Source organism: Podarcis bocagei, assembly GCF_964188305.1.
Source record: "Podarcis bocagei genome assembly, chromosome: 15".
Classification (NCBI taxonomy): domain Eukaryota; kingdom Metazoa; phylum Chordata; class Lepidosauria; order Squamata; family Lacertidae; genus Podarcis; species Podarcis bocagei.
Genome location: NC_138141.1, coordinates 30,219,226 through 30,360,522, shown reverse-complemented (window position 1 = coordinate 30,360,522; position 141,297 = coordinate 30,219,226). Strand labels below are relative to the sequence as shown.

Genomic DNA, 141,297 nt, shown 5'->3' with positions numbered 1-141,297 from the left:
AGCATGAAGGCAAGAACTTCATCCTCTCCTTCATCTGTTAACTTTACTGGAGAAGCGGGGGGGGGGGGGGGGAGGCGGCTCGTGAGGTCCCACACCGTGGGGAGGTAGTCGTTTGGATTAAAACTGCAAGCCTGAAAAACTATGAAATGGTGTTCTGAGTTGGCTTTTTGTGGCTCTAAAAAGTGTTATTGGCTGCTGGATCAGGTGAAAAGTGAGCCCTCTAAGTCCAATATAGCCATTTCCGACTTCAGAGGAGAGGGGGTTGCGGGCAGAAATCCTCCCACATCCTCACGTGGGGGCTAGCCTTTGCCCCCGCGAGAGTAGGGAATCCCCGGGCATGTCGGCGACCCGGCCCGCCAATCAGCGGGCCGGGGAGGCATGGACTAGCCTATTTAAGGCTAGGCACGCCCGGGGACCGCCCTCTTTGCCCCTTCCAACCGAGCAGTTTTTTTCCCATCCCACCCACCCTTTAGGTTTAGGTTGCTTTGACCTTGCTATGGACTTCGGTTGGTCGCCGCAAGGGGCCTGGTAGGAATTTTTCCAAGTTGGCACTCTTCGAGCCTTTTGGTTTTTTCGCCTACCTCGTAGCAAACGTCACAACTTTTGGTGTTGGCGGTTAGGCATTGGCAGGGGTCAATTGTTATGCAAATGAAGGGGGGAAGGAAAAGCCATCACCTTCCCCAAGGCTAAGGGTAGTCTGGTAGAGGACTCCGGGGGGCGTTGCCTTGTCCGAAACCTTGGGAGGTAAGGGCCTCCGGCACGCCCCAGAGCGGTGACACCCGCTGGGATCCTAGTTGGCGTACTTCAACAGGACTCCCACGGCTTGTGGACAACCCTTCCCGGTCCCCATGCCGGGTAGTCGATAGGAGCCAATGCCTAAGGCCAATACCTTTCAATTCTGTAATCAATAAAGTTGTGGCCTTTTCATGCCCATTAACCTTAAATACCGTGTCTAGTGTCTTTATTTCACATGGGGGAGGGGACTTGCCACGCAACCTCCTTTCCTCACAGTGGCTGATCTTCTTCTGCAAGAAAAGAGATTCTGACTAAGCATTTGGAATAACTTTCTGATGGTAAGAGAAGTTTGACAGTGCAACAGACTCCCTGGGAAAGTGGTGGACTCCCCTTCATTGGAGAGTGTTGAGCAGAGGCTGGGGGGGGGGGGCTTTGCTGTGATTCCTGCATTGTAGGAGTGTGGCCCTTGGGGTCCCTTCCAGCTCAACAATTCTCTGATTCATCTGGGAAGCTCATAAGCAGGACCTGAGTACAGTTGCCTGATCTGAATCAGTCTCTGGTTGCCACATCTAGGTCCATCAGCCCCATATACCTGGTTTTTCTAGAACTTTCCTGCTATTTCCGAACTTCTGAGGTGTCCATTTATGCAGAAATGTGAGTAGATGTTTAGGAGTCAGAGCTGCATCAGAAAAGGGGATCTTTAATCCTCTTTTGGGGAAAGCCCAGCAGAGGGGACCCTGGCAGGTGCCTTGTGATGTCCCCACATCCTGGCTCCAGGCCTTTTAGGGCAGCGTTGCTCCCCTCACCTACTGAGTGCGTGCAGTAACGATTTATCACCTTCTTCTGCTTCCTCTTGCGTCCAATGATTTCCTCAACCCTTCTCACGTAACTTCCTTTTCTGCTAGCGGCAGAATCAGTTGCCCCATGACCAACTCTGGAGGATGAAACTCTGGTGTTTCCACCTCCACGGACGACACGGACACTCACTCTTTCCACTGCGACAGTGTCCAGAACCCTATATAAAGAGAGACTTGGAGGAGAGGAAGGTAGAGAGCACCAAAGCAGCACAGAGAGACTTTGAGAGAAGATCCTCAGCTCCACTCAGCATCTCCAGAAGACATGAAGGTCTCCACAGCTGGCCTCACCTTCCTCCTCCTCCTCCTTGTCTCCTTGTCTCTGACCGTAGCTGCCCAACGTGAGTCAAACCTCTTCTGCTTGTATATCTCGAACTCAGAACTTTAAAATGAGGGACAGAAACCCTTTTAAAAATAGGGGGAGAATCATGGGTGATAAGCTTTGAAATGAGGGATATCATTTGGCAGGGGGTTGTTGTCATTGTTATTACTTAATTAAACTTATTAGTCCCTTTAATTTTTACAAAAGGAACTCAAAGTGACTTACAACAAGGCATACACAGCGCATCCATTCAAACCAGCATAAAACAAAATGGCGAGGGGCACATAAAAAAACAACCTAAAACTAACTTACAGCAATGAATAAATAAAACATGCATTAAAACCAGCATGAAACAAACAAACAAAAATAATCTAAAATACATTCAGATTTTTAAAAGGCAGGTTTTAAACATCATACCCACACAAAAAAGTCATAGATAGCTAAAAACTAAAAGCCTGATCAAATAGGAATGTGTTTGCCTGGTGGCTATGTAACTATATTGGCAGGCAAGCCTTCCCAGGAAGAGCACCCCACAAATGGGGAGCTGCCACAGAAAAGGCCCTGTTCTCCTGTTTTGCCACCTTCTGGATCTCCTGCGGAGTGGCCAATGCAATTTGGTGCAAGATGGCAATCATCTGTAGAAGAATTATGAACCTTTGAGAGTTCATAAAGCTATTCTGGGACTTTGATCTGCCCAGAATCCACAGACAAGGAGTGTTGTAAATCACAGGCAGCAAAGACAATGTCTTCCAGATATTGTTGGACTACAAGCCCCATCATCCCTCACAGCACCAACCCCCCTGGCTTCAACTGGTGGGAACTATAACCCAGCAAGAACTGAATAGCAAGGGGCTGGACTAGATGACCCTTTGGGTCCCTCCCAACCCTACGATTCTATGGGTGGCACAATGTTGGACACTCCTGTGTTCCAAAAAGAAGTCAGATTCCATCTGAGAGTGGCATGATGGATAGGAATGGGAACTGGCTCAGTTGGTGAAATTCACTTCTTCAACAGCCTCCAGGATGAAAAAGGCCAGCCATACTTATTTATTTATTGCATTTATATCCCATCCTCTTTCTCCAAAGAGCTTGAGGTGGCTTGCATTGGACCTGGGCTCCCAGGTCCTACTCCCAACAACAACAACCCTGTAAGGTAGGTTAGATGGAGAGGCAGTAAACTGGCCCTCAATGTCACCCATTGACATACATGGCTGAGTGGGGATTTCAACCCTGGTCTCTCCAGGTTCTACTCTGACACTCCAACCGCTACACTGCAGCTTATGATCATATGGTTTAAACTGACACCTGCCTTTTGCAACTTCCAGGTGGTATGGACGCGTCTCCCTGCTGCCCCAGATACAACCACAAACCGTTCCCAAGGAGCATCGTGAAGAGCTTTTTCCGCACCAGTTCGCACTGCAACCGTCCTGCCGTAGTGTAAGTTTCAGAAAGGGCAGATGCCAAGCGATCCAATGCCCAAGAGGGCATTTCTGTGCGGTCCACTTTTGAACCCAGGAGGCTGCCTTACACCAAGTCAGACCATTGGCTCATCTAGCTCAGTATTGCCTACACTGACTGGCAGCAGCTGCCCAAGTTTTCAGTCAGAGAGCCTCCCCCTCTCAGCCCTGCCCCTGGGACCTGAACTTAGGACCTTCTGCATGCAAGGCAAATGGTCTACCTCTGAGCTAGGGCCCTTAATTTGCTGCATTTTTATATTGCACTAAAATGTATGCTTTAGGTGAACAGACAAAGCTATCTTTAGTCTTTTGGGGGCTCCTGTACCTTTAGTTAAAAGGGTCCTGTTTGCACTCCCTACTCCTTTGTCTTGTTGATGGTGGCTTGGAGACTGAGTAGCCTCTCTGAATTGCTCCAATGTCCATTTTGTCTGGCCTTAATTACTGATTTTGTCACCCCCTTCATTTCAATAGTGGCCATTAGCTGTAAAAAAATTGAAATGCAAAAGAAAAGAAAGAAATGCCATGAAATTAGTCATTAAAGCCCCTCAACCAACAGTGGGGCAATTCAGGAGCAATTCATCACTAATCCCACATCCGGAATTAATAAAAAGCAAGAAATGGGTGGAGCGTGTGAACAGGAAACTTTTAATTTACACTACAGGATGGGAGCAAACCAGAGAAGTCTCACCTGTGACAGGTGTGGCTGGTTGTGGTTCTGCCTCCCTGCCAATCAAGGGCACGATCCATGGCAAACATAATCCTGCGGTCACCTCCTAAAGTGTGAGGCAAGCTCCCATCTCTCTAAATGGCCACCAACTTGGATGGCTCTTTGAAAGGCACAAATTCATGGCTAACAATGGCTCCTAGCCACAATGGCTATGCTCTCCCTCTCCAGTCAGAGGCAGCAGTGCTTCTGAACCCCAGGAGGGGGAAAGGCTTTTGTGCCCGGACCCTGCTTGTGGGTTTCCCATTGGGGGCATCTGCTTGACCACTGTGAGAACAGGATGCCAGACTAGATTGGCCTATTTGGGCAAGACCCTGCAGGTTCTTCTGATGTTGTTATAAAACGCAGGAGCATCTCACAATGGAGAGAGCCAAGTGCAATAGAGAGGGACTCTGTAAACACCTGCTTCTTTCCTTGACAGGTTTGTATTCAGGAATGGTAAATCGGGCTGTGCTGACCCCAAGGCCGAGTGGGTGAAAAAACTTATGGCATCCCTTACACCAGAGTGAGAACAACCCACCTATCTGTCAACCATCTGCATCCCTGCCTCTATCCTTCTGGTGCCAGCTGCAGATCTCCTTCTAAGAAGAGCTATCTTTGAGCCACAGCCTCATTCCACCTGTGCTCCTGCTGTTTCTCTGATTCCCACCCACCCAAGGGACCCACCATCGCCACCCAGGTTGAGGTCCCTCAGGGCCACCGCTCTCATCAAGCCATCCATTTCCGGAGAAGGGCTTTCTCAGCGAGAAGTGGTCAGAGGATGAGAAGATGCCCTTTCTTGACTAAATCACAGAATCGCAGGATGGTAGGCTTGGAAGGGACTCCATGGGTTATCTGGTCCGACCCCTGCAATGCAGGAATCACAGCAGAGGAATCCTCTTCCTTGATACAAGTCTCCGTCTTTTGAAGAGCCTTTGGAAATAACTCTGTGGCTTTCTGGTATGGCTGAAAGTCAGCTTCATTGCTAGGCCACAATATTTGCAGCCATGAGGAAATCTACACATACACACAGAGAGAGGGGGTGGTGGTGGTTCTGAATGTTCAAATTCAGTCTTGGTGGTCAGCCTTGCACATTTGCTGATCAATTTCAAAAAACTGGTCTTTGGGCGCAAAGTTTGATTCTGAAAGATGGTGAAGGAAAACAAACACTATCTCTCCCCCTGCCACCCCAAAACATATTTTAGGACCAAACTCATGATATAGATAGATAGATAGATGATAGATAGATGATAGATAGATTTGGGAACGTATATTATGTGGCTGATAGAATGCAGGGTATGATCTAGAGCTCCAAAATATCCAAAGTGCTTTCAGGATCACTGTCCTTCCTGGAGAGATGCAGATTGGTCCATAGACTTCTCAGCAAAGCACAAAACTCCCATTCCCAGAATTCCTTGGGGGAAGCCACAGCAGTAAAAGTGGTATAAGCTTAACTAAAATGAAATTTGGAGCAGGTTTTTGCTTTGGGGGGGGGGGGTTGTGTTGCAAACTAGAGTCTTGCAAACTAGAGGTCTCTCATGTTCATGCTCCCACTTTTGTGAATCCATTTCCATACCTGTTTGTATGTGTTTATTTATATATTTAAGTACTCCTCAAGCTCTTTGTGAGATTTATGTATAGTGTGTTTCCTATGTATACTGTGGTTTTTAAAAATATATATATATAATATTTCATTGTTTTATGAACCGCTTTGAGGTTTGTTTTAAAAAACCAATCAATCAGTATATTAATTTCATGAAAAAGTATTTATACTTTGTTAATATAAGCTATCCTCACTATTTATTAATGCATGTCTGCAAGTCAGGAATTCCTCAGCTCTCCTGCTGCCTTCCAAAAATAAAGATGCAATTTGGTTTTATCTCTGTCTCTTGCTGAGATTGTCTCTTCTCTGGGAATCTCAACATGGAGTGGGCTGGAGGGTCCAAAAGGGGTGGCAGGGGGAGGGTTCCTGGAAAAAGTCTCCCTCAACCTGTTGGTGTCATTCAGATCTTTTGGACTCCAACTCCCATCAGCCGCAGCAGGCATGTTGATGGAAGTAGCAATCCTGCAATCACCAGGCTGGGGAGAGGTTCATAGGTGGCTTGCAATCTCAGGTCCAAATCCAAGGTGTGTTGCTACTAGAAAAGCCTTCAGGGCTATCTGACTGATGGACATGAAAGCCAATTCTTGGGCAGGCAGCAAATGTCACTCACACCCAGGTCCGCCCCATAGGAGGAGCCCGGCAGCCTGTTCTCCCAGCAGCCAATCAGATGCCCCAGATACCACAAAGGGGAGCCCACAAGCAGGCTGTGAAGGTCAAAACCTTCTCCCAACCTTGTTCTCCGCCATTCTAAGCTAGACTGACTCTGTCCATGGAGACTGCATTTAGGAAACATAGCAACTTTAAGAGAGCCCTGCGGCAGCTAGACCAGGCCAAAGAGGGCCCATCTAGTCCTCCTAAAGTCTGACCAAATCCCCAAAGGGAAGCTCACAAGCAGAACCTGGGTGCAATAGCACTTGCCTAATTCTGTTCCCCAGCACCTGGTCTTAAGAGGTATACTATTGGTAGCCATTGGTAGCTCTTCTCGTCTAATCCTCTTTGAAAGCCACCCTAGTTGGTATGGGCTCAGGACCATCATCTAAATCAGTGGCTCCCATGTTTTTTGGGGGCCACTGCCCCCTTGGTTCCATAAGCTCCTCCCCCCATAAAAAGCTCAGAATAGTGATTTGAATGGCCCACACAGGCAGATAATAGCACAATGAAATTCATAACTGCAATGAAAATTCAAAACAGTAATAACTAAGTAGCTGTTATCTCAGCATATTATGAAAGGATAGTTTGTAATGGGTATGCATTTTTGTGTATCTTTGAATAAGTATCAATAAATAAAATTTTAAAAAACATGGACCTGTGGCTAGAAAGTGTGGGGCAAAACATGTGTGGATAGGCTCCCCATATGTACATGGGGAGACCTTATTTACTAGGCTAAATGTAATTTATCAATTGCTCCTCTCTCTCTCTCTCTCTCTCTCTCTCTCTCTCTCTCTCGCTCGCTTTGGTTTCCCCCCTGCTCTTCTTTTTTATTGTAGCACATTGTTTTCTACGTTTTAAAAACAGTAATAATGGTTTTTTTAGCCATCCCAACTGGCGGTCATCACTTTCTCAACCTTAGATGTTCTTGAACTACAACTCCCATCATCCCTGACCACAGGCCATGCTAGCTAGGAATGAAGGGAGTTGTAGTTCAACGACATCTGGGGAATCCAAGGTTAAGAAAGGTTGCTTCATCAGGTGCAGAGTACCTGAGGCTGGTCACATTCTTTTGGCACCTGAGGCAGAGCACCCCCCCTCCACTTGTCACCCCAGACACAAATGCCTCCCCTGGAAGCAAACAGAAAGCCATGAAGGAAATAACCAAGGATATGCTGCCTCCTTGTGACTGCATGAAGTGGCTGCCTCACAGATTTATAGAATTGTAGAATTGGAAGGGACAGCCCAAGGCAGGAATTGCAACGAAAGAATCCCTGAGAGATGATGACCCATCCTCCATTTAAAAACCTCCAAAGAAGGAGAGACTACCAGCTTCCGAGGGAGTCCGTTCCACAATTATTCTCAGAAAGTTCTTCCTAATGCTTAGTTGGAATCTCCTTTCTTGCATTGGTTCAGGTCCTCCCCTCCAGAGCAGCAGAAAACGAGCTTGCTCCATCACTCAGGTGACAGCCCTTCAGATATGTGAAGAAGGCTCTTGTGCACCTCCCAACCTCCTCTTCTATAGGCTAAACATCCCCAGCTCTCCCAGCCATGCTTGGTTTCCAGGCATCATCTTGGTTGCCGTCCTCTGCACACCTTGCAGCTTGTCAATATCCTTATTGAACTGTGGTACCCAGAACTGGGGTGCGGGTGGCGCTGTGGGTTAAACCACAGAGCCTAGGACTTGCCGATCAGAAGGTTGGTGGTTTGAATCCCCGCCACGGGGTGAGCTCCTGTTGCTCGGTCCCTGCTACTGCCAACCTAGCAGTTCCAAAGCACGTCAAAGTGCAAGTAGATAAATAGGTACCGCTCTGGCGGGAAGGTAAACAGTGTTTCCGTGCACTGCTCTGGTTCGCCAGAAGCGGCTTCGTCATGCTGGCCACATGACCCGGAAGCTGTACGCCGGCTCCCTCGGCCAGTAAAGCGAGATGAGCGCCGCCACCCCAGAGTCGGCCATGACTGGACCTAATGGTCAGGGGTCCCTTTATCTTTACCTTTACCCAGAACTGGACATAGCACTCCAGGTGACCTCACTTGGCCTCAGGACCGGCCCACCCGTAACCCAAGATGAGCACACCACTCAACAGTCCTGATTTAAGCAGGACGCCACAGAATTACAGAAGCCAATTCTGGCTTCTGATTGGAACCTGGAATGTCCTGCTTTTTGTCCCGGCACTCTGGCATGCGTCAGTTGGCTCACACCAGAGCGCCAGACTGGAAGACTCTTGTTTTCTGATCTCACACTTTTGTTTTTAATGTTTGAAGTTTTATTCTGTTTTTAGTGTACTGTTGGGAGCCACTCTTATTATTATCTAAAAGCCTTAATTACCTTTTGAAATTTTAAAATGGTTGTTTTAAACTGATAATTCCTTTTTGTAAATCAAAATACACATCAACACTATACATGTCTGGGTAGGCTTGCCTAAAGAAAAGATGTTTTTAGCAGGTGCTGAAAAGAGTAGAGCGAAGGCGCCTGCTTGATCTCAAGAGGCAGGGAGTTCCAAAGTGTTACTGCTGCCATGCCCAAAGATCAATTTCTGACAAAAGCGAAATGGGTATTATGCGACACCTTCCACAGATTGAAGCGGTCGAGTGGGCATGTATGAGGCAAGGTGATTTCGTAACTATTAGCAAACATTAACCAAAGACAAATTCTAATAACAGGAAAGTCTTTCAGGCAAGCCTGAGTCACCTGGGCAGACATTTCTGTGATGCACAGATTCATCAGACAGAAGAATGTTTGTGTGTTTCTTTAGAAAAAAACCCAAGGCAGGGAGCCATGAATGTGAGGCTGTCTGAAAGGGCCAGCTCAGAGGAACTGGAATAGGGAGATTCAAGGAAACTGTGCTGTGGAATAGGGAGATTCAAGGAAACTGTGCTGAGAGGTCCCTGCCAAGACATTGTTGAACTATGGCTCTCATCATCCCTGCTGGCTGGGGAACAATGGGGGTTAGTTAGTTATTTAGCACATTTGAGCTCTTCAAGCAAAAAGTCTCCCAGAGTGGCTTGCCTCCCATTGATTAAAGCAAGCTGTGACCTGCAAGAGGAAAGGGATGGGTAGGGTAGAGGGGGCAAGGGATCCGATTCAGTATCTCCAGGATTATCACTTTTAACCTTTCCATTTTATAATGACTTTCTAAATCCAGCATCTAAGGTAGTTAAAGATTCCAAGCCATGGCAAAATACTGGCTTAGAAAGCCTAGAGGAGGTTCAAATGCCTTGGAAGGAAGAAGAGCTCCACTCTTCCAATATTTTAAAACTAGAAGGTGCGTCCTCCTCCTTCATACAAAAATATGAGGAAATCAGGAAAGAGAATAGATGGGAAATTCTTTCATTTGGATAAAGGCATAATCACAAAATTCTATGAGCTTTGGTTAAACTTGGATCAGAACCAGGATACGTATATGAGAAAATGGGTGCGGGATTTGGATCATAGTCAGGAAACTGGATTTGGGCTGACTTCCATTCTAATACAATTTCAGCAGGTTTAAAGGAGAAGTATTTAAAATCCTCTGTCAATGGTATTTAACACCTTATAAACTGAATTCAATAAACAAATTAGGGTCAGATAAACATTGGAGATGTGGGTTAAACAAACAAAATCTCATACATATTTTCTGGAAATGTTCTCTGGAAATCTGTTCAGGCTAATATTTCTGATATGGTAGTACACCGTATACCCTTGGAACCTAAAATATTTTTGCTTGGTTAAAGATGTTCTTCCAGAAAATGTTCAGTCTTATTTATCTGCCTCATGAGACCAGGGCCCTGCAGGATCTGATTTCTTTCCGCAGGGCCTGTAAGACAGAGTTGTTCCGCCTGGCCTTTGGCTTGGAGCCAATTTGATTCCCTCCCTCCCTCTCTTTCTTTTTTCTTTTCCTTCTTCGCCTGCGAGGAGGCTACATTTTAATATTTTAACGTTTCAATATTTTAATGTTGTATTTTAATTTTGTTTTTAAGTTGTAATCATTCAACTTGTTTTTACTATTGCTTGTAAGCCGCTCTGAGCCCGGCCTTGGCTGGGGAGGGCGAGGTATAAATAAAAATTATTATTATTATTATTATTATTATTATTATTATTATTATTATTATTATAACTGCTGCTAAGATTATAATAGCTAAAATAGGGGGGAAGCATATCTCTTACGATATCCAAATGGATTGAGAAAATGTGGCCTATAGTAAGTATGATTAAGCAAACTTATTATAAAAGAATATACCGTATTTTTCTGTCTATAAGACGCCCCCATGTATAAGATGCCCCCTATTTTGGGGGACTCAGATTTAAGAAAATGGGGGGAGATGGCCCAGAGTATAAGATGCCCCCTAATTTTTACATTATTTTTAAGGGAAAAAACCTAGTCTTATACACGGAAAAATACAGTATATTGCTATGAGTTGGAGTGGGGCAGGCTCCTCTAATCCCTGGATCCAGCAAGTGTTAAAATCTAATCAAGCCAAGCTAGCTTTCTGTTGAGGTGATGGGGATTAAGGGGCTCAATGCGAGATGGCCCCTCCCTTAACTCGCAGATCTAAGTCTACTGACTGCTGTTTTGCTCCCAATTGCTTGGCTGGAATTTTCTTCTTTTATAGACCGCATGGACCCACGGGGGACTTGGACCCCGATGAGCTGGGCTGTTGAGTAGTCTCTCAGCCCAGAATTTTCCTTATCAGTGCCAATTCTTAAACCATTGCTCTTATGATGACCAAGATCCTGAGAAACCCTTTGTGGTTGAATCAAGCCTCCCATTCTTTGGAAGCAGCTGGCCAGAGACCCGTCACATGCATATCCCCAAATAAGACACTGGGAAATTTCTCACTGCAATGTGGGAAATTCCAGCCAGACTGTCAAAAGCACACCCACTGCCTCCTCCGCTGTCCTTTTTGGCTGGGCCACAAGAGGGTTCAGCTGCTGTTCAGGGTCGGGGGGCATTCACCTCTCCTTCAGGCGTAGTTTCTTGTGTTCCCGTAAAGGAGGTGTTGATCCTGAGAGCTGATGCAACAGGAGGCTTTTTTTGGATTGAGTCAGCCAGCTTTCCCTGGATTCCAGCCCTGTGAACTGGTCCATGATTAAATGCCAGAGGCATGAAAATAGTGGAAGCACAAATCATGTCCTGGGTCAAGAGTCCTCTTGGAGCCTGACACTGATGTCCAACCTCTCCTTGGACTGAGGGAGCAAGGTCCTCTATTATGACTTAAACTTGGTTCTCCCCCCCCTTTTTTTTTGCAAATATACCTTGTAGCAATAAAGAAATAAAACATGCATTCGCACCAGCATGAAACGAAACACAGGGAATCTAAAACACCTTCACTTTCTTAAAAGGCAGGAGAGATCTGAATGGAGCCAATATTTCTCTTTGTTATTCCAATGTTTGAGAACTTGCTTTATCAGAAAAGTTGACCAATGATCTATGTGTTTCCAGGGGACAATGTAAAAAGGATAGATTTGCAGAGGTTTGGTTTTATTACACATGTAAATAAGGGGGAAATGTGGCGTTCTTCTTTAAGGAAGAGGAATGCTTCTCAATGGATTTGGTTGATTCAATAAAATATGAGAGTATATTATTGAATTCATCCCAGCCATTCCAATGAGGTTTTTATTATTTCATTCTGTGTTTAAATGTATACACAGTCTTCTGTTTTTATTGTACCAGCTTGATGTGTACTTTTGTTGCAGTTGTTGTTAGCCCAATGATATCTATAAAAATAAATTTTAAATTAAATAAATATGAAGCAGGATTAAAACACCCTACCCACTGAAGGAGGCTGAAATATACTCAGAGTCGCAAAGTGATTTCATGCTCTTTATTCAGCTCATAGTGGTGAGGAGGAGTGAATGAAAGTCCCCTCACAGTATCAGCTTTATATACATTATTTACACAATGGGCTGCACATGATTGGCTAATTCCGGAATTCTACTGTAAGCCAATCAGGTTGTGGATTCACTTCTATCTGGAGCAGGATTGGGTGGTTCCTGCCAACCAATCATACTGCTGCATTGTTCTAGGACCAATCAGACTGCTGCATTCTGAATCCTATTGTTCTAGGACCAATCAGACTGCTGCATTTTGGATCCTATTGTTCTAGGACTAATCAGACTGCTGCAGTTTGGATCCTATTCAACTCAGTACATAACAGAGGCCACTTAAGAAAATAAGAAAAGCCTGCTGGACTAGGAAAGCCAAGGAACCGCAATACGTCATAAGCAACACACACACACACACACACACACACAGAGAGAGAGAGAGAGAGAGAAACCAACACCCTCTCTGTCCTCCAGGCAGTCAAGAGGCACCTTCAGAGTTCAAGGATGGATCATAGCCAGGTCAAAACACGTCAAGGAAGGGTGCGAAAGAAGGGTGGTGAGGGGTTAGAGGCTGAGAAGTGGGTATGGCCTGGGGGGGGTGTCCCTGAGGGTTGTGGACCTGCTGCTGGTTCCCAAAACAGCCTTTGAATCAGTGTTTGTGTGAGGGTAACCTCCTCCGGGACGCGAGCAGGGACCGAGCAATGGGAGCTCACCCCATCACGGGGATTCGAACCGCCGACCTTCTGATCAGCAAGTCCTAGGCTCTGTGGTTTAACCCGCAGTGCCACCCGCGTCCCCACTTTCTCCATACTACACATCATTTTATAAACTTCTATCTTTTCACCTTTCTTACCACTTTCTCTAAAACAGGGGTCAGCAAACTTTTTCAGCAGGGGGCTGGTCCACTGTCCCTCAGACCTTGTGGGGGCTGGACTATTTTGGAAAAGAAAATATGAACGAATTCCTATGCTGCACAAATAACCCAGAGATGCATTTATTTTTTTTTAAAGGAAACATTCTACTCATGTAAAAACACGCTGATTCCCCTACCGTCTGGGGGCCAGATTTAGAAGGCGACTGGGCCGGATCTGGCCCCTGGGCTTAGTTTGCCCACCATGCTCTAAAAAGTCCTGAACACAACAACATTTGCTCTATTCTCTTGATCATTTCCGTTGCCCTTTGCTGAACCTCAGACATTAACATGGACTGCTCTGCCAACTTTCTCATTGTCCCCAGTACATTGAAACTGACATGTTAGCTGCTATCAAGAGAACAGTCACCATTTCCCCATTAACATTCTCAGCACGGCCTTCCGGGTAATTCAAAAATGCATTTATTTGATTCCTCAGAATTTCATACCCCTGTGATCTGTTTAAGATCATCTAAGGCTGTAGAAAGATGAACATACACACTGCCTTCTGTGGCTTTCCACTGATGGCATTTAAACATTAGCCACAATTCATAGCTATCTTTTAATTTCTAGAGAAATTCTGCTATTCGATGAGAGCCGGCCAACCCATGGGGCAGGATGAGGCAACTGCCTCAGGTGGCAGAAGCCCAAAAGGTGGCCCCCTCGTGGACCTGCTCTGCTGCCTCTTCCACTGGCAGAGAAGTGGTGCTGGCAGCAGCAGCAGCAGTTTTGGGTGAGATCTTGTGAGGTCTACCGAGATCTCACCCTGGAGTCATGGCCACAGCAGGAACCAAAGGGTTAAAGCCCCCTCCTCTCATCTCCTGGATCCAGATCAAGACCACTGCTGTGTGGACTTCCTGTTTCCGGTGGTGGAAAATGGCGGATCCCACACGATCGTACCTCAGCCGTTCCGATAATTCAGGGCTGATATGGGGGTAATTAACCCTGGCAGCCTCCCCAGGGCAGGGTAGGACTGTCTCGAAGACCCGCGGTCTGCCCCAGATTGCCAATGTGGCAGACGGCAGGGGCCCTGGGTCACGGAGCAAGGGACGGCTGACACTCCTGCGATGCCACCCCATAGCCGGACGCATCTGTTTGGGAAAATATAAAGATCTGGAAAACAAACAGACACGCTCTGAATTGACGAAGCTGGGGAAAAACCTGCAGTATGTACAGTCTCTGGTGCAAAAGATTGAACTTCAAAGAATCATAGAATCATAGAGTTGGAAGAGACCACAAGGGCCATCGAGTCCAACCCCCTGCCAAGCAGGAAACACCATCAGAGCACTCCTGACATATGGTTGTCAAGCCTCTGCTTAAAGACCTCCAAAAAAGGAGACTCCACCACACTCCTTGGCAGCAAATTCCACTGTCGAACAGCTCTTACTGTCAGGAAGTTCTTCCTAATGTTTAGGTGGAATCTTCTTTCTTGTAGTTTGGATCCATTGCTCCGTGTCCGCTTCTCTGGAGCAGCAGAAAACAACCTTTCTCCCTCCTCTATGTGACATACTTTTATATATTTGAACATGGCTATCATATCACCCCTTAACCTCCTCTTCTCCAGGCTAAACATGCCCAGCTCCCTTAGCCGTTCCTCATAAGGCATCGTTTCCAGGCCTTTGACCATTTTGGTTGCCCTCCTCTGGACACGTTCCAGTTTGTCAGTGTCCTTCTTGAACTGTGGTGCCCAGAACTGGACACAGTACTCCAGGTGAGGTCTGACCAGAGCAGAATACAGTGATCCTCATCATGACGTTTGGAATGTGGAGGGGCTTGGTATGTAAAAAACATCCTTATCTCCCTAACATCAACAATCTGTAATGCATGCCAAGCCTCATTAAGAACTTAAATTGCTCTTCAAAAAGTGAGTTCAGATGGACTTTCATATATAATTGGGATCTGTTCACAGCCGCTTTTCTTCTAAGACCGGAAATGTTTGTTAAAGACGAAAACAAAGAACAAAGGACAAAATGGCTTCTACCTGCCATGTATTTATGGAATATCTGAAACACTTCCCTGACTAAGAGAAACAGGAGCTAATTGATGGTTGGTTATAAAGACTGGAAACAATATTACATATACAACTGTTTGCAAAAAGATGTTTTTTTGATTACAAGCGAGAGAGGGGGCTAAATGGATGTCTGGCAGTCCCCTCTAGGGCCCAGAGGGGGGACTGGGAGGATTCCAAAGGCCAATTGTTAACTGTCTGATATATGGTTACATTGCAAACAGTCTGTTCAAGAATAAATCAACAAGGAGGTTACAGAAGGAAATTTCTCTCTGTTTCTTTGATAACACCTGAACGGGAAAGATTAACGATCTGGGAGCTGCCAAAATAACAACTCTCAAAGAGCTGGACAGAACTTTGAAATTGGATGCAATTAAATGAAGCGGTGCAATGAAAAAACAGCTGAAGGAGTACAATATACGGACAAATCTGCACTCCATAGGGGAAAAAGGTATCTGTTTTCTGACATGAATGAGGATCGTAGAACCAGAGTCAAAATGTGGAGGGGAAAAATCAGACATGGAATTATGAATAACATCGAGGATGATGAGAGTCAGGACTATGATGTTGAATGCGCTTCGAAATTCAGACCGTGGGAAGTCAAAACAAAATTATTATAATTTGGAAGACAATTGGACCTTTTTATTTTAGTTTTTTATTTTTATTGGATTTGATATGTTAATTGGGTGTTTTTATTGGAAAACCAATAAACACTTTTTAAAAAAACCAAAAAAGACCACTGCTGTGTGTGTGTGTGTGTGTGTTTTATAAAGGGCAAGCTAGGAAGGAAATGTCATATGCAGTTTGGACCACATTCACAGAATCATGGAGTTGTAGAGCTGGAAGGGACATCCCTGTGGGAATCGCAGCTAAAGAATCCCTGACATTCTCCTTGCTATACTTGACAATAACATGTGTGAAAGTTACCTCTGTTTATTTCCCCCCAACAGGTTGAAGGGGCATATTGTAAGGAGGTGCTTGGAACCCCCCAGGTTTCTGTGGGTTTAAACAGAGGTGACTCTGTTTAATTTGTGTCTCTTGAAGCAATTTTCAAACTGAAATGCAGAACCATCCTTCAATATTCTTCTGAATTTTGCAGTGCCCTTCGGCAGCCAAGGAATGTGGCCAAAAATCCACACGCTTGTGTAAAGTGTGCATAAAAATGCATGGATTGGTTAAAAAACACCCATAAAATGTGTGTAAGTTACCTCTGTTTGTCCACCCCCCCCCAGCAGGTTGAAGGTTTCACTTTGAAACTCCCAGAGTGTTGCTGGAGTCAACCCAACTGACTTCCGGAAGCAGGAGTCTCATGCCTGCCTGATCCTCATTATAAGCGATAACCAAAACCATCCTCTTTGGCTTGTTGGTTTTCCTCTCTTGGGGATCATCTGGACATTTCATGAGAAAACAGTATGTTTTTGCTTATTCGAACACTGGGCATGGTGCATTCCCGACAAAGTTCAGAGAGGCCAATGTTAAATGAGTTGATTTTGCAAACTCATCTGTTGCATCGCGGCCACTGACTGGCAGGAGCCGGGTGAAAAATTAACATCATCATTATCACCAGTCCCAAAGTAAAGTCACCTCCAAGCCACCTGTTTGCTAAGCCTTCGAGCCTGATTTGTTTGCAGAGAGAATAGACAAAGCTGCCTACTTCATGAGCGTTCGGTCCGATTTTGTTTGTGGGGAGGCTAGATGGCATGACAAGTGTTCTCCTGAGCTAGGGAGTGAGAAGAAATTTGGCCCAGTTCATTCTTAAAGGTGACTCTATTTAATTTGTGTCTCTCAAAGCAATTTGCAAACTGAAACACAAAACCATCCTTCAATCTACTTCTGAATTTTGCAGTGCACTTCCGCAGCCAAGGTATGTGGCCAAAAATCCACACGCTTGTGTAAAATGTGCATAAAAATGCATGGGTTGGTTAAAAAACAACAACAGCATCAGGCTGCATTTTTGGGGGGGGGGGTTGCTTTGCAAAAAATGTGTATAGGTTGCAAAATTGCATACATGAATGAGAAGTTTGCACTAAAATCCTGATGAATTTTTGGGAGGGATTTTTCTTAAAATGTGGAGAATTGGGAGGGGGATAGAGCCCCTTTGATGCTTCCTCTGTGCAAGGATGCTTAGGCCAGCAGGTGCTCAGCGAAGAAGGAAACTTGTGAGAGAGCGAGTCTTACATCCTTCCTCTTCAGATTGTGGCAAAACTTCCTCTTCTCGCTTATCCGGTTCTAAAGAGTACCAAGAAATCCCCCTTTGGTTTCCTTTGCAGAGCCAAGATTTGTCCAGTCAGCACAGGAGGAGCAATGGCAGTCTTGGTCTAGCCACCACTGAGCCCTGTGGAGGCCTCCTTGCCTCAGCCACCACCAGGTAGCCCAGGAGAGGAAACACACCTGAACATGGCCATGATTACTGAGCTGTGGCTCCTGCATTGCAGGGGCTTGGACTACATTACCTGTGTGGATAACCTTTCCAGTGCTACAATTCTACGATTCTATGGTGGAGCAGTTCCCAGGAAGAACCAATCCTGTCCTGTTCCAGGACCAGGTTTGGCACTGCTGGGTGGCTCAGGCATGATGCCCCAAGTGCCCTCCACCCCCGCTCTTTGAGTGAGTCCATATTCACTTGGGCATCTGCCCTTGGGCCCAGTTCTTTTGGGAATTATAGAGCCAGAACTACCTAAAGAGTATAGAAATTTATTTATGTATGCGACTACAGCAGCAAGAATGCTCCTCGCCCTAAAATGGAAAGGAGCAGAAAAGCAAAGGAAGAATGGATACAAAAACTTATGGAACATGCAGAAATGGTGAAACTTACTGGAAGATTAAGAAAAAAGAGTGGAAATGGTTTATTGAATATTTACAGATAAATTGCAAACAGATAAAAACATTGGCAGGATTATTGTAATAACCTGCAGTTTCATAAGAGTATATATTTAAAGTAGATAATTAAATGAGCAAATTAAATGAATTTGGATATGCAGAATATATTTAAAAAATATATTTAAGGAACCGCAGAAAGAGGGGGGAAGGAAGTCAAACCTTGAAATGTTAAAATGATTGTAAAATTAGTGAAATGCATAAATTTGAAAAGTATAAATAAAGAAAAAAGAAGGCTGTGTCTAAGGCAGACAAGCAGAACCAAGGCTCAACAAAGACCAGAGATCATCTGGTCAAGGAAATAATGGGAGAGGAAGCTATTGATGGCTACCATCCATGATGGCTGTGCCCTGCCTTCAGAGTCAGGGGCAGCAATGCTTCTGAATGCCTGTTGCTGGAAACCACAGGAGGGGAGAGGGCTTTGTGCTTGTATCCTGCTTGCCAGTTTCCCATTGGCGCATGTGGTTGGTGAGGACAGAATGCTGGATGAGATGGGCTTGACCCTGCAGGCTCTTCATATCGTCTTATGTTTTTAATGTCTGTGTAAACTTTGTGCCAGCAAATCAGGATGAACTCTCACCTTCCTGTCATGGCCTGACTCACATTTTCCATGTGCAAAAGCTGGTTTGCCCAGAGGATCAAACTCCTTAGTCTGAAGGCCATTTGCCAGAAAGGGCACGTCAAAGCTGGAGTTTTTTTGTCACCGAATGGTTGGTAGGATGACTCGACGAAAGCTTTCATCACAGATTTGGATTTGCAACTCTCCTCCTGACCCCACCCTCCCCAAAACAGAGCACTGGTCAGACATGAGTAAAAGTTCTAGGGTTGCTTCTAAAATGGGTGAAACAAATCTACTTCATGAACATTTGATTCAACTGAATGTTGGGGGATTCAGAAAAGATGAAAGAAAGTCCTTCTTCATGCAGCGCATAGTTAAACTACCAAGTCAATTTCTCCAGGAGTACAAGATCCCAAATCTATCTTTGCCTGTCTTTCAGTGCATGAAAAAGAGAAGGAAATAATGATATCTGGATTGAAGATAATATTTCTATATAGAATGTAGCTTTGCTGGGTGTTATATTGGATTGGACAAAGTGGATACAGTATTGTTTTTATATAGCAGCCAGATGAAGAATCGGTAGTTCTTTACTTTCTGAATCTTATTTTTCTATCTTCCGCTTTTAACCTCTTTTCTATTCTTTTTTAATTTCTTTTTTCCCTCTTCTCTACCCCCCCCCCCCGATAAAAAATATTGGTTTGGTTAAGGAAAGTGAAAATATATTAAGCTTTGTAATTTTCTCTATAAACCGTAATAACATTTATTTTTTAAAAAATGCATGTCCAAAGATGCAACCACAATTTTACAAGAGAGAGAGAGAGAGAGAGAGAGAGAGAGAGAGAGAGAGAGAGAGAGAGAGGAAAAAACCCAAATTCTTATGCAATAGATTGGTTTGGGTAATCAAAAATTGAAAGCAAGAGCTAAGGAAGACTTTCTGTTTTGTTATTTGCTCAGTTACTCTGAATGCTATTATCCAAAATGAGCTTTCTCTAGGGGGGAAACCATCATACATGGTGGACATGTGAACCCAACAAACTCCAATTTCTCTAGAAAATGGGATCAGCCAATTTATTGATTTCATCCAACAGGCATGGGGGGGGGGTTGCTTTCAAAACTCTTTTCACTTTGGCGGAAGTGGTTTCAAAAGCCACAGAGCTCTAAATCTTGCCCCACTCAGTGGCAGAAGTTTCATCTCTAACATCATGTTCCCAGAAATGCCTCAAGCCCTTATCGGAGCTAGGCATAAGCATCACAAGAATGTGGTCAATTTTTGATATTGTGCCTTTTTTCTGTGTCCCTGGGCTGAACCATCAGCTCTTCAGAGGGAGACAGAGGCCCCACGGCCTGGTCTTTGACCAGAAGTAAAGCTCCAAACTGGGATCTTTGACATGGCTGAATCCATTTATATGGAACGTCTCCAAGGGGTTCTTGAAACTGAGCCTGTGACACAGGTTTGCCATCTCTGTAAAAGTTCCAGATATAGCATATCAGGAGACTTGCTCCCAAGAGAGTATTAAAAACCATTAACCATTAAAAACCATCTGATTATGCCTATCTCTGCCACCATTTTGAGACTGGTGGGCCTCTGTGTTTTTTAGCCTTCTCAGGTGGGCCAAAGGAGTGGAAAATTGACACGGAGTGTGTCACTTCCACTCAGTTCAGTGCTACAAACTCCTGCCTGTGATTTCTACTACACCAGATTTACGCCGCTCCAACCCCAACTTGGCTCGCAACTGGGTGATCATGAAATTCCTTGTTTGTTTATGGTTTCTCCCGGGATCAAGCTTAAAAACTGCAATGACACTTGTGGGAAAATAATTAAGCACAACACCCTGCTGAATCCATTTCAAATTCTTGCTGTTTGCCAAAGTCCAATGAAACAGGCAGTCAGCTGGATTCAGTGTCTACTGAATAACTTTTTGGCTCGACCTATTTGGACTCATACCAAATCACAAACGTTTCCAATGTAATGCCTTTTGTAAAAGGCGAAAGATTTATACGATCTGAAGAGAAACCGGAGTGCATTGGTTTATTTTTGCACATAAGTAATAGGCAAAGAGCATAAGAACTTAGTAAACTGTTTTAGTACAGAGACAGAAGAAGATCTTTGGTTCATCTAGCTCAGTAATGTCTGCATGGACTGGCAGCAACTATCCTGGGTTCCAGGTGGGAACATTCCCAGCCATGCCTGTAGATGTTGCTGGAGTTTAGTCTTGGGATCTTGCGCATACAAGGCAGATCTTCTACCCCTGAGCTCTCACTCTTTCCCAAAGTAAGATTCTAATTCCTATGGTTCTGAATTAAGGCCTGGGCTAAACAGGAATATCAGAAGCTGCCTTACAGAGGGTTAGACTGCCAACCGTTACGGAAATTACCGGGGGTGGGGGCACATCTTTAAAGTTAAATATTACAAATATTATGCCTGAATGTATCCTTTCAACTTGACAGCTCAGGGAAGTTACCTAGCTTAAAAAATAATATAAAATCATCTCCTTTCCCAGTTTCCTCCATTCCAAAGCTATTTTCCCCTTGAAAAAGGACTCCAGGAAGTTCCCAGAGGTGACAATTGCTGGGCTCATTGTTAGCCAAAGGAAGCCAAATCTCATCACCTGACTCGCCTCAGGCTCCAGACATGCAAAGGAACTTCTATTGTACTTTTTTGGGTGGTGGGTACTTAAGACATATTTGCCAATGCTAATCTTATACCTGAGTCTTGCCCTGCCATGTCTGCTTATGCTAATCTTGCACCAAGGACTTGTCTGGACATGTTTGCCAAGGTTAACCCCTCCCCTTTTGTGACATGTCAGTGATGTAGCAATGATGTAGCAATGATGCTGTACAAACTGTATCCTGGGATAAGGTGGGAAAGTTTTAAAAGTCTTTGTCACCCCATCCTCGGGGTTCAAATTTGCTCTTTGAACCTATTGCGCAATAAACTTTGGTCTACAGCTGTTTGCTCCGGTTGGTGGCTGGAATCCTTCCTTTATTCCGCAGGTACCCGCGGGCTCTGCCCGACGAGCTGGGTGACTGAGCAGCCTCGCACCTAGATTTTTTCCTTAACACCCCCAAGTGGTTTGGTTTTTTTTGTTTATGTGATAAAGAAAGTGCCGGGAAAAGATGCTGCAGTAAGTGGGATAACATCTGCTTGATGCAACACCATCTAACCACCCTGCAACTTATCTAGAAGAGACCCAGAGCTTCATCTATTTATACAGCTGTGGTTTATGTCTCCCTCTCACCCCCCCCCAGCTGCAATCTGGTGCTGTTTAGATATTGTGGCTTGCAACTTCCACCAGCATCAGCAACATTATTTTATGTGCAGGGTTTGGGGAGCTGCTTTGTTACAGATCTGAATTTGATGACTGAGCTAAAATGCCATAGTTGAGGGGTAGTGGTTAATGTTCCGGGCTATTTGCTGGGAGAGAACAGGGTTCAAATCCTCCCTCAGCCATGAAACTCTCACTCAGGGTGACCTTGGGGGCCAGTCACCGGCTCTCAGCCTAACCTACCTCTCAGGGTTGTTGTGGGGATTGAATGAACATTGGGGAGAACCATGAATGCCACATTGAGATCCTTGGAGAGAGAAGGGTGAGATATAAATGCAAAAATAAAATAATGAGTAAACAATAGTCCCACATGTCTGTAAAGGGAGACAGCAGATAACCTGAAGAGAGTGAGGAAGCCCCCAGTTCCCATAATCTATTTCTTGATTGAAGAAAGAGGAATAAGTGGGGAACATACAGTGGCACCTCGGGTTACATACGCTTCAGGTTACATACGCTTCAGGTTACATACGCTTCAGGTTACAGACTCTGCTAACCCAGAAATAGTGCTTCAGGTTAAGAACTTTGCTTCTGGATGAGAACAGAAATCGTGCTCCGGTGGCGCGGCGGCAGCAGGAGGCCCCATAAGCTAAAGTGGTGCTTCAGGTTAATAACAGCTTCAGGTTAAAAACGGACCTCCGGAACGAATTAAGTACTTAACCCAAGGTACCACTGTACATCCTCTGCTGAGCACCCAGGAACAACCACAACATGGACTGGAACACACCCCACCCTGGTGTCTGCACCTCTCTCACTCCAAAATCAGGACGTGTTAAGACAGGCTGATGGACAGTAGAGTCAAAGCTTTTCCTCTTTTAAGGAAAAGGGAGGAAAACATTTCTTCCTTCTGGAATGAACCATAGAACATGAGAACATAGGATGAGTCCTGCCAGATCAGGCCAATGAATGGCCCATCTAGTCCAGCACCAAAAGAAGAGCTGGGCTGGATCAGACCAATGGCCCTTCTAGTCTAGCATCCTCTTCTCACAGTGGCCAATCAAGATCATTCATTCATTCATTCATTCATTCATTCATTCATTCATTGAATTTGTTCATCAATTTATCTTCTTCCCCATGGCAACCCAAAGTCACCTACAACCAACCAAACAGACCAAAAGTCCAACATGTTGGTGTTTAGTCATTTAGTTGTGTCCGAATCTTCGTGGCCCCATGGACCAGAGCACGCCAGGTACTCCAGTCTTCCACTGCCTCCCGCAGTTTGGTCAAACTCATGCTGGTAGCTTTGAGGACACTATCCAACCATCTTGTCCTCTGTCGTCCTTTTCTCCTTGTGCCCTCCATCTTTCCCAATATCAGGGTCTTTTCCAGGGAGTCTTCTCTTCTCATGAGGTGGCCATGGAAGCTTCAGGATATGTCCTTCCAGTGAGCACTCAGGGCTGATTTCCTTAAGAATGGATAGGTTTGATCTTCTAGCAGTCCATGGGACTCTCAAGAGTCTCCTCCAGCACCATAATTCAAAAGCATCAATTCTTCGGCGATCAGCCTTCTTGATGGTCCAGCTCTCACTTCCATACATCACTACTGGGAAAACCATAGCTTTAACTATATGGACCTTTGTTGGCAAGGTGATGTCTCTGCTGACAAAGACAACAGGCATATAAAAGTCCTACATAGATACATTAAAACTAAGAGGAGAAAGAAAGACATTCAAGACGTCCTGCCCACTTCTAGAAGGCCACTGATAGTTAAAGGCCAAAGGCCTGCTGGTTACTGAGGAAATGTTTTGCCTGGTACCCCAACAGGAAACCCTCAAACAGGAGCTGAGCCCAAGAATACTCTCCCTTCCTCTGGTTTCCATAAGGACATAAGGAGAGCTTCCTGGATTGGGCCATTTGCCCACCTAGTCCAGCATCCTGTCCTCACAGTGGGAGGAGGCCTATTGTGGGAAAGACATTAGGATTTGGGACTTTTTAGTTGAGAGAAAAGGTGGTAAGAGGAGACATGATGGAAATTTATGAAATGATACATGGCATGGGGAAAGTGAAAAGAGGGAAGTGGACACCCGAGTTGAATGTTGGAAGATTCAGGACAGATAAAAGAAAGTTCTTATTCACAAAGTGGGGACGCGGGTGGCACTGTGGGTTAAACCACAGAGCCTAAGGCTTGCTGATCAGAATGTTGGCGATTCGAATCCCCGCGACAGGGTGAGCTCCTGTTGCTCGGTCCCTGCTCCTGCCAATCTAGCAGTTCGAAAGCACATCAAAGTGCAAGTAGATAAATAGGTACCGCTACGGCGGGAAGGTAAACAGCGTTTCCATACGCTGCTCTGGTTCGCCAGAAGCGGCTTAGTCATGCTGGCAACATGACCCGGAAGCTGTACGCCGGCTCCCTCGGCCAATAAAGCGAGATGAGCACCGCAACCCCAGAGTCGGCCATGACTGGACCTAATGGTCAGCAGTCCCTTTACCCTTTACCTATTCACAGAGTGCATAGTTAAATGGTGGAACCCCCTCCACACATAGGTGGCAGTGATGGCCACCAACTTGAATGGACAAATTTATGGGAGAGGAGAGGACTATTGATGGCTACCAGCCATAATGGCTCTGCTCTACCTCCACAGTTGGAGACAGCAATGCTTCTGAATACCAGTTGCTGGAAACCACAGGACAGGGGAATGTTCTTGTGATAATGTCAGCCCAGGACATTTTGGCACCTGAGGTGGACCCCAAAATAGTGGCCCCCTCCCCACCAGGAAAGCATCAGGAAAAAGAAGGGGAGAAAGACTGACATCAGGATCTGCTGACCCAGGGGATTCTGCCACCTGAGACCAGTCACCTCTCCTTGCCTCTGGCCCTGTCTTGTGCCTTCTTTACATATATTTAGGTGCCTTCGTTACATATCATTAGGTGCCAGGCAAAAACGTTCCTTTTCAGCCAGGCCTTTGACCGATTAAAAGAATCTATGACCTTCAGAATGTGTTGAGGGTATTTGCTGCTGTGTTGTGTCTTGTTTTTATTTTGTATTTTTATGTTGCAAAGTGCCCTGTGAACTTCAGATGGAGATTGGCATATCAATTTAATAAATAATAATAATCTTAATCATTTGGATTGCTGGCATTCCAGGGTTCAGTAGATTGTTCTTCTTGAAATGATGTCTCATGAACTAAAAGTATCTATGAGGCAGAGCTTGAATGTCATTCATATATATATATATGATGGCATATATATATATATGATGGCATATATATATATATATATGGATGGCATGCTTTTGTTTCTTATAGAAGCACAGTCCCATCAGTATATGTCTGTCTTATCTAGGACTGTCCCTGGAAAACAGGGACACTTGGAGGGTCTGGAATCCTTTTATAAATCTTTATTATGTATATAGGGGATCTTCACATGAGTTAATACTTTACTATCCCTTTGGAGCTGTACTGGATCTTTGTCTTTTTGTCCTTCCAGGCTGAGACGCTTTTATAGTTTACACTTTTGGATCTTCATTTTGTTATGCTTGTATTTTTGCTGTTGTAGTACACACACACACACACACCGCCCATAGCTGAGAGTGCTGAGAATTATTTCCCTCTCCAAAACAGGCATGAAATGTAAATGTGTGTTTTTGCAAGGACATCTGGCTCAGGGCTGATTCCCCCAACCCCTTGTTCCAACTCTGCTCTTAAATTTCTCTGCGTCCTTGGCTGGGTTCATACATGGCTTCTCTGGAAGACCCTCAGAATGAGTTGCAGATGGTCTCCAGGAACAGTGCCGGCGGGTGTGTGTTTGTGTGTGTGTGTCTGTGTGTGTAAGATGGTCTAGGATTCCACTGACAGGCAATTTGCTGCTTTCCCAGGTCAAGATTTATGATGCATCCTCCCTTGTCCTGCTGCCTCTGCAGGGTTGTGTGTTTACACTGTGAGGGTTGTGTGCTTGTGCAGAGGGCAGCATCAGCGCCTTGTGTGTCACTGTGCACAGCTTGGCTGCAGGCCCGAGACATCTGTGGAACTCAATCAAGTTCCCCAGAAAACTGATTGAGACAAAATCTGCTAAGATTAGCAAAGCTTCTACTTTCAATACTGTCAGAGGACCCTGCAAGCGCAGTCCTGGCACCAGCAGGGTGACTCAGCTCGTGCAGTTCAGAAGAAACCTTTGAGTGGCCTTCCTGTTAACTCGTGTGGGTGCTGTGCAAAGGGACCCTGCTGAGCCCAAGACAAAGAGGCTCTAGAAGTCCCCACAGTGACAAGAAACCTTGGGGTGGGGGAGAGATTTGATGCATTTTGCATTTAAAGGTGAACCTACCATATTTTTCGCCCCATAAGACGCACTTTTTCCCCTCCAAAAATGAAGGGGAAATCGGGGTGTGTCTTATGGGGCGAATGCCTGCAAGCCTCGCGCGCCCGGCAGGAGGTCCCACCGGGTGCGCGAGGCTTGGGGCGGCAGCCTGTCGCCCGAAGCATGGGGAACCCTCGGGAGGGCTCCCCCTGCTTCGGGCGAGTGTCTGCAAGCCTCGCGCACCCGGCAGGAGGTCCCACCGGGTGCGCGAGGCTTGGGGCGGCAGCCTGTCGCCCAAAGCACGGGGAGCCCTCGGGAGGGTTCCCCCTGCTTCGGGCGAGTGTCTGCAAGCCTCGCGCACCCGGCAGGAGGTCCCACCGGGTGTGCGAGGCTTGGGGCGGCAGCCTGTCGCCCGAAGCACCGGGAGCCCTCGGGAGGGCTCCCCCTGCTTCGGGCGAGTGTCTGCAAGCCTCGCGCACCCGGCAGGAGGTCCCACCGGGTGCGCGAGGCTTGGTGCGGCAGCGGACTGCTTGCGCGCACCTAGAAGCTTGGGGCGCGCTGAGCTCAGCACGCCCCAAGCTCCTGGTGTAGCGCAGCGATCCGCTAGCCCTGGGAGAGCCCCGCGGCTCTCCCAAGGTTAGCAGACTGCTTGCGCGCACCTAGAAGCTTGGGGCGCACTGAGCTCAGCACGCCCCAAGCTTCTAGGTGCACGCAAGCAGTCCGCTGCCGCCCCAAGCCTCGCGCACCCGGTGGGACCTACTGCCGGGTGCGCGAGGCTTGGGGCGGCAGCGGACTGCTTGCGCGCACGCAGAAGCTTCGGGCGCGCTGAGCTCAGCACGCCCCAAGCTCCTGGTGTAGCGCAGCGCACCTGGGGGGGAAATAATTTCCCCCCCCTTTATTTCCCCCCCAAAAATCTAGGTGCGTCTTATGGGCCGGTGCGTCTTATGGGGCGAAAAATACAGTACCTCCTGTGCAAAACAATTTGCCAACTGTCATTTGAAAGTTGCACTTCTCTGAATTTCGCAATGCAGTTCACCAGCCAATCATGTGCCCAAAAATGTGTATATTAAGGATATGTTTACATTAAAAATGCATTGAATTATTGAAAACAGCATGCAAAAATGCATTATATTGTGGGAAATTGCTTTGCAGAAACAGTATATTAGGCCAAATGAAGCAGACGTAAAGGTGTGTATATGGGGAGAAATTTGTACCCAACATGCAGCTTCATAGGATGTCCACGAGTTCTAGTGTTATGGGAAAGGTAATACAGTAACACTTTTCTCTATCCACTTTTTCATGCCAGGCAAAACAATTTAAGCTTAAGCCATGTCGCCTCTTGCTTGCCTTTTCTCTAAATTAAAGGTAAAGGTAAAGGGACCCCTGACCATTAGGTCCAGTCGTGACCGACTCTGGGGTTGCGGTGCTCATCTCGCTTTATTGGCCGAGGGAGCTGGTGTACAGCTTCTGGGTCATGTAGCCAGCATGACTAAGCTGCTTCTGGCGAACCAGAGCAGCACACGGAAACGCCATTTACCTTCCCGCCGGAGAGGTACTTCTTTATCTACTTCACTTTGACGTGCTTTCGAACTGCTAGGTTGGCAGGAGCAGGGACCGAGCAATGGGAGCTCACCCCGTCGTGGGAATTCGAACCGCTGACCTTCTGATCGGCAAGTCCTAGGCTCTGTGGTTTAACCCACAGTGACACCCGCGTCCCTTTCTCTAAATTAAAGAGTCCCAAATCCTGCAATTTTCCTCATAGGGAAGCTGCTCCATCCCTTTGATAATTTTGGTGACACTTTTCTGAACCTTTTTTCCAACTCTATAATACAGTGGTACCTCAAGTTACATACACTTCAGGTTACAGACTCCGCTAACCCAGAAATAGTACCTCGCGTTAAGAACTTTGCTTCAGGATGAGAACAGAAATTGTGTGGTGGCGGTGCGGTGGCAGCAGGAGGCCCCATTAGCTAAAGTGGTGCTTCAGGTTAAGAACAGTTTCAGATTAAGAACGGACCTCCGGAACGAATTAAGTTCTTAACCTGAGGTACCACTGTATGCTTTTTGAGGTAAGGCAATCAGAACTATACACAGTAGAGTGCTCCAAATGCAGTTGCACCATAGATTTGTAGCCAAATGAAAACCAATAATAAAATCAGCTAAATGTGTTAAAAAACCAGTGTGAATGATATCATATGGGTAACCCCTAATTTTTACCCTGCAAAATAAAAATGCCTTTGGTAGCCTTGATTCCCGAAAGATGGGGTGGGTGGGTGTACACACACCCACACACACACCCACACAGCGCATTTGCAAGACCTCTAAAATAGTGGACCAGATTTAATCCATCTCAAAGCATTGTTTATTTTAAGACTTTGCAGTGTATTTTGGTTTTGTTTCTTTTTTAACATGCTCCGTAATTTATTACATATTATTTGTAGTTCAATTAGTTTGTTATGTTATTTTATGATTTTTGCATTGTTGTGACTTTGGTGGGGGCTTAGGCTGTATGCCAAGACCCTTCTAATCCCTGGATCCATCAAGGCTTCTAGTTCTTGGAATTCTAGTTCTTGGCCCTCTAGTAGCCTGGCTGATGGGTCAATATAGAGAACAAGGAAAGGGAATCTGTGCAAGATGGCAAATGAGTGGGGCCCCTCCCTCAACCCGCAAATAGTTAGAAAGGCAAAGCCAGAGCAGAGAGTTTTTGCATGGATGTGAGCAAAACAACAAGCAGCAAGCTGGAGAGAGAGTCGGGGCAATGATTGCTTTCTGTTTGAAGAGGGTTGCCATGTTTCAAAAAGTGAAAATCCGAACAGAAAAGTTGTTTGAGCTTTTCTGGGGGGGGGAGGGGCAAAGTTGTCAAGCTTTTCTTAGTTTAGCAACATCCCAAAGAATCATAGAATCATAGAATCATAGAGTTGGAATAGACCACAAGGGCCATCGAGTCCAACCCCCTGCCAAGCAGGAAACACCATCAGAGCACTCCTGACATATGGTTGTCAAGCCTCTGCTTAAAGACCTCCAAAGAAGGAGACTCCACCACACTCCTTGGCAGCAAATTCCACTGTTTGAGGAAAAGGAAGAGCTACTGTACTACAAGGGGGGGGCTGTACGTACCGGGGGAGACCTTGAGGGGAAGGGTACTCAAACAACTCCACGACAGCCCAACAGCGGGGCACTTTGGTCAACACAAAACCATGTTGCTTGTCACCCGGCAGTTCTGGTGGCCAAGGGTAAGGGAAGATGTACGGGAGTATGTACGGGGGTGCGACTGCTGCCAGAGGGCAAAGGGGGAGAGGGCTGCCCCTGCAGGGTTACTAGAACCCTTACCCACGCCGTGAAGACCCTGGGAGGTGGTATCCATCGATTTTATGACAGATTTGCCCAAGTCAAGGGGGAAGACAGCAGTCATGGTAGTGGTCGATCTACTGACAAAAATGTGCCATTTTATAGCTTGCTCACATGTGGTCACGGCAGAGGAAACAGCCAGGTTGTTTGTGGATCACATCTTCAGGCTGCATGGGGCTCCCTTGAGGGTTATCTCCGACCGCGGGAAACAATTTACTTCCCGGTTCTGGAGGAAGCTCATGAGCTTGCTGCAGGTCGAAGTGGGCTTCTCGACGGCGAGACACCCGGAAACCAACGGGCAAGCAGAAAGAGCGAACAGTATACTCCAGCAATACCTACGCTGCTACGTCAGCAAGAGGCAGAACGATTGGGTAGAGAAACTAGCGCTGGCTGAATTTGCATACAATAACGCTGAACATGTGTCCACGGGAATGAGCCCGTTCATGGCCAATTATGGGTGTCACCCTAGGGCCTTCCCGGGGAGTGGGGAGGAAGGGTGTAGCGTACCTGCGGCAGAGCAGTTTGTGGAAGAAATGGAGGCCCTGCACCAGCAACTTAAGATGAACTTGGAACGGGCCAAGGAAATTTACAAGAGGCAGGCAGACAAGCACCGTAGGGAAGGGGAGACCATACGGGTGGGAGACCGGGTGTGGTTGTCAACCCAAGGGTTACCCTTTAAGGGGGTGGTGCAAGAAGTTGCAGCCAAGGCGGCTGGGACCGTTTGAGGTAACACAGCAGGTGAACCCCGTGGCATTCAAGCTCAAGTTGCCTGACAGCATGAAGATACACCTGGTGTTCCATAGGTCCCTACTCTCACCGTACAGGGAGGGGCGGGAATTCCCGGGGTGAGAGGGAGAAGTCACCACACACCCGCAGATAGAAGAGAGGGAACACCACAACCTGGCCATGGAAATACTCGATTCAAGGTGGCAAGGACGCCAGGTGGAGTACTTGGTAGCTTGGGAGGGAGAACCCGGGTCGAAAAACACGTGGGTTCCCGCGGAGGCAATCAATGATGGGTATCTTGTGGAGGAATTCCACAGCCTGTTCCCGGACAAACCTAAACCACTAGCGAGATTCTGGGAGGAGCAATTTGGAACCACAGACGATGAAGAGGATTTTGTGGGTTTTTCTGCCTCCGAAGAGGAGGGAGGAGAGGCTTCAGAGGAAGAAGAATCAGACTGGGAGGCCCACCCCGCGGGAAGGGATCGGAGTGGGTGGGAAGCGGGTTTTGAATCCTCAGAGGATGGCAACAGCTCCTTCCGGGGGTTCCCCACATCGTCGGCCGAGGAAAGGGACGAAGTTGGATCAAAAGGTCGGGCCGGGGTGGAGGGGGTCCGGGGGGGGGAGGTGGATGTCAGGGAACTGACATCGGAGCCAGAGGTGGAGGCAAGGCTTCCAAGTGATGCTGGAGAAGGGCCCAGCAGGGAGAGAGGCAGCTCATCAGCTGGGGAAGGAAATCAGCGTAACACCAGGGATAAAGGGGGGCAGATGGGGGAATCGGCGAGAGGGCTCCAGGACTCCTCGCCGGAGACCAGCGGGGAGAGCACGGGTCCTCCGCTACCCACACCCTCCCTGCGCAGAAGACTTCCGCGTAGGGAGAGTAGGAGGAGACTTGGCGTCAAACAGCTTTTATGCTGGAAAAGGTTTAAGAAACGCCCACTGACGGATTCTGCTAGCGACTGAAACAGCCACGAAGTGAAGGGCTTGTCCAGACAGAAAAGGTTTAACTAGGCAACCTAGCCAGGAGTGGCGGCAACTTACGCACGAGCAACCCCTATTATTATTACAATTGTTATCCTCCATATTTAAATTCAATAAAGTGGTGAAGGTTTATTCAAATCCTGCCAATGAGTCCATTTCTTTTTGTTGTTTCTGCAGATAGATTGTAAAAGGTTCCTATTCATTTTTAAAGTCACTGCTGTCTTTTTCATGTAGTTTGTTAACTTTGCTAACTCTGCATAATCCATCAGTTTTTCTTGTCATTGTTCTTTGGTTGGCATTTCTCCAGACTTCCAATTTTGAGCTATTAAAATTCTTGACACGGTTGTCGCATACATAAATAATTTACATTTCCCTTTCACTAATTCTTGACCTATCGTTCAAGGTTACATTAGGTTAGGTTAGGACGATACAATAATTTCTAATTCTTTCTGTTGCTTATAGTTCAAATCCTGCTCATGGGTTTCTGATACTATAACATTTATTTAAATAATCCGAAAAAGGCTTCCATTCTTCAATGAAACAAGCATCATTAAGTTCTCTTATTTTAGCTAGTAACTTTGCTGATTCAGTCCATCACTTTCTTTATTCATTCTTCTTTAGTGGAAACCTCTTCATCCTTCAGTTTCGGGGTGGGGGGAATCCTTGCTGCTGAAGTTATATACATAAATAACTTAACTATCTTCTTTGGAATTTCTGTCCCTATAACCCCTGGCAGAAAATCTTCTCAGTGTGCTGTTATTTCTTGTGCATCTGCAAGGACAAAAAAAAGCCCCTACTGCTGCCTCCCTCTTGGAAATGTTACACAGATTGCTGTGCTCGTTCTCATCCCTCTGAGATCTGGTGCTGAAAACGTTCCTGTTGGGACCGAAACAGCAAACACTTCCTTGCCTTCTCTTCCTGACCAGATCCACCCACCTGCAGGACCAGCAGGGGATTGCAGAATCTCTTTTTCACTTCCTCTTCCCTCCCCCGCTAGCTAATTTGGACGCTTCTCCAGAGTAAGCAAAATTGGGGCTGGAATTTCGTCACTCCTGAGTGATTCGGCTTCCAAGGAACCCTCATCTGACTGTATAAAGAGGAGAAGGGGAAACTCATGGAGCTCATTCTGGAGCAACCGAGAGCTTGGACCTTGACTGCTTCTGCACCCTCGGCTTTGAGCAACAAGCCTCCTCTTCCATTCCACGAGCAAAAATGAAGAGCTTCATTGCTGCCTTTGCTTTCCTGCTGACCATCACTGCCCTCCTCTTCTCCCAGGCTCAGTCTCATATAGGTAAGTCCCCCTTTCCTTCTTCACAGCATCACTGCCAAAGGCATCTCAAGCCTTGGGGACCACAGTCCGCACCACCAACTTATTCCAAGGCCGTCCTGCACTCCTGGCTGCTCCTGCTGCCGCAGAAACTGGACCAAGCAGGAGAGGGCTATTGGTGGCCCCCAGCCATGGTGGCTACGCTCTGCCTCTGTGGCTGGAGACAGCAACACTTCTGGAGACAAGTTGATGGAACCCATGGGAAGGGAGTGTGCTCAGGTCCTGTTTGTGGGCTTCCCATTGGGAGCATCTGCTTGGGCATTGTGAGAAGAGGATGCTGGACTAGATGGGCGACTAGCCTGAAGCAGCAAGGCACTTCTGATGTTCTTATGGAACTCCTTCCCACTGGAGGCAATGATGGCCACCAAAACGGAGGACTTTAGAAGAGCATTAGTTCAATTCATGGAGGATAGCATGGCTCCTCTTATATTCTTTAGGGGGAGCACAGTGAAGGAGGGATGGTCCCCTCCTAAAGGGTTTGCTTGGGAGGAGAGCAGGGCCCCACTGCAACCTTCCCCAAGGCACCTCTGTTGGCCAGAGAGAGAGTCCCAGGTTCACTCCCCAGCATTTCCAGGTAGGGCTGGGAATGCCCCACATCTGACACCACACTGAGCCACTGCCAGTCATAGCAGACCATGGTGAGCTAGATGGGTTGACTTGCTGTGCCTATTAAATTAGCCCTCTAAGATTTCAGCACTCATGACTATGGATAGTTTTAGGGAAAGAACAGTAACTCAGTGCCAGAGCATCTGCTTTGAATGCAGGTCTCGTGTTCAATCCCAGCCACATCTCTAGGTTAGGCTGGGTTAGGCGTGAAATCCCGAACAGCTGCTGCTGCCAGTCTGTGTAGACAATATTGGCTTAGATGGACCAATGGTCAGACTTGGTATAAAGTAGCTTCCTATATTTAATAACAGTCCTTGATTCAGAATCCTTGGGACTAGAATCTTACTTTGGGGGAAGAAGCTCAGTGACAGAGTGTAGAAGATCTCAGGTCCAATCCCCTGTGGAGTTAAATCAAGACTGCAGGAAGCAGAAGTCATTTGTTCACTCCCTTCCACTCTTCTCTCCCACAGACTCAGGCTACTGCTGTAAGAAATACGTTATGAAACCCATACCACTCAGACTCTTGGTGTCCTATGACTATGCAAGCAGCAAGTGCTCCCTGCCAGCTGTTGTGTAAGTATGAAAAACTCTGAAAACAATTCGTGTGTGATCAGGCAAGCTACAAACTATTAGCAATAGCTGCAGAGGCCAAAGCCCCTTTGCAATTCCATACCAGATCAGGGGGCTTCAGGGAATCGCCTCTCCGTCCTGGAAGTGACCTGGTGGCCTTAGGGAAGCCTCAGCCCCTGACCCCAACTCTGAGGAGGTGCAGGTGGGAGAGCGAGTCAACAGCTTCCCAGGGGAGGGAGAGGCTCTGGAGAGTGAATGCCAGGGGTGCCCTCCTCTTCCCCACCCCCAGGCCAAAGCCAGGATGCCTTTCTCCATGTAGCTCTGAGACAGAGCACCTGTTTGCCTATAGATGGTCCCAGGTACAGTCCCAGGTGGGGCTGGGATATAAAGGTAAAGGGACCCCTGACCATTAGGTCTAGTTGTGACCGACTCTGGGGTTGCGGCACTCATCTCGCTTTATTTGCTGAGGGAGCTGGCGTACAGCTTCCGGGTCATGCGGCCAGCATGACTAAGCCGCTTCTGGCGAACCAGAGCAGCGCACGGAAACGCCGTTTACCTTTCCGCCGGAGTGGTACCTATTTATCTACTTGCACTTTGACGTGGTTTCGAACTGTTGGGTCGGCAGGAGCAGGGACCTGTTCAATGGGAGCTCACCCCGTCACAGGGATTCGAACCGCCGACCTTCTGATCAGCAAGTTCTAGGCTCTGTGGTTTGACCCACAGCACCACCCGCGCCAGTCCTTCCCAAAACTTCACAGAGCCACTGCTGCCAGTCAGTGTAGACAGTGCAGAGCTTCTGACACTCTGGCTGGCTGGGCACTAAACAGGCATTTCTCTCTTTGCAGATTTACCACGAAAGCGAATAGGCGGCAGTGTGCAGACCCCAGTGCCGCATGGACCCAGGAACGTATCCAAAGTCTCTCCCAGACATTGACAACACCCAGCAAGGAATGAGAAAACCAAGTGTGCGAAAGCCTTGCCATGTGCAGAACATGCACAGCCACTCACACCCACCAATGTGACAGTTGCACTTTATTATAATGTATTTTAATTTATTTATTTCAGCATATTTTAAGCAGTTGTGTGTTTTTGTATTATTGTTTTCCACAAGGGAAGTGAGATAGCCCAGAGGTTCTTTCTGTAAAGCATCGTCACAAAGACCTTTCATGTGAATAAATATCAGGGCAAAAATGGAATCCTTCTGGGCCTCAGACTGGTTCATTCTGCTTCGTCCCTCCCTCCCCCATCCCGCTCTCAAGGGTTCAGCTTCGTTCTGTAGCTTAATTGGGGAGAGGGGAGGAGGCAAGAAAAAGCGGCTCATTGGGTTTCTCTGAGTTTCTCATTCTTTCCAACTTGGAAGTTCCATTTTCTATATTTCTGCATCAATTTTTCTTTTAAAAGCCTGTGCAAAAACCCACATGAATTTCCACATATATTTCCCCTGGTGTATCCACATTTATACACAATTTTGCCAAATATATACATTTTGGGCAAGGAATTTTCCCCAATATAATTTTATGTTGTGACATGCACCCCAATTTCTGAGCAGTGAGAGACTCCAGGGTTCCCTGCACTTTCCTGGGGTTCAGCACTTCGCCTGCTGAAAACAACGCCATCATTAAGAAGCAGAGGTTCTCCTGTTAATTAGAGCTTAATTGGAGTAAAGTACAGGTGTGTGCTAGTAGAGATGAGATCACAAACTGCGGAGCAAACCAACTGCAAGGACTTTAAGATTTGTACTTGAGATAAGACTTCATTCAGATGACTGGCAGAATCCGAGACCAGGGAGAAGAGCAAGTGGAAGAAGATTGGGGGAAATTTAAGACTTATTTGCAGAAATACTGTAAAATTTCTGAATGTTGATGGCATTGAAATGAATTGTGGAGGCTCTAGTAACAAGATAAAAACTTAGGATCAAACCAATAACTAGATAAATGAAGGGCTATGAATTTGCTGAACCAACTCTTAAAAGGGATACAAGAATGGGAGATGTGAGGAAGTCAGGAAAATATGTGAATTCTAGATATAAAATAAGAAAGAGGGAATTTTTGTGTTTTTTGTATATGTGTTTTTTCTTTTTAGCTATTTTTGTATTTTTGTATTTTAGTGCTTAATGTTTGTATTGTTGTATTTTGTAGTATGTATTGTGTGTTTCTATATCTTTTTTCTGTACTTTTTCTTCTATTGTTAAAACCCAATAAAAAACTTTATAAAAAAAAGACTTCATTGAGTGCAAAAGACAGGGGAGGGGAGCCTACGGTTTCTTTATTTAAAGTTTTCTTCTCTACATTTATGATTCGGCAACCCTCCTCTGAATGTTAGTTGAGATTATATTTGTACAAGCGGAGATGGAAGAAATTGGATTATAAATATGGAATATGACATCAAATGGAACCATGTGTGTAAAAAAAAGGGGAAAGGGAGGGAAGCTCTATTTTGCAAAAGGTTTATGATGGAAACTTAGAGCTGATTCTTCCCCATCTTCTATTATTTATGAAGTGAACTGAATAACGCTAAGAGGGCTTGGATTTTAATTTAATTGGAAGTATAATTGCTCATATATCTTTAGTTGGAAGGAAGGATGAAAGGAGTCTGTGAACTGCCAAGGAACTGATAAGGTTCTTTACTGAGTCATCTGCAGTTCAACAGACCACTCTCTTTCCAGGCTGAGGAAAAATGGTGACAACAGGTAATATTTACTGGGATAGAGTGACTTTTGCAGTTGTTGTTAAAGTTGCAGATGGAGCGATGGAGAAATTTCTGGAACAGCAATGGGATATCAGTTTCGCCCAAGGCATGAGGGATAACAGCAACAACCAGGGGGAAAGAAAGACATAATATCTTACAAGGACAGGAAAAAACAACATGGACAGAATAATTGCCACACACAGGAAAAATAAGGATATACTGTAGTTTGAGCTCCTCACTTATAGTTTTATAAATCATTTAATGTGTCAACACGAATAGAAGTTATTAATATTGCAGTTGTATGAGGGATTATTATTATGACTGGAATGTAATTGAAATCAATAAGATTTTGGAATGCAGAAATAAAGAAAACCATCAAATCTTGCAAGTGTGGGAGCCACTTTAACTAAATTTTATAATTCGGTATTTGAATGATTGGTATTAATACTTATATTATAAATTGGTATTGTTATAATGAGGCTATTATTGGACTGTAATTGAAAACTAATAAAAATAATCGCAAAATCTTGGGAGGGGGGTGGGAATCCTTGTTCAAATAGGTTTGACAACAAGAAGGAAATACCGTATTTTTCCGTGTATAAAACTAGGTTTTTTAACAAAAAAAATAGGTTTAAAATTGGGGCTCATCTTATACACGGGAAGTGCGAAGGGGTGTTTTCTTAATTTGGACTCCCCAAAAATAGGGGGCATCTTATACATGGGGGCATCTTATACATGGAAGAATATGGTAACTTTGGGAGGAAACTAGAACTGTCTGGGACTGAATAACTTCAAAAAAGGCTAATGTGAATCTAAGCTGCATCAACAGAAGTATAATTTCCTATCGCTCTATTCTGCCTTGGTCAGACCACACCTGATCCTCACCTGTGTCGAGTTCTGAGCACCACAGTTTAAGAAGAATATTGACAAGGTGGGAGGTATGTAGAGAAGGGTGACCAAGATGACTAAGGGCATGGAAACCAAGCATTATGGGGGATGGTTGGGAAAGCTGGGGATGTTCAGCCTGTAGAAGAAGGTTGAGAGGTGACATGAGAGTCTTCTTCAAATATCTGAAGGGCTGTCACCTGAGCAATGGAGCAAGCTTGCTTTCTACTTCCCTGGAGGATACAACTTAAATCAATGGATTCCAATTCAGTTGCTACCCACCCATAACCCTAAAATGGCCTGAACTTTCTCTGGACCTTCTTCCAGTTCTCCTATGTTTGCCCTCACAGGTCCTCAGTCCTTCTCTGATGCTTTGGAAGCATCTGAGCTCTTTACCCAGAAATGGGCCTGGCCCAAGAAAACACCCTTGTCAGTCAAAATATGCCATGAATGATGGGCCTCAAGATACGTCCACATCCTATCTTGGGCGTCAACCCCTCACTATCTCCCTTGCTTTTGGGTAGAGTGGAAACTGTTTTGAAATTATCCTTGACAATTTTCCTATAAAAGGAGACCAGGGGGGACCTCAAGGTATTGAGAGTCAAAGTGTCCCTGAGTCCTCTCTCCACCTCCGCCTGCCATGAAGTTCTCTGCAACTGCCCTCACCTTCCTCCTACTTGTCATTGCCTTTGCCCTGGCCACTGCTAGCCAATGTGAGTCTACCCTTCTCTTCTCTTACATGTTTGTGATTCAGTAGATTTATACCCACTTTTGATTGATTTCAAGACAGCAATGTAATAACAATATAATTACTTGTTTCATACCCTACATGGAGAAACTTTCAGTCATTTGCCCATCTGATGGAGGGAGCCAGAGGGGCCTTCCCCCCAGCTCTGTAGCCCCAGAGCAAGTGGTCCTCAGGACTGAAGTGGTGCAGGAACCATACCAGACTGAGTCTCTCCACTCAGACAGGCCTTGCGTCTCCTCAGTAGGAGGGAATAGCAGGCAAAATCAAGGGCATTTCCAAATGTAGAGCTGAAATGCTGGCTCCCCAAAAGGAGCCAATCTCACCTATGAGAAGGTGCCACAATGAGACCTCGTGTGACAACTCCTTTGTGTTGCTCAGCCAAAAAGTCACTCCTAATAAATTCTCACTCAATTCTCAAGGCTAGCAATGAAAAGTTTCACAGGGCAGTTTCCCATATCCTTGGCAATGGGGTGATGAACAGTTAAAAGGGAGATTAACCTATATTGAGCCGCCATTCAGTTCTCTCTGTCAGGGGAAGACACCAAGGAGGTCCAAGATGAAAATATTATAAGTTGTTTGAATGTTAAGATTGTGCACGATTAAGAAACGTTATGCTTCTGCAATTTATTTAAGTAAATGATAAAGTAAGTATTGATGGAAAAAAACGAGACAAATTAGAAACAAAATATTATGTTTATTAAGAGTGTTAAAACTAAATTACAAATTTTCGAAATTGGTAACATAATAAATTTAAAGGTATAATAAGATGGGAAACAAGATAACAAATTGCTGAACTGGCTAGAATAATGAATGCAATGCTGAGAGGATGTGAGGAGGTCCAAAAGCGAACTGTCGAAGGACGTTATGAAAGTTTCTTAACTTTTTCTTCTTTTTTTTATTTCTCTTCATATATAAAAAATGTTTCTTGCATGTTGCTATGTAAACAAATCTGTTAACCTATGGAAAGAAACGCAATAAAAAATTTTATATAAAAAAAAAAGGAGGTCCAAGATGAGGCTCGTGATGGTAGTCTTCCTTGTCCTCCCTCCTCAACCACACTTAAAGAGGAAGCAGGTGACAAACTTGCATGGACCGTTCCTTCCCTACTCACTATATTGGGGGTGCTACTTTCACAACAGTTTCAACCAAAGGTGGCCACAATTCTCTCTAAATGAATCTGTAAGGGGCATCAGGAAAGGGGCAAAGAGCAAGCGAGAAAACAAACCCCCTTGTTTTGTGCCACATATCTCTATGGGATCAAATTTCAACACTTTAGCATTGTAATAGATTTTTTTTGGGGGGGGAGGCTAAACCCTGGAAATTAATAAATAGTAGGATTTTGATTATTTTGAGCACTGAAGGGAAGATTGGAGGCCAGAGGAAAAGTACAGGCTAAGCTTTCTTTCCAAGCCAGGGCCTTGCATGGAATAGAAGCATTAACATGACAAAAGGGGTTGATGACCCATCTAAGAGGAATCTTGGGCCTGGGCAGGCAGAGGTTGCCATGCTGATGGGGTGTGTGTTTGAGGTGTCAGGAAAAGAGAGTATTTAGAGCAAGGTGTGCTGGAAGGAAGAAGGGGAGGAAAAAGACTGGGATCCATGTTGGGCAGGCTGGCTGAAGGCTGGTTGGGAGAGATATCTTTGACTCCAGGGCTACACTGCTGTGGGGGACAAGCAGTGGTCTTGAAAGGACCATGCTGTAAGATATGGACTCCCTCCATGCAGACTGAAGGTGCAAATAGGTGAATAAACCATATTTCTTAAAGCTACGGCAGTCTCTGCCGTGTCTCAATTCTTCAAAGGAATGCAAACCCTGTGTGAATGCCTGGAACCCCCTGGAATCTTGCTACCACTTGGTGGAGAGTGTGTGGGGGGGTGACACCTGACTTTTTTTAACAGTATGAATAGTTGCTGCATTTTTGGCATATGATTGTGATATGGCTGTTACAAAAAGAGACCCCAAATCAAATTTAAGTAATAGCTGAGACAAATATTTCTTCTTTTTTTAAAAGATATTTATTAGAAGTTTAGGAATTACAAAAAAAGAAAAAGAGAGAAAACAACAAAAAATGTAACAAGACAAACATTATATTACATTACATAAAAAGAATAACATAAAAAACAATACAACAATACAGTGAAAAAGAACAATAACATTATAAAAAAACATACATCCAGTATTCCATATCTTTACCTTTCATTTACTTGTTTCATCGACCTCCTCACACCTCCCTTTTTGTATTCTAATTCAATTAATTGTTTCCGCAAATTCTTTCCATCTTTTTCAATTTTTGTTCTATAATTTATCTTAACGGTCTAACCTTACATTTTTCTACTGAGACAAATATTTCCATTATAGGCAATGTTTTATATCCATCCAATGAAATATTTGCAAAGGAAGATCTCAATTTATTAGCAGTATGAATCATATTTAGGAGGCTTACATAAATTGAAGTAGTATTCGGCAAAGAGATTGTTGATGGTTCTTGGGTCGTATGCCAATTGACCACTTGCATCTAAGAGAATTGATACAAAAGCAGGTTCTTTGTTTTACTTAGAGCATTAGCTAGTTATTTTGGATTTCTGTTCCTGAATTCATAAAACCTTTGTTTAAGAAATATCATGGACTTGTCAACAGTGTGATTGCAAAGCGTCCAACTCTCTTGGTGGAGAAGAGTTCAGCATATATCTACTTAGATCCTGTCTTCCTGTGCTCCTTCTCTAAGGTCTCAATGTCCAAGTATAGTTGTTGTATCTGGAGGGCAACTTTTCTATTACGTTTCGCTTGTTCTGTGATTCACACGCCACAAACTGTGGCTTTCACAGCATTCCACAGAATCTCATGGGAAACATGGAAACCAAACCTTATGAGGAATGGTTCAGGGAAGTGGGTATGTTTAGCTTGGAAAAGAGGAGACTGAGAGGAGATACGGTAGCCATCTTCCAGTATCTCAAGGGCTGTTACATGGAAGAGGGAACAAGCTTGTTTTCTCCTGCTCTGGAGGGTAGGACTTCAAGTTACAAGAAAGGACATTCCAACTAAGCATCAGGAAGAACTTTCTGACATTAAGAGCTGTTCAACAGAGGAAAAGACTCCCTCGGGAGGTTGTGGACTCTCCTTTGTTGGTTTTTAAGCAGAAGTTGGATGGCCATCTGTCATGGATGTTTTAGCAGAGATTCCTGCACTATGGGGGGGAGTTGACTAGATGACCCTTGGGGTTCCTTCCAAGTCTCCAATTCTATGATTCTATCTGGAGAGTTGCTCTCATTGAAATAATTTAGGATAGCCTGTTGGATTGCTTCCTCAGAGGGGGAAAGTGGCCACAGTTTTCAATGCTGCCTCAGCTGTCCCTCTGAAGGAGGAAATGTTCATTGAAGGGGGATTTGGGCTTCTTTCTCTAAAGCATCAATTCAAGAGGATGGGAAGGGAAGACGGCTCATTCTAGTCCTCCCTGGAAGCAATCCAACAGGCTATCCTAAATTATTTCAATGAGAGCAACTCTCCAGATAGAATCATAGAATTGGAGACCTGGGATCAGCACAGAACCTCTAGTTCTTCTTTGTGATGAATCTGCAAGAGGAAAAACATCTGCTTTGGGGCAAATTCATAAGAAGCCTGATAAAAGGCAGCTCTCCAGTTGCTTCAAATATTTAATGGGGGGACCAAAGGGATCTCAGCCCCTAGGCGTTGGCTCCTATGCACTCCAGGAACAAAAGGGGAACACTGCCCCCATAATGCTGCATCATACAGGACAGCACCGCAGACGTTCTATTTTTGAGCAAGAGAAAGAGTGTGTGCTTGTGCCTAGGAAGGAAGTAGCATCTCTTTCAAGAGACATAAACCACTCCTTCCTTATCCAAATGATTCATGGTGCCCTGACCCCTTGCCTAGCTGAGGTGGCTCTGGGGGTAACCGGGGGACAGTTGAGGCCAGCACTGAGTGAGACTGAGTCAGGAGGTGTTGTGGCAACCCAGAGGTGGATGCAAGGAACAAGGGGTGGTCCAGCAGATGACACAAACCAGCTGCTTCCATAGGAACATAACAGAAGGACGTGAAAAGAGTATGCAGTGCAACCGTCTCGTTTTAAGCGGGATGTCCCAGATTGACAGAAGCTGCCCTGGCTTCTGATCCCCATCTTGGGTGTCCCATTTTGGCTCTTGTGCTGTGGAGCAGAAGGTGGCTGTTTCTTTGTCCCACACTGTGGCCCAAGTCAGTTGACTCACACCAGCGGATGGGGCCAAAAAAAAATGGAAGCAAAACCTACCTTGCCCCCACGCGTCACCACTCTTCCTCCTCCTTCCATCGCAGAACTTGTGGAAGCCAGCTCCTGTAAGTACAGCTCCAGCACCCGCAGAGGAGGAGGAGGTGGAAGTCATGGAGGGGACAGAGGAGGTGGCGGCAGACAATGGCACAAGGGGGGGGGGCAGCAGCTGGCAAGCGAAAGAGGAGGCAGGGAGGAGGTGAGTGCGCAGGCAGTGGGGCAGCAGGTTGATGTGTGGAGGTGCCCCAATTTGCCCTCCCAAAATGTTGGAGGGTATAAAAGCCCCTGCTGCATGAGGCCAACAGCCCAGCTAGTCCTGCAGCATGTCCTTACAGTGGCCAACCAGAGGCCTGTGGGAACTTGCCAGCAGGAATCAAGGGGGAAAGCCCTCTCCTCCGTAGCTGTCAACTTTCCCCTTTTCTTGCAAGGAATCCTGTTCGGAATAAGGGAATTTCCCTTAAAAAAAGGGGAAACGTTGACAGCCATGCTCTCTTCCAATGTGGTTTCCAGCAACTAGATACATCTCAGTTTAGGTTTAGGCCTGGTTTTGGCACAGAAACTGCTTGGGTCACCCTAAATGATGACCTGTGCCATTACAGCGGTACCTCGGGTTACAGACGCTTCGGGTTACAGACGTTTCAGGTTACAAACGCAGCTAACCCAGAAATAGTACCTCTGGTTAAGAACTTTGCTTCAAGATGAGAACAAAAATCGTGCTCCGGCGGCACGGTGGCAGCAGGAGGCCCCATTAGCTAAAGTGGTGCTTCAGGTTAAGGACAGTTTCAGGTTACGAACAGACCTCCGGAATGAATTAAGTACTTAACCCGAGGTACCACTGTAATTCTCTTTTACCTCTCAGTGACCTGGAGCAGCTGTCCAAGTTAAGAGTGGGTGGCACCCTCACTTAGTTGTAGTTCTTGTATCCTAGCTCATCCTGATGAGGACCCTGAAATGGCCAGCTAAGGTCACTGTCTCACAAAGAAACCTGTCTGACTTGTTCAGCAACTTCCTCTGTTAATCTCCAATGCACTGTGAGTGCCAGACCCCAAGAATTGGAAGTGACTTGGAGCATCATCCAGGTTGACCCCTAAAACCTACAATGTTACTATTATTACTAATATCATTATCAACCCACACTTAACCATAAGGTTAAGGGCATGCTACATCATTAAGGGCAGGTTACATCATTAAAAGGGACGCGGGTGGCACTGTGGGTTAAACCACAGGTCCTAGGACTTGCTGATCAGAAGGTCGGTGGTTTGAATCCCCACAATGGGGTGGGCTCCCATTGCTCGGTCCCTGCTCCTGCCAACCTAGCAGTTCGAAAGCACCTCAAAGTGCAAGTAGATAAATAGGTACCACTCTAGCGGGAAGGTAAAAGGCATTTCCGTGCGCTGCTCTGGTTCGTCAGAAGCGGCTTAGTCATGCTGGCAACATGACCCAGAAGCTGTATGCCGGCTCCATCGCCCAATAAAGCGAGATGAGCGCCGCAACTAATGGTCAGAGGTCCCTTTACCTTTATATCATTACAACACAACCTTAATTTTTTTTTTTAAAGCAACTTACAACTATAAAAATAAGATGGGTCCTAAAACTATGCATTAAAACTATGGGTCCTAAAACTATGCAGTGTTAATGGCAAGGGTAAAGAAGTGGGTCTTCAACATCCTCTGAAAGCTGTACAATGAAGATGCCAGATGCACCTCTGTGGGGAGGGAGTTCCACAACTTAGGGGCTGTCGTAGTGAAGGGCCTGCCACCACTCCAAACCTCTGAGAGTGGAGGAACTACCCCTTTGCCAATTGCAGCACTCAAGTCAGTCTGTAGGGAAGGAGGCAGCTTTCCAAATATTTGAGGACTAAGCCCTTTAGGGCTTTGAACACTAGCATGAGCCCCTTGAATTGGACCCAGAAACTGGCACCAGTGAAGCTATTTTAGAGCAGGGCTTTGTATGAGATCGAAATAGAACCCCAGCCAGTAAACTGGCTGCTGCACATAGAGCGCATCACAAAAACCCAGCCTGAAAGTTATCAGAGCATGGTCAAGTCATCTCTCTCCAAAACGGTCCTTAGCTGGTGGATGCATTCTACATCTGCTGATGGGACACGTAAACCCGCTATCTACTTCTGAAGCATCTGAACTGTTTACACAGAAATTGGCAAGTTTGGTCAGAAAGTGGATCTGCTGCAGCAGCAGGTTTGGTCCACAAAACGGCTCTTATGGGCCTCCTTATCAACAAAAGGATGCCACAGATGATAAACTCCTGCCTCTCAATCTTGGGTATCAATCCCTCGCTATCTCCTTCGGCATCAGCTGGGGAGGAAGCTGCAATGCTTCTGACAAAGCCCTTGTCTCATGAGATCAGCTCTGCATTCTAGATTTTGGGTAGCCAGAATCCTCTATAAAAAGAAATCTGGGGGAGCCTCAGGTACCCAGGACTGAATAAACGAAGAAGAGGTCTGGGAAGTGTCTTTCCATCTTCACCTGCCATGAAACCCTCTTTGGCTGCTCTCGTCTTCCTCCTCCTTGTGGCCACCTTTGCCCTGGCTGATGCCTCTTCAGGTGAGTCAAGGGTGTCTATCCATCCTCCTTTCCTCTCCTCTCCTGGGGCACAGGCTGTAGGTCAGCGGAAGAGCACCTGCTTTGCTTACCATAGGTTTCAGGTGTGACAACAGCATTTCCAGGTAAGGCTGGTAAAGGACTCACTACCTGAAGCCCTGGGGAGCAAAAGCTCTCCAGCGAATGGTGCTAGTAAGAGAGATGGACCAGGGCTCTGACTCAGGATAGGGCAGCATCCTGTGTGCCTGAGATTTAGACCCTCTTTTACAGCTGAAAGATGGGCAGGATGGCTTTCGTCATTAGGCTGTAATAATTATAGAGAGGGGCTGGTGGGGAGGGGAAGGAGAAAGCTGCTGGAAACCACAGGAGGGGAGAGTGCTCTTTTGCTGAAATCCTGCTTGCTGGTTTACCATAGGAACTGTTCCTTCACTGTGCGACCAGGATGCTGGACTAGGTGAACAATTGGCCTGATCCTGCAGGCTACTTTTATTAGAGGGAGACAGACAGACAGACAGACAGACAGACAGACAGACAGAGAGATTTGTACAATACATAGAGAGTTAAAAAATATTTAAGTGCTTTATAACGGCTTTTAAATAAATTTAACTAGGATAGGGCCTAGCAATGGGTGATGATTCCGTCACATTCCCTCTTTCTTTGTTCCCTATTTTTCCAATTGTCGGGTCTGTTTTCTGCATTTCTACATAGTTTGCCCATTCCCTTATTTAAAAGCTCTCGTGAAAATTCACCAGCTTTTTAGAGAAAGCTCCAAATATACACATTTTTGCAAAGTGTGTGCTCCCTAATGGAGCCAGAGGGGGCTTCTCTTTGGCTCTGTGGTGCCAGGGTGACGGGTTCTCAGAGCTGAAGTGGCACAGGCCCCAGAGTGAGTCTGCCCACTCAGACTGGTCTCTGGATCTCCTCACAAGGAGATGCGCAAGGTGTACTGTGGTGCTTCGGGTTACATACACTTCAGGTTACATACGCTTCAGGTTACACACTCCGCTAACCCAGAAATAGTGCTTCAGGTTAAGAATTTTGCTTCAGGATAAAAACAGAAATCGGGCTCCAGTGGCGTGGCGGCAGCGGGAGGCCCCATTAGCTAAAGTGGTGCTTCAGGTTTAAGAACAGTTTCAGGTTAAGAATGGACCTCTGGAACGAATTAAGTACTTAACCTGAGGTACCACTGTATTGAATTTGCAACCTTCTGAAAATAAAAAATTAAAATTAAAAAAGGAAAAAAGAAATGTCTCACCCAAGTCACAGGCTAGCAATGAAAGTTTCACAGGGCAAAGAATCCCGTATCCTTGGCAATGGGATGGTGGACGGTTGAAAGGGAGAGCAACTTATATTGAGCCGCCATTCATTTCTCTCCATCAGGGGAAGAGACCAAGGAGACCCAGGATGAGGCTCGTGATGGTAAGTCTTCCTTGTCCTCCCTCCCCAACTATACTCAAAGAGGAAGCTGGTGCCAGATTCACATGGGCAGTTCCTTCTCTACTCTGTCCTAAGGATGCTGTTCAGACAGCCGTTTCATAGAATCATAAAACTGTAAAGTTGGAATGCATCCAAAGGTCCTCTAGGCCATCCAACGTCTGCTTAGAAAGCTCAATTGAAGGGGATTCCACCACTTCCAAGGGAACCTGTTCCACTGTTGAATGACTCCTACCCTCAGAAAGTTCTTCTTAACATTGAGTAGGAATCTCCTTTCTTGTTTTTTGAATTCATTGGTTTGGGTCCTCCACTCTGGCACAGCAGGAGTAGAAAGCTTGCTCCATCTTCCATGTGACAGTCCTATCACCACATTTCAGGCCACAGTTTTTAAGGCTGCCCCTGCTGCCCCAGCCTGAGCCTGTTGTGTGGGAGGCATCATCCATTGCAGGGAGATTCAGGCTCCTTTCCATGAAGCATCAGTTCAGGTGGATGGGGAGTGAAGGAGGTCTATTCCAGCCCTCCCCAGTGAACCTCCCTTGATCGGAAGGAGAATGAACCCTTCCCCTCTCAAGGAGAGGCCGGGGCCTCCCAGAGCCTCTGTGAAAACTATCCCCCTTTCACGTTCCATGGTACAGAAGCCACTAAACTGTTCCAATCCTCACCTCTCCTTCACAGGCTCAAGTCACTGCTGCGTGAAATATAACAGGAAACCCATTCCACTCAAGCTCTTGGTTAGCTATGAGTATGCAGGCAGTACCTGCCCCCTGCCGGCTATCATGTAAGTAGCAACAAGTTTATTTATTTTTTTAAAAAAAACAACCAGAAACCTCTGCACGTTCTGCATGTTCCAAAGTAACAAAGGGTTTTCTTTGTTTTCAATTGTTTGGCTCGTCACTGAGTTGCAGCCAACTTCATGTACTTGGCCAATGATCTGTACAAATCCAGCCCACCAGCAATTCTCTTGAGTTAAGGTGCACCCGGGTCACATTGAAAAGACATTGGTGCCACTTAAAGAAAGACTCTTGAGAAGATTAGTTTACCCCTTGCAGAACTACAGTTCCCAGGACACTTAAAAAATCACAGCTCCCGGGATTCCTTGGGGCAGAGCCAAAACTGTGAAAGTGGTATTAAGAGTGCTTTAAGCGTATGATGTGTGTGAGAGCAGAGTCATTCCTAAGTCTTCTAGTTGTCAGAAGGTCCCTGGATGGAATCTCTTCTCTGCCCTAGGTTGGACAAGTTGCCTTAAGCCCCTCAACTCTGATTGGATTATGTTAACCATATTTATATTATAACTCTCTATGGAGCTCAAGGTGGTGTATATGTGGCTCTCCTGTCCCCATATCATCTTCACAACAATCCTGTGGGGTAGGCTAGGCTGAGAGACTACACTGGGCCCAAGATAACTCATAGAGCTTCATGTTATGCGGGTATTTGAACCCTTGACCCCGGGTCCTAGAGGGTGAATGTCGGGACCAGACCTCAGCACCACCCCAGTCAATCCCAAGTCAGAGAACAATCTTTTGCCTTGACCAACTTGGAACTAAACAGACATTTCACCTTTTACAGATTCATCACAAAGGGGAATAAAAGGATCTGCACTAACCCCGATGATCAGTGGGTCAAGGATCTCATTCGCAAACTCCCCCCACCATAGAGACAACGTCCCTCCCCTTCCTTCTCCACAGGAAGAAAAGAGAGTCCAGGGCTGAAGCTGCTTTGAATGCTGGAAAGAAACAGCCGTGCAAAAAGTGAAGCAATATGATTAAAGCGAGTGATGCAGATCATGTGCTGAGTGCCTCTCATTTATAGCCTCGCAACTGAAAATGTACATTCCCAACCCTTTCATCCTGGCCAAAGGCTGAAGTGGAGGGCTGGGCTGGGCTGGGCTGAGGGTGGCTCTCAACATTTCACCTCATATCTCATATTGAACAGGGGCAGCCAACATGGTATCCTACAGAAGTCATTGGACTACAACTCCCATCATCCACCTTGACCATTGACCATGATGGCTAGAAGTTGATGGGAGTTGTAGTCCGACAACAGCTGCCTTTCCTCTCCAAGGAAAGCTGGGAATCTGGCCAGGGAATGGTGGAACCGGGCACAGGAGGCAGGGCTAGGACCTAGGTAAAATCCAGCTGCCAAGGCAACATAACAACCCAAACCTGGAATGGTATTCCCTCCTTCATGGGCCCAGGACTGCAGACCCCTCCTCAAATCTGGCCATGGGTGGGAGGGGAAGCTCACTTTTTCACCCAGGTGCTCCCAGTCTATACATATTAGGATGTTTCTAGTCATCAGCAAAATTCCAGCCAGTCCTGACTGGGCAGGGCAGAGGAGGCGTTCAGTCCTCCATCTCTCAAAGCTCGGGGGGAGGGGGGTCTGATAGCAGACAAGTCTCCCATCCCGGAGAAGGAGCCTTCAAATGATTTATACCTTCTGATGCTGAGCAGAGTAACAAAAGTTTGTGGCACGTGTGTGTGTGTGTGTGTGTGTGTGTGTGTGTGTGTAAACTTCTGTTTTATTTTGGTGTTTAGGATATGTGTTTCTGTGTAGTGCACCCCTCCCACTCCTCTCCCAGCTCTCAGAGCTGGTTCCAACTATTTGAATCACTCCCCCTGCCCCTGAATAGCCAGAAACAGGGGAGGCAACAGCAGAGGAGGGGGTTATTGCTGCCATAGCCTGCTCACAGGCTTTCCATAAGCCCCCGGTTGAGACATGTGCTCTGGTCTAAGTGAGACCCCCTATGGCCTGATCCAGCAGCCAGGTTCTTCTTACATTCACACTGTAAAACAGGAGTTGGATATTCTCAAGGAGGAGCCCCTGCCCTAACCCTTCCTACTGCATCCTGGACCAGCCAAAGTTTCTGGACACCCTTCAGAAGGCAGCCCCATGTGGGCCATATTGCAGGAATGCAAATGTGGGCTTTGTCGGGACCAGTTCTGGCTTTCCCAGGAACACGAGCTGAGCAGAGCCCCTCAACCCAGCAGACCTGCTGGATCCTGAGCTGTAAACTAGTTTCAGCAAGAAAATCCTGTCTATCCCTTAAGCTACATGTTGGCATCCATCTGCCTTGGGAGACAATGGAGAAGTGAGCCTTTTCGGGGTGAGGTCAAGCTGTTGGAAGGTTGCAACACCTGCTGTGGCTGTAGAGACCGATGCAGGAGAGACATGTTTTGTTGCAGCTGGGGCAGATGTAAAGTTAAAGTTACTCTTTTGCTACAGGAGCATGGAAGGTGATCAGAACCACAGAGCCAGTTGACAGCTGGGTGCTACTCAAGCAGAGAAGCAGACACTCCAAATGAGGGGTGGGGTGGGGAGGTCCAAGGGGTCCCTACAGCTTTGGCAGGGAGAATGCAAATCCAGGCCTGATAAACAATATAGTCAAAAAGGAGGTCTAGGTGGGCTTTTGGTGGAGCTAGCAGACAGGAACTGGCCTCTGCCAGCACCAGGCAGTGATGGAAGAAGGTCTCCACTTTGGACAATGTAGCCTTTTTATTTTAAAGGAGTCCTTAAGGTCATGGCTCCACTACACCCACAGCCTGGTTGCTGCCCATCCATAACCCTAAAATGGGTTGTTTTTCTCAGGAGCTTGTTCCGGCTGCCCTTTGCTTGCTTATTGCCCTGATGGTCTCCAACCCCCCCCCCCCCTGATGTTTTTGAAGCATCTAAGTTCTTTGTGGGTTTTCTCAGAAAGTGGATCTGCTGCTGCAGCAAAGTTGGTGCACGATAAGGCTCTTATCAACCCTTTTCTCAATCAAAAGGAGCCGCAGATTATGGGCCTCATGATCGGCCCATACACTGCCTCTCTATCTTGGACATCAGCCCCTCGGTATCTTCATCGCTATCAGAGGGAGCGGAAACTTCGCTGCTTCATACATTTTCCCCATGATGTCATCTCCGCATTCTAGAGACAAGGTGGCCAGACTTGTCTATAAAAAGAGACCAGGGGATCCTCAAGGTACTGAGCACTGAAGGAGCCGAGGAAGGAACCTGGGAGGGTCTAGAGTCCTCCCTCCATCTCCACCTGCCATGAAGCTCTCTTCAACTTCCTTCGGTTTCCTCTTCCTTGGGGCCACCTTTGCCCTGGCTTCTGTTTGCCCATGTGAGTCTGCCCTTTTCTTCTACCCCTTATTTTGAAAGTAGTAGTAGTAGTAGTAGTAGTAGTAGTAGTAGTAGTAGTAGGACAGCACAGGCTGCAGGACAGCAGTAGGGCACCTGCTTTGCTTGCCATAGTTTTCAGGTGTGATTCCAGCATTCCAGGTGGGGCTGGCAAAGGAAGCCCTGGACAGCAAATGCTCATCAATGCATGATGATAGTAAGAGAGACAGACCAAGGCTTTGACTCACACAGGGCTTCCCTTTGGTTATGTAGCCCCAGGGCAACTGGTCTTCAGTGCCACCGTGGTGAAGGCACCAGAGTGAGTCCGTTTGCCCAGACTGGCCTCTGGATCTTAGCAGGAGTGGAGGGGACTGGTGGGGAAATCGCAGGGATTTCCAAACGCAGAGCTGAAATGTTGGCCCACAAAAAGGCATTTGTCTCACCCAGAGAAAGCTGCCACAGGATTTCCTTGTTTTGCTGGGTGAAAAAGCCACCCTAAGAAAGTTTCACCCAAGTCATAAAGGTAAAGGTAAAGGGACCCCTGACCATTAGGTCCAGTCACGGACGACTCTGGGGTTGCGGCGTTCATTTCGCTTTATTGGCCAGTGACCTGGTGGCCTTAGGGAAGCCTCAGCCCCCAACCCCAACTCTGATGAGATGCAGGTGGGAGAGCGAGTCAACAGCTTCCCAGGGGAGGGAGAGGCTCTGGAGGGTGAACGCCAGGGTGCCCTCCTCTTTCCCACCCCCAGGCCAAAGCCGGGATGCCTTTCTCCATGTAGCTCTGGGACAGAGCACCTGTTTGCCTATAGATGGTCCCAGGTACAGTCCCAGGTGGGGCTGGGATATAAAGGTAAGGGGACCCCTAACCATTAAGTCCAGCCGTGACCGACTCTGGGGTTGCGGCGCTCATCTCACTTTATTGGCTGAGGGAGCCAGCGAACAGCTTCCGGGTCATGTGGCCAGAATGACTAAGCCGCTTCTGGCGAACCAGAGCAGTGCACGAAAACGTCGTTTACCTTCCCGCCGTAGCGGTACCTATTTATCTACTTGCACTTTGACGTGCTTTTGAACTGCTAGGTTGGCAGGATCAGGGACTGAGCAATGGGAGTTCACCCCGTTGCGGGGATTCGAACCGCCAACCTTCTGATCGGCAAGTCCTAGGCTCTGTGGTTGAACCCACAGCGCCACCCACATCCCCACCCAAGTCAAAGGCTAGCAACAAAAGTTTCATGGGGAAAGATTCCCATATCTATGGCTGTGGAACAGTGGACAGTTCATAGAGAGAGGAACCCATAATGACCCTCATTTGCTTTCTCTCTTTCAGTGGAACCTGCTAAGGAGACTCAGGATGTGGCTCATAAGAGTAAGTCTTCCTTGTTGCTGCCTCCTAAACTATACTCAAAGGGGGAGCTGGTGCCAGACACACATAAGCAGTTCCTTCCCTAATCTCTGTCCCAAGGATGTTCTTCACACGACCATTTTGGGCAACGTTGGCCACAGTTCTCAAGGGCTGTCCCTTTCTGAGCTTGTTGTGATAGAGGCAATGTCCACCAGACTCCTTCCCATGAAGCATCCATTCAGGTGGGTGGGAGGAAGGTCCATCCCAGCCCTTTCAAGGGACCTTTCCTGGATCAGAGGAAAGTCACTTCCCCCCTCCAGAAGAGCAGCAGACTGGGACCTCCAGAGCCTCTGGGGGGCATCATCTGCCATTCCTCTTCCACACTACAGAAGCCACTAAATTATTCCATTTCCTCCCTCTCCTTAGGAGCCAACTGCTGCCTTAATTACGTAAATAGACCAATTCCATGCAAGGCCATAAAATACTGCGAAAGGGCACCCAGCACATGTGCCAAGCCAGCTGTCATGTAAGTAGCAACCAACTTCATTAGATGGAGGGGAGCACAACTCTGCATGTTGAAAGTATCAAACGCTCAGGGCTGTTTGTTTCAAATCCTTGGATTGGTCCTTGATTTGCAGCAGATTTGTGCAGATCCAGCATACCTGCAACTCCCCCAAGTTAAGCTGCAACAGATCACATCCACAGCTTACACTGAAAGTGCCATTTCATAGACTCATAGAATTGCAGAGTTGGTAGGGCTCCTGAGCATCATCTAGTCCAACCCCCTGCAATGCAAGAATATGCAGGTGTCCCTTACGGGGATCAAACATGCAACCTTGGTGTTATTAGCACCCCACTCTAAGCAACAAAAGAACATTGAAAAGTGTAGTTTAGGTGACACAGAGCTACAGTTCCCAGCGCCCCAGGGAAACCACAGTTCCCAGGATTCTTTGCAGGGAGAGCCACAAGGACTGTGAATGTGGCATTAGAGGGCCAGGGAAATCCCTAAGTCTTGTAGTTGTCAGGAGGTCTCCTCTTTGCCCTGAACTGGCCATGTGGCCTTTGGGAAACGTCAGCCCCCAGCTCAGCATTTATATCTCTCCATGGAGCTCAAGGTGGTATACGTGGCTCTCCCTCTTCTATATCATCCTCACCACAACCCTGTGAGGTGAGTTAAGTTGAGAGACTAGGACTAGCCCAAAGTCACCCAATTTAATGGCTGAGTGGGGATTTGACCCTTGATCTCCTGGGCCTTAGAGGGTAAATGCAGGGCTGGATTTAGGTTTGATGAGGCTCCAAGCTACTGAAGGTAATGGGGCCCTTTATATGTCCAGCTGTATCAACAACAAATTGCCGCTGTTTTTTGTGTTGAATATATGCTATATGGTACCGTATTTTTCGCCCCATAAGACGCACCGGCCCATAAGACGCACCTAGATTTTAGGGGGGGAAATGAAGGAAAAAATTTTTATTTCCCCCCCAGGTGCGCTGCGCTACACCAGGAGCTTGGGGCGTGCTGAGGTCAGCGCGCCCCAAGCTTCTGCATGCCGGCAAGCAGTCCGCTGCCGCCCCAAGCCTTGCGCACCCGGCGGGACCTCCTGCCGGGTGCGGGAGGCTTGGGGCGGCAGCGGACTGCTTGCCGGCATGCAGAAGCTTGGGGCGCGCTGACCTCAGCACTCCCCAAGCTTCTAGGTGCGCGCAAGCAGTCCGCTGCCGCCCCAAGCCTTGCGCACCCTGCCTTCAGGGCGCCCGACGCTCCGAGAAGCAGGCTGCTATCCGCAGCCTAGGCAACCCTGTGGGACCTCCCACAGGGCTGCCTGGGCTGCGGAATTGTTCCCGAAGCGTCGGGCGCTCTGCCTTCAGGGCGCCCGACGCTCCGAGAAGCAGGCTGCTATCCGCAGCCGAGGCAACCCTGTGGGACCTCCCACAGGGCTGCCTGGGCTGCGGAATTGTTCCCGAAGCGTCGGGCGCTCTGCCTTCAGGGCGCCCGACGCTCCGAGAAGCAGGCTGCTATCCGCAGCCTAGGCAACCCTGTGGGACCTCCCACAGGGCTGCCTGGGCGGCGGAATTGTTCCCGAAGCGTCGGGCGCTCTGCCTTCAGGGCGCCCGACGCTCCGAGAAGCAGGCTGCTATCCGCAGCCTAGGCAACCCTGTGGGACCTCCCACAGGGCTGCCTAGACTGCGGATATCTTCCTGAAGCCTGGAGAGCGAGAGGGGTCGGTGCGCACCGACCCCTCTCGCTCTTCAAGCTTCAGCGAAAGCCTGCATTTGCCCCATAAGACGCACCCAGATTTTCCCTTCATTTTTGGAGGGGAAAAAGTGCGTCTTATGGGGCGAAAAATACGGTAATTTATGGACCTAAAAGGTATCTAAAGCCATTTGCACATAACAAAATATGTATTTTATCAAAGTAATTGTTGAACTGAAATACAATTAAGAAGTAGTATATTAATAGTGGGGGCACAAGAGAGTGGAGCCCTAAGCTATAGCTTGTTTAGCTTATACGTAAATCTGGCACTGGGTAAATGTCAGAATCAGCTCTCTTCCCTGCAACCCAGCCACACCCCATCAGTCCTGAGCTGTGGAACTTCCAAAGCAGAGAACTGCCTTTTGCTCGGCTTTGACTGGGCACTAAGCAGGCCATTCCTTTTTCATAGAGTCTACCTGAAGAAGAACAACAGAAAGCTATGTGCTGACCCCAGCAAAGAATGGGTCCAGAAGATCTTGAAGTGTTTTCCACCACCATCATAGAGACAACATCCCTCCTGCTCCTTGCTCCCTCCTCCTTCTCGTCAGAAAGAGAACTGGAACCAAGTTTCAAGCTGTTTTGAATGCCAGAAAATCAGGCTTCTGCAATATGATTAAAGGGAGTAGTTCTGAGCATGTGCAGAGTGTCTTTCTTTTAAAATTGCATATTTGAGTGTTTAGATTGCAAGTGTGTGGGGGTGGGTGCTTAAGGGTCAGCTGGAGTCATAGCCCTTATGAGTTTTGTCCTGGACAGAGGCAGAGCGGAGGGCTAGCAGGGGTGGGGGCTCAGCATTTTCAGCTCAGGCAGCGACAGGGAGAGAAGCTCCCCCAGCTGGAAATCCTTCTGCAGCACACTCTGTTAAAAAGCTCCAGATCCCTAGATCCTTTTCATTGGGAGAGGTGTGGGTTTTTTTCATGCAAACTCATATTTTTATTTTTGCATGAAATAAGATCTGAGCCAGAGACAGGGGTGCCAATTTGAATAAAGTATTGGGAGGGGGAGCAGGTAAGCCCTGCCCCGCATAATTGATCACATGACATGTCACACACACACACACAGTTTGCATGGCAATGTTCATCAACTTGAGTGGAGCTCTAATATTTTATCGAGGGGTGTGGCTGAAGGGACTTTGGCCCCTAGGATTTGGCTCCTATGGCCAGGAGGATCTTGCTGCTACCTTCAGACAGGTGTGTCACTATAGCCTCTATTTCTATGGTTAAAAGCACCCTCTAACTGTCAATCATCTCCATGATGTCACTCATTGGCTAAAAACAGCGATAGACAGGTGCAGTCTCATATCACACAATCAATTGGATAGCGTCTTAACATTTTGAGCAAGGTCAGCCAATGTGATGCCCGCTGGATGCAGGCGGTGCTGTGGTGCAAACCACTGAGCCTCTTGGGCTTGCTGATCAGAAGGTCAGCGGTTTGAATCCCCGCGATGGGGTGAGCTCCCGTTGCTCTGTCCCAGTTCCTGCCAACCTAGCAGTTTGAAAGCATGCCAGTGCAAGTAGATAAATAGGTACCGCTGCGGCGGGAAGGTAAATGACGTTTCTGTGCGTTCTGGTTTCCGTCATGGTGTTCCTTTGCGCCAGGAAGAAGCTGTTGAACTACACCTCCCATCATCCATCCTGACCATTTGTCAGAGCTGGTAAATGTTGGTTCTTTATCTCCCCCTGCCTGGCCACCAACCTGGATGGCTTTAAAATAGGATTAGGCATATTCATAGAAAGTAGTGCTCCCCAGGGGGTACTCAAGGGTACACAGTACCGGCACCTCTTCTTGTTGTTAAAAAGTATGGCACTTACTGTAACAACTTCATTGTGAGTACCAGCACCTATTGCTCTAGCAGTGGCGTAGCGTGGGGGGTGCCAGGGGTGCCGACCGCACCAGGCGCAACATCTGGGGGGGCGCAAGTCCAGAGGGAAGGGACAAGTTCCTTCCTCCGCCGGGCTCCCCGCCGCCACCGCCAGCCTTGCGCCCTAGCGCGCGCGCCCCCCGCCGCCGCTGTGGCTGCGCTCCGCTCACTGCTCGCAGGAGGAGCAGCCGCTGCAGCAGCGCCGACGCCGCCACCGACGCCTGGCCGGGCACGGGCAGCCTCTGCACCCTGCCGCCGCCGCCATCCCCTCGGCCCAGCCACAGGCGGCGGCTGCTTCTGCCTCCATCCTCCTCCGGGCAAGCAGCGTTATTTGCGCGGCAGCGCCAGTGGCAACTTGCAGGTTAGGGGTTGGGGGGGCGCAAATTACTTGCCTTGCCCCGGGTTAGGGGGCGCAAATTACTTGCGTTGCCCTGGGTGCTGACAACTCACGCTACGCCGCTGTGCTCTAGGGAAAAAAAGCACTGATGGAGAGGGTGATTGATGGCTGCTAGTCATGATATGTTATACTCCAGACTATTATGTTATACTCCCTCTGCCTCTGAATAACCAGAAACAAGGGGAACAACAGCAGAGGAGGAGTGGTGTTGGCCCAATGTGCTGCTCTTGGGTTTCCCAGAAGTATCTGGTTGCACAAATTGAGCTGGTGGCCCTCCATCACTACATTTTCCTGGAGGAACATGCTTCCTACTTTAACTGTGCTTCTCTATCATTCTCCACTCCACATTTTTCTAAACTCAAAAGCAATGTTGCAGCCTTTCCTTCGCATCCTGTCTCTGTTTCATGGGGTGCTGGTCTCTTGCCACCTCCTCACTGAGGAGCTGCGTGGGCAGAAACTGACCTTCTCATGAACTTTCCTTCCTGGAAATGGACTTAATCTTTCAGTTGCACCCAGCTTCCCTTTTCCATTAACAGCAGACACGTTTGCCACTATGGTATCATCTCCTCAATTCTGGAGATGGAAATTACATAATCACAGATCACCGAGTTCATGGAAACTCGTCTTGATGAAACTGAACCAAACCCAGTAAACAAAAGAAAAGAAAATGGAAACCAGTTTATGAAGGTCGAAAGCAAGGAGGGTTACAATGAAGAAGCTTCAAAAGACTTTTCTCCATGAACCACTTGAAGATTGCAGAGGGCACTACAAGCTGTCATGGTGATTGCAGTGCTCTGTACTAGATGCTTTCTGGCTTCTTAAATTTATTGCCTTGTGTTTTATTTAATTTTATTTTTGCTGATTCATCCCGTCATTTTGTTCTCCACACCCAAATATTTTATTGTTTTTATTTATGCAAGAAGCAACCATCAACATTCAACAGTTCCCACCCCACAGAAGGATCAGGTGCCTATTTAATTACACTTACCTTTTTTAAAAAAAACAATAAACCTGAAATGACTTTAAAGATATCATTCCACAAGTTGCTATATGTCCTCAGAGGCTTTTAACCGTATTAAACTATGGAACTCACTTCCACCAGAGGTGGTCATGGCCACCAGCTTGGATGGCTATAAAAGAGGATTAGACAAATTCATGGAGGAGGAGAGGGCTATCGATGGCCACTAGATGTACTCTTCTTCCTCAGTTGGAGGGAGCAATGCTTCTGAATACCAGTAGATGGAAATCACAGGCGGGAAGAGATGCTTTTGTGCTTGAAACCTGCTTGCTGGTTTCCCTCAAACCTTCCGAGAGATCAGGACTTGATGGGCCACTGGCCTGATCCTGCAGGCTTTTCTTATGTTCCTGCATGAGAGTAACACCAAGTCTCCCCACCTGTGATTCCCAGCACCTGGTATTCAAAGACATTCTGCTCTGATTGGGGAGACACAAACATCTACTAGCCCTTGTGACTAGTAGCCATAGCTAACATCCCCACCCCACCGCCAGGAATTGGTCTAATTCTCTTTTAAAGTCATCCAAGTTGGCCATCATTACCTTATGTAGGAACAAGTTGCTGCCACAGCCGCACGACGTCCACGGCCAGTGTAGGGAGGGCCAAAAGAATGGACACAGGAGACTGATACAGTATTAGGTTGAATTAGGCCACAACTTTATTGATTACAGGGAAGGGTCAGTTTGGGAAAGTGTTGGGCATGTATACAACCCTCTGCAGTGCAGAAATCACAGCTAAGGAATATTTTCCGTGCACAAACTGTTGCACTTGTATTACCCTGCTCACCATTTTTCTAAACGCAAAAGCCCCAAGTGTTGCATCCTGCCTCTATATCGTGGGATGTGGGCTGCTTGCCATCCCCCAGTGTGGGGCTGTTTGTGTGGAAACTGCTGACCTTCTCATGAAAGGTTCTTCCGATAAAATGTGCCTTATCCTACATCAGCCTCCTTCAATCGCTGCATCTTTTGATTGTGCCCAACTTCCCCTTTCTGCTACCCATGAAATGATTTGCCCCCATGACATCATCTCTTCAGTTCTGAAGAAGCTCTGTGTGTGTCCTCTCTGCGCCACACCTTGTGACTTCAGCCAAAATACTATATAAGAAGAGACCTGGAGGAGCATTAGGTACTGAGCAGCTGTGAAAGCCTTTTGGTCTGTCCTCAAATCTGCTCCTCATCACTAGACAACATGACGATCGCTCTGGCTTCCATAGCTGCTCTCTTTGTTGTGGCTGTGTTCTACCTGGCCACTGCTGCCCCAGGTAAGTCAATTCTAATCTCTTTCCACATGATTCTCCTAGGAGATTTGGGACACTCACAGGGGCTTGTGGTGCCTTTTCTTGGTCCTTGATGGGCTTGGGGGTGCTCTAAGATGAGGCACACTTGTGGGTGTAGTACAGGAGCTTGTTCTTTTGGGATAAAGCACTTTGAAATGGGGAGACATGGTGAGGGGCATCAGTCTCTTCATCTAAAAAGAATTAAAAAGTTTCATGGAGAGCATTGTCTGCTGTGACCCTCTTCAGCTGACCTGGAAACCTCCTGGAGTTGTCAGTTCTTGTTCCGTGGCATTGATTGACCTGTGGTTGGACATTAGCTGGAATAAGGACATAAGAATGCAAGAAGAGCCATGCAGTCCTGAACCCTGTTCTCACAGTGGCCAACCAGATGCCACAATGGGTAACCCACAAACTCTTCCCTCCTGTGGTTTCTAGCAACTGATTACTGCCTCCAACTGCAGAGGCAGATCATAGCCACCCTGGCTATTAACCATCAATAGCCCTGTCCTCCATGGATTAACCTAATCCTCTTTTAAAGCCATACAAGTTGGTGGCCATCACTAGGGTGGGCCATCTCAGGGATGTGCCAACCAGTTTGTTGGAGAGGTGGCCCAGTGCCGTGCTTAATGGGGAGGTGTTTTTGGTTGAACACGCCCCCTTGATGCAATGCATTAACCCAAGATGGAAACATCTTAGATAGTGGGAAAGAAAAGACATAGACACATCCATGCAGCAGGTGGAGGGGGGAGGAAAAGGAAGTTCTTCCAACAGTATTTATAACAGTATTTATATTTGCATTTATAACAGTTGCCACCCACCCCAGGACCTTATGGTGAAGGGATAGGGTAAAAAATCTTAGAAAAGAAATGAATAAGTTTGAGGCATGACAGCTACATGGAACCCACATGTTAGGAGGACCGTGCTTCTCTCCCTCTCCCCCCCCCCCATGGCATCCCTATGAGATCCTGTTCATTTCACTGGGGCTTCGTCAGGAGACCTTCCTTGGAAATTGTGCCCCATCAAGCCCAGACCCATCTGTGGCCCACCATGCCAAGTGTGGCTCCTGTGTCTCGTGGTTGGGTTGCCCATGACAGCTTTTCAACAGAAGTGAGAAACTTTTTTCAGACCAAGAGCCACATTCCCTTCTTGGGGGGTTCACATACCCAGAGGTAGTGAGTATGGCCAGAAGGAAAGTGGGGAGGAGGGGAAGCATGGAATGTGCCTCTCAGATTCGTACAGCAAAATATATCCCAGCCACACACAGAAAACCAGGGTTCCCCCCACACACACACCTCCAGCCTCCAATTCTTTCCCCCTTTCTCCATCCTGGCACACGAATCATCAGCCAGGTCCAGGGAGAATTCTGAGGGCCACATTCAGAAGGAGGTACCTAACTGCTGCTATTAAATATAAGGGATGGAGAAAGGAAGAGGATTGCAGTCCAGTCAAGTGGATGATGGTGCCTCTGGTGATAGCTACTTTGCATTTAATACATTTACTAATTTTAGTCAACAAATCACAGTACCTGGGTTTGATGGGCTCAGGGGTGCTCCAAAACGAGTCACCTTGAGAGAGTCTGTGTAGCACAGCAGTTAAACGCAAGAGCAAGACTTGTTTTGTTTTCAGCACAATGGAAATTGGGTACAGACAAGATAAAGGGTACCACGCTTTTTATTAAAGGGAATTTAAAAAGCAACACTTTATTCAGAGAAATGTGTGGCAGTGATCTTGTCTAGTAGACTTCAAAGCCTACCAGAACTGGCAGAACAAGGCTCCTTGGCCTTGATAGGATAGGGTTGGGCACTTGAAGAAGGTGGAGAGCAGGGACTGGTAAAGGGAGGAGTTCATGGTCTGGGGAGAGTTCTGAGGGCCAGACGGAGAGTCCTGAAGGGCCACATTCAGCCAAGCCTGAAGTCCCCCACTCCTGCTTTTAAATGCATGAGCCTCTATGGACAGGTAAAATGGGGGTAACCCTCCGGTCAACTGGATGATGATGATGCCTTTGGTGATAGCCACTTGGTTTTTAATGAATTTCGTAAATAAATAACAATACCTGCTTTCCCCACCTCTTATAGCTGAGGCAGAAGCAACTCCCTGCTGCATACAGAATTCCAAGAAGGTGTTCCCAAAGGCTACGGTGAAGGATTATTTCTACACCAGCAACAGATGTTCTCTGCCTTCCATAGTGTAAGTTTCAGAGGCCGGGCAAGAGCCCAAAGAACAGTGGGTGAACGTGGTTCAAAGGGTGAAGGGTGAAAGATGATGATGACAAAAGGTTCCAGCATTTGGGGGGGGGCTATTTTGAGTTGGGGGAGACACTGAAAAAATCATGAGTAGGTCTGAGAGATACAGAGGAATTGTCACCAGGGAGCCAAGATGGGTTCTCTTCAATTCAGCTTCTGAGTCTTAAGTTCAGGTCACTCAATTTTTCAGAGGTACGCATCTATATATCTATATCTATATCTATATCTATATCTATATCTATATCTATATCTATATCTATATCTATATCTATATCTATATCTATATCTATATCTATATCTATATCTATATCTATATCTAATCTATATCTATATCTATATTCATTTATGCAAGCAATATATATATATTGCATGAAAATTTGTAGACAAATGTTGCATATTACTCATAATCCATGCATTTATGCAAGCAATAGGTTGCACTTTTGTACATTATCACCATTAACACAGACATATTTGTGTGTATGGTTTGGTGGGGGAACTGGATTGCAAAATTCAGCGTGGTGCACATTTTGAAGGAGAGGTGCAATTCAGTGGGCGTTTTGGTTGGGAATTTGGTGGGGGCTCTTATTACATTGTGAAAAGGAGAAATTTCTCCCTCCTCTCTACACCCTGTTAAGGGTGGGCTTGGGGCCTTTTAACGTGGGAGGCAAACTCCCCGCCTGTTTCTCCAGATTCAAGAGAAGAGGGGTCCTCACACAAACGGACAATTCAAAGAGCATACTCAGTGACACATTAATGATGTCTGTTTCTTTCCCTGACAGGTTTATATTCAATAGTGGGAGGTCAGCCTGTGCTGACTCAAATGCTCAGTGGGCCAAGGATCTTGTGTCATATCTAGATAGTGTTATGAATACCACAGCCATTCCTGCCACTACCACCAGCGCATAGACCTCATGAGGAAAACGCAGCCTGAATCTCAGCAAGCCCTTTGCCTCTTCAATGGGCCTCATCTCTCTCTTTCCCCACCTCGAATTCCGGCCCCTTCATTGCTGAACAGACTTTTCATCCAAGGGATTCTCTGCCCATCAAGCAGACAACCTGCCTTCTGGGAAGGGCTCTCCCAGAAAGTGGTCCCTGAAGTCAGCAAGTGCCCCTTTCTTGGCTGCTGGAATGATATAATTTACACTATTTGAGGGTTCTTTTGTTCACATAAAGAACCATCTATTTCCAAGCAGCTTTACCAAACCTGGATTGAGTTCATCCATTTTGTTGACTTGTTTTAACTTCAATTGGACTTTGAATAAAAGCACAATTAATTGTCCTAGTTTTGAATTCCAATGTGGTATTATCTAACTTGGTGGGGTCATGCAAACAGCTATTCTGAATTATGCTTTTTGGAGGGGAGGGGAGGGGGTGTTGGGTATGAGTTTAATGGAGCCAAGGGGGCAGAGGCCCAAAACGGGTTGGAAACTAGTGAGTTGCTGTCCTGACCATGGAAGTGTAGGGCAGACCTCTGTTCTCAAACACACATTTTCAGGAAGGAGGGAGCCTGGGAAACTGAGGCCAACAGCCCTGACAGTAAATGAGGTTCTAATCAGGTGCTGAGCTTAACATCAGGCCAATGGCTCATCCTAAGGTGCTAAGCTTAACATCAAGCTAATGGCTCATCTATCCCAGCATCCTGTTCTCACAGTGGCCAACCAGATGCCCCCAATAGGAAACCCGCAAGCAGGACCTGATCACAAGAGCAACTTTCTCCTCCATTCATTTTCTCAATCATCTTTTAAAGCCATCCAAGTTGGCTGCCATCACAGCCTCCCATGGGGGAAGAGCTCCATAGATTAATAATGCCTGAGGATTTCTTTACCGGGATGTAATCCATTGGAACAGTCAAGTACAACATTCCTTATTTCCCTAGAGTGGGCACAGGCAGGGGGTGTTACTCCAGTCAGTGTAACTTCCTCTTCCACTGGTCTGGAGCATCCTCTCCCTGCATGTGATCTGGGAGATGGACGTGGCCCTGGCTGACTCCATAAAAGAGCTGAGTCACACAGCCATTTTCTCTCTATTGGCTTTCTCTTGCTGTTCTCTTGCTGCCATGCTGCTCTCCTGCAGCCATTTTGTTCTCTTAATGTAATTTTGCTGTCTGCTGGCTCTCAGCCAGCAGGACCTGAGCTCAATCTCCATATGAGATGAACTGATGAACTCACAGTTTGTCACGTAACTGCTAGTTAAAGTCTGCCTTTCAGGGATCAAATCGTGAACTGAAATGTGAGTAAACTTCTGGTTACTTTATGCCTTTATTCTTTTAAGAGGAATAAAAGGGGACACCAGGAATAATTCATCTGGGCAAGCCAGATTGGGTTACTTAACCAAAGAGATTCAAACGAATCTGCAAACTGGCTTCCTGCTATATTGAGGGGAATCTGCTCTGCTACATCCCTCACTAGCGTGAATGAAGGAAAGATAATACTTATTCAATATATCCTTTCCTACTATCCTCAACATTCCCACAAGAGGAGCAGATCATACCTTGACACACACACACAGTCTGACAACAAAGAACTGCAAACCAGCAAGAGCCACACAGTCCTGAGTGAGAAGGTAGAGTGGTTTTATTTGATCCGTGTGCTGAGAGGGTTGCAGAAATTCAGCAGGAAGGACAGAGAGTGAGAAAAGGACCCTTTCCAAGTACAGATACCAAAAAGGCAGAGAAGGTGTTCATTTGACAGGACTCCATTTGTCAGAGGATTATTTTTTATATATATAATAGAAAAACACACAATTCCACACCAAAATGTACACCGCTTCTGGGGGGAGGACACGAGTCTTTATTCCCTCCTCCCGTGTTGATTGTCCATGTAAGAAATTCAGAGTTGTACATAGATGCAGACTGTAAGACTTCAAAACGCCCCCTGAAACCCTCCTGTCTCTTTGCACAAAGAGGACACCCAGGACTTCACATCTGTGGCAGGACAAGAACCCTCAGAGTCAGGGCTAGGAAGAGCTGTGCCATCCCAAGACCACCATTCCTTGGCACACCAGCTCTTGGAAGCATTGGAGGGGCCATAATCTTCTGGTGCTTGCAACTTCATCACCCAGCCTGAGTTTTATCAAGAACTACAGCTGTGTTTGACAGTCCAGACTGGTTTCCATTTGCTTAGGTGATCTCACCCCTCTGCCTTTCATGGCAGAAGTTCAATAGGCATAGAGGGAACTTCTCTATGGTCATCAACTGTGTCCTAAGAGGCTGCTGATGCTGCATTTTGCAACCCAAAGTTCAAGCAGTTCAGAGTTTGAAATGCGGTCCTTTGAGATAATCACTGGACAATCTGTCCCCAGCTCCAAGCTCAGGGCTGGGATCTGAAGGAGACACCACTGCAGTGTTGCTGCAGGGGGTTGCACCAGATGACTTCTAACTCAGCAATCCTATGATTCCAGCCAGTTTGAAACTGGTTCAGGGATGCTGCTTTCCCACTGGAGCAATTATTAGTCAAAAACTTTCACAGAAACACAACCCTACCCCTGGAGTTTTTCAGCCTGGAGCACTAAAAGCTTTGAAATGGGTCTGCAGTACCTTCCAAGTTATGAGACCACCGCTGACTCACTCCAAATCATGGTATCACATCAGTAGGAGGGATTTTTTTTAAAAGAGGAAGTTGAAAGTGTTTTGGGTGACCTCGCTTTCTAAGACTTTTGAAACAAACTCCACAGAGAGAAGGTTCAGGAGCTGAGGAGGGAAGCCCAGCTCTCTCACCCCTCAGGACCAGCAGACCTAATCATCGCCTGAGCACCTCTTGAGAATGAAAGCTCAAGATCTGGGTGATGAGTACAAGTCCCCCTCCCCACTTTCTTTCTGACAGGACAGCAAACAAAACAGGTCAAGTGCGAAAATGTGAACCTGTGCTATGCAACGTCAGCAGTGAAAGTCGTGCAAAAGGCCCCCATGGGATAATATACACTGCACACACAGGGCACGCCATTTGGCACCCCTTCCTGTTCCCCTATGTAAATATTTCTCTCATTCCACACCTTGACTTAGTGAAACTGGACTACTCAGCTGCCATGGAGCTCCCCTATCCCCCCCAAAAGCCATGGGTTTGCACCCAAGAGCTGGGAAAGAGAATGTGAGTGTGTTGGGTATGGTGTGTGTGTGTTGGCGGTGTTGGCGTGTATGGTCTATGGTTGTGGTGTGTGTGTGTGTTTAGGACATCAGACCTGGAAGCGCAGGTGTGAGCAAGTCCTTGCCTTTTCCGTTTGAAATCCACACTGAACACTGAACAGGTGACACATGCACTTCCCACCCACCCCTTTCACTTGGAAACACTTGCTACAACCAACCACGTTCCACAAGACACAACGGCAGCGCGCACAATTTCGACACACACACACACACAGGGTGGCAGCAGCACTGAGGGGTGCTTTGGAGATCCCAATGGGGGCGAAGGAGAAAAGAAGAAGAAGGGGCACATAACACACTCCTAACGATATTTGGTTCATCAAATGGACCGCTCCAGTGTGGGGTTTATTGTCCACAAAACCACAAGCCACCAACATGCCCAAACGTGTGGCAGGAGAAAGCAGGCACCACAGCTGGAAAAAAGCCAGGCAGCCCTTCAAGCAGCAGATGCCACCTTTGCCTTCCTCTTCTCCAGGGAATTTTCCTTCCGTAAATGTTTCCGGAGAGAAGCCACGTTCGCCTCCTTCTTTGCTGATGTCCCTGTCCCTTTTCCATCTCTTTAGAAACATGGAAATCTGAGGCCGGCTATATCAATGGGCCGCTGGAACAGAAAAGACCTTTCAGGCACTTCAGAGAGTCTCTCTGCAAAGCTGCCTGCTGACCACCTCTGTGCTTGGATGGGTTCCTTCCATCCCCGAGAGAGTTGTCTCCACTGTCGGTGCAGCCATGGGGCTTGGAAACCAACCTGCACTTTTTTATTTGAAAAGCAGGTTTAGGTGCTGCTTGGGGTCCCCGCCCCTGCTCTGTGGTATGAGCCGGACCCCTTATTGCACGCTTCAAAATGTAGTATACATGTACAGCTCATTTGCCCGCCCAATGCACCAACCTCCAGAAACCGCAGCAGGCATGCCCCGTTTTCTCTGCTCTCCACATTTCGTCAGCAGATACACAAATAGGGGAGCACGCAGGGGTGTCCCTTCGGAAGACAGACACCATTGGAGCTTGGGGGAGCCCCCCGGCCCTTCCCCGCCCAATTTGGACCCCAGAGCCACCCGGGCGGCTCTCAAAGCGCCGGAACCCAACACGCTCATCACAGGACACAGGAGCCACGACGGCACCCTCCCTGATGCCCGCTATGGGGCAGACTCGAACTTGGGGATCCCCCCTCTGCCCCACGCAATGGGGGGCAGAGGCCGGTCATGGTCCTTGTCCGACTCGGGCTGGCTCTGGGCCCGTTCCGGCTTGGGGGTCAGGGAAGGTGGGTCAGGCTGCTGGACAGAGAGAGTCCGCCGGAGGTGGTTCCGCTTGCGCAGGAAGTCCGGCTGCGAGTGGAGGCCGAAGCTGCCCTTGCGCAGGATCATGCGCGAGTTGTTCTTCTTGGGGCGGGAGCGCAGGCTGGACTCCAGCGAGGCCAGGTGGGCTGCGTAGCCTTCGCTCAGGAACTGGAGGGAAGAGAAAATGGAGAAGGACAGAAATCGGCAGCATTGAAGGCAGTTGGACTAGACCCTTGGGGTACCTTCCAATTCTACAATTCTATGATGATTCTAGAGGGGCTGGGAGTTGGGGGCACTGTTATACAGTGGTTCCGCTCCTTCCTCCTGGACCGTATCCAGAAAGTGGTGTTGGGGGATGAGTGTTCAAACCCCTGGGCTCTCACTTGTGGGGTGCCTCAGGGTTCTGTCCCCTCCCCCATGCTTTCTAACATCTACATGAAGCCTCTGGGAGAGATCATCAGGGGGTTTGGGCTGGGTGTTCATCAGTATGCGGATGATACCCAGCTCTACATCTCTTTTAAATCAGAACCAGTGAAGGCAGTGAAGGTCCTGTGTGAGTAGCTGGAGGCGGTCAGATTGGCTAACAGATTGAGGCTGAATCCTGACAAAACAGAAGTACTGTTTGGGGGGGGACAGGGGGCAGGCAGGTATGGAGGACTCCCTGGTCCTGAATGGAGCAAGGACCAGGTGCACAGCCTTGGAGTCATTTTGGACTCACAGCTGTCCATGGAGGCGCAGGTCAATTCTGTGTCAAGTGCAGCTGTCTACCAGCTCCATCTGGTACGCAGGCTGAGACCCTACCTGCCCGCAGACTGTCTCGCCAGAGTGGTGCATGCTCTAGTTATCTCCCGCTTGGACTACTGCAATGCGCTCTATGTGGGGCTACCTTTGAAGGTGACTTAGAAACGACAACTAATCCAGAATGCGGCAGTTAGACTGGTGACTGGGAGTGGCCACAGAGACCACATAACACTTATCCTGAAAGACCTGCATTGGCTCCCAGTACGTTTCCAAGCACAATTCAAAGTATTGGTGCTGACCTTTAAAGCCCTAAACGGCCTCAGCCCAGTATACCTCAAGGAGTGTCTCCACCCCCATTATTTTGCCCGGACACTGAGGTCCAGCTCAGAGGGCCTTCTGGCAGTTTCCTCACTGTGAGAAGTGGGGTTACAGGGAACCAGGCAGAGGGCCTTCTCGGAGGTGGCACCTGCCCTGTGGAACGCCCTCCTATCAGATGTCAAGGAAATAAACAACTATGTGACTTTTAGAAGACAGCCCTGTTTAGGGAAGTTTATAATTTTTGATGTTTTATTCTGTTTTTAATCTGTTGGGAGCCGCCCAGAGTGGCTGGGGAAACCTAGCCAGATGGGCGGGCTATAAATAATAAATTGTTATTGTTACAAGAATGTGAGGACTGAGGTGCTGTTTCCTGAAGTCCAAACCACCCAGGGCAAGGGAGCAGAAGCCCATTCACAACTGTCATTTTCACCCTTTGAACTTGCCCCTCGCAAAGAGTCAACTCTCACATGCACTCAGTCAGTAACTAGAGAGGCAAATGCAGAAAAGCAGGGTCCTACCCTTCTTCACAGCCATGCTGCCTTCTAAAATTATGCAATAATCTTACAGTTATACAACAACAATAACAAATAGGGCTGAAGTGTAGTTAAAGCAGACTGATTATGATTCCTGCAATGCAGGAGGTTGAACTAGATGACTCTAGGAACCCCTTCCAACTCCTTGATTCTTTGATTCTGTGAGATTTCCTTGCCTTGCCTTTCAGCTAGATCAGTGGGTACAAGATGAATTTTAACAGGGAGAAATGTAAAGTATTGCACTTGGGCAAAAAAAATGAGAGGAACAAATACAAGATGGGTGACACCTGGCTTGAGAGCAGTACATGTGAAAAGGATCTAGGAGTCTTGGTTGACCACAAACTTGACATGAGCCAACAGTGTGACGCGGCAGCTAAAAAAGCCAATGCAATTCTGGGCTGCATCAATAGGAGTATAGCATCTAGATCAAGGGAAGTAATAGTGCCACTGTATTCTGCTCTGGTCAGACCTCACCTGGAGTACTGTGTCCAGTTCTGGGCACCACAGTTCAAGAAGGACACTGACAAACTGGAACGTGTCCAGAGGAGGGCAACCAAAATGGTCAAAGGCCTGGAAACGATGCCTTATGAGGAACGGCTAAGGGAGCTGGGCATGTTTAGCCTGGAGAAGAGGAGGTTAAGGGGTGATATGATAGCCATGTTCAAATATATAAAAGGATGTCACATAGAGGAGGGAGAAAGGTTGTTTTCTGCTGCTCCAGAGAAGCGGACACGGAGCAATGGATCCAAACTACAAGAAAGAAGATTCCACCTAAACATTAGGAAGAACTTCCTGACAGTAAGAGCTGTTCGACAGTGGAATTTGCTGCCAAGGAGTGTGGTGGAGTCTCCTCCTTTGGAGGTCTTTAAGCAGAGGCTTGACAACCATATGTCAGGAGTGCTCTGATGGTGTTTCCTGCTTGGCAGGGGGTTGGACTCGATGGCCCTTGTGGTCTCTTCCAACTCTATGATTCTATGATTCACCCCCTGGGGGGGGGCAGCAGGATTCCCTAGGGGGGTGGCGAAGAGGCAAGCAGATAGTAGAGGGGCACTGGATCAATTTCATCCAGTTTGCTTACTCCATTAAACTAAACAGCATCTGAAGAAGTGTGCATGCACACGAAAGCTCATACCAATAACAAACTTAGTTGGTCTCTAAGGTGCTACTGGAAGGAATTTTTTTATTTTGTTTTGACTACAGCAGACAACATGGCTACCTACCTGTAACTAGTTTCATTTGGATTTTGAATAAACGTGCAATTAATTCTTATTGCTTTGAATTGTGCATTATTACTTTGCACGGTGGGTTGCACAAACTGCTATTCTGAAAAATACTTTTGAATAAGTGTGCAATGAAGTGCAACTGTTTTGTATTTTATTGGGGTACTCACCCTGGTCAGTCACCGAAATTGACTCATTCATTCATTGGGTTATTATCGTCCTTAGTGGATCATGTAAAGCGATATTGTAAATGATGCTTTTAAATATATCTAGCACAGGGAGCACTAGGGATGAATTGACGGAACCAAAGGGGTGGTGGCCCCCAAAGGTTCTGGGACCACTGCTCTAAACAAAGAAATAACAAAGTCACCTGACACTGAGCCTGATATTTCTTTGCTGGCCGTCCAACGATGTAGATCTGGGAGGGGGAGAGACCCAGGACGTTGTAAACAGAGATGTCTTTCATGGAGCCATAGGCAGCACAGATCTTGATGTGGCACTAAGAGAGGATGGAGAAATGACAAAGCTTCAGCCCCTTTTCATCACATTTTGGCCGGTTGCCTCTTTGACTCACTTATTTCAGGCCTTGAAGCACCAACCCCAGAGGGATTCTGGTTTGCTGCTATGGACACGCTCTCCGTACTCTCTCCAGGGACAGAAGGGGTATACAAGAGACAAATTCATGGAGGAGAGGGATACCAATGGCTGCTAGCCATGCTATGCTCTACCTCCACAGCTGGAGGTAGCAATGCTTTTGAATACCACGGGAGGGGAGAGAGTTCTTGGGCTCCGATCCTGCTTGCTGGTTTCCTGCAAGCATCTGATTGTCCACTGTGAGACGCTGGACTAGATGGGCCGCTGGCCTGATCCAGCAAGCTCTTCGTATGTTGTTATGTTCCTATGTTCATAATGTCCAAAATTTGCCCCTGCATGCAGTTTGAAGCATCAGGACTGAGCAGGAGATATTCATCCGAGCCAACGCTGGTGCCAACTGCACCAGAAGGTCAGTGCCCAGTCAGCAAAGCCCCAACCAGAACTAAGGATGGGTGTGGATTTGATCTGAACTTCCTGAAACTTCTCTGAATTTTGGAGTGAAGTTATCCAACGACAAAAAAGTGCCCCAAAACGCATATACTTGAGGGCCAGTAAATGTGTCTATTTAAAAAATAACAATAAACAATGCATTATACCAAGGGGGGTTGCTTGAATATATCTATATATGCCATATATGCTCTCTCTCTCTCTCTCTATATATATATATATATATTTTTGTTTGCTTATTGCATTTGTACTCCCCCCCACCCCACCCTCCATTCCCAAAACCCTCAGGAGGAGAAGTCCCCACCCATCTGTCAGCTACCTCTTGCACCAGGTTGCGGAGGAAGATGGTCTTCTGCCTCAAGGGGTCGTGGACCAGCCCATCCGAGAAGAAGATCATCCCTTGGGGAAAGTTGTGCTGAGAGAGCCAGGAGACGACCCGCTGCTTCTGCATGTCCGGGCGCCCTGTGATGTAGATGATCAGGTAGCCCAGGTCTTGCCAGTGTCTGCAGTATGCAGGAGACACACACACACACACACAGAGAGAGAGAGAGAGAGAGAGAGAGAGAGAGAGAGAGAGAGAAGGTGCTCAAATCACAGAGTGCTCATTTAGAAAAACCTTAATGAAAAACGACTCCACTATCAAGAAAGGTTGCGGCATTTTGGACTTTTTGATTTGGAGAAAAGACAAATAAGAAGCAACATGATAGAAGTTTGTGAAATTATGCAAGGCATGGAGCAAGAGGGTAGGGAAAAGTTTTCCTCCTTCTCTTGTTATGCTAGAAATTGGGGATGTCCAATGAACATTGGGAGATTCAGGACAGATAAAAGAAAGCACAGAGTTAAACTATGGAACTCCCTCCCACAGGAGGCAGTGATGGCCACCAACTTGGATGGTTTTAAAAGACTATCAGACAAATTCATGGAGAAGGCTATCAATGGCTAGTAGCCATGGTGGTTATGTTCTGCCTCCACAGCTGGAGGCAGCAATGCTTCTGAGTTCCAGTTGTTGGAAACCGCAGGTGGGGCTTGGGTCTTGCTTGATGGTTTCCCACAGGCCTCTGGGTGGCTACTGGAAAAAAAGGATGCTGGACTGGGGTGGGTCATTGGCCTGATCCATTGGCCTGTTCTCATAATCTAGCCTGTGGGGTTTCCCAAGGTCAACTGAGCCTCCACCCGGCCTGAGTATGAATTAATTCTGTCCACCGAATAATTTGCTGGGAGCCCCTCACCTGACAACGTCGACTGCGCCGGCCCGAACTTTGGGGTCACTGCCCATGATGGAGACACTGGCTGCGAAGGACCCATCGATGCTGAAAACCACGCACTCCATCCCCCGGGGGAGGACAGTGAGGTAGCTGACGGCTGTGCTCTGGTCGCCCCTGGAGGCGGCAAAAAGCAAGTACCGTGTTCTCTCCAACCACTGAGCATTTCTTTGGATTCTGCACTGCCACCCTCACCATGGCACACAGACACCCTTCCCAGAACTTCCCAAGCCCTGGGCCTTACCTGACCACCATCTTGATGGGGTAGACACCCACCGCCAGCCTCTTCTCTTTAGGGAAGTTGTAGGAGACCCTCCCGCTGCTGTTGGTGATCTCCGTGTCAAAGTAGACCCAGCGCCCAGAAGAGGGCTCTGTCATAATGAAGATGTCAACCTGGAGGAGGAAGAGAACACCTGGGTGCACTTCCTGTTATCCTGTCAGAGAGCAGGAGCACAGAAGAACGAAAGATGAACCTTGGTGGGTCAAGCTGATGGCCCAACTGGTCCAGCACACTATTCTCACAGAGGCCAAATGCCCCTAACAGACTAGGAATGTAGATAGATTGCCTCTGGGCCTGGAAGCTCCAGACGAGGGTAAAGAACAGCTTCTATCCGTGGGCTGTTAGGCTGCTGAATGAAAAGACAACAACAGGACAAGTGACTTTCGGGTTTGGTGGGTGTGCTTCAGTAAACGAGGGGAATTAAGACTAAGAGAGCTGAGTGGGGGGTGCTTGTGTAATCTCACTGTATACAAGTTGTACAAGTGACAATAAAGTATTTCAAATTTCAATTTCAGAGCATCAGACCATCCTTGCTGGATGTTGTGGTACAGTGGCAACAGATCCACAGCTGTTCCTCCTGAGACCCCCCCTCCACCCCCCAGTCGTTGTTCTCTGTTGGGCCACCCTGTGTCACAAGTACCCTATGTCCAGATATTTTTGGAGTACAACTCCCATAAGCCCCAGACTGCAGTGGAAGAGGCGAGGGAGTTAACGTGAGTGCCAAAAAGCACCAGGCTGTGATATTGGTGCATTATACTTTGGGCTGTCTCAGAAAATGGTTTGGAAACTTCAGCTGGTGCAGAATTCAGTGGCCAGGTTGCTCACCGGAGCAAGACGGTTTGAGCATATTACACCGATCCTGGTCCAACTGCGCTAGCTACCAATTAGTTTCCGGGCCCAGTTCAAAGTGCTGGTTTTGACCTATAAACAGCTCAGGACGGCAATTCCTCAAGGACCACCTCTTTCCATATGAACCTACCCAGACCCTGAGATCATCTTCTGAGGCCCTCCTCCGTGTGACCCCTCCTCAAGAGGTCCAGAGGGTGGCAACACGAGAACAGGCCTTCTCTGCAGCAGGTCCCTATCTATGGAATGCTCTCCCCAGGGAAGTTCACCTGGCACCTTCATTATATACCTTTAGGTGCCAGGCAAAAACATTCCTTCTTAACCAGGCCTTTGGTTGAGCCGATTTACACCCTATGCCCTTTTAAAATGGTTTTTTTTCGGGGGGAGGCTATTGGAGTTTTTTAAAATATACTTTTATTAGGTATTTTATGGTTTTATATCTTGATTTTGTTCTGTGAACTGTCCTGAGACCCCCAGGTTTAGGGCAGTATATTAATAATAATAATAATAATAATAATAATAATAATAATAATAATAATAATAATAATAATAATTGGTGGGGAGGCAGCACCAGCCTCTTTCCCCACTTTACTTCCCAGTGTTGAGTGCTGCCATTTTGCCCAGGTGAAGAAAGAGAGTGGCAAGGAGCAGGCAGATTTAAATGAGCCATGAAATCAAAGGGTTGCCACCCAGGAGCTGCCTCCCTTAGACTCTGCACTTTGGTGCAATATGGAACCTGCTAAAAATGCTAAGGATGGGCAGCCTTGCTCTTCCTCTGCCATCCCACCAGTAAGAAGCCTCCCTCTGAGAACAAAGTCCCCTTCTGAAGTCTCTTTCACTGCATGGCTGACACACCCCTGTGGTGTTTCCAATTAGCCTTAGCAGGAAGAATGAAGATCGGGGGGGCGGGGCTTACCTTTTCTCCTGTCAGGGCCACCATGTCAAGGGGGCCGTACATGAAGCGGCCAACCAGAGACTGGGGGCCATCTTCGGCCGCGATGACGTCGTTTGATCGGTGGTTGGAAGTCACATTCTGAAAAGGAAAGAAATGCACTCCTGTTTTCTTTGTTGTAAGCTGCGGTGAGTACCGTATTTCTCTCTATGTGTGGGAAAGCAGCATAGAAATAAAATGAACGAATGAATGAATGAATGAATGAATGAATGAATGAAAAGGCACTCATCACCCTCAGTTTGACTTGGGTTCTCTTGCGCAGCCATTTCTCTCGGGGGTTCAAGGGACTGAGCATCGCCGGGTCCAAGCTGTTACTCTCCTTGACAGCGGTGGTTTCAAATCTCATCACCTGAAAGGAAATGTGAGCATATGAGAGGGAAGGCAGCCTCGGCAGCAGAAACGGCAAGGCATCATTTTCTTTATAATAATGGGTGGGATTCAACTAGGTTGTTGCGTGCGTGGAACAAGGAATTCCAAGGCGCCCTGATGGATTTGTTTATTTATCCATTCTGTTTCATAAAATTCGTACAATTCATAAAAAAGGGCTTTGCAAAAAAATATAAAACAATTAAATTATGGATAATAAAAATGAACAACAATGATTTAAGACATTCAAAAAGTTAAAAAACGGGTTAAAACTCACACCAGCTTTCTAAACATCTCGGTAGACTTGTCTAACCAAGAATGTTTTTAGCAGGCGCCCAAAAGAGCAAAGTGAAGGTCAAGAGGCAGGGAGTTCTGTAGGGCAGGTGCTGCCACACTAAAGGATCGATTGCTTACGAATGCAGCGTGGGTGTTGCATGGCACTTGTAAACAGTGCTAGTTTGGTCAATCAAACTGGTCGAGTGGTCATGAACTTGGTAAGCCAATCTTGCAGATAAAGTGATCCCAAATTGTTAAATTATTCATTTTTATTACATTTATATTCCACCTGTTCCCCCCTTCCAGGTTCTATGGTTCTCCCATCCTCCATTTTACGTCCGCCCCAAGGTAGAGGAGAAAAAGTGGCCCTCTCACCTGTCTGAGGATGAAGGCAACCACGTCTGTGGACTCCCAGTAGCTGGCGTGGAAGAGATGGGGGAGAGCCACTGTGGGGAAAGCCGTAAGGACGTCTGGGCAATATAAGGCATAATCTATCCTCTTTGCCCCCCACCATTTAGATGTGACTGCAGGGAAACAAAGGAGGTCAGCATCAGCAAGACTGTGCCCCAAAGCTTCCTGTTTCTCACAAGATTCCCTGCACCCTGGATTCCCATTTTTTGTTCAACCAGAAACAGAGAGAGAGAGAGATCTCCTGCCTTAACCCCCAGAGGGTGGGACTCACTCTGGGTCACGCTAGCAGGCAGCAAGCTCTCCCTTGACCCAGAACTCTCGCTGTCGCTGCTGCCGGTGCTCCCTCGCCGCCCCTTCCCTAGAGTGGTGTTGGAAGGCTCAGAGACCCCTGCCAAGGAAAAGGAGGGCAGCTTTGCAGAATTATCTTCAGCAAACAGGGCGCTGTGGCAGTGGAGGACATCCGCTGCAGGGGATGGAGAGAGAGAGAGAGAGAGATCAGGTGGCAGGAGGTGTTATTCCAGTCCATCTTTGTCCCCTGTCCCCCCAGAAAACCATGTGTTCATGAGATGCCTTCCTTTGGCTGAGTATCTGGGGAAAGAGGGAGTCTTTTAAGCTACTATTTTGCCACTACAGTGGTACCTCTAGTTACGAACTGAATTCGTTCCGGAGGTCCGTTCTTAACCTGAAACTGTTCTTAACTGGAGGTGTGCTTTTGCTAATGGGGCCTCTTGCTGCTGCTGTGCCGCCAGCACACAATTTCTGTTCTCATCCTGGGGCAAAGTTCTCAACTCGAGATAACTCTTCCAGTAACTCTTCCAGGTTTGTGGAGTTTGTAATCTGAAGTGTTTGTAACCTGAGGTGTTTGTAACTTGAGATACCACTGTATCTTATCTGATATTGCAGCCTTTTGCTATCTATCTATCTATCTAATCTACAGTGATACCTTGGTTCTCGAACTTAATCCATTCCAGGAGTCCGTTCAACTCCCGAAACCATTTGAAAACCAAGGCATGGCTTCCAATTGGCTGCAGAAGCTTCTTGCACTCAAGCGGAAGCCGCGTCGGACGTTCAGCTTCCAAAAAACGTTTGCAAACTGGAACACTTACTTCCAGGTTTGCGGTGTTCGGGAGCCGATTTGTTCAGCAACTAAGCCATTCGAGAACCAAGGTACCACTCTATCTGTCTATCTATCTATCTATCTATCTATCTATCTATCTATCTATCTATCATCTATTGTTTTAAGCTATTTTTGTAAGTCACCTTGTAGTAAGAAAGGGATGATTTTATTTCTTACACGAATATTGCGGCACGTGGCTACTGAGTGCCAACAGGGTATGCAAATGTCTCATTTAAGTCTACATAGAATCTTTATTCTCAATAATGATGGGACTCACAGGTAGAGAATCGTTTTTAATGTTTCTAAAGGGAATCTTTGTATGAGGTTAATACTTTATTATCCCTTTGGAAATGCGCTCTATCTTTATACTTCTGCTCTTCTGGGCTTTGATGCTGCACATTTTTTTTTATTCTTTGTCCTCTTTCATTTGTTGTTATATTTGCACTTTTTGAGGTGAGAAACCAATAAAATTGGAAAACCAGAGAAATATGAGAAGTACCTAAGAGGTGGGACTTCCCATCTCCCAGTGGGTAACGCTGGTATCTCGGGACCGTAAATGGAGGCAGGAGGTGGAACTTGTTCTCCAGTAAGGGCTCAAGTCTGGAAGCGGAGGGGTCCGCGGAGTGGAAAAGGCTGTAGACCTGGCTGCAGGCAGGATGCACCTGGGAGGCTAGAAAGGGGGAGAGGAAGGAGCCCCAGAATCATCAGAAATTGCCCAGAAAATGTCTTGAAGCAGGACAGAAACAGCTGCCAAGCTTGTCCCTACATTTCCAGAGAGGCTTCAGCGGAGGTGGGGGGGGCAGGATGGGGGTCAGCTTTGAGCTGTCAAATGGAGAAATGGGGCAGCCCAGTGGATTCTTGAATGAGCGGGTGCATCCCATAAACAGCAGGATTTGCTTTTTCAATAATAATAATAATAATAATAATAATAATAATAATAATAATAATCCTCTCTGCATCTGCATCCTTCAACACAGTAACAATTAATTGCACATTCTTTCATTCAGAAAATAAATATATGCTCTGACATTGCAGCTAAAAGAAAAAATATGCTATACAGCAAAGAATATTTCATGAAAAATATTTTTCACACATCTTACTAATGGAAATGTGAGGGTGAATGAAATTTAGAGCCTTTAGAGTGTTTGTATATTTAGATTATTTATCTGTGACTACTTACCAAAAAGCTGGAGAGCTCAGTCAGTAGAGCACGGGACTCTTAATCTCAGGGTTGTGGGTTCAAGCCCCATGTTGGGCAAGAGATTCCTGCATTGCAGGGGGTTGGACTAGATGACTCTCGTGGTCCCTTCCAACTCTACAATTCTATGATTCTATGCGCAAACCTTCACCTACCACAGATGTACAGTAACTAATTTATAAGAATCAATAGCTGTTACCGAAAACTGGCTATCTTGTGACAACTTGGCACTGTAAATACAAACAAATGTGACCAATGGGAGTAGCATTGAAAGCGCTAACAGCAGTAAATTTTTTTGAAGAAGTGTGGAAAGTGTTTTGTTCAAGGCTCTAAGGCTGATCAGTCATAAAGAAGTGATCGACGCGCTTGAAGGTAGCCACCTCCAGAGCCCCCCTACTGCCCCCTTGCTTCTTAGCACCCCTCCAGGTAATTCCCTCCAAGAAACTGGGCTCACCTTCCAGGCCAGGCAGGACTGTTCTCCTCATGGCAAGCACCAAACCAAGGGGGGAGCCAAAGAGGAAGAAATCGGAGACTTCAAAGTCAAAGCGTCCCAGGTTGACGTCCAGCAGGTTTGCAGAGGTCTCAGGAGGGAAATCAGCATCCTCACTCATCATTGTGGAGTGGATGCTGGAGAGGAGAGAAGGAGAGGGAGAGGAACATGGAAGATGAATGTTGTCCAGACCTGAGATGATCAAGGGTCTGGAAACCAAGCCTTATGAGGAACAGCTGAGGGAGCTGGGTATGTTTACCCTAGAGAAGAGGAGATGGAGAGGTGACATGATAGCCATCTTCAAATATCTGAAGGGCCGTCACATGAAATATCAAGCAAGCTTGTTTCCTGTTGCTCTGGGGTGGGGACAACAACGACCCAAACCAACGGATTTGAATGAGAAGAAAGTCAATCCCAACTTTAGGAAGAACATTCTGGCAGTAAGAGCTGTTCAGCCAGTGGATGGACTCCCTCAGAAGGTAGTGGACTCTCCTCTGTCAGAGGCTTTTAAGCAGAGGTTGGATAGCCACCTATCAAGGATTCGTCTACTGCAATTCCTGGATTCCAGGAGGTCAGATTAGACAACCCTTGGTGTCCCATTCTACAATTCTATACTCCCACTAACAGAATCATAGAATTGCAGAGTTAGTATGGACCCCAACAGCCATCTAGCCCAAGCCCCTGCAAAGTAGGGGGTCAGCCCTCATACATTTTGAAATGATACCAGATCCTCTTAGCTTTGCAAATGTCCTAGCAGTTTTATTCATGCACCACGAGGTTTGTGAACAAAAAGGCCCAAGTTTGTTTTGTGTGCATGTTTAATTTTAATCTTCGTTCTGTTGCATGGTCCTCTTTATTTCCTTCTTTAGTCTTTTATCTTGTTGAAGATTGTGTCCTTCCTTGAATAAAGAAACATTAAAAACTTACAAATAATTAACTAAATAACAACATGAATAGGAACTGCTCCCAGCTGCCAGGCTCCTGGATGGACCCACCTGAGGCTGCCTCTCCTCCTCTCTCCCTCTCCCTTACCTGGAGAGGAAGGCGTGATGCTGCGTGATAGCGTCACATTCGTAGCTGGAGCAGTCGCTCTGTTTCCGCGGCAACGGTTGCCGGGGCTCCTCGTCCTCCATCATCCCAGAGATGTCAATGTTGCTCTTGCTGAGACGCTTCAGCTCCCCCAGGTTGGAGTCTTCGCCTGAGAGGGGATTATCCTGAAGGGGCAGAGAAGCCAGCAAAGGGAATATTGAATTGCCGTTGGGACAACCCGGGTGGGGTGGGTGTGTGCGCGCTCAAAAGGGAAGAGAGAACATGATGGGACACAAGAGGAGCTGGAATCTTGTTATGCAGAGGCCTTCATCCACTAGGGGGCATTCATGGTGCAAAAATCACCAATGTACAGCCATCAAAATCTACTCCCAAAACTTGGACAGGTTTATAGTGGCAGGGAAAGAGTGGGATAAAGCAGGGATGAGAACATGAGAAGAATCTGCTGGATCAGGCCCATCTAGTCCTGTGTTCTGTTCTCACAGGGGCCAGCCAGATACCCCAATGGGGAGCCCACATGCAAGACCTTAGCAAAAGAGCAACATTCTCCCCTCCTGTGGCTCCCAGTAACTGATTTATTTATTTTATTACATTTACATCCCACATTTTCTTCCAAGGAAGTTCAAGGTGGTGCACATGGTCCCCCCCCCCCCATTTTATCCTCACAACAACCCTGCAGGCTGGGCTTTGGTCGAGAGTGGCTGACTGGCCTGAGGCCACACCCAGTGAGCTTCATGGCTGAGTCTGGATTGAAATGCTGGTCTCTCCCAGATCCTAGCCCCACAGGCTAGCCGCTACACCACACCACCTTATATTGGGTCTCTGGGCCTCTTGCAAGAAGGCTTGCGGTTTTTCTTAGTATCCTATTCCTTTACCCTTAATAGTAGTCTGACAGACAGAAATTCAACAGGTGCAGCTGCAACCATTGTTTTGCCTCCACAACTTCCTCAATGTGCTTTTTCGGTGGATAGGAGGAGCACTGGAGTTCCCAAGCAGACGGGTGCCAGGGATCTCTCAGGAAGCCTGCCAGTCCTGACTCCCGCCCTCCACCCCACTCCCAAGAGGAAGGGACTGTACCTGGGCACTGCTGGCACTGCCTCTCCTGCTGCTGGACTGGCTTTCATCTGCCAAGCCGGTGCTGTAGCAGATGGCATCGAACCCCATAATTCCTCCCACACAGTCCCCAATGAGGCACACCTGGGAAGGAGAAGAGAAGGGCGTCCAAGTTGGTAGGGCATCACCTTGCAGCAAAGTCCCAGAGGCCTCATCTAGACCCACCACTCAGCATGCATACCCACACACACCCAAAGAGTCAAACAATCCCCAAACCCATCAACAAAAGTCAAGAGAGCCTCCACCACAACACGCAGAGACAGGAGGATTCAGGTGATGTGAAAACCTGAAGGAGCATCTTCAGGTGATGTGAAAAACCTGAAGGAGCATTCAGGTGATGTGAAAATCTGAAGGAGCACCCCCATTGTTCTGCCCAGACACTGAGGTCCAGCGTCGAGGGCCTTCTGGTGGTTCCCTCACTGTGAGAAGCCAAGTTACAGGGAACCATGCAGAGGGCCTTCTCAGTGGTGGCACCCGCCCTGTGGAACGCCCTCCCACCAGATGTCAAAGAGAAGAGCAACTACCAGATTTTTAGAAGACATCTGAAGGCAGCCCTCTTTAGGGAAGCTTTTAATGTTTAACAGACTATTGTATTTTAATACTTTGTTGGAAGCCACCCAGAGTGGCTGGGCAAACCCAGCCAGATGGGCGGGATATAAATAATAAATTCTATTCTATTCTATTCTAAAACATAAGAATGTAAGCAGATCCCTGCTTGATCAAGCCAATGGTACATCTAGTCCAGCATCCTATTCTCACAATGGCCAACCTGACACTTCAATGTGAAACCCACCTGCAGGACCCAAGCACAACAGCCCTCACTCCTCCTGTGGCTTCCAGCAACCAGCATTCAGAAGCATCGCTGCCTCCAACTGCGGAGGCAGAATGTTGCCATCCTGGCTAGTAGCGCTGGAGAGCACTCTCCTCCTCCATGAATTTAAAAGAGGCTTATTTTAAAGCCATCCAGATTGGTGGCTGTCACTGCTTCCCACAGGAAGGAGTTTTAACTGCAGTGTGAGAAGCATGACTTACAAGGCCAAAACTTTGTAAGTTAACATTTATTCTCCACTGTGTATAAGGCAGATTTTTACATCATTTTCAGTTGCCTTGATTCCATTTAAAGAAAGGGACACACGAGTTCAAAGTATGAACGAGAGAAAGGAAGAGAGAAATGCCCAGTGGTTAGAGGGAAGAACCTAATCAAAGCTGCTGCCTGTGGACGGGCTGATCCCCTTAAACCCTGGCCATCGTGTTCTTCATCCAAGAGAGGCATGATCGTACCTGCCCATTAAATCCACTCCCGTCAGGAGACTTGAGAAATTCATTGTAAACCTGGTTGGCTCGGCTGATCACCATGGCAACCGCATCCTGGTACTGCGGGGAGGAGATGGCCAGCAGTGGCAAGGCAGCCAGAGGGATGTGGTCTTCGCTGCTGCTCAGGGAGGTCTCATCATAGCTGTAGGGATTCAGGCTGGGGGGCGGGGAGGACAAGGGGGTAAGAAAAGGGACAGCACAGGGAATTAGCCAGGGCTAAAAAGCAGGTGCGAAACCACAAGGGCCATCTACAGCAGGATCCTCATCTGTATTACCGTATTTTTCGCTCTAGAACACGCACCTGACCATAACACGCACATCGTTTTTAGAGGAGGAAAACAAGGGGGGGGGGGAAATTCTGAATGAAACAGTGGATGTATCATTTTTGTGCCTCATGTTGTGGCCACAGACATGTGATCTGATGGTGAGTTTGGGGTAGCCCAATGCAAAAATCCTGAGGATCCCTGTGGATCTGTGCTTTGTAACCACGTTTTTGTACCATTGTGGCCCCAGGCAACAGTGGGTGCGTGATTTTTTTTGGTGCAGGCTGTAGCCATGGACATGTAATGTGATCTGATGGTGAATTTGGGGTGACCCAATGCAAAGATCCTGAGGATCCGTGCTTTGTAACCACTTTTTAAGTGGGGAGGGAAGGAAAAACACAGAAGGGACAAGGAGCACGAGAGGGGTGTGCAGAGAAGCAGCTGGCTAAGAATGCAGGAGAGGGGTTTAATGGGAGGGAGGAAAGGAAGGCAAAAGTTTTCCCACACACACACACCCAAGCCAGCCCCCCCCTCTCTCTCCCACCTGCATGTTTTCCGGCTCCCTGCGAGTCCCTAAAATGCAGCAGCACTGGAGACGAGATCCTTTCCTTTCCCCTCTGCTTGCCTGCAGGGGAGGGGTTGCCTGGAGGGGAAGGGATTTGCCTCCTCTTTGTTCCGTTTGAGCAAATAGCAACCGAAACAGAAGTGGGTGGGCAGTAAGACCCTGAGGCAGAATGCAGGAAAGCAATAGCTTCCTCTCTCAGGGAGCTCCCTTCTCCCTGACACGTGATTGGATTTTTACCTGATTTTTGCCCTTGCGCTCGGGAGGGTCGGCTCCAGGGACCACACATTCGCTCAATAACACGCACAGACATTTCCCCTTACTTTTTAGGAGAAAAAGTCTGCGTGTTATAGAGAGAAAAGTACGGTACTTATTTTCAGATTCTCTTTAAAACAACCAAAAAGACTTATTGAAGCAAAACAAATTGATGCAATAAAAATAACACAAGTACAAAAAAGCATCACAGTATATCCAGAAGAGACTTAATATTAGGTTGGGGAAGTACTTATTGCCAACAGGAGGGTCAAATTGCAGGTTTCCGGTTTCCTGGGCACCAGGGGATAAATTGCCTCTCCCAACACCACGGAGAGACACCAATGGAGATAATCAGATAATGATGGTTGAATTGCATTTTCTGCATTCCTCTTTGGTTGGAAGAGGAACCTGGCTCTCACCCGCAGTTTGCCTGGGGGTCTGGCACTTGCTTCCCCATGGAATGCGAGGGCAGGCAAAGGCACTGGGTGCATGGAGCACTCCAGCTGCTGCACCCCCACCCCACCCCCGATCCCGTTCCTGGAAGCACAGGTTATCCTGCTAACTGGGATTTTTTAATGGGAGTAAACTGCAGGTGTGCACTGGAGATGATAAGAAACTGCAAAAATGAACCCAGCTACAAGGATTTAAAAGGTTTGGATTGAGAGGGGATTTAATTCGGTGAAAGAGACGATGAGGGGAGGGGAGCCCATGGTTTACTTATATCAAAGTTTTTCTCTACATTTATGATACGGCAACCCTCCCAGGAATGCAAGTTTTATTTTAAAAAATCTGTACAAGCGAGGAAAGAAGAAATTGAAATATAAATATGGAATTTAACAAAATTGGAACTGTGTGTGAGAGAGAAAGGAATTGAGAGGCAGGAGGAAACATTACACTTTGAAAATATGGAGCAAAGTCCACCCTAAGCTCCGTTATCCATGAAGGAAAGTGTCTGAGATAAGGACAATTGGCCATAAATCACTGGCAGGGAAGAAAGGAGTCCACCAGCTGTGGGAATAGAAGCTTTTGGATTAACTATTTGCAGTCTGGATTCAGGCCGTTCTTCCTAGGCTGGAAAAATGGCGAAGGCGCCTTGTTTGCTGGAAGCCAAATCACAGGACAAAGTGATGCAGTGACTTTTGGAAACTCTGAGATAATTGCTTCTTCTTGAGGCATGACAGGAACCATCAACAGTTGTAGGAATGAAGGCTATGACACCATATATGGATGGGGAAACATCATGGGGTGTGTGGAACTGACACATAATAAGGATTACAGTTAGAGTTCCTCACTTGAAACTTTATAAAATACCTAATTTACCAACACAAATGAAATCACAAGATTGTATAAGGGATTATTATATCTGAACGGAATGGAAATTATTAAGGATTTGGAACGCCAAAAAATGTAGAAGAATGAAGTCATTGAGTCTAGCACACAGGGAGGGCAGTTTGATTAAATTGTATATTTTGACATTGGAATAATTGGCATTAATAATTGTATTAATTGGATAAAATTGGTATTGTTATAATGAGGCTGCTATTGGAACGATATTGGAAAATCAATAAAAACATTTTTTTAAAAAAAAGGTAGGCGAAATTACACGTTATGCTGTGCAGAAGGAGTCCTGTGTGTCTGTATTTGTTGCATATAAAACAAAATCCCACCAAACAGCGCAGAATTTTTCAGGGCCCTCCGAGCCTTTGGCAACACATAATTTATGAGTTGTTTTTTCAGCTAATGCTAAACTCCACATATTTTAATAACAATGCGGAACTTGGAAATCCTGCAAGGTTTTCATTTGGGGGCAACTGAGGTTCTGACAGCTAACAGCATCCACGTCAAGTGTTCCTGAGAGCTAAAACCTTCCAGCTGATCATCCCACAGATTTAATAAACAAAGATGGAATGGGATGTTTGAGTATTCCGGTCGTTTCCTGACAAACCATTGTCCAGAAGTTGAATACTTGTGGGCAGTCCCACCACAAGTGAGAAATGCTGTCTCTTCTTCCACAGCCCCTCCAAGAGTTCTGAGAATGTTTTGACATCATATGGGCAGTTTGCACGGTGTACAGTTCCCTCTGTGTAGGATTTTCCTGGAACACAGAAGCTGGGACTGGCCTATATGGTTTAGATGACCAAAGTGCATACGATTTAGAATCCTTGGTTTGCATGTGCAGGTCTTTCTTCCATGTACGTTCAATACCTAATCAATTTGTCTGTATTGCTGAGACTCACCTTGTGCTTCAACACCTCCCAAAGCCAAATAAGTTTTATTTTTTTTTATTTTTTTTAAGAATGAGTTTTGTTTAGAACTAATGCATGTACTTACAGAAAGGGGCTGTATAATACAGGTCAAGGCTGGAGACGTAATGCTAGAAATGTTTTTCCTGAGCTGTGTTACATCGGCACATTCAGAGATATCTTCCTTCTTCTCCGAAGTTGTTATCCATATTGGTTTTGTATTGGCCAGATCCTAAATATTTGCAGATAGGATCATAGAATTGCAGAGTAGCGAGGGGAGCTCCAAAGGTCATCCAGTCCAACCCCCAGCAATGCAGGAATCACAGCTCAAGCATCCCTCAGAGCTGGCTTTCCAACCTCTGATTAAAAACCTCCAGTGAGTCAAAGAGCTGGAAATTGCCCCAAAGCTCCATCTAGTCTAACCACCTGCGATTCAGGAATCACAGCTAAAGAATCCGTAAATCAAACCTAAAGACTCATCATGCCTGTTGCCACAAGGGGGCAGCATTGCCCAGCCTTGGCTATTGGTTCCCTATTACCACCTGCTCCTTCTGCAGAACCCCAGGGCTGGGATCTCTGTTATGGTGAGATATGCAAGCTCGTAAGTCAGCAGTGCACTCTGCTCTCATCCTCCAAATCTATCCAAAAGACTCCAGTGCCTGGGATGTGCTGCCTCCAAAACAGCCCAACCGCTCCTGCTGGATCCGTCCGTCTAATGTGGCCACTTTGAAAGGACCTTTGAGACACAACAGGTATGAAAAGGTCTCGAGGGGAAGTTAGAATATCTGAAAAAATAAGTCAAGACATGGCTCAGATGAGAAAATTGAGTGGGCTGAAGCAATGGAATGAGTGCCATCAGAGCACAGAATCAGAGGAAACTGCCTGATACAGAGTCAGGCCATTGGTCCATCTGGCTCAGTACTGTCTCCAGAAGTTCAATCAGGATCTTTTCCCTAGAGGTGCTGCTGGGGATTGAACCTGGGACCTTCTGCATGCAAAGCAAATGCTCTACCACTCAGCTATGGCCTTGCAGGCCCAGAAGACGAGCAGTTCACCACCTAAGAAACCCATGCAGCCCACCAGCAAGAAGCCACTGCTCCATGAAAGAGAGAATGTGCAAGAGCAGAACAGCAAGGGAGGTCCAGGTGGCTCAAGTAAGCAAGCCAAGCCACTCTCACCTGGCCAGGGGAACCACAGCAGATGCCCTTTGCAGAGTGCAAGAGATGCCCCTCCTTGGTCACACAGGTGTGCTCAGCACCTGTCCCTAAGGAAGCAGTGTTTGCTATGCAAGATTACTAAACGGCCTTGCAAGAATGCTGCTTCCAAGGCAGCTGGTGCACCTGAGGAAAGGTAGATTTGCTGTAGGACATAGGTAGGATTTGCCTTTTGATGCAGACTTGATGGGGAAGGGTCCGGTGTCCAGGCAGGAAGCCTCCTCCCACCAGGGAGTTGGTCCAGGTTGCACAAGCTGAAAAGGTATCCATAACAACGGAGCCCCTAGCAACTGTGTCCAAGCTGCATCCATCTCCAACTCAGCCAAAGGTGTTGAGTCCGTCTTGGCAGGAATGTGAGAAGTCTTATCTGCAAAGTGCCCTCCAGGAATTGGTCACCAGGAGCTTTCAAGAGTTATTGGAATCATAGAATTGTGGAGTTGGAAGGGAACCCCGGGGTCATCTAGTCCAACCTCCTGTGATGCAGGAATCACAGCTGGGGCTCCCAAAACCTGCATTCAACAGGCATCTCACCACTCAAAATGCCACCGCGATCTGGAGGCAACAGCAGTACTGGCAAACTTAATACTTTTTTTTGCAACAATCATTGCCACAGAGCAGTGGGCCTGAAAATGGGCTCTGATCATCGGTCATGTTCCCAGAATCACTGAACTGTAAATTTGGAAGGGACTGCTAAAGGACATCCAGTCCAACCCCTATTCAGGATGGGGTTTCTTGCTATTTGCAGGTCTCTTCCATGGAAGATCAAGGTGCTGGCACTGTCTTACAACTGTTCAGAGGTTGGATCCCCCAGGGCAGAAAGAGTCGCTTTGGCTCCATCCCAATGGAAAGACTGGCCAGCCTCCTTCGGTATTCTCTTAACATAAGAGCCGCCTGCAGGATCAGGCCAATGGCCAATCTAGTCCAGCATCTTGTCCTCACAGTGGCCAACCATGGACCCCAGTGAGAAACCAGCAAGCCGAATTCCAGCACGAGAGCACTGCCCCCTCCTGTACTTTCCAGCCACTGGTATTCAGAAGCATTGCTGCCTCTGACTGTGGAGGCAGAGCAAAGCAGGGTTGCCATATTTCAAAAAGTAAAAACCAGGACACCCCAAAGGTTGTTGAGAGTTTTTTTAAGGAAACCCCCAAAATTGTTGAGCTTTTTTTTTAAAAAAAAATTTGATTGACTTGCCTAAGATCCAAGACAAAGCACTGCCTTTCAGAAATTCCCCCCCGGACGTCAATTCCGTCTTTGAAATCCCGGTAATGTCTGGGGAAATCAGGATGTATGACAGCCCAAGAGCATAGCCATCCCAGCTCATAGCCCTTGATTGCTCTCTCCTCTTGCATGATTTGGTGGTGGTGACTGTCTCCCTTGGGAGTGATTTCCAAAGTTTAACTCTGCACTGAGTAAGGAAGGGCTTTTCCTTTCCCTGCCTCCTCTCTGGAGGAAACCTGCTTTCCCTTCTTTGGAGACCTGACATGGTTGCCTCTGGCCAAACTGATCTGGGAGATACCCTGGATTGGCTGGCACAAAGAGGAACGCAAAGAGGACAAGGTGATCTCTAATTATTTACAAAGCAGTTTAACTCAATTAATGTCGCTGAAGGCGCAGCAGCAGCAGCAGAAAATGCCAATTAGGGCAGGAGAGATGTTTTGACACGGGCACCCGTTCCATAACTGCCAATTATGGTGATGTGATGATGTTTTGAGGGCAGAGGAAGGAGCACCTCGGGCTCTGGATTTATTTCACCATCCGCAGAAGGATTGCTGAAGATTATTCTTTGAAAGGTTTTAATCATAGCTTGTGCAGAGCTGTACGTTAACTCTGTGGCCTGAATCTCTTGAACGCTCCTGCCTTTAACGTCCCAAGTCAGTAGAGCAGGAGACTCTTCATCATAGGGTCATGGGTAGAAGCCTAACATTTGGGCAAAAGATGGTGCACTGCAGGGGGTTGCACTAGATGACCCTTGTGGTCCCTTGCAACTCTAGACATCTATGATTCTACGAAACAATACTAGAATCACAGAACTGTAAAGTTGGAAGGGTAACCTAGTCCAGCTCCTCCCAGCAATGCGTTAGAAATGGAACCCAAACAACAGGGGTACAAGGCTCACATCAGCCGCACATTGGCAGGTGACAAGATGGAGCAAGATTGTTTTCTGCTGCACCAGCAGGTAGGACCTGAAACAATGGATTCAAATGGCAAGAAATTAGATTCTGAGTAAACATTAGGAAGAACTTCCCAGTGGCAAGAGCTGCTTGACAGTGGAATGGGCTGTCCTTCTTTGGAGGTTTCCAAACAGGCATTGCATGGCCAACAGTCAAGGATGATTTAGCTGTGGTTCCTGCATTCCAAAGGGTTGGAGTAGATGAACCTCCGGAACCCTCTTCCAGCTCTAGAGTTCTATGACTCTAGGGATGGAGGAGAGGTCACTTGAGACAACCAGCCCCACCCCACCCCCCACAACGAGCTGCAAAATTCTCCTTTGGCAAACAGGCCAAAAAAACCCCACCAGGCACATGGACTTAGTATGCGGTGGAAAGTTGCAGAGGTCTTTCCAGAGGTGTTGCTGACCTACCTGCCCCCAGAACAAATGTTTCAGAATGCATCACTGACAACCAGCCCCCCACCCCACCCCACCCCACTCCTGGCTTTGCTTGAGGATTTCATCCTGTCTGCAAATTGACCGGATTTGCATTTCTCAAACTATGACATGGATCCTTATATTACCCTACAGGTTGCTAAATTCCTAACAGCCGTCCTCTCGTACAAGAGACGGAATGGAATGTTAGCTGATTATTGATAGTTATAAGAATTTTTGATAATGACATCAGATATTGATTTTAGCTTAGTGTCTAAATTTTTTAATCTTAATCTTAAATTTTTCTTTTGAATTGCCAATATTTGTCCTTGTGAGCTGTGAATTGTGTTATATTACTTGTGGCTTGTACGAGACCGCTGTTTTATTTGATTTGTTTTGTGTGTTGTGCTTTATGATGGGCGTAAAGCCGAATAAACATTTTGATGATGATGACGTGGATCGTAATGCAGTTAATCATTCACTTTGGGGACTCTATGTACCCAGAAAAAAAGCATATTTGAGATTCAAATGCCTCTTTGAGAATAAAGCACATGCAGACATGCAAATTTCGCAGAGAGGAACATGCAGAAATGATGCACATTTTCCCAATGGCTTCTTGAAAAACAAAAACGTAGGATTTGTTATGGTAAGAAAGACATCTCACTTGGATGAAGAAGGAGAAGACAGGGAGGCAGGCTGGAAATCATTGTATATCTCCCCACCCCACCCCCGTTTTCCGTGAAGACTTAGCTGGTGACTTCATGCTAAGCAGATTGTTTTAGCTCCGCAGCGAGAGAAGCACTAAATATCAGCCCAAACTCAGCAGAGCAAAAGCCAAATATTTCATCCTAAGCAGAGGCGTTTTTGCTTAACGGGGTCTCATTTTTCACTGGAAATGCCACACAGAAGCTTTGCCGTTCCATGAATTTGTGCACAGAGAGATCCCCGCAGGAGCCTCTGAAAAGCCAGAGGCAGTGAGCAGGGCTGAATGCCATAGATTGAGCTGCTTGCTAAGTGGAGCTGAAGGATCGCTCGCGTTAACTTGCTATGAAAATTGCCACCAGCTTCAAATCGCTCCTATTTGTTTTCTCTTTACGAATCCAGCGCTTCTAATCCAGACATGTCTCGCCATCGAGCCAGCATCCTGTTTTCACAGCGGCCAACCAGACACCCCAACGGGAAACAAGCAAGACCTGACCACAAGAACCCTCCCCTCTCCTGTGGTTTCCAGCAACTGGTATTCAGAAGCATAGCTAGAATCATAGAATTGTAGTGTTGGAAGGGACCCAAGGGTCATCTAGTCCAACCCCCTGCAATGCAGGGATCTTTTGCACAACGCGGGACTCAAACCCACAACCCTGAGATTAAGAGTCTCATTCTCTACCGACTGAGCTATCACAACTGTGGAGGCAGAGTATAGCCTCCGTGGCTAGGAGCTTTCAGTAGCCTTCTTATCCTCCTCATTATACCATTAAATTCTCTTTCAAAGAAATCCAAGTTGGTGGCCATCACTGCCCCCAGTGGGAGAGAGTTCCATAGTTCAACAATACACTGCATCCAGAAAGACTTTCTTTTATCTGTCCTGAATCTTCCAACTTTCAGCCGGACATCCATGAGTTCTGGTGTTAAGAGGGAGGAAAACTTTTCTCTATCCACCTTCTCCAAGCCATGCGTTCATTTTATACACCTCTATCATATCTACTCTTGATCACCTTATTTCCAAAGCTAAAAAGTCTCAAACGCGGCAACCTTTCCTTATAGGGCTGTCGCTCCATCAATCATTTTGCTCGCCCCTTTCTGAACCTTTCCCAGCTCCACAATATCCTTTTCAAGGCATGGCACCCAGAACTGTTTGCAGCACAGTGGTACCTCGGGTTAAGTACTTAATTCGTTCTGGAGGTCCATTCTTAACCTGAAACTGTTCTTAACCTGAGGTACCACTTTAGCTAATGGGGCCTCCTGCTGCCGCCATGCCGCAATTTCTGTTCTCATCCTGAAGCAAAGTTCTTAACACGAGGTACTATTTCTAGGTTAGCAGAGTCTGTAACCTGAAGCATCTGTAAGCTGAGGTACCACTGTATTTATCTGTCCGTACAACAGAAGCCTGCGAAGAAGATTCCGGCTGTTCCCATTTCCCAGGTGGGAGGATGAGCCTAAGGGAAAGGGTTTCCCCTTTCCTCACTCAGGCCTAGTTGACTGAACAATGCAACACGACAGCCAAAAACCCACAGGAAACTCACTTTGCCATGAGAGAGAAGGCCTCTGAGCAGACAGCTGGGCAAGGGACGAGCTTGATTAGGATGTGGCCCAGGGCAGCCGGGAAGTGGGCCCGTGTGACCTTCTCAAACACCAACGTGAAGGTGTTGATGTCAGCCATCTTGCTGCTGGGCTCCCCGCCACCCGTGTCCAGGATGTTGCCGCCATGCAGGACCAGGATCAAGACGTGGGTTTTGCAGTTCTGCTGCTGACCCCCTTCCTGGGGGAGAGAGAGAGAGAGAAGTGAACCAAGCTATGTACGTACCTAGAAAAGCAAGCCAATCTGAGGATAAAGGCCTGAGCAGCTCTCGCTTTGGAGTCAAGGGACAACGGAAGTGAGAAAAACCAAAGAGCCTTGTGGCAGTGCTGGGGCTTCTACAAGGAATGAGTGAATTGCAGGGCTGGAAGGGAACTCCAAGGGCCATCTATTCCAACCCCCTGCAATGCAGGAATCCCAGCTCAAGAATCCCTGGCAGGTGGCCATCCAATCTCTGTTTAAAAACCTCCAACTAAGGGGAGCCTGACACCTGCTGACGTTCCACACTTACCGTATTTTTAGCTCCATAAGACGCACTTTTTTCCTTTTAAAATCTAAGGGGAAATGTCTGTGCGTCTTATGGAGCGAATGTGTGGTCCCTGGAGCTGGGGGGGGGGACCCAGGCTTCCCCCGCCAGCCCCAACAAGCTCGGGGAGCAGCAGGAAGGCTGCGCGCAGCCTTTCTGCTGCTCCCCGACCTGCTCTTTAGGGCTGAGCGTGGGGAAAACCCAGGCTTCCCCTGCCAGCCCCTCAAAAAAGTAGGTGCACCTTATGGTCAGGTGAGCCTTATGGAGCGAAAAATACGGTACCCTCAGAAAGTTATTCCCAACACTCGCCAGATTCTCCTTTCTTGTGATTTGAATCAACTGGTTCAGTTCTTCCCCTCTAGAGCAGCAGAAAAACTTTCTTTCCCCTCTTCCTTTAACCCTTTAGATATTTGAAGGTGGCTATCGTATCTCCTCTCAGTCATCTCTTTCCCAGGCTAAACATACCCAACTCTTTCAATAATTCCTAAGGCACCTTCAAACAGAGTTTGGATGGCCACCTGCAAGGAAATCTTGAGCTGTGATTCCTGCACCGAAGGGGGTTGGACTAAATGACCTTTGGGGTTTCCTTCCAATCCGACATTCCTACAATTCTATTAGCCTCCCCACAATAAAAACCAGGAGAAATCAAAGAGAGCCCCACACCCCATGACGTCCAAAACTTTCCTCTGTGGAGCCCACCCCTGCCTCCTCCTGCCCCTCTCCCACACACTGCCTGTTTATTTCCTGAAATGCGATATGGTCAAGGCTCACCTCACTCTCCTCGTGGATCTCAATGCTGCCTTGCGCAGGATAGCGGTGCTTCCTCAAAGAGGCTCTGTAGAGCTCCCCTGGAGGAAAAGAGAGAAATTGGGGTCACCTTTCAAACCCTTTTACTCCTGGTTGTCCTGGACAGTCACCAAATGGGCTGCTGAATTTTCTCTCCTGCCAGCCCTAATATAATAGTCATGATCTGTAGGGACCACCTGCATGGCAACCTGAAGGGCTGTATTCTTCCATATGAACCAGCCTGGGCTCTGAGATCATCGGGGGAAGCCCTTCTTCTCGGTCCCACCACCCTCACAGTCCTGCTTGGTGAGGACGCAGGACAGGGCCTTCTAGGTAGCTGCTTCCAGGCTTTGGAATTCCCTCTCTAGAGAAGCCAGACTGGCTCCCTCCTTGTTGTCCTTCCTCCGGCAGCTGAAGACTCCTATATTCTCACAGGCCTTTGGGAACTGACTGTTGCTTTTTCTTCTTTTTTTAAAGAAGTGGCTTTTAATAGTGCTGTGCTGACTTTACTGTCTGTGTTTTAATAGACTTGTTTTCTATTTGGCTTTAATTTCTGCTAGAGTTTAATTACTTTCTAACCATCACGTTTTATAGGTTTTTAGCTTTTTGTATTTTATCTGTGTTGTTTTGATTTCTGCAAACTGCCTTGAGTCCCAGTCTGGAAAGAAGGCAGGATATAAATAAATTTAGTAGTAGTAATATAGTAATAATATCAGAAGACTGAGGGCAAGCAGGGGAGAGTGTGTGCATATAGTATGGTCTGGCTTGTATAAACTTGTCTATTATTATTATTATTTCCATTACCTGTAATAAAATAGAGACACAATTAATAACGAAATATCTGCAATAATAGGAAATGGGTGTATTATAATTTACCTAATTTAAATCTGAAGTAGGTTTTACATACATGCAGAAATTTCTTTATGACGTCTCATTGTTCTATATGTTGTTGATTCTGATTCTGATTCTGATTTTATTTTTAGTTTTATGAGTCAAAATGGGATCTTGCAGGCAGCAGACTCCCCTGCCCCAGAGAACCAGGGCACAACTTCCTGCGCTGCAGGGGGTTAGACAAGAGGGCCCTTGGGGTCCCTTCTAACTCTACAATTCTATGATTCCCCATTTGTAAGGTAACAAGGGGAAGAGGGAAGGAGGGAGGCGAAAGGCCCACCAGGGGGCTCAATTCGCACATTACATTCCTGAAATCTCTGGAGAAGACTACAAAATATAAGGTGTGATGAAATTGTGAGGAAAGATTTTTATACTCTCATATCACCCCCCCCCCCAAAGCCGCTTGCTCAGTCGCTCCCCAGGCTTTTCTTCCACCCGCTCAACTCTGTCTTCTCGCTCACTATCTCTGCCTCTGTTAGTTGTCAAGGAAACAGCCGCAGGACAGAATCCGATTATCTCCGTGGCAAAACCTGGCTGCCATGTCCATCTCTGGGGCAGCCACCAGGAGCTCTGCCCCAGCTGCCCCCATTTTGAAGTTTGATGCCAAACTCTGCACCAGTTTTGGGGAGCAGCCACAAGGCCAGAACTTCCTTCTCTCGCTTCCAGAGGCTTCTCTCCTTGGCTCTACCTGTGCATGCACTGCCTCTTCCCTGGGACTGCACCAGCAGAGGACGGGGTACAGCATTTGAAGACTCCTGCCCCACATTATCCAAAACCTTCCTGTCGAGGAAGAAGACTCCTCACACTTCCTCTTCGCTGCGCTAGTCTTCTACAGGCAGGGTTTGTTTAAAAGATTCCAGAGGATATTTTAAAAAATGGAATCCGTGCAATCTCAAAAAAAGGGTGCTGGCCCAGAAAGTGTGCTTTGATCCAAAGTGGCTCTACTCATGGGCAACAGGGTGAGGTGGGATATCTGAGGGACAGAAGACAAAAGCCAGGATAAAAGGTTGAGGTCCCAGCCCCTTTGACTGCTGGCTTTCTACATGTAGGGAATTTTTAACATGGTGCAGGGGAATTCAAAACTGCGATCCCTCTGAAGGGCGTACTGCCACTACAGTTTTGGCCACTTGACTACCTCACGTTTATTTCTTTATTTCACAAAATTTATACATGGCTTGATAGTTTTTAAAAAGTGGTTTACAAAAGATTAAACAAGAAAATGATCAACAAGAAAAATCAACAATAATAATTCAATACTTTAAAAAAAGTTAAAATAATGGTAGACTAATAACAGATTAACACACCAGCTTTCTGAACATCTAGGTAGGCTTATCTAAACAATAATCTTTTTAGCAGGTATCAGAAAGGGTACACAGTGAAGGCACCTGCCTGGGCATCAATGGGCAGGGAGTTCCAGATGTGCAGGCGCTGCAACACTAAAAGAAGGGTTTCTGACTAATGCAGAACGGGTATTTTGTGGCTTCCTGTAACAGGGCCAGCTCTGCTTATTGAAGCGGTTGAGTGGGCGTAAACATGTCATAGAATGTAATGCAGGATTTCAAAAGCAGACTAGCACAATAACATCACCTTAGAAAAGTGTTACATTTTTTGCATCGTGGCTGGGCACCAAGGGAGTTCCTTGCTGTGAGGATTTGCCTGGGGAAACTCCTTTTGCGTGGGAGCTGAATCACCTGAGGCCACAGTCAACAAAGGATCAACATGGACATACAGGCAATGAGCCTATGAGGGCAATTCAGCTGGTTTGAGGTGGAAATCCTGAGTTGCGGATTGTTCCCAAAGACCATCCATTGCAGAAAACATTTGGCTCTATTTCTCTGTAAGGCATGAATCAGTAGAGGCCGTGCAGTCCCTGGGCCATTGCCAGGACGCAGGGGTAAAATGGATGAGGAGAAACAAGCCGAGCTTGAATCCTGGCGAGATGGAGGCACTGTGTGAAAGAAGCTCCTGTGTCTGGGAAATTGCTCAGTTGCCTACCCTGGATGGGTTTGCTCTCCCCCCCAAAGGAGCAGATTAACAATGTGGGGTTGCTCTGTCACTGGAGGCTCTGGTAGCATCAGTAGCTAAAAGTGCCTTTTACCAACTGTGACTGTTTCAACAGCTGTGGCCATTCCTGCCCCAGGAAAACTTTTCCATAGTTCATTCATTGGTTACTTCAAAACAGGATTGCCGTAATATGCTCTATGTGGGACTTCCTTTGTGCTTGATCTGGAAGCTGCAGTTAGTGCAGAATGCCGTAGTATGATTGCTGACAGGAGTGAGGTCTGGCAAGCATACCACACCTGGTTGCCGATTCCCTACCTGGCTAGGTTCAAAGGTGCTACTATTAGTATACAAAGCCCTTAACAACTTAGAACCAGTTGACCTGCGAGATTGCCTTCTCAACATGTGCCCACTTGACTGCTTTGATCGGCAGAACTGGCACTGCTACAAGTGCCACATAATACGCATTCTGCATTTATAAGAACTCCACCATATACAGCACCTACACTTTGGAACGCCCTGCCTCTTGACATCAGGCAGACCCCTTCACTGTACTCTTTTTGTTGCCTGATGAAAACATTCCTCTTTAGGTAACCCCACCCAGATGTTCAGAAAGCTATTGCAAGTTTTAATTCGGATTTGGTCTACTGTTATTTTAACTTTTCAGAAGTTTTAAATTATGGTTGCTGATTTTTCTTAGTAGTAAAATTATTGGGGGTTTTCCCTTTTATTGTACACTGCTTTGGGTGTCTTTCTTTCCCCCCCTTCTTTCCAATGAAGTGTATAAATTTTGAGGATGAAATAAAATGCCCCTGTTGACATCTCCTGAAGCCCTAAAAGTCCACCGACACACACCATGGGTGTGGGGTTCTTTCCAGTCCGAGGGCCACATTCCATTCTGCTCACATGCTGGCGGTGTGTGGGACCAGAGGACCAGGGGCAAAAGTGAGCAGAGCTCCAGGATGCTGCTGAGGCAACGTGCATGTTCTGCCTCAGCAGCAGGGTCGCTGGCCGAGGTCCTGAAACCCACTCCAAGGTGCTGATCTTACATCACCTGCCTGCCTGGAAGCCAATGAATACTGACTGTTTCCAAGGTGCGCTGGGGACTTTGAATGGTCCTGTCATCCAAGTGGAGGGGAAACTGTGCAGCCAGACCCAACGGAAAAGGAGAAACCTGTGACCTTGCGGTTGAGCATACACCAGGGATGAGGTTGTATGCAGGTCCCCAGAGCAAGAGAAAAGGAAGGGGACCATAAAGAAAACAGGGTGATTTCATTAGCTGCCTGAATGAAGCTGATTATGAGGGAAATGATGTGTTGTTCTGTTTACTGGAGAAGTTTTAATGAGGTAAAATTATAAAAGAGACTTAGTAGGACTCAAAGAGGCTCCCAGGTGAGGCTCCAGCTTTTCGCCAGTTTTTCCTTGGCAGCCTTTATACTGTCATTACTGCAAGTTATGCTAATTACATCATTATACAAACTATGGGAGCAAAGAAGGTAAATTAAAATCTCACACAGAAGGTAGAACTCAGCACGTGGGTGAGAGTCCTCCATTCAAACAGCAGGGGGGAAAGTCCTGATTGGATATGGACTTGTTTGAGAGGTTGTTGTTTTTTTGTTGGCGTTGGTGTTGTTTACAATACAGATCTGGGGAGGCAAGAACCAAGGCAAGCTTTGAAACATGCCAGGCCCTGCGAGGAAAACGAGAAAGGCGGGGAGGAAGAAAAAGAGGAGGAAGAGGAGGACAGCATCTTGTCCAGTCTTGCAATTCTATGACCTGGAGGGAGAGTTGACCTCCTGACCAAAGGTAAACCATCTCCAAACTAAGAGCACCTACTATTTCAAATAACGCTGGCCAGGCTCAGTTAACTTTCCCTTTTCACACAGACAAAAATGCTTGGCTGCTCCAGGCAACTCCTATGCTGGCTGCTAAGTGGTCGTTCCTCAGTTGTGCTGCTTCTCCAGAGCAGGGGTAACAAATGTGGTGTCTTCTACATTTACTGCTGGATCCCAGTTCCCAGCGGCCAGCAGGACCAGCAGTCAGGGACCTTGAGAGTTGCAGTCCAAGAACATCTATAGGGCACTCCATTGGCTAACCCTGTTCTGATCTACTCTATTCACTGCATTTACACCCTACCTTTCTCCTGCAAGGAGGATCAAGGTGGCTGATATGGTTCTCTCCTTCCTCATTTAATCCCCACGACAACCCTGTAAAGTAGGTTAGGCAAAGAGGCAGTGACTGCTCCAGGGGGCAGAAAGGCAAGAGTTGCTCAGCCCATAGGGGCACCACCACCCACCACTCTTGAGCAAGGCTGAGTCATCCACGGCCTACCCAGCCCTCCTGAGTGACAAGGCCCAGGCTTCCCTGTCTTAACACATTAGACAGCCAGCCTTCAACCATCAAGACAACAATCAGCTAGACAGGGATGGCGCCACCCAAAATGGAAGAACTGTGCTTAATCAGAAAACACAGACCTTATTCCACATTCCAGGCAACCTGCCTCCATGGCTTCCTAAGGCATTTGTAGATAACAAGAAAAATGTCTCTGCTAAGATTTCTCAGAAGAGCTCCAGGCCATGGAGGGAAAGATCTGAGTGGCTGAGAGGCAGCAGTGCTTCCTGGGGAAACCTCTACTCCTCATAAGAATGTAAGCAGAACCTGTTGGATCAGGCCAAAGGGGGGCCATGTAGTCTAGCATCCTGTTCTCACAGTGGCCGACCAGATTCCCAGTATGGGAAGCCTGCAAGCAGGACAATCAGAAGAGCACTATCTAGTTGTTCTCTGTTGCCCAGTATTCAGAGGTAGACTGTCCCTGGGCACGGAGGTTCGGCTCTCACAATAGACCTCCATAAGAAGAGCCCCCAAAGGGGGCCCATTTACTCCACCATCACAAGGAGATCAGATGAGGCTGCTGGATCAGACCAATGACTCATCTTGTCCAGCATCCTGTTCTCATAGTGGCCACCCAGAAGCTAGTGGAAAACTCACAAGCAGGATCCGAGTGCAATAGCCCTCTCCTCTCCTGTGGTATTCAGAAGCATTTCTGCCTCTGACTGTGGAGGCAGAGAATAGCCATCATGGTTGGCAGCTTTCAATAGCCCTCTCCTCCTTTAATGGTCCAATCCTTTTTCAAAGCCATCCAAGTTGGTGGCCATCACTGACTCTTGCAGAAGCGAGTTCCACAGTTTAACCATCCAGTGCATGAAGAAGAATTCAAGAGAATGTTAAGCCCAGTGTGGAACTCCTGCCTCAATGAAACCCTCCCCTTTCATGCAGACGCAGAAGGGGGGTTGAGTTAACAGAGGGCAGCCTCATTAAATAAGCCCGACTCGAGCCACCAATGAATGGAATAGGAAAACTAATCTTTGCTGCAAAGGCAAAATTGCATCTCCCCATTTCATGTAACTTGCAGGGAGCAATTCAGAACCTGTTCCTGGCCTCCAACTGGGATGCTAGCCGGTAGAAAACAGGGACAAGCCAAGGATTCCACCCTGGAGAACAAGATGCTCTAAAATTGGCTTATGAATCACAGCCAGGAAAACTGGAATTTCGTTTTCCTCTTTTCTTTGCAAGGGAAAAAGGAACTCCCCAGGGGGATCTGTACTCAATAGCAGAGATCCTGCTGCAGGGCTGGCACAGCAAAGCCCTGCATGGGAGAAACATGCCAGGCTCTTTTTGTGGGAAGAAAATAGTAAAAACTACAGGGGGAGATTTGGACTAATGGTATCTGGAAGAAAGAAGTGGGGAGCCTCATGGCTCTCAAGTTAATTTCAGGCAGGTAGGTAACAAAAGGGGAGGTATAGGGATAGGAGGGGGAGAGGAAAGAAAGGCTCTGGCCCCCTGCCAGGATTTATTATTTGTTGCGTTTATATTCCATTTTTCCTTCATGGAGATCAAAGTTGCATTTGAACCCTGGTCTCCTCAGTTACCGGTCCAGCACTCTGACCACTACACCACCACCCCTCCAAGGGAATGAGGCCCTCAACAACAACAAACCAGACCCCACACGCATTTCCTGGGGAGGGAAGCAGAAGGTCAAATGCAGCTACTCTCTGCTAGGTTTGGGAGGACCATTTTGCATAGCAGATGGCAGAATCAGCAGTCCTGCCCTGGACTGGGAACGTAGCAGAAAGTAGCAGTCAACTATACAGCATTGAGAGCTAACAGGGGTGCCCTTTAAAAGTCATAGCAGAGGCCCAGCATTTGGGGGGGGGTGGAGGTGCAAGCATGCCCACTCGCCATTCCTTCCTATCCTGGGCAACAATTGAGAGGGAAGAGCTGGTCCTGCCCACACAGTAACAGGTCTTCATACAGTCCAGCAACACAACATAGCCACCCACCTCCATGCGATAATACATGAAGGACATCACAAGTTACAGGAGTCACAAAGTGCCTGGTCTTTGGTAAAGCCAGTCTGGCTTCCAAGGCAGGACCTCTCCACAATATCTGGTGATCTGCTCCACATCCTGTCTTGGGGAAAGGACAGCACCGACAGATGTCTGGAGAGACCTGGTATTGGCAAGGCGCCCATTCCAAAGTGGTGCTCATGATCCTTGAGATGAAGATTAGCAGATAAACCAAGGTCCAGTAGCTGGACAGAGCGATGCTTTCAGGACCACGGACAGATCCCTTTGGGGGGTGTCAGTGGAGTTTTCAGGACTATGGACAGAGCATGCCAGGATTTCAAGACCTCGGGCAGATCTCTTGGAGGGAGCCACTTGCCCAAAAGAATTCCCAGCTCCAAGGAAGACCTTTTTTTCCTCTCTGAGAAACAAATATCCTTAAAGGGGCAGCAGCCGCCATGCCCTGAGCCAGCTCTGGTCACTTGCTGCCTGGCATCCGTAGGATATCCCAGGGGGCTGGTGTGGGAGGGGGCTCAGCCTCTTAAGGGAATCAGATGCAAGAAAGAGCTTCTCTGGAGTTTCTGGTTTGGGAATTCCAGGCTTGTGGGGTCCAGCTACCCCTTGCTCCTCCTCCTAGCCCTAGCTACTGCTTCTGCAGACCATCACAGGAGCTGGGCTTCATAAAGCATCCATTGCTTCACAGGGCGACAAGGACTAATTGTCTGCCTTGCCTGCTGCATCAGAGAAGAAGGTTGATGAAAAGGCAAGTAAAAGGCAGCATGATAGAAGTTTATAAAAGTGTACTATTAAACTATGGAACTTGCTCTAACAGGAGGCCCTGAAGGCCACCTATTTGGGTTACTTTAAAAGAAGATCAGACACTCATGGGTGATAATAAGGCTATCAATGGCTTCTAGCCATGATGGCTATTGTTCTGCCTCCATGGCTAGAGGCAGTACTGTGTCTGAGTGCCAGCTGCTGGAAACCACGGGACAGAAGAGTGTTCTTCTGCTAGTTTCCCACAGGCATCTGTGTTGGCCACTGTGATAACAGGATACCAGACTAGATAGGCTATTGGCCTGATCCAACAGGCTCTTATGTTCTTAAGGTTGTACAGGAACCCATTGCAGGTGTTATGGATTGAATAGCTACTGCACCTCTTCACAATATTCTAATTTTCTGAGATTGTTAATTTGGGGTTTTCATCAGCTGTATGCCATAATCATCACAATTATAACAAATAAAGGCTTGACATATCTTGCTTTGCATGTCATGAGTCTATTTCATATATTAGTTTCACCTTTTAAGTTGAATTACTGAAATAAATGAACTTTTCAACGATATTCTAATTTTTCAAGTTTCACCTGTATTTGCCCATTTGTAAGAGACCTTCCTGGCTGCAGGGGAGACAGAGCAGGCTGGTTGCCTAGGGAGGGGGGGAATAGCTTTGCAAGGAGTAGTCAAGCATTTGACCAGAGCAGCAGGCCTGGATCCAGCCCCTGAGTCAAAAGCATCTCCACCCACCTACCCACCCCTCCAGCCAGCCCTCTTAGGAGTCCCTCCAAACCACACACCCTACCCAAAAATGCTCAGTCCTTGAAGGTTAAAATTCTTGCTGCTGCTTATGCATGGGTGCGTGGGAAGGGGGAAATAATCACTCAGTGCCTCACAAAGTCCTTTTCAGCTCTTCTTATGTTTGTTTTTTAAAAAGAAAAGAATTGCCAACAATTGAGAATTAACAAGCCGATGCTAACGAACGGTGGGGGGAGAAAGCGTGTCATTCTTGCATTCCCCGATGAAATCAGACCCGTTTCCCTGCCATCTGTTGCACTGTTGCTGGCTGTTTATGACAACAAATCTGTCAAAGAGAAATAAACTTGCATGCGGCTGTGGGCATATGGTTCCTATTAGCAAGTGATAAAAAAATATATTTAAAAAGAAAAACCTGATGGAAGATTGAAATGCTTACAGGTTACTGTGAGACAGAGAGAGAGAGCAAAGTGGCGTGCGAGGGGGGTGGGAGCTGAGAAGCCCCCGGAATCAGTGCTGCCCAGCCTACAATCTGCCCACTTTATAGAAGCGCAGGCCTTTGGCACCAACTCTGCAGCCACAGAGAGCTTGTTTCGGAGCAGCTCCCTGTGGACCTTCATGTTAGAGAGATCAATAAAGCTTGGCTTTGGGATTGAGTGTAATGAATTTTGCTTTGTACAACGATAAGAGTGAAGGTGACATGGGATGTGAGTGAGGGTGGCATTTGATGATTCAAGGACTGCTTTGGCCACAAGAGCAAAGTGGTGCAAAAATGTTCTGACATGTGTAACCACACACTGCGCTTGGTGAAGACACGGGACAGGGCCTTCTCGGTGGCTGCTCCCAGGCTTTGGAACCCCATCCCTAGAGAAGCTAAGGGGCTCCCTGCCTGCCTGTTATCCCTTTCTTAATTCTGGCAGGCTTTGGATAATGGACTGCTTTTAAGGAAAACATTCTGAACAGTGTTGTCCTGTTTCTATTATCTGTATTTTAATAAATTTGTTTTTTATATTGCAATAATAATAATAATAATAATACAACTGCCCTGTAAACAAATCACAATGAATGCTCACTGAAGGACAGGCAGAGTTTAACCTCTGCATAAGCAACTCAGGATAAATACCCAATAAACAGGTTGTCTGGAGGAGCACCGAGTCTTGAAATCTGCAACTGCCCTGCCCCACACCATACACCACAAACTCCAAGGGCCACTTCTTCTATTTGAGAGGCTTGTTAACTGAAGGTGCCGGGGGGGGGGCGGCGGCTTTGGAGCCTGTGCATGCTCAAGCCTGGGCTCCCCCCCCCCCCCGCACACATACAAAAACAGCATCTGGGGCTGTAAATAATAATAATAATAATAATAATAATAATAATAATAATAATAATAATAGTAATAATAATATATTTTTACTCTGCCCATCTGGGCAGCTTCCAACAAAAGATTAAAAATACATTAAAACAGCCATTAAAAACTTCCCTAAACCAAAGGGGAGGCAGAACCACCGAAACACGGCTTTCAAGTCATAAATAATCAACTTCATAATCCCGAGGAAGGGGCTCAACAAAAATCTGATTTTGGCCTCCAGATGGCCTTGGAAAAGAGCATTACAATGGGTTTAATCCCAGTTACCATTTGAAATTCAAACATAAGAATGAACCCTCTGGAGGAAAAGAGGAGGAGGAGGGTTTAAAAAAAAAATATTAAAAAGCACCAGCACTCACTTTGTTTTTCCTGCAGGACCCCAGATGAGCAGAAGGACGGATCTTCGCCTGCCAGAGGGAAGCAAGAGGGGCAAAGTTAGCATCTCCTGGCCCGAAGTACAAGGAAACAACCTCTGTGTTGCATCCGCTGAGCCACAAATTGCTCTCCCTCCCGGACACTTTCAAGCTCCAAAATCTTTACTATTATTATTACAAATTTTATTGAAAGGTTTTTAAACAATTACCAAGCATTATGTGTCATCTTCCAGGACAAATGCATGCACAGATGTTAAGCCGTGAATGCAGTCATCCATATGACATGAAAACAGACCTGGAAAATCTTTCACATGACAGTTTAAGCTCAAATCCACAGGGTATTCTTCAGTTTAGAGTATTAAGATAATTTCTCCAGAGTGGTTGTTATGACTGAGATGGAAGGGAGATTACTGCACAATTGTTAATAAATGATATAAATTGAGAGCACACAGAGCCAACCCATGTTTGTTATTCCTCTTATCATCCTCTGATGGTGAGCTACCGTAAGTGCTCCATAAGGAGCTATATTCCACCCACATTGGGTCCAAGTTTCAAGCTCCAAATCTGACCTTCCAAGCCCATGACAAAGCTTGGCTGCTCCAGGAAGGGACTTTCCTGCCTCCCCCACCACTAACCTCCATCTCCCACCCAAGCCAATGTGGCAGTTGCATCACTGGGACTCTTGAAAGGCCATACAATTATACTAATTATCATGAGGAATAAAGATAGGGTGATGCAAATGGGAAGCAGTGAGGGTGGGTGGATGGATGGGTAGAAACCGCGCAGAGCCACACAAGCTCAGGAGAGACAGAAGAAAGGACCCTATTGCACAATGTGTAATTAAGTGGATAACCACCCATCCAAAATACAGTGATGGCTACTGGTTTGGGTGGTTTTAAAACCGTCCCAGGGCCCCTCGAAGAAGAAGAAGAAGAAGAAGAAGAAGAAGAAGAAGAAGAAGAAGAAGAAGAAGAAGAAGAAGAGTAGTAGTAGTAGTAGTAGTAGTTTGGATTTGATATCCCGCCTTTCACTCCCTTTAAGGAGTCTCAAAGCGGCTAACATTCTCCTTTCCCTTCCTCCCCCAACACAAACACTCTGTGAGGTGAGTGGGGCTGAGAGACTTCAAGGAAGTGTGACTAGCCCAAGGTCACCCAGCAGCTGCATGTGGAGGAGCGGAGACGCGAACCCGGTTCCCCAGATTACAAGACTACCGCTCTCAACCACTACACCACTAAGTGTTGGTGGTCCACACGGGCCATCATCATAAGAACCTAAGAAGAGCCTGCTGGATCAGGCCAGCAGTCCAGCTAATGCAGCATCCTTTTTTCACAGTGGGCAACCCAATGTCTCAGTGGAAAACTTGCAATCAGGATGCAAGCCCAAGAGCCCTCGCCCCTCCTGCGGTTCCAGAAAATGGCATTCAGAAGCATCCCTGTCTCTGACCATGAGTGTTTCCCATATCATGCCTTCAGGTGTGCTCGTTGGGATACTGGCCTGATCCAGCAGGGCTCTTATTGTGGGGCGCTCCAAAAACAGCCCACTTAAACCAAACTGGAGCCACTAACGATTAGTATGGCTTCATAATTATTAGTAATAGCAAAAAGTAATTTTTGCATCAAAAATTACCCCATGCTTTTTTATGACGCCGTCAATTACCTTTCCTTAGGTCTCTGCTCTATAAAAAATAAAAATAAAATAAATCCATGAAATATGTACATTTGGGGGATACATTGTTATGGATGCAAAGCAGAGGAAGTGAAAGAGGGATTCTATCATTTACTCACTCACTCACTCACTCACTCACTCACTCAGTCACAAACACACACACACACACACACACACACACACACACTTTAGTCTCTCCCCTGCTGCTTTCCTCCAGGCTCTGTTAGCAGCAAGCAGAGCGTTCCCTACTGCCATGCACAACGTTTCCAGCAGAAATGTCACAATATTATCTAGTCTTTGGTAGGCAATTCCACCTTGTGGGTATCTAAGGATGGAAAGGGTGCTGCCCCAGATTGACAGGAGTAGGGAAGGCTGACATTCTCAGAGAGTAAGACACCCTCACCCTATGGCAAGCTGGAAGATCACTTAGGCTGGGAGATGCTTGTTGGACCCCAGGCAGCCCTGTTCTGCTCTATGAGCAAGAAGGGCACCAAATTCCGGTCCTTAGAATCCAAAGCCAGTATGAACCTGCTTCACCTCGTAGCCCGGTTTAAGATCCAGATGTAAGACCCAGATTTAAGATTGAACAAAATCCTGCTCCACCTCACAGCCAGATTTAAGACTTGATAGGCTATTACACAACCTACACATGATGGGACACAAAAGAGAGATAAATGCACCATTTGCAGGCTTCATTCCCTAAGAGGCTTGCACTGCAATGACGACACAACTCCCAGAGGGAAGCCAGATCTGAGGTTCTCAGCCCTGTCATTCCCCGCTAAATGGCTCTGTTCCTTGTCAGATTAATCTGCTTCCCCCATGCCCCACCTTGCCTGCTGTCAAGAAGCGAGAAAAGCTTGGGATGCAGAGAAACCGTCTTTTCTCAGCAAAGAAAAAAAGGAAAACCTATGAATCATCCAGTCTTGATTGAGATAAATTAGCAGGGAAGCACTTGATCCTGGCCATCATCAAGGGCAGCGTGAAACAGATCACCCTCCCCCCCACACAACACACACATACCCACTAATTATCTGTTTAGCAGCCTTGAAGATGCTGCCTGGCCTGTGCGGAACCCATGACAGTCAGCTAACAAACATGCCAGCAGGAGGAGGAACAAGAACCCCAAGCAGTGACAAGAGAGCAGCAAATGCTACTCTCTCCAGCATATTGAAACAGAGCCCAAAAACTGATTGGAGGTCTTTAGTATGCACAGAATTTGTGTTAGGGTACTAATCTGTTGATTCACACACACAGGGGCTTGTAGAGCAAGAAAACAGCAAAGCAACTTATTATCGGAAGTGCATCACTTGGAAAAGGTATCTAATTCTAAGCTAAAGACTCTCCTCCCTGGAAGAGAGGGGAGTTGTTGTGGGCGGGAGCCCGAGCACCGCCCCTAGCAGGGGGCGTAGCCCCCTGCCTCCACCTCACCTGGCTGGCGCCCACGCCCCTCTGGAGGCTTCCAACCAGGTGCCTCGGAGGGGGCGTGTTCAGCAGCCTTTTGCTGCAGCGCCAGCCTCTCCCCGGCCTCATTCTTTCCCGTCATCTCGTCGTGAGTCACCCACCCTCCACTCCCTTAGAGTTAGGGCTTAGGTCATTGGCCTTGCTATGGACCTTAGGTTGGTCGCCCTGGTTGTCTAGGGCAGTGTTTCCCAACCTTTTTTGGGCAAAGGCACACTTGTTTCATGAAAAAAATCTCGAGGCACACCACCATTACAGCCCCGTGACGTCAGCGCGCAGCATCACGCCGGGAGGGACATGAATTGCTAGCAAATTACATAATCACCTCCTTGAGGGCTGGCTCATATTCTCTGAAGGCAGAACCCCATTAATTAACAGGACAGACTCACACCATAGCCAAGACGAGGGGGGGAAACCTCAGTCATGCACATGTGGGGGCTAAATGAGGACGAAGACCGGGCAGAGAGCAGGGTTCAAATCACCCCACCTGGCCAGGACAATCCCTGGGTGCTCCCTTGGGCCACTCGCCTGACCCACCTCGCAGGGCTGTTGTTGCGAGGATAACACGGGGAGAACCACGCGCGCCCCCGGGAGCTCCTTGTAGGAGAAAGCGGGCGATGAATGCAATGCACGAAATATATGAGAGGCGACCAGGTTTTGCAGGTGAGGGGCCCCCGCCAGCCTCCGCTTCCAACACCCGGCGCAACGACGCCGAAGTTTCCCCCCGGGCTCGGCTCGGGGAGCAGCGCTGCTCCCGCCCCGGCTCCCCTTCGCCCTCCCGGCTCTCTCTGCCGCCCACTGGGGACCCCCCTCACCTGCCAAGTCCGGAGCGCCGGTGGAAGTTGCATGCATGCATGCAGGGCGCCGCGTTGCCATTGCATTGCACTGCACTCCATGCAACGCCTGCACGCATGCATTGCCTTGCACGCCCGCCAAGGGGTCTCCCCACGGTCCGATGCGTCCCCTCCGGCGCGGATGCAGCATTGCAAAAATAAAAAACCCCCGACGCAGCCCTACCTGGGGGGCAGCCTCCGCCTCTGCCGCTCCGCCTCCGCGGGGATCCCCGGGCTCCATCCTGCCGCCCGATCTCCGCGGGGGCGCAGGCAGGCTGTGCGGGGTCTGCGCGGAAGAGCCCCTGCCCGCCCGGCTGCTGCCGCTGCGCTCATTCCATGGCCGGGAGAAGAGCGCTTCAAACAAAACGCCCGGCCCGCCAGGCCATGCTGGGAAACGTAGTTCGCGCACCCCGCGCGGGCGCGGAGCCCAAGGGCGAGGGGACTACGGATCCCGGCAGCCCCCGCGCCGGGGACGGAGGGGGAGAGGCCGGGTGCAGGGATGGAGGGACGGGTGGGCGAGCGAGTGAGTGGCAGCCGCCAAGCCTTGGCCGAGAGCCAGGAAGGGCCTCCCCGGAGGAGGAGGAGGAGGAGGGAGGCACAGAGCGGGAGGGAGGGAACCCCAGGGGTCATCTAGTGACGGCGCCCCAATCGAAAATTTGACTTTAAAAAAAATAATAATTCGAATTTTTTAATTTTTCCCGCGGCACACCAGGCAACATCTCGCGGCACACTAGTGTGCCGCGGAACAGTGGTTGGGAAACACTGGTCTAGGGGGCCTGGTAGGAGTTTTTCCATTTGGCATTAGGCTTTTTGGTTTTTTCGCCTACCTCGTAGCAATCGTCACAACTTTTGTGGTATTGGTGGGTAGGTTAGGCATTGGAATAATGTGTTGTGGTGTGTCGAAGGGCTAGGTGTGGCCATCGCCTATGCCTTCAATTTTTGGGTATTCCGTTAAAGGAATCTGGCGGTCGTGTGTTCTGTCCGATGCCTGCTTGGCGGGAGGCCATAGCACGACCCTCGGTGACATCAGGGGGGAGTCTATAGTTGGATTAGCATCAACAGGCTCCACCTACTGGTGAATAAACCCACTTGTTTTAGAGATCCAATGCCTAAGCCAATACCTTTTCACTGCTGTAACCAATAAAGTTGTGGCCTTTTCATGCCCATTAACCTTATATCATGTGTCCTTGTGTATTCATTTCACATCGCGGGGGTCGGGTCCTCGAACCACAATTGACAAAGATTGCCATGGGTCTGGAAACCAAACCTGATGAGGAATGGTGGAGGGAGTTTAGGGATGTTTAACCTGAAGAAGAGAATCCTGAGAGGTGACGTAATAAAGCCATCTTCAAATATCTGAAGGGCTTCCACAAGGAAGATGGAGCAGCTTTGTTTTCTGCTGCTCCAGAGGGGAGGACCCAAACCAACGGATTCAAATGACAAGGAAGGAGATTCTGACTAAACATTAGGAAGGGCTGGCAGGTGTGAAGCAGGTAAGGGGAAGACAAGGGGCAAGATTGTAGCTGGAAGCCTTTGAGAGTTGATTTGTTGAGTGGGGAGCTGTGATCCGCAATCATAGGCAGGTTGCAGAGGCTGGTCTTGAGCCTGAGCTATGAGGAGCAGGGAGCCGCTGCAAAAGAGCGTCACACCACCTCGGTCGCCGGGCAACAGAGCAGCATCAGCATCAAACTGGGCTCCCAATTGCTATAGAGAATGAGAGCAGTGTTTGCCAACTGGGGACCCTCTAGGTGTTAAGAGCATGAGAATAGCCTTCCTGGGCTCTACTAGATCAGGCCCACCTAGTCCAGGATCCTGTCCTCACAGCAGCCACCCAGAAGCCTGTGTGAAACCCACAAGCAGCAACTGGTACCCAACTGGTACCCAGAAGCATTACTGCCTCCTGCTGTGTAGGCAGAGCATAGCCACCATGGCTGGTAGCCATCAATAGACCCTCCATCTCCATAATCTCCATGACCAGATCATCTCTAGTAGCCACTGATGACCTTATTGTCCTCAATGAACTTGTCCAACCCTCTTTTGAAGCCATCCAATTTGGTGGCCACCAGTGCCTCCTGTGGCAGGGAGTTCCATAGTTTAACTCTGCGCTGCAGGAAGAACTCCTTCCCTTTTATCTGCCGTGAATCTCACAACTTTCTGCTTCATTGCATGGCCATGAGTTCTAGTGTTAAAAGAGATGGAGGAAAACTTTTCTCTGTCTACCTCTTCCACGCCATGCAGAATTTTATAAACTTCTATCACGTCGCCACTTACTTGCCCTTTCACCAAACTGAAAAGACGCTGCAGCCTTTTCTCTTAGGGGAGTCGCTCCATCCCCTTGATCGCCCCCTTTTCTGAAACTTTTCCAACCCTGGGGGCAGAGAGGGGGCACTGCATGTGACTCAATGTTACCTTGGTTCTCCTCCAGCTTCCCAATGGTCTCAATCTGCTCCACCAGGTCGTTGGAGTTCCACTGGCTCATCCCCAGGAGAATCGCGCTCTTCCCTTCCGCCACCTCCTCTGCGGCGAGAGAAAACGGCATCACATTTCAGCACAATGGCACGGATACGAGAGCCAGGACGGCTTCACTGAGACTAAAGCAGGTCGTGGTGGGGATGCATCGCCTGGCTACAGGGTCAGAAAGTGGAGGGTCTCCCCCAGGATCCTTCCCCCCCAATTTTTTTATTAGTTTTCTATTTTTAACACAACACAAAATAACGAACAAATAACAAACATATACACACACACACACACACACACACAAACAAACATACATTCAAAATTTCTTAGCGTTAAAAATCCAAATTCAATCCGTTTTAGGTGACTTCCTCAAATCCTTCCTGACTGATTTCCATTAAATTTCATTTTAGCAATTTTCCAGTATCCACTGCTAATAATGTTAACTTGTTCAGATTACTAACTTCCTTTCTTTTCATAATATTCTCAATCCATCATCTTATACTTTCAACATAATTTAATCCTAAACCAAATTTAGTACTTGCAAATATTTCCTCTTATATTATATGTTTAATAATAATAATAATAATAATAATAATAATAATAATAATATATTGTATTTTAATAAATATTCCTTAAATTTCTTCCTCCAGGATCCTTTGCAAGAGTACAGCAAGAGCATCACCGCATCCCCTGCATGTGTAAAACACTATTATTATATAAAGCCCTTAACAATTTGGGACCACTTCACTCAAGAGATCACCTTATCCCTTGTATATGCTGACTCAACCACTTCAGTTGGTGGAACTGGCACTGCTATGGGTACCACATTATACCCGTTCAGCATTTGTAAGAAATCCATCCATCTTTCAGTGTGGCAGCACCTACACTTTGGAACTCCTTGCCTATTGACGTCAAGAAGGTGCCTTCATTGTTTTTGGGGTGGGGTTTTTTGGTGCCTGCTAAAAGGGTTCTTTTTAAGACACACACATACCCAGATATTTAGAAAGCCAGTGTGAGTCTCTTATCTCTTGTCAGTCTGTTGTTATTTTAACTTTTTGAATGCTCTGAATTATTGCTGTTTATTTTTCTCACTGATAACTTTATGGTTTTACCTGTTTTTCGTAAATGAATCTGAAGTTCTTCTTGCAAGCTAGCGGTGAGTAAATTTTATGAAATAAATAAATAAACAGGAGGCCCAGACACCCACTGTGTCTCCTTCACAACACCCCTTAGGGTGTTAGCCCTGCAGCGCTAGAGAGAGGATGCCACATGGCAAGGCTGGCACAGAGCTGGGTGCCACTCACAAGGCATTCACATGGGCAGCCATGCTTTGGGGGAAGAAGCACTATTATTATTATTATTATTATTATTATTATTATTATTATTACCCCACTGTTTTCCCAGACCAGGACTCAATGCACCTTACCCCTAATTAAAACAACACAGGTAATAAAATGCAAAATCTTTCTCTGAGGATATTTGTTACAGGTTGTGTTATCATTTGTACGTTTCACTGTTCTGGGTTAATTGTAGTGGGTATTCTTGGCTGAACTTCAGTGCAATTTGTAAGAGACGGCGATGTTAATAGAGGATTAAGTACGATAGACGCATTCCCCTGAATTAAAAATAAATAGATCTCTATCCCCCTTTATTGAAGTTCAAGGCTGCTAACATCAATTGTGTGCAAACTGCAATTTAGACTGATACACTGAGAAGGCGAGTTTACAACACACTGATGGTTGAGGGAATTGCGCAGGTTTAGCCTGGAGAAGAGAAACTGATATCAGAGCCATCTTCAAATACCGCAAGGCTGCTACATGGAAGATGGAGCTAGCTTGTTTTGTGCTGCTCCAGGGGACAGGACCCTAATCGCTGGATTCAAAAGACAAGAAGGTTATTCTGACTAAATATTAGAAAGAACTTTCTGGGGGTTTAAGCCATTCTACAGCAGACTCCCAATGAATGTGTGGACTCTCCTTCATTGGAGGTTTCTAAGGTGAGGTTTGATAGCCTCTGTCAGTGATTCTTTAGCTGCAATTCCTGCATTGCAGGGGGCTGAACTAGATGACTTCTGTGGTAGACTCTCCAAGTGTCCCTATTTTCCAGGGACATCCTGAATTTACAGAAGCCATCTCAGTTTTTGATTTGATCCTAGAAGGTCCTGCTTTTCCTTAGGACATCCCTAAGGAGAAATGTTGGAGCGTATGGTAGGATGTCCCTATTTTCATGGGAGATATGTTAGAGGGTATGGAGTTATGTGACCCCCAGACCCAAGGAGATAACTATACAACCTTTAAGGTAGAGGTAAAGGGACCCCTAACCATTAGGTCCAGTCCCGGATGACTCTGGGATTGCGGCGCTCATCTCGCTTTATTGGCCGAGGGAGCTGGTGTTTGCCTGCAGACAACTTCTGGGTCATGTGGCCAGCATGACTAAACCGTTTCTGGCAAACCAGAGCAGCGCACGGAAGCACTGTTTACCTTCCCGCTGGAGTGGTACCTATTTATCTACTTGCACTTTGACGTGCTTCCAAACTGCTAGGTTGGCAGGAGCAGGGACCGAGCAATGGGAGCTCACCCCGTTGCAGGGATTTGAACCGCCAACCTTCCGATCGGCAAGCCCTAGGCTCTATGATTTAACCTTTAGAAGCCCTATATAGTTTTATTATGTTTTTGTGTGTTGGAAGCTACCCAGAGAATTATTTATTTATTTATTTATTTATTTATTTATTATTATTATTATCATCATCATCACCATCATTATGGAATAGGATGCCCCTATTTTCATCAGAGAAATGTTGGAGGATATGCTGTTGTCCCTTTGAACTCGACAATTCACTGGTTCTATTATTCCTCCTCTATTGGTGCCAATGAAAGGTTTCATTAACAGGTAAATAACAGCTTCTGAGAGGGTATTTGTCGGACCCATGGCTGGGAGAAGGAGAGTTTAACTTGTCCCCACCACCATGCTTGCCCCCCCCACCGCCCAGCAGCTCAGCCTTCTCCAAAGATGCTATTTACATAACGAAACACAACAAGAAACCCCCCCCCTTAATTGTCTTTGTCATCCTGGGCCTGGCTTGGCTCCAAGAGGCAACAATGCAGAAAGGCAGCCTCATCCCAGGCAAATCTCTGACTCCTCCGTTGGGTGGTTTTTCTACCAAGCCCAAAGCATTTCCTTCCTGCTGCAATTATCACCATCTCAGCCATTGCATTCATGAATATGGATGACGGATCCCCCTCCCTTCCCAACACTTGGGGAAGATTTTAAAAGGAGGCAAATGTCTGCACATCCGATCAGGTGTTTTGAAGCCAGAAAGTGCCACTTTGGAAGCAGAACCCCTCTAGGCCCTTTGTGTTCGCCGCTCAAGAGTCAGCAGCAAGGAAGGCAGAAAAGGGATGAGGACTCGGGAACCCCTTTTCCTTCCAATCTCATGCAGCTGCAAATTCAGAAGAGGAAGAAGAAAAACAGAAGGCAGGTCGGCTCCAGCACCCAAGGACAACAGCTAGACCTGTTGCAAGGAGCTCGAGGCCTCCTTGAGAAAAGAAATGCAATGACTGTTTCATTTGCTCAAATATCAGTCTGCTTGCAGGTTTCCATTGGAGGCATCTGGTTGTCTGCTATTGAGGACAGGAGGCTGGGTGAGTTGGGACCCCCTGCTATAAGGCTCTTGTGATAGGAATTTTGAGGTCTTATAGGGAACCTATGTAAGGACTCTATATGGGCTCTTGGATACCCCGTACGGGGAAAAGGGCAGATTTTTGTTTACAACACTCTTCAAAGAGTCCCTTCATTCAACGGAGGCGCCACCGGGGAAACATACAACCAAGAGCAATCCTGCCTCCGACCGCGGAGACAGAGCACAACCATCATGGCTAGTGGTTGTTGACAGTCTTATCCTCTGAACTCTGGGGTGGGGGAAGAACAGGAAGAACCTGAAAGAATGGCATTTTCTTCAAAGTGTCACCAGCTTCTCCAGAGGATTGGGTGGGGGAGGGACCGGCACATTGCACGTCCTGACATCACACATGCAACACTGCACAATGTCCTGACAACATGTGTCATCCTCTGAATATTGAGGCAGCCCAGTCCCCTCAAAAAATGTATTCAGGGGGCCAAAACTGCCTCAGCTCCTAGGAGTCGGCACCTTTGCATCATGCGGATGCCCCACAAAAACTGAGTAGACACAGCATGGGTGTTTCACAGCCAAGACCCAGCTTGGAAACAGCCTGTAATCATAAGAAAGAACTGGCTGGAACAGGCCAATGGCCCGTTTCCATCAGCTTCCTGTACTCACATCAGCCAGCCAGGTGCCTCTTCTGGAAACCCCACAAGCAGGACGGGAGCCCTCTCCCCTCCTGTGGGCTCCAGTGTTGTAAACAAAATCTGCCCTAAGACCTTAAAACTCTTATCACACCAGCAACGGGCATTCAGAAGCATGTGGCTGTAGAGCATAGCCATCAATAGGACCAGAAATTCTTTCAGTTTGGCATTGGGGCTGATTACACCAGAGATGTAATCTCTGTGTGTGTGTGTCTGGGGGCTGCACACACAACTGTCTCCCCCACTGGCATTTATTCCAGATTAGGACATTTGTCCTCCCTTATCAAATAATAAAATTTGACTGGAAACCTGCATCACACCCAGTCCTTATTCATGCAACTATTACTGTCTTCCGCTGATGAACTGTAATAATAATATTTGACGGAAAAGAGTCTTTTGAAACATCAAAATATTGACAGCATTCCTGTCACTGTGTACTTCTAGTTTCCATGGAAAGCCCGGGTGGGCCTCTGTTCAGGCATCTGCCTAGGGAAAGATGCCATCGGTGCTTTTAAATTATAGATGTTGTTGAGCAATTCCAGAAATAGCAGTGGGACGTTTGGCAAGGGCAGCCTCAAAAGAGCTGCCGTGAGAAGGAAGGACTTTAAGTTTGCAGAAGGGCTTTTTGGAGGGGGGGGCATTTTTCCTTCCCAAGAGGTGGGGAGAGAGAAGGGAAAAAGTACCGGAGAGGCTTCCTTGCACAATGGATATGTCAGATAGCTTAGAAAGGAGAGCTCCCCCCCCCCAACACAGACACTCACAAGGCCTCAAGGCTTCTCACATCAGTACATGCAAAAAACATCTAGGGGTCTTAATCTTCCACAAGCTTAACATGAGTCAACAGTGTGATGGAGCACTAAAAAAGAAAAGAAAAAAGAGCTACTGCTATTCTAGGCTGCAACAACAGAAATCTAGTGTCTAGATCAAGGGAAATCATAGTACCACTGCATTCTGCCTTGGTCAGACCACATCTGGAGTCCTGTGGCCAGTTCTGGGCACCACAGTTTTAAAAGGACATTGACAAGCTGGAAGATGTGCAGAGGAGGGAGACCAGCAGGATCAAGGACCTGGAAACCAACCCTTATGAGGAACAGTTGAGGGAGCTGAGGATGTTTAGCCTGGAGAAGACCGAGAGGTGACATGATAACCATCTTCAAATACCTGAAGGGCTGTCACATGGGAAGAAGGAGCCAGCTTGTTTTCTCCAAGGGGGAGGGCCTGAACTGATGGAATGAAATGATAAGAAAGGAGATTCTGACTACACATTAGGAAGAACTCTCCAACAGTGAAATGAACTCCCTCGGAGGATAGTAGACTCTAATTCACTGGAAGTTTGTCAGCAAAGTTTGGATGACCACCTCTCAAGGATTCTAGCTGCAATTTCTGCACTGCAGAGGGTTAGACCCTCATGGTCCCTTCCAGTTCCACAATTCCATGATTCTATGAAATACAGTCACACAGGACTCCCTTTCCACAGCACAATGTGAAAACTGACTTTCCTAATGGTCTTAAGTACTGCACTGGCCAGATATACCACACTGTTTTGCTTTGGGTTGGTTTTTTTTAGTATTTCTGCTTTTATTATTTTCATTGATAATATTGTTGACCTGGATGGACCAGTGGTCTGACTCAGCCTAAGGCAGCAGAGGCTGTCCAAGAGGAACCCGACAGTGGAAACACCAAAGGCCTCTAGGAAATGGAGCAAGGGGACGATGCCCTGAGAAACACTTTGGATGCCTGGCAGTAAGCATAATGAACACCAACCTCGTGCATCAAAGAACTCATCATCAGAGCTCTCCACAGAGTCAGTCAGGATCCGGTGCATGGGCCACTGAGCGCTGAACCGGCGTAAATCAGCTGCAGAAGGAGACAAACAAACAGAGAAAAGTCAGAGGAGTGAACAGATTTTTGGCTGCAATGCTGGAGTCAAAACAAGACATTTTGATCTGCTATGAAAAGTGCTCCCAATTAATCAGCCTGGTGAAATTAAACTTATTTTCATACATGAACTTACAGAAACAGCAAACATCAAGCACCATATGAAAGGCAGGATCCTGCTCACCCACCCACATGAGAGCAGCTGTTTAAGAATTGATACCCAAGGTGTTTTTTTTCCTCTGCCCTTCCTGTGCCTTTTCCCTTGCAAGTTGTATTTTCTTATATAGTAAAACCTGTGGAGAACAGGATTGCTTTGTTTTAAGTGACTGTATGTAAGCCACTCTGGGAGTCTTGTTGGCTGAACACATGGGTGTAAATGCTCACATAATAATCATGGACATGTGAGAACAATAAGGTGCCCCTTATCCAAAACAAGCCTTCATCCCCAAGGACACTTTTTTCACTTCTGGACTAGGTGGATTCCCCTCCCCCCATTTTTCATATATACAGATTTACCTATCAATCAACTGAGTAAAACTGCTACCATTTCATCGCTTATTGACACCTGAGAGTGCCCACCATGTCCAGAGAATATCACTGGAAGATTTAGGACAGATATAAGAAAGCTCTTCCTCATGCAGCACAGAGTTAAAATGTGGAACTCACAATCATAGGAGGGCATAATGGCTCCCAATTTGGATTGCTTTTAGAAAGGATTAGACAGATTCATGAAGGAAGAAGAAGAGAAGAGAAGAAGAGTTTGGACTTGATATCCCGCCTTTCACTCCCCTTCAGGAGTCTCAAAGCGGCTAACAGTCTCCTTTCCCTTCCTCCCCCACAACAAACACTCTGTGAGGTGAGTGGGGCTGAGAGACTTCAGAGAAGTGTGACTGGCCCAAGGTCCCCCAGCAGCTGCATGTGGAGGAGCGGGGAATCGAACCCGGTTCACCAGATTACAAGTCCACTGCTCTTAACCACTACAGTGGTGCCTCGCAAGATGAAATTAATTCGTTCCACGAGTCTCTTCGTCTTGCGGTTTTTTTGTCTTACGAAGCACGGCTATTAGCGGCTTAGTGGCTATTAACGGCTTAGCGGCTTTAAGAAAAAGGAAACAAACTCGCAAGAACTCACAGGACGTTTCATCTTGCAAAGCAAGCCCATAGGGAAATTCGTCTTGCGGAACGACTCAAAAAACGGAAAACTCTTTCGTCTTGCGCGTTTTGCGTCTTGCAAGGCATTCGTCTTGCGAGGTACCGCTGTACACCACACTGGCTCCCAGCAGAGGGAGCAGAGGGCTATTGATGGATACTAGCCATGATGGCTTTGCTCTGCAGCCATGCATCTGAATACCAGTAGCTGGAAAGGGCTTTTGTGTTCGGAGCCTACTTGCCGGTTTCCCACAATAGGCCACTGTGAGGACAGGATGCTGGGCTAAGGTGGGCCATAGGCCTGATCCAGCAGGCTCTGCATCTGTTCTACACATTCATCCCAGAAAAGGAAGGCAGCCCAGGGGAGGGGCAGAGTTTGGAAGCAACTCTGAAGCTCATTGAGTGGCCATGGGCCAGTCACCACCTCTCAGACTAGCCTACCTCACAGGGTTGTTGTGAAGATTAAATGAGGAGGGAGGACAAACTATGTATGCCACCTTGAGCTCCTTGGAGAAAAAGTTGGGAGATAAATGCAACAAACAATACAGGCAGCTAGAAACTCGAACCCCAAGCTGGCTTCTCCTCTATTAATGTACAGTGGTGCCTCGCAAGACGAAAAGAATCCATTCTGTGATTCTCTTCGTCTAGCGGTTTTTTCGTCTTGCGAAGCAAGCCCATTGACGGATTAGCGCTATTAGCGCTATTAGCGGCTTTTAGCGGCTTATCTGCTGATCGGATCAGCTGATAAGCGGCTTAGCGGCTTAAAAAAAAGGGGGAGGGGAAAAAACCCAGCAGGAACTTGCAAGACATTGTCGTCTTGCGAAGCAAGCCCATAGGAGATTCGTTTTGCGAAGCACCTCCAAAATGGGAAACTCTTTCGTCTAGCAAGTTTTCCATCTTGCGAGGCATTCGTCTTGCGGGGCACCACTGTATATGATTTGGAAGTTTGGTTTCCAGCCCAAACGTCAGGCACCCAAAGAAATAAACAAGGGGCAAATCATTACTCATACAATAAGCACAATCATCAGAGAAGGAAAGCAGCAAGAGCCGCCAAGAAGATGAATCTTTTATCATCTCCACAGCCAACAACTCACCCCTTGTGTGCAAACACTGTGGCAAGTCAGAATTCTCTGGAAACGGGCAACAGTGCTCATTCCTGCTTAGAATTTATTAGGTGTGTATCTGTGCAAGACTTTAAAAAGCCCTCTGGTGGCTTGCAATGCATGATTCTTGCAAATCACTGGAGGAGTCTCTTTAGCTAAGAGGTAAAAATGCTTGTAGATTAAGTAGGATGACTAACAAGGCAGATATATGACACTCTGGGAGAAAAACATTTCAGTTACCACCTCCTTCAGTGGATCAGACATGACTCAGAGCTTGTCCTAAGACCATAGGAAGAGCCTGTTGGATCCTGCCCTCACAGTGGCCAAATGGGAAACCCAGTCTTGTTCTCCACCATTCTAAGGTAGACCGGCTCTGTCCATGGAGGCTCCATTTAGCAATCCTAAGAAACTAAGAAGAGCCCTGCAACCGGAATAGGCCAAACAAACATCGTGTTTGGGCTCAGAGACTCAGCAGATGCAAGGGGAAATCTGAAAACTCCCCCAAGAAGCCCCCATGCCATTATTGGCAGAGCTAGGCCAGCCATTAGGTAGCCTTCCTCCTCCGACAGCCTCATTGTTCCCACTCCTCCTGATAAGCCCACTTAATGCCTATAGGATTTTATAAATGCAAGTTGTCTAATTATGGCTAATGAATGCGGCAGTCATGGATCCAATATCTCGACCGTTTTGCCTGGCAGGCACAGAACTCAGCTTAATCGCTTGGCTCCATTGAATAAAGTCCACTTAGCCTTAAGTGTTCCCAGACACACACGGAGCCCCTTCAAATTAAGCTGACGAAGCCTCGACTAATTGAGTGCTGCGCCTGATGAGGATAAATGTTTAGGCCTCCCTCCCAGCAGTGCTCCTTTGAATCGCCCGCTTGCCCTCTGCATTCCCCAGCCTCGAAAGCCAATGCCACCTTCAGCCCCCCACCTGTAGGGGGTAAGGGAACCCTTGCAGTGTGGAAGCAGAATGTCTGGGTCTCTGATCACCAAGGAACTTGGACTCTATTATGTCCTCAGCCTATTTCTATCTTAAGACCATGTCTCCTTTGGAGTGTGCAAAAAAGAGAGAGAAGAAACTCAACGAAAGAAAGAGGATGAATATTTGAATGGGAGTCCGGAATGTTTGACTGGCAATGCTATTATCCTGTGTTTTTCTTGCAAAGCTAACTTCTTGCAGTGTCTTATATATGTAATAACTTTGTCATAAAAGCTGTTATGTACGATGACAAAAATCCACCAACAGCATACAAATCAATATGGCTAACCTGATCCAAAACACACACCCCTCACACACGAAAACAAAGACCACCACAGCCAACCACAAATGAACAGCCACACCCTAGGCCAACCCCAACCTCTCTCACCACCAAAGGAACGCAAGTGAACAGCAAAGAACCTGCACAAGCAACGCTGACACCAAACCCTACATATAGAAAGTAGAATAGAAACATTGCCACCCAACCCCACCCATCTTTCCTCCACTCCACCTCTTTCCCCCTTTTCTTCCTAACATCTCAACAAATGAAACTGATTTCTGGCGGGCTAGGGACAAAGGTGAAAGCTGTTTCCTAGTTCTGCTGGATCTCTCAGCGGCGTTTGATACCATCGACCATAACATCCTTCTGGACCGTCTTGAGGGGCTGGGAGCTGAGGGCACTGTTATACAGTGGTTCTGCTCCTTCCTCCTGGGTCGTGTTCAGAAAGTGGTGGGGGGGGTGAGTGTTCAGACCCCTGGGCTCTTACTTGTGGGGTGCCTCAGCGTTCTGTCCTCTCCCCCATGCTTTTCAACATCTACATGCAGCCGCTGGGAGAGATCATCAGGGGGTTTGGGCTGGGTGTTCATCAGTATGCGGAAACCCAGCTAGATGGGCGGAGTATAAATAATATATTATTAATATTATTATTATTATTTGTAAAAATGTTACATGGAGGGGGGAAATGAGACATTGCACACACTTTTGTAAATCAACAAAATCTTTAATAATAATAATAATAATAATAATAATAATAATAATAATAGCTGTTATGTATGCAAAACACCCTATCAGCTCAGAAGAGAGTCTGGCGAGTGGGGTCTCCTCTGACACAACAGCCGACCTGAGAGCAGACTTTTATGCTAACCACAAGGTGAAGGCTTGATTGTTCTTCTGCTAGAGCAATTAGAGAAACAGTTGCCCTGTTTGGGTGGCCTTTAAAAACCTAAGAATAGCCTGCTAGATCAGTCCAGGAGCCCAGCTAGTCCAGCATCCTGCTCTCACAGTGGCCAACCAGAATGTCTGTGGGAAACCCCCAAGCAGGACTTGAGCCCAAGGGCAGAACTCTCCCTTCTTGTGATTCCCAACTGCTGCCTCGGACTGTGGAGGCAGAGCCTAGCCATCGTAGCTAGTAGCCATCAATAGCCCTCTCCTCCTCTGTGAATTTGTTCAATTCTCTTTTCAATCCATCCAAGTTGGTGGCCAACTCCTGTGGGAGGGAGTTCCATAGTTTAACTATGTGCTGCATAAATAACTTTCTTTTACCTGTCCTGAAACTTCAAGCGTTCAGCCTCAGCTTTGGCCTCACCTCTATCCTTTGACCACAGCAGGATGGTCAGGATGGTGGTAGCTTTGTGTGAGGAGAGAGGCGAAAGAGGCTGGGATGGAGGAGCGTTTGCTTACCTGCAAACCAAATGGGCACAGGAGATGCCAGGAAAGCAAAGGAAGACCACCACCATCCCTCTGGTTGCTAGGCAACCATAACACTCTCTTCTCCCTGCATCCAACTGTCAGACAGAGTTGAAGGAAGGGGGCGGGAACAGAGGGGGATTATAAAAGTAAAGGTAAAGGGACCCCTGACCGTTAGGTCCAGTCGTGGCCAACTCTGGGGTTGCGGTGCTCATCGCGCTTTATTGGCCAAGGGAGCCAGCATACAGCTTCTGGGTCATGTGGCCAGCATGACTAAGCTGCTTCTGGCGAACCAGAGCAGCGCATGGAAACACCGTTTACCTTCCCGCCAGAGTGGTACCTATTTATCTACTTGCACTTTGATGTGCTTTCTATTCTGCCTTGGACAGACCACAGCTGGAGTCCTGTGTCTAGTTCTAAGCATCATAATTTAAGGAGGATATTGACAAGCTAGAAAGTGTGTCGAGGAGGGCAACCAAGATAGCCAAGGGTCTGGAAACCATGCGTGATGAGGAACAGTTGAGGGAGTTGGGGATGTTTAGCCTGGAGAAGAGACGACCGAGAGGTGATATGATAGCCACCTTCAAATATCTGAAGGGCTGTGCTTGGGAAGATGGAGAAAGCTTGCTTTCCTCTGCTCCTGAGGAGGGGAACCTGAACCAATGAATTCATATTGCTAGAAAGGAGATTCTGATTAAAGCTTTCAGACAGCAAGAGCTGTTCGATAGTAGAACGGGCCGCATGGGAAGGCGGTGGACTGTCCTTCCTTGGAGGTTTTTAAACAGAGCTTAGGCAGCCACCTGTCAGGGATTCTTGAGCTGTGGTTCCTGCATTGCAAGGGGTTGGACTAGATGGCCCTTGGGGTTGTTGTAAGAGAGTCAGGGTTTATTTCAGGGTGCCTCCCAACTCTTTGGTTCTACGATGATGGCCTGGGCACATTGAGCAGCGGGGAGGGCATGTTCTAGGCCCTAAGCCACAAAGATTGGGTCTGCAGAGGAGGAGGAGGAGGGCTAACCCACGCGTGGCATTATTCATCATTACATTTCTGTCCCACCTTTTTCTCCAAGAAGAGCAAAGTGGGGCCCATGGCTCTTTCCCCATTTTATCCTCACAACAGCCCTGTGAGGTAGGCTAGGCCGAGAGGCAGTGACTGGCCCCCAAGGCCACCCAGTGAGCTTCGTGGCTGAGTGGGGATTTGAACCCTGGTGTCTTCCAGGTCTTAGTCTGGTGCTCTAACCACTACACCACCACTGCCTCTCTCTCTCTCTCTCTCTCTCCCTCACGGTACCAAACTAAATTGTGCATGGACACCTGAGATGAAACCTTCCATTAGGCACTCAGGATCGCTCTCTCTTCTCAAAAAGCCTCCTAGTTCCTTTGAAATGCTAAAAGCCCTCCTTCCTCAAGGAGGTGGACTGGGATGAGAGACTTCTGCCTCCTGCTCCTCCTTCCTTTCCCCTGAGAGGGAAAAGCGCTCCCTGCTGTGGCGATTAGCTCAGGCTCCAGGCTCACCTCCGCCCTCGCCTGGGAACTCAAAACAGGCAAGAAGAAGAAGAAGAAGAAGGGGGGGGGGTGGCTTGTGGAGCTGCTCGCTGGATGACTCATCCCCCAAATGGATATCTCTTTCTCTCCTTTCCCTGCAAAAAAGCCACACTGCTGCTATTAGATGGAATCCCTGATGGGCAGAACTAACCCTGCTGGGGGGGGCCAAGCCCCGGTATCCCTGCCTTTGCAAGGGAGCCCATCATCATTTCCGGAAGGAGGCATCGCCATCGCTTGGGGGGGGGGGGGAGAAGAAGAACCGAAGGCAAAAGACACAGGCCCAACTGGCTGATTCCAGCCCTTTTTTCACAGACTCATAGAGTTGAGTTGGAAGGGACCCCCAAAGGTCATCCAGGCCAACCCCCAGCAATGCAGGAATCACAGCTAAAGAATCCACAACAGGTGGCCATTGAACTCTTTAAAAACCTCCCAGGAAGGAGAGTGCACCACCTTCCAGGGAAGACTGTTCCGCTGTCGAACAGCTCCTGCTGTCAAGAGAGTTTTTCCTAACATTTAGTCAGAATCCCCATTTGAATCCACTGGTTTGGGTCCTCTCCTCTGGAGCAGCAGAAAACAGACTTTCTCCATCTCGCATGTGACAGCCCTTCAGATATTTGAAGAGGTCTGTTTCAAATGCAGAAGAGAGGTGGGATCATTCCAGAGCAGGGGTCAGCAAACTTTTTCAGCAGGGGGCCGGTCCACTGTCCCTCAGACCTTGGGGGGGGCAGACTATATTTTTGGGGGGCGAGAGAACGAATTCCTATGCCCCACAAATAACCCAGAGATGCATTTTAAATAAAAGGACACATTCTACTCATGTAAAAACACACTGATTCCCGGACTGTACGCAGGCTGGATTTAGAAGGCGATTGGGCTGGATTCGGCCCCTGGGCCTTAGTTTGTCTAGCCATGTTCCAGAGCCATGGAAAAGAGGCCCCTCACCCCAAATCCTGGCAGAGAGCATGAACAGAGCCCCTCCCCCAATACACACAGAGGTATTAAGAATAGATCCATCTGGTTTTGGAGCTGGGGTGGGAGCCCTGCAGATATTTGGGGCCCAAACCATCAAGGGCTTTGCAAACCATGACAAACAACTAGCCCAGAAACCCCAGAGGCAACCAAGGTAGAATTTTGAGGCTGGTAGCTGGACAATCCCACCTCCCTGGCCCTTCTTATTACCTGGCAAGCACGTTCATTTCCCCTGGATAGGCACTAGTAGGGTTGCCATATTTCAAAAAGTAAAATTCCTGGCATTAATGACATCCACAAAGTTGCTGAGCTTTCTTTAGGAAACCAGCCAAATTGTTGAGCTTTTTATGCGGAAAAACCCAAACTTTTGAGCGAAACCTCCCCCAATAACGTAATGACGTTGAAGCTTTCGGAGCTGTTTCCACATTGCCATACACCTGGGTTTCCCCTGACATTTTGCCAGTTCAGCAAAATTCCCCCTGACGTCATTTTTACGCCCCAAAACCGGGACATGTCAGGAATTGTCCTGACTTATGGCAAGCCTGGGCACTAGCTATATTGTAGGGGATTGGATGAGATGACCCCTGGGGTCCCTTTCAACTCTACTATTCTATCATTCAATTATATTATGCTGCATCCAATTAATTAAAGGTCAGCCTCCATGCCAAAGATCATTTTCTGGCTGTGGCTGACACCTGGATGCAATCAGGTCCTTGCAAGCAACATTAAAAGTAATTTTCTGGGCATTTGCTGACATGCAGAAAGTGCCCAGCTGTGGACATTCTGAGAGCTGAGCTGGGCGGGCATTTATTCAGGGGCTCTGCAATGCAGTTCTGCCCCCGTGAAAAGGAGCCCCGTGTTCAAGGCTTGGGTCTCATGAGAACATAAGAAGAGGCTGCTGGTTCAGACCAATGACTAATCTAGTCGAAATGATACGATATGATAGAATACAATAATCTTTATTGTCATTGTCCCATACAGAACAACAAAATTGGAAAAAATCTACAGCAGACATTCAAAAACCCACAAGCCTGCTATCCCAGCTATCCCAGCCTGGTTAGCCCCTAAAAACTCAGATACCCCATAATTGAATACAATATACTCACATAGAGACTACCTTAAAGGTAAAGGTAAAGGGACCCCTGACCATTAGGTCCAGTCGTGACAGACTCTGGGGTTGCGGTGCTCATCTCGCTTTACTGGTCAAGGGAGCCGGCGTACAGCTTCCGGGTCATGTGGCCAGCATGACTAAGCCACTTCTGGCGAACCAGAGCAGAGCACGGAAATGCCGTTTGCCTTCCCGCTGGAGCAGTACCTATTCATCTACTTGCACTTTGACAGGCTTTTAAACTGCTAGGTGGGCAAGAGCAGGGACCGAGCAACGGGAGCTCACCCTGTCGCAGGGATTCGAACAGCCGACCTTCTGATCAGCAAGTCCTAGGCTCTGTGGTTTAACCCACAGCGCCACCCGCGTCCCAGAGACTACCTTACACTGCATTTAAAACCAAAATTGCATTTGGATAGAAACTGTTTCTCAGGTGGCTAGTCCTAGTCTTCTTCCAGAAGCTGAAAGAGATCATTTCCGGGGTGCACACTATCCTGCACTATCTCTGCAGCTTTTTTATGGCACCTGGAAGCATAGATTTGATCCAAGGTGGGAAGAGTCCACCCAATTATTCTCTCCGCAGTCTTTACAACCCTGGACAGCATTCTGTCTTCACACAGCATCCTCTTCACACAGTGGCCAGCCAGAAGCCCCAGTGGAAAACTTGAAAGCAGGATGCGAGCCCTCTCCCCTCCTGCAGTTTCCAGCATTCAGAAGCATTACTGTCTTGACTTTGGAGGCAGACCATAGCCAGCATGACTAGTAGCCATGGCCAGCCAAATTTGGGTCTCCAGCTGTTTTTGGACTACAGTTCCCATGATTCCTCACCACTAGTCCTGCTAGCTAGGGTTGGTGGTAATTGTAGTCCAAAGACCAGCTGTTTGGGGGACTCAAGTTTGGGAAACACTGCTATAACAAAGGGGACTGCCATGACTGTAACATGGGATCTTCCTGCTGAGTACTGTGGGGAAATCCTTTGCCCGTGAAGTTCTCAACAGATTACAGTCACTCACTGACAGGGTCTATCCTGAGTCATAATGAGGCTTTAGAGCTCAGAGGTTAACAGTCGACATGATTTTCTCACTGCAGCAGCTGCAGGAGGAATGCCCAGAGCAGAGATGCCCCTCATCCATCGCCTTCATAGACTTGACAAAGGCCTTTGACCTCAACAGCCAAAGATGACTCTTCACACCATTCAACAAGATTGGATGTCCACCTGAGCTCCACAAGATGACCATGTCCTTACATACCCTTGCAGAGGGGTGGGCAGCCAGGTCCACTTGCTCTGAGCCTCGGAGGACTCAGCCGGCTGGGGAGCCCTGCTGGACTTATGCCAGGGGCAGCAAACTTTTTCAGCAGGGGTCTTGTCCACTGTCCCTCAGACCTTGTGGAGGGCCAGACTATATTTGGGGGGGGAGAGGGGGGGAGAACGAATTCCTATGCCCCACAAATAACCCAGAGATGCATTTTAAATAAAAGCTCACATTCTACTCATGTGAAAACACACTGATTCCCAGATCTGGCCAGATTTAGAAGGTAATTGGGCCGGATCCAGCCCCCAGGCCTTAGTTTGCCTACCCATGACTTGTGCCATTATGCCAAGAACAAGACTCCCATCCCAGACCTCAGGCAAGGTCTGCACTGGCCTGCTTACAAGAGAACAAGCACTCTCTCTGGGCCATGCAAAATTTTATAAACTCTCTGGTGATTTCCGAACTCTCATCTCAGGACCATCCAGACTTGGCAAGGATGCTATTCTGCATTACAACAGGGAGATGGGGGGACCCCCACAAGCACATAATGGGCTTCTTAACTGCAGGATATATATTGCGGATGGAGGAGGGAGAGACTTCAGGATCCTTAACACTGCTAAGGAAAGAATGATAGTTATCCTATCCTCTTTCAGTGCTTAATTTTTACCATTGACAAATACAGTGGTACCTTGGGTTACATACGCTTCAGGTTAAATACACTTCAGGTTACAGACTCTGCTAACCCAGAAATAGTACCTCGGGTTAAGAACTTTGCTTCAGGATGAGAACAGAAATCGTGCTGCGGTGGGGCGGCAGCAGCAGGAGGCCCCATTAGCTAAAGTGGTGCTTCAGGTTAAGAACAGTTTCAGGTTAAGAACAGACCTCCGGAACGAATTAAGTTCTTAACCCGAGGTACCACTGTAAGTCACAACTGACGCACATGTTCCCATTGGTATCAGTCAGAGTGTCGGGCTAGGACCTGGGAGAGATCAGGGTTCAAATCCACCACTCTGCCATGAAGCTCGCTTGGTTACCTTGGGGAGCCAGTGGCTGCCTCTCAGCCTAGCCTACCTCACAGGTTTGCTGTGGGGTTTAATTGAGATGGGGGGAAGAACTACGTACACCGCCTGGAGCTCCTTGGGGAGAAAAAGGTGGAGCTCTCAAGGCAATAAACAAACACTAAGAGAGTGTGTGGCGTCTCCTCCCGAGTGTTGAACACGGGGAAGAGGCAAGCAGAAGTCGGGGAGGGGGAGGCTGAAGTTGTGATGGAGAGGCCTCATTCTGCTCAAACCTGTGGAGCTAAAAATAGACCTGGCAGCAACGGCGCATGCTGAGGAGGGGAGAGGGAAGCACCGGAGAGAATGTCAATGAGCCGCGGCTGACGCAAGGAGTGGCTGCGTTCTGGAGCACAGCGCCAACTTCCAGGGTGACATCAGGGGCTAATTCGGGTGCTGGTGATGCAGCTTCACTCCCAGTTCAGAGTGGGCTGGGAAGGAGGGGGAGAGGGAGGAGAGGGGAGGAAGAAAGGAAAGCTAAGCACCCCTTCTTTTGTCTCTGGCAGGGCTTACGACAGGAGGGGGAAAGCCAGTGGAAAGGAGGCATCCTCTACAATTTAGTGTGGCGGCATCTACACTTTGGAACTCCCTGCCTATTGAAATCAAGCAGGCGCCTTCGCTGTACTCTTGGGGCACCTGCTCAACAAATTCTCATTCAGACTAGTTTAGAAAGCTGGTATGAATTTTGACCCATTTTATTCTTTTTGCATGCTTTAAGCTACTGTAATTTTCTCTCTCTTTGTTGTCTTATTTTGTCTTTTTGTACACTGCTTTGAGGTTTGTTTGTTTTTTGCAGTCAAACAGTGGACGAATTTAATGAAATATGTTTTATGTGGTTCTGCACAAAATGTAGTATTTCACTTCCAACACACGCGCAGTTCGGATGAATGGGCTTCCTCCGTGAACCAAGCATTTCCAGGTCTTTCTGGCTCTGTGTGGACATTTGCTCCTAACAAGTGCCCTGCTGGATCAGGCCATCTGGCCCAGCATACTGACCAACCAGCAAGCCCAAAGCAAAGCCCACAAGCAGGACTGAAGCAGAACACCACCACTCTCCCCTCCTGTGTCTTCCAGCAACTGGTATTCAGAAGCATCCCTGCTTCAGATGATGGATGCAGTGCATACCCATCGTGGCAAGTAGCCATTGATAGCCTCTCCTCCTCCAAGAATTTGTTTAACCCCCTTCTAAAGCCATCCATGACACTGTGGGTTAAACCACAGAGCCTAGGACTTGCCGATCAGAAGGTCGGCGGTTCGAATCCCCGCGACGGGGTGAGCTCCCGTTGCTTGGTCCCTGCTCCTGCCAACCTAGCAGTTCGAAAGCACGTCAAAGTGCAAGTAGATAAACAGGAACCGCTCCAGCAGGAAGGTAAATGGTGTTTCCGTGCGCTGCTCTGGTTCGCCAGAAGTGGCTTAGTCATCCTGGCAACATGACCCGGAAGCTGTCTGTGGACAAACGCCGACTCCCTCGGCCAATAAAGCGAGATGAGCGCCGCAACCCCAGAGTCGGACACGACTGGACCTAATGGTCAGGGGTCCCTTTACCTTTACCTAAAGTCATCCAAGTTGGTGGCCATCACTGCCTCCTGTAGGAGGGAGTTCCACAGGTTAAGTCTGCACTGCATGGACTTTATTTTTTCTGTCCTGAATCTCCCAACATTCAGCTTCATTAGATGTCCGAGTGTTCTGGTATTACAAAAGATTATGCCCTGCATAATTTCATGGATTTTTTTAAAATCATGCTGCTTCTCACTCAGCTAACAATCTAGGAATCTGGGTAGACTGCCTCTGGGCCTGGAGGTTCCAGAAGAGCACCAGAAGAGCGCTCCCTGGATTAGGCCCAGCACCCTGTTCTCAAAGTTGCCAACCAGATGCCCCTTAGGGGAAACCCAGAAGCACAAGACCCGGCCCCCTCCTGTGGCTTCTAGCAACTGGTATTCAGAATCATTGCTTCCTCCAACTGTGGAGGCAGAGAACATTGCCATCATGGCTAGCAGCAGCCTTCTCAGCCTCCATGAATGTGTCCAATCCTGTTTTTAAATCCTTCCAAGTTTCTGGAGGAGGGTGCAAAGCCCGTTTCGCCATTGCAAGCGGCCCATCGACCTTCCCTTTGAAGGTGGCTGTCAAGGGAGACACAAAGGAGGCTGCTCAAACTCCTTCGGGATGGAGAAGGTCACAGACTCTCCAGAAGCCCCACGCCTCATTTTCTGCCTTGGGCAGACAAGGCGCCTCCTTCAGAGCTCGCTCTGCTGACGGACACAATGCCAGCCAGCCAGCCAGGAGAGAGTGAGCTGAGCGCCACTGGCGTCTAGCCAGGCCGCCAGGCTTCCAAACACCCTGAACTAATGTTTATTTTCCCAGAGCTATTTTCTCTCTCCCGTGCAGGGAGGCGCCTGCGCAGTGGGCTCCCTTCAAATATCACCGCTAGTGCAGGAGGCAAGATGCCCAGCAGACGATGGCGGGAGGGGGCACTCAGGAGACCACCATTGCAGCGATGCAACTGGGGCAGCGAGATACAGAAAGAGATTAAATGTTATTTGGGGTGGGGTGAAAGCCGCAAGGAGACAAGCCCCAACACCGGCAATGGTGGGAATCTGCCCTCCCCATGGTGCTAGACTCCCATCCCCCATGGCCATTGGTCCTGGGGCAGAATTTTTTCTTCTGAATATCAGTTACAGGAAACCATGCGAGGGGAATCATAGAACTGTAGAGCTGGAAGGGAACCCAGCGGCCATCTAGTCTGACCCTACGATGCAGGAATCAGAATCCCTGACAAATTGTCATCCAGTATCTCTTCAAAATCATCCCATGAAGGAGTGTCCACCACCTTCCCAAGGAGCCCGTTCCACAGCTGAATGGCTCTTACTGTCAGAAAGTTCTTCTTAGTGTTGATCCAGAATCTCCTTCCTTGTCAACTGAATCCATCGGTTCAGGTCCTCTCCTCTGGAGCAAGAGAAAAGAAGCTGGCTCCATCTTCCCACGTGACAGCACTTGAGATATTTGAAGGTGGCTGTCATGTCACCTCTCTTGTCTTCTTCTCCCCAGGCTAAACACACCCAACACACCTTATTCCTCGTAAGGCTTGGTATGCAGACCCTTGACAATCTTTGTCAGCTAGCTTAGAAACTAGAAAACCTTTCCATCATCAACTCGGTTGACCTCGTCTGCACACGTTCCAGCTTGTCGATATCCTCCTTAAATGGTGGTGCCCAGAACTGGATACAGGACTCCAGGTGTGGTCAGACCAAGGCAGAAGAGAGAGAGTTGCTCTTATACTCAAATCCTGTTTTGGGGCTTCCCACAGGCATCTAGTTGGCCACTGTGGAAACAGGATGCTAGATGGGCCATTGGCCTGATCCAGCAGGGTTCTTCTTAGGTTCTCATGATGGGAGTTGTAAATGTAATCTAGCAACTTCTGGCAGGCCAAAGGTAGAAACCATCCCAAAACATAGGGAGACAGAAAGCACTAAATTTAGCTGCGAAACCCCAATTTGATATGGCGATCAGGGCAAAGGATTTTCCATTTCTTAGAGAGTCTCTCCCCATCCCCGCTACCTCCACAACTGTTCAGAGGCATCGCTGTTCTCCCTCTCCAGCCTAGAACTGCTTTTTACAAAACCTGTAAAGATTCAGGGATTCAGACTTGATTCTACCACCAAAGCCAGGAACAAATCCTGCAAATGCTGATAGGGTCCCATTTTTCCAACCTCCCCATTCTGCCTTTTCTAGCGGGGGAATATGTGCCCCTCCAACAACTCCCATCACCAGCAACTCCAGCATCACCATCCCTGACCACTGGCCATGTGAGCTACTGTGATGGGCTGGAGGGAGAGCCTGGCAACTATTCACACAATGAGCAGATCCACACCATACATTTAAAAAACATCAGGTGTACATTTAAAGCCCTTAGCAACATGGGACTTGTTTACCTGCAAAATCCCCTTACCCCTTATACACCTACTTAACGGAGCAGTGTTACAGCTGACACAGAATACCCATTCCACATTTGTAATCAATTGATCCTTTAGTATGGCAGTTCCTGCCCTATGGAACTCCCTGCCTCTTGACAACAGGCAAGCACCTTCACTGAACTCTTTTCAGCACCGGCTAAAAACAGTCTGTCCAGATGTTTAGAAAGTTGTTGAGAGTCTCAATCTGCTTTTAGTCTATTGCTATTTTAACTTTTTGAAAGTTTGAAAGTATTTGTTAGTTTTTCTTAGTGATAAACTTATTTTTTTATATATATAAACTGCTTTGAGGGTTGTTTGTTTGTTTTTTACAATCAAGCAGTGTATAAATTTTATGAAATAAATATAAATAAAAATCAAGTCCCCCGCCCCCGCAAGAATCCTGGTAACTGTAGTTGCCCCCTCAAATGAGTTTTGATTCCCAGTATCCTTAGCAACCTACCATTCCCAGAATTCCTTGGGGGAGGTCATGTGATTTAAATGTGTGTGGTATGCACATTAAAGGTGGATTTGCCCTAATGGGCAGGCCAGCAGCCAGTTTGGGGCCTTTTCAAAGGGAGGCTGGGATTCACAACTGCATGGGATGTGCTTCCCAGCTGGGCCACAAGAGGTCCCCACATGCAGCAGCAGCAGCACCAAGTCCCCACGGTTTCCCTGTAGAGCTGAAGGCAATGCAATCAACCTGCCTCCTATTAAACCATCTTAAAAGTCTTTAAAATTAAATCAACCCGCAGCACACACCAGAGGCTTTGGCCCTGAGCCCGGCAGAGGGCGGAGGCGGGCAATCTCCCCACCCACCCAGTGAGTTCCAGTGGGAGGTAGGAGAGAGTAATTGCTCATCAGTCCACACCCTATGCCATCTCCAGTCAAAACAAGCCTTGCCATTTTATTTCCTAGAGGGCTTTTAAAAACCCAGAACAGCAGCGGGGCAGAAAGAGAGGGGGTCAGAACATGGCAAGGGGGTTTCCGTGGGGCTCCACTTCCTTGGGTGGGCAGAGGTGGTCCTCATTGCCTTTTAAGAACATAAGAAGATGCTCCCGGATGAGGCCAATGGCCCAACTGGCCCAGGATCCTGTACTCACAGCAGTCAGCCAGCTGCTCCCAATGGGAAACCCTCAGCCAAGACCCCAGCACAAGAGCCCAGTATTCAACCAGTATTCAGAGGCATTGCTGCATCTGACTGTGGAGGGGGAAAGATAGCCACCATGGCTAGTTGACAGCCATCTCCATCCTCCATGGATTTGTCTACCCCAGGGCCGGCCCACCCATGAGGCAAGAGGAGGCATCTGCTTCAGGCGACAGCATACACAGGAGTGGCAGGTCCAGCCCGCAAGGAATCCATCACCTGGCACTGCTTTCATGGTGCCAGTGGCAGCACACACCTGGGAGCCCGGATCTGCTGCCTTCTCAGCAGCGCCACCACCAATGCTGTTTCCACAGCAGCCCCTCTGTGAATAGGAGGCCCTGTTAGTCTCCTCCCACCACCTATTTCTGAGAATCTTTACCCGCCACTCTGGTTCCTGGTGTAGATCTCCACCCTCCCTTCTCCCCTGGCCGTTTTAGGGGAGCATCATTGTGTGGTGCCAAAATGCCTTGGGCCAGCCCTGGTCTAACCCTCTTTCAAAGCCATCCAAGTTGGTGGCCATCACACTGCCTCCTGTGGGAGGGAGTTCCACAGTTCGACTCTGCTCTGCATGAGTTGTTCTTCTTTCTTGTCCTGAATCTTCCAATGCCCAGCTTCATGGGATGCCCACGATTTCTGGTGCAATGAGAGAGGGAGGAGCATTTTTCTCTATCCACTAGAGAAAAGCTGGAGAACGCAGGAGGGGAAAGGGCTCTTGGGCTCAGGTGCTGCTTGCAGACTTCCCCTGATAGGCATCTGGGAGTGGTGAGCACTGTGAGAACAGGATGCTGGTCCACCGGCCTAATCCAGCAAGCTCTGCTCATGTCCTTAAGATTTCGAGTGCATTTGCCTGTGACGGAGTTGGAAACAGCAGGTTGGGCAGAAGGTGGTTTGTTTGTACATCATTGCAGGTCGGTTGCACTCAGGGGCAAAACTGCAGAGCTTCCTTTGAGCTGCAAGCATCATCCTTACCTGCCTGTCTAAAGGGAAGTGGAATGCTGCCTGGGATCTGTCTTTGGAGATGGGGGCTGCTGCTCTTTCCCCCTTTCCTCCTCTTGCCTCTCTTCATCAGGTAGAAACTCATCTGTGTCGAACAATGAGAGGGAAATGACCCCTTTATTCCGGTTAAGGGTTTGTGGCCAGTGGCTCAGCAGACTTCACCTAGGGACAACTGGTGCAGCTTAAGAACATAAGATGATCCTGCTGGATCAGGCCAAAGGGGTGCTATCTAATTCAGCATCCTGTTCTCACAGTGGCCAACCAGATGCCCGTTATGGGGAAACCCACAAACAGGACCTGAGCGGAAGCCCAATTCTCCCCTCCGGTGGTTTCCAGCAACTGGTGTTCAGGAGCATTGCTGCCTGTGGAGGCAGCGCATAGCCATCAATAGCTTTCCAAGTCCAATCCTATTAGCAGTCAATTACTGGAGGAAGAATTCATTTCCATCCAAATTAACAGAAAACAGATTGAGTCGTCTCTCCCCCCCCCCCCCGCCCAACACACACACACACACACTTTCTCCCTGCTGCTGCCATCCCAAAGGCAGGAGCCAACCACCCTCCTTTGCCCAGGCAGATTCCGCCTTCCTGTTCCTCCTAGGAAAGTTTGGAGCACAAGCGGTATTTCCTGTTCTGCGAGGTCAAAGCAAAACCCTTGGAGCAAAAAATAAAATAAAAGCCACATTATGTAAAGAGGCTCCCCTTAGCTGCCTTCCTGAAAGCCCACAGCAAGGATCCAGGCAGAGACTCGCCAGAAATCCCGGCAAAGTCAAAATGTGGCATGCTTTTTTCTCCTTTGCATTTTCGCCCAGGAGCTGTTCCTCCTTCGAAACAAGAATCAAGGAGGAGGAGACAGCTAGTTAAAAGAAAAAGAGAAAGAAAGAAAACGTTTAATAAAATGAGGAAGATGTCCACCCCCACTTTTCTTGTTTTGCAAGGCATATGAGCACAGACTAAGCTCTTGACCTCTAATGGCATGAACAAGAAATGCTTTTTAAAAATACAATAGAATTACAGTGTTGGAAGGCCCCTCAAAGGTCATCCAGCTCAACCCCTGGGCAGCACAGGAAATGCACCCACTACTATAGCATCCTGGAGAGGAGATGGCCAGCCAGCCTCTGATGATGAACCTCTAAGGAGCACCCACTACCCTCCCAGATCCAGCATCAAATAGCTTGAGTCCAAATTCCTTTCCTTGCGGTTGGAATCCCCTGCATCAGGACCTGCCCTCCTGAAGACATCTGCTGCAGACACAACGGCCTGGCCTCATGATGCTCCCAGAATCATCAGGTAACCTGACACACTTGCACACTCATCCTACACCAGTTGGCTCAATCCCCATGAAAGCAACGGCTGGAGGAGGAGGGGGAATCCTCCCCTGCAGCCAAAAAAAAAAGTGTGTGTGTGAAAAAGGCCATCTCTTTGCTACAAATGTGGTTCTTCAAAGGAATGACGCAGGGACATCCTATAACTGACAGCGAATGGTGATTGTACACTTAGGGTGCAAAAAATGAGATGTAAGACGTAGGAAGCCCTTAGCATGAAACAGCAGCTGCTCAGAGATGAACCAGAGAGACAGAGTAAAGTTCTGGCAACAGGGTGGGAAGCAGACCTCCTTGCACCAACACAGCTGACCCCTTTCTCAGCCCCATTGCTTCCCTAAACTCCTGCCCACTGCCCTATAAGAAACATTACTCAGAAGTTTGCATACCCTACTGAGAAAGATAGCAATGCAATAACATTTGAAAGAGTAACAATTAATTGCACATTCATTCAAAAGCCAATTAAAATCATTTAGTTTAATCAATTCAGCAACTGCAAAGCGATACCAGCTTTTCAAGTCTGATAGGCACTGACACCTCCAGTGCCCTCCTGGCACCCTCCCAGGTAATCCCATTCTCCCCCTTCCAGGGGGTGGGGAGGGGGGATGTAACCACACACTTTGGGAACCACAGCCTTAAGGCTTTGCAATGTGCTCCAGGGCCACAGCTGGGGAGCTCAGCCTTGTCCATGGGGGCTCCTTCCTTAGGAGGATCCCTGTATGACTGAACTGCCCATCCATGATCTCCTGTGACAGAAGTGGGGGGTGGAAAACAGCAGCAGGAGACAGAGCTGAAAGGGTCCCCAGATTCCCCCCTAAGCAGAAACGCCTGCAAACCCAGTTTCTTATTTTGGGATGCTCAGCTAGGAAACCACACTACCTTTTACGACCCTGGCCATCTTGATCTCTGGAAGGGCGACTGGTGGATGTGAGCTCAGCAAGCCAAAGAGGAGGAAAGATCCTTGGCAGGAGGAATCTCTCCCCACCCACCCTCTGCTTTTTCGAAAGGAGGATCCACCAGGGGTTTGGAAAGTGACCCCCGCCCCAGCTCCAGACGTGAGCCAGTTTCATAGCCTGAATTTGTGGAGAGACAGAGACCTGTTGGAAAGCCGTGGGGTGCGGGCGAGGGGGGTTCTCAGTGGGGACTCTGCCTGCTGAGAGATTTGCCTCCTCGGTGCTCAGCTGTTACAAAGATAGCCTGACTTCCCCCTCCGCTTTCGTCCCGAGGAGGCCAAACCCAGCAGGGGCGCGACTGCTAGAACTTCTCCAGCGCTCAGAGAAGCACGTAGCCATTATGCATCTACAAACCACCCCCATCCCCAATTAGGCTTTGCATCAGGCGGGTGGAATTGAGGAGACTTAGAGACCTGCCAGCGCAGGCTTCCTTCCTTCCTTCCACACTCGCTGGAACATTTCCTTCTGCTCAGCAGCTGAATGGACGGGACGCAACAGAGGAAGACATCTCTCCACAGCTTTGGGGAGATACTGGCCCAAGGCAGACTCAGAGCAGTCCTGGCAAGCTGTGGCCCAGAGTGGCAAGTAGCCCTCTCGGCCCAGGCAGGCAGACCACACCGTGCTAACCTGGATAGGCGCCTTATCCTCGCCGCCGCCAAAAGCAGCCCCCATCCCACGCAGCCCCACCGTGGACAGTGGCCTCCTGGCTCCAAACCTTGCACAAAGCACCCACAACAGTGTCAGGAAGTCCCCTTGCAACTGCCAGAACCACAGGTCTTCCGCCACACAGCCGCCAGCTTGCTCCCTGTCTGCTTAGGAAGAGTCAAGCCTCGTTGATTCCAGGAGTAGGGGGAGGGGGGATCAGCCCCACAAGGGCATTTTGCAACCCGTGTGGGGGGTGGGGAGAGCAGAAAAGACGTCGGAAGTATTTATACACCGCTAAGCAGCACAATAATTCCACAGCAGCATTCAAGGAAGGATAAAAGCAAATCAGGTAAAAGCTGTCCTGAACAGATCTGAGGCCAAGGAGTCAGCGCCTTTTGCAAATATAACGTCTGTAAGAACATGGGGAGATGTCGCCCGCGTTTAGGAATCTGCCTAACTTCACGGAGCAGGGAGTTCCGCGGGGCAAGCCCAGCTGTCACCAAGCAGAAACTCGAAGTTGGCCCCAAAGCGAGAACGCAGCGGGAAAAGCCTCTCCTCTGGCTCTCCAAATGGAGATCGGGGGATTGGTAGAGTAAAAAAAACGCCTTTACTGCTGTGGGGAAGAGGGACTCCCGCAAAGGCTGGAAAACGAGTAAAGGCTGCTGGCGAGAGCCCGGCGTCGTGCCGGGGCTGCTGCTGCTAGTCTAGCCTTCTTTCCCGGAGATTCGCCGTGGGTGCTCCAGAAGACTCCCACCAGGGGTGCCAACTTGCATAAAATAATTGATCACATGACGGGGTGCACCCACACTATTTGAATGGTAATGCCCATCAACTTGGGGGGAGGGCCGGCCTCCTCAAATATTTTAGGGTAGGGAGCGAAGGGACCTCGGCCCCTGGGAGCTCGGCGAGGGGTAGAGACAACGTGGGGCTGAAGCTACCTGGGGGCGGAGAAGCGATGAGGGGCGGAGATGGCGGCCCGAGAGCGCTTGATGCAGCCAGGATGGTGGGGTATTTTACGAGGGGAAAGAGACGCAGCAGCAGCAGCAATCACCATTTCTGTCAATGGCTAAAGGAGGGAGGAGTCCAAGCTCGCTGCGATTCCAGAGAAGGCCCTCTGCACATGTTTGGCGTCCTCGCTCCATCAGGGCGCTCTCCCCTTCCCCTGTTCCAGGGCGCCGCCTGGTTTGCAAACGGGACCCGCTTGCGGGTGCGGGGGGGGGGGCTCCAGGTATGCAGGAGGTCAAGTCGGGCGCCTACCCTGGCTCGCCGCGCTCTGCACGTGCTCAGGAGCAGCTCCACCATAGCAGGCTCCCCCTCCCTCCGTTTTGGGCCATGCGGTGGCGGCTCACCTGGGCGCGGCTGCGGCGGGTCTGTCGCCATCGCCTCCGGCCTCCCTCCGCTCTCCAGCGCTGGAGCTGCGTCGCGCTCCTCGCCCGGGCTGGAGAAGGAGAAGGAGAGGCGCCGCCGCCGCCGCGCTCCCCCTCCCCTCCCGCCGCCTCCGTATTTAAAGGCGCCGCAGCCAATTGGCAGCGTGGGGGGGGGGGTCAACTGTCTTCGAGGACACACACATACCCCGCTCCTGCTGTGCCTGAAGCTGGGGTAGAAACTTGGGGGTGGGTGAGTTTCCACTAATCCCCCATTCCCGGCTCTCAGTCCTGCGTCTAAAGCGCAAGGGGGTGGGAGCTCCTGCCGTTTCTCATAGAATTGTAGAGTTGGAAGGGACCCCCAAGGCTCATCTAGTCCAACCCCCTGCAATGCAGGAATCTCAGCTCAATAATCCCTGACAGGTGGAACTCGGTGCGAGGAATCAGCAGTGCAGGCCTCCCCCAAGCACGTGCACCCCTTTTCTACTGCTTGGCCCAGTGGGCGGAGGACAAGACAGCCCCCCCACGCCCCGTCGTTCCGGAAATGAGTTTTTTATCCCCCTCTTTCACCTCCCCACTCACAAAAATTGCGTCGGGCTTTCCAGCTTCCTTCTGCCAGGGAAACTGAGGCAGGTCTCCATCTGCCTCACCTTTGCCAAAGGAGGAGAAGGCATCTCCGCAGCAGCAGCTATCCGGGAAAGAGATGTCGCTCTCCCTCCCACAAAGACCCCACCACCCCTCGACCCGGTGCCATTGAGGTAGCATCGAGGTCCAACCTCATTGGAAAACGGGCTTGACAGCAGCTGCCTCCCTCCGACCATGAGGTGGAACATAGGAAGCTGCTATACTGAGTCAAACCAGTTTCCCATCTAGCTCAGTAATAATAATAATAATATTTTTTTTATTTATTTATAGCCCACCCTTCCCAGCCGAAGCAGGGCTCAGAGCGGCTAACAACAGTAAAAACAACACCGTTTACATAAAATCACAATCAATTAATTGAAATACATTCTAAAATCAATTCATTCTAAAATCAATTCAGAGTCAAATTAATGGCAACCATTGGGCTAGAATTCTATGAGGATTACAGAAGGAGGGGGTCAGACTGTGCCTTGGCTAAAGGCCTGGTGGAACAGCTCTGTCTTGCAGGCCCTGCGGAAAGATGTCAAGTCCCGTAGGGCCTTAGTCTCTTGTGACAGAGCGTTCCACCATATTGGGGCCACAGTCGAAAAAGCCCTGGCTCTGGTTGAGGCCAGCCTAACCTCCCTGTGGCCCAGGATCTCCAATATGTTTTTATTTGAAGACCGTAAGGTCCTCGGTGGGACATACCAGAAGAGGCGGTCCCGTAGGTGCGAGGGTCCTAGGTCGTATTGGGCTTTAAAGGTTAAAACCAGCACCTTAAAGCTGATCCTGTACTCCACCGGGAGCCAGTGCAGCTGGTATAGCACTGAGTGAATGTGATCCCACAGCGAGGACCCTGTACGGAGTCTTGCCACGACATTCTGCACCCGCTGGAGTTTCTGGGTCAGTCTCAAGGGCAGCCCCACGTAGAGTAAGTTGCAATAATCAAGTCTGGAGGTGACCGTCGCGTGGATCACAGTGGCTAGGTCAGGGCAAGAGAGGTAAGGAGCCAGCTGTCTACACTGACCAGCAGCAACGGCTTTCCAGGGTTCCAAGCACGAATCTCTCCCAGGCATACCTGGAGATTCCAGGACTTGAATTTTGGCTGATGCTCTATTCCTTAGCTGCAGCCCTTGCCCCAAATGCTGCCCCCTTCCTCCTCTGCACATCTCCCTGCTTGGGGCAGCTGCCCTGCCCAACACACACACACACACACCACTGTGGCTTCCATACTGACTACCATCGCAGCTGCTGTAGGCTGTGGGTGAATCTCTTAGGGACCATCCACTTGGATGACTTTCAAAGAGGTTTGGACAAATCAGTGGCTACTATGAGTGGCTGCTAACCATGATGGCTCCACTCTGCCTCCACAGAGATTCAGTAAATGCTTCTGAATACCAATTGCTGGAAACCTCAAGGTGGGGAAATTGCTCGTACTCAGATCCTGCTGGAGGGTTGACCCTCTGGTTGGCCATTGTGAGAACAGGATGTTAGACTAGAGGGGCCACTGGCCTGATCCAGCAGTCTCCTGTGTTCTCTGTTAACAGGGAGAAAAACCATCGTCCCAGCATCAGAAAAGGCTCCGCAGAAAAGAAAAACCAGGGTCCCTGGAAGAGAAACTGCAGCAGCAGCTGCTGCCAAATTAAAAGCTGTGCATCTGGAGAGTCAATGGCCTGGAAGGGCCCCGTGGGAGCTGCTGCTGGAGAAAAAGGCCAGTGGCCTCACTCAAAATAAAGTGCTCCTTTTGCATTGGAAGGGTCGGCGGCTGAGCACCTGCCTTGCATGCAGAAGGTCCCTGAAGCTGGCATCTCCAGGTCAGGCTGGCAGAGAACCCAGCTGGAACCCAGCTGGAGACCCTGCAGAGTTGCTGCTGCCGACCAGTGTAACCAGTACTGAGCTAGATGAACCCCGATGGTCTGAATAGAATGAAAGGCAACAAGCAATCTATGTTCCTCTCCCTGCCTCCCTGGCCTGGGGAATTGCCCGTGCCTTTCAGTGCAGCAGCAAATGCCTGGTTAGCACCAGGAAACTAAAGCCCCCCCCCCCCAGCCCAGCCTTTGGGAGAACACACCATCTTCTCATTCACACATTACGCTCCGAAGAGTCCAGGGCCTGGGCTTTGCGCTGCACCTGGCTAAAAATAGAACCTGCCGGTTATATCCATCTGCTGCAGCCTCTTCACCAGATGGAGGCTACAGCATTGTGGGGACGGGTGGACAGGCCTCTGCCCAGGCGCAAGGGAGGGCGGAGGGGGGTGGGTGGCAGGAATGGGATGGAAAGCCAGGCTCTTCACATTATGCCCACACTCCCCTTTTACAGCCCCCACACACACACAGAGAGAGAGAGATGACTATTGAGGGCTACTAGCCACAATGACTCTGCTCTGCTTCCGCAGTTGGAGCTGCAGCGAAGAGTTGCCTTGCTGGTCAGGACAGAGAAAAGGAAGACCTTTGCAAGGTAAAGTTAAAGGGACCCCTGACCATTAGGTCCAGTCGTGACCGACTCTGGGGTTGCGGCGCTCATCTCGCTTTATTGGCCGAGGGAGCCGGCGTACAGCTTCCGGGTCATGTGGCCAGCATGACTAAGCCGCTTCTGGCGAACCAGAGCAGAGCACGGAAATGCCATTTACCTTCCCGCCAGAGCGGTACCTATTTATCTACTTGCACTTTGACGTGCTTTCAAACTGCTAGGTTGGCAGGAGCAGACTGAGCAATGGAATGGGAGATCACCCCGTCGTGGGGATTCGAACCGCCAACCTTCTGAAAGGCAAGTCCTAGGCTCTGTGGTTTAACCCACAGTGCCACCTGCATCCCATCATAGTTAAAATTACTCCCTCCCACAGGAGGCGGTGATGGCCACCAACTTGGACGGCTTTCTAAGTGGATCAGACAAATTCATGAAGGAGGAGAGAGAGTTCTCGATGGCTACTAGCCCCAATGGCTCTGCTGTGCCTCCACTGTCGGAGGCAATAACACTGCTGAATTCCAGTGGCTGGAAACCACAGGAAGGGAGAGGGCTCTTGTGCCTGCTAGTTTCCCTTTGGGGGCATCCAGCCAGGAACTGAGAACAGGGTGGGGTCCCTTGGTCTGATCTAGCAGGTTGAAGTGGTGGCTGGAGAGAGACGGGGCACTGTTTGCATTTTCAAGGGGGATTCACTCATGTTGGAGTCCAGGAAGACTCAGCTCATCCAAGTACTGGAGTGGAAATGGGTTTCTCTTGTAGCCTCCCCATCTCCTTAGCCTCCTCCCTGTCTGAGGCCAAACTGGTGTGGGCTGGTGTGCCTCTTCCAAGAAGCTAGATGGAAAACTGAGGGCCTTCTTATTTCCTTGTGGGGACAAATCTCCTCTTCTCCCCCCCCCCAATTTTGTTCTGCTCCGCTAACCAAGGACAGGAGAAACGCTTGTGGTTCTCCCATCTTGACACCCGCTCATTTCGCTATTCAAAAATAAAGACCTTTTTTTTTCATGCCAGGGAAGACGCAAACATGCAATTCTGAAAGGGTTGGGCCTCCCGGGTGGCACTTCCTGCAGCATGTGGAGGCAAAGGAAGACAGAAGGAAGAAACCGCAAATGTCACAACCCTGAAGGGAGCCGCGGAGCGTAACAGACACCCCCTTGCAAAGACAGGAGCGCCCCAGTGACACGGAGCTGAAATGTTGACAGAGCGAGGCCAGCCAAGGGTCCGGGCAGAGCGGGGAAAGACACCAAACGGCAGCCACGGAAGGGCCCCATCCCCACCCACTGGCAGACCACCTAAGAAGAGCCAGTAGTCCACCTAGTCAGGCCAGTAGGCCACCTAGTCCAGCATTCTGCTCTCACAGTGGCCAAATACCCCAAAGAACCTAGGAATCTAGATAGCGTGCCCCTGCCCCTGGAGGTTCCATAAGAGGAGCCTGGCTGCTGGACCCACCTAGTCTCACAGTGACCAACCGCATGCCACAATGGGAAGCCCCTAAGCAGAGCACAAGAGCAACACTCTCCCCTCCTGTGGCTTCCAGAAACTGGTATTCAGAAGCAGTGCTGCCTCTGACCATGAGGCAGAGCATAGCCATCCTGGCTAGTAGCCATCAATAGCCCTCTCCTCCTCCATGAATTTGCTTTATCCTCTTTAAAGCCATCCAAGTCATTGGCCATCACTGCTTCCAGTGGGAGTGAGTTCCACAGTTTCACCATGCACTGTGTGATGAAAGACTTTTCTCTCTTTTCCCCTGTCCTGACTGGCAAGGCAGCTCCTCACTGGGGCTCCTTAGATGGCCTTCTGCTCAGGACGGGGCTTGCCTGACTTGCCGGTGAGGGTGTGTCCTTTGGGGAGAAGTTCTGGGGCTGGGGTGATCCTGGGGCACAGCATCAGCCCAGCCAGGTGGGGTGACTAAGCAGAAGAGATGTCCCACGCTTCCCATGGCATAGCATGCCACCATACCCATGGCACCTGCAAGAGGGTAGCTCCATGTGGGTCATCCTTTGCAAACTCCCTCTGCTGAAGGCCAGGTTGTCATTAGAAGGTGGCTGGGGGTCCCACCACCCCACCACTTCCTGGCCCTCCCTCTCCTCCTCCGTAGCCCTCCTTGGTTTGTCTCCTCCGGATGCTGGGCTAACCTCTCCTTTTCTCTTCAGAGCCCACTGTGATGCGCACTGCAGCTCAAGTGTTTGTTTTTAATGCCTGGAAGCTGCCCAAGCAGATGACTCACAGCCAACTCCTCTGGTGGATGGAGGTGGAAGTCAATAGACTCCCCACTTCATTAAGGGTGGCCGGGATTAGGTGAAGATAGGCAGATCCCCCTCCCCCCTCCCTGATACACCACCACCCTTGTGTGTGGGGGGGGGGGTCCACCCTCCGTTCCAAGCACTCTGCCACCAACCAACCAGCCACTGCCTCAAAGGGGCTTGCCTCACTTCTAACTGCTCAGATTATGACATAGAATATAAACTCCCCAGTCACAGGACAGACTGTCGCAATGGGGCATAGATGCGCCAAAGGAAGAATAGGCCTCCTGCATCAGAGAGAGGGTCTGCCTAGTTCACAATGCCAAAGAGCTGCTTC

At 47.9% G+C, this 141,297-nt stretch overlaps 5 protein-coding genes and 1 long non-coding RNA gene across 9 annotated transcripts; 5 read left to right on the top strand and 1 right to left on the bottom strand.

The window, feature by feature from the left end:
• The first annotated feature begins 1,711 nt into the window (after positions 1-1,711).
• On the top strand, positions 1,712-5,104 carry LOC308574016 (C-C motif chemokine 5-like). Its single transcript, XM_081171480.1, has 3 exons — positions 1,712-1,930; positions 3,237-3,348; positions 4,514-5,104. The coding sequence occupies exons 1-3, from the start codon at positions 1,855-1,857 to the stop codon at positions 4,599-4,601; spliced, it is 276 nt and encodes a 91-aa protein (XP_081027606.1). The 5' UTR covers positions 1,712-1,854; the 3' UTR covers positions 4,602-5,104.
• Positions 5,105-32,182: 27,078 nt separating this feature from the next.
• On the top strand, positions 32,183-34,788 carry LOC308574013 (C-C motif chemokine 5-like). The gene is made up of 3 exons (XM_081171478.1): positions 32,183-32,380; positions 33,493-33,595; positions 34,438-34,788. The coding sequence occupies exons 1-3, from the start codon at positions 32,302-32,304 to the stop codon at positions 34,544-34,546; spliced, it is 291 nt and encodes a 96-aa protein (XP_081027604.1). The 5' UTR covers positions 32,183-32,301; the 3' UTR covers positions 34,547-34,788.
• A 9,723-nt stretch (positions 34,789-44,511) lies between these two features.
• On the top strand, positions 44,512-47,951 carry LOC308574442 (C-C motif chemokine 5-like). The gene is made up of 4 exons (XM_081172265.1): positions 44,512-44,736; positions 46,114-46,152; positions 46,843-46,945; positions 47,734-47,951. Exons 1-4 carry the CDS (start codon positions 44,664-44,666, stop codon positions 47,819-47,821), a joined length of 303 nt encoding a protein of 100 aa, XP_081028391.1. The 5' UTR covers positions 44,512-44,663; the 3' UTR covers positions 47,822-47,951.
• A 2,113-nt stretch (positions 47,952-50,064) lies between these two features.
• Positions 50,065-54,484, top strand: LOC308574015 (C-C motif chemokine 18-like). The gene is made up of 4 exons (XM_081171479.1): positions 50,065-50,269; positions 51,590-51,628; positions 52,031-52,130; positions 54,262-54,484. The coding sequence occupies exons 1-4, from the start codon at positions 50,197-50,199 to the stop codon at positions 54,353-54,355; spliced, it is 306 nt and encodes a 101-aa protein (XP_081027605.1). The 5' UTR covers positions 50,065-50,196; the 3' UTR covers positions 54,356-54,484.
• A 3,763-nt stretch (positions 54,485-58,247) lies between these two features.
• LOC308574110 lies at positions 58,248-62,894 on the top strand. Its single transcript, XR_014002348.1, has 4 exons — positions 58,248-58,383; positions 60,474-60,585; positions 61,421-62,197; positions 62,236-62,894. It is a non-coding gene; the product is annotated as an uncharacterized lncRNA (long non-coding RNA).
• A 302-nt stretch (positions 62,895-63,196) lies between these two features.
• Positions 63,197-135,745, bottom strand: PITPNM3 (PITPNM family member 3). 4 transcript variants are annotated; one of them, XM_081172277.1, is made up of 21 exons: positions 135,622-135,700; positions 131,327-131,438; positions 114,307-114,399; positions 108,172-108,279; positions 101,792-101,839; positions 91,290-91,366; positions 89,940-90,175; positions 80,546-80,735; positions 79,229-79,348; positions 78,137-78,318; positions 77,069-77,241; positions 75,916-76,086; positions 74,571-74,762; positions 74,264-74,412; positions 73,479-73,595; positions 73,211-73,327; positions 71,413-71,561; positions 71,136-71,285; positions 70,226-70,409; positions 69,236-69,364; positions 63,197-66,221 (listed from the first exon to the last, which is right to left on the bottom strand). In XM_081172277.1, exons 2-21 carry the CDS (start codon positions 131,436-131,438, stop codon positions 65,913-65,915), a joined length of 3,006 nt encoding a protein of 1,001 aa, XP_081028403.1. In that variant the 5' UTR covers positions 135,622-135,700; the 3' UTR covers positions 63,197-65,912. The 4 variants fall into 4 exon arrangements, with proteins under 4 accessions (XP_081028403.1, XP_081028404.1, XP_081028405.1 ...); XM_081172278.1 differs by lacking the exon at positions 131,327-131,438 and having other exon boundaries at positions 135,622-135,745; XM_081172279.1 differs by lacking the exons at positions 131,327-131,438; positions 135,622-135,700 and adding an exon at positions 119,334-119,386.
• Between the last annotated feature and the right edge of the window lie 5,552 nt (positions 135,746-141,297).

Excerpts from the sequence above, each read along its gene's own strand:
- LOC308574015 (XM_081171479.1), top strand. The coding sequence starts at position 50,197 with ATGAAGCTCTCTTCAACTTCCTTCGGTTTCCTCTTCCTTGGGGCCACC. Across the intron at positions 50,270-51,589 it reads CCTGGCTTCTGTTTGCCCAT|TGGAACCTGCTAAGGAGACT; the intron begins GTGAGTCTGCCC and ends TCTCTCTTTCAG. Across the intron at positions 51,629-52,030 it reads TCAGGATGTGGCTCATAAGA|GAGCCAACTGCTGCCTTAAT; the intron begins GTAAGTCTTCCT and ends CCCTCTCCTTAG.
- LOC308574013 (XM_081171478.1), top strand. The coding sequence starts at position 32,302 with ATGAAGAGCTTCATTGCTGCCTTTGCTTTCCTGCTGACCATCACTGCC. Across the intron at positions 32,381-33,492 it reads CCAGGCTCAGTCTCATATAG|ACTCAGGCTACTGCTGTAAG; the intron begins GTAAGTCCCCCT and ends TCTCTCCCACAG. Across the intron at positions 33,596-34,437 it reads TGCTCCCTGCCAGCTGTTGT|ATTTACCACGAAAGCGAATA; the intron begins GTAAGTATGAAA and ends CTCTCTTTGCAG.
- LOC308574442 (XM_081172265.1), top strand. The coding sequence starts at position 44,664 with ATGAAACCCTCTTTGGCTGCTCTCGTCTTCCTCCTCCTTGTGGCCACC. Across the intron at positions 44,737-46,113 it reads CCTGGCTGATGCCTCTTCAG|GGGAAGAGACCAAGGAGACC; the intron begins GTGAGTCAAGGG and ends TCTCTCCATCAG. Across the intron at positions 46,946-47,733 it reads TGCCCCCTGCCGGCTATCAT|ATTCATCACAAAGGGGAATA; the intron begins GTAAGTAGCAAC and ends CACCTTTTACAG.
- LOC308574016 (XM_081171480.1), top strand. The coding sequence starts at position 1,855 with ATGAAGGTCTCCACAGCTGGCCTCACCTTCCTCCTCCTCCTCCTTGTC. Across the intron at positions 1,931-3,236 it reads TCTGACCGTAGCTGCCCAAC|GTGGTATGGACGCGTCTCCC; the intron begins GTGAGTCAAACC and ends TGCAACTTCCAG. Across the intron at positions 3,349-4,513 it reads TGCAACCGTCCTGCCGTAGT|GTTTGTATTCAGGAATGGTA; the intron begins GTAAGTTTCAGA and ends TTTCCTTGACAG.
- PITPNM3 (XM_081172277.1), bottom strand. The coding sequence starts at position 131,438 with ATGAGTTTCTACCTGATGAAGAGAGGCAAGAGGAGGAAAGGGGGAAAG. Across the intron at positions 91,367-101,791 it reads GGTCCTGCAGGAAAAACAAA|GGGAGCTCTACAGAGCCTCT; the intron begins GTGAGTGCTGGT and ends CTTTTCCTCCAG. Across the intron at positions 69,365-70,225 it reads TCCGCAACCTGGTGCAAGAG|TGCCACATCAAGATCTGTGC; the intron begins GTAGCTGACAGA and ends ATCCTCTCTTAG.